Source organism: Ruditapes philippinarum, unplaced genomic scaffold (assembly GCF_026571515.1).
Source record: "Ruditapes philippinarum isolate M1 unplaced genomic scaffold, ASM2657151v2 ctg1887_1_1_1_1, whole genome shotgun sequence".
Classification (NCBI taxonomy): Eukaryota; Metazoa; Mollusca; class Bivalvia; order Venerida; family Veneridae; genus Ruditapes; species Ruditapes philippinarum.
The window spans coordinates 119-144297 of NW_026860160.1; the positions used below are offsets into that span (position 1 = coordinate 119).

A 144179-nucleotide genomic window follows, 5' to 3' on the forward strand; every position below is an offset into this window, starting at 1 on the left:
AACCCGGGCCCAAAGGTACCCTAGGCCCTAGATCATGAAACCAAAAATGTAACCTGGACAAGCAATTGGGTTTTTTTCCTTTTTCCCCCCGGGCCCGAGCCCAATTATATGACCTAAATAACAAAGAGGAAAAAAAATTTCCCGGGTTTAAAAAAATTTTTTTAAAATTTTTTCCGTAAATTGCTAAACAAAATTTAGGAATTTAAATTAAGGTAAAGGGCAAAATTAAAAATTTAATTTTTCATGAAAAAGGGCAGTAATCTTGGTTTTTGGGGTTTTTAAAAGGTAATTGGTTTTTGCCCCGAAGATAAAAAATTTGGGGTTTTAAATTTAAAAACTTTCTCCCTATTAAAGGGGTGATAAATTTAAAATTTTTTTAATTATATGTAATTTTTCCTTTAAAATTTCCCAATCTGTTGCCTTTCTTTTAAAAATTAAAATGATAAAGTTTTTTTGACCGGATAAACCCGTAAATTTTTGGGAAATGATTTTACATGTATATGTGGGTTTAAGATCAGGTTGGGGAAGGTCCCGGCAACAGGATAAATTTGAAATATTTTGAAATGCTCAAAGTCCTAAAAATAACCTTTTTTAATTTTTTGGGGTAAACGCATTGTTAAAAAATCATTTCTTTTTAGGGTCATTTTTATCACTTGGGCTTGTTATTTTACAGCTTTTTAATTATTTCTGGCCATAATTTCCCTTTTTTTTTAAAACTTTTTTTTTTGTTATTTGTTTCCCAAAAAAATGGAAGAAACATTTCAAATTTGAAAATTTCCAAATTGTGCCCAATATTGAAAAACATCATACAGATCTGAAACGAAATGATTGTTAAAAAGTTTTTTCTGTCTAGTTTAGTAATTTGGGATTGTTCAGCATAAAGTGTTCAACATTACCCCCTGAGGAAAAAATAAAAAATGTATAGATACGATTCTTCATGTTTGATAATTTTTTGATGTGGGCGTTTCTACTGTTTTTTAGGGAAATTTAATTTTTAAAAAAAGGGGGGGTTTTTGATAGTTTTATTTTTTTCGATATTTTTTGTTTCATTTTCATCCCATATCCCTGCCATGCAAATTTTTGTGATTTGGGGGAAAAAAATTGCGTGAAAAACATTTTTTAACTTTGAAACAATTGTACCCAAAAATACAAAGAAAGGGTTTTATATTTTTTGTTCTTTTTCTATTCACAAACTTTCACCAAACTGATTTTATAAAGTAGATTACAAAAATTTTAAGTTTTGGTATAATTTTTCGGTTTAAAAAAAAAAGTGAGGGGATAATTATTTGCTGGTTTATGAAATAAAAATTGTCAGGGGGTTTTGTATTACATTTTTTAAAATAATAATATACCAGTAAAATAAAATATTTTTTTCCCAAATTTTTTCAAAACTATTGATTTTTGGGATTTTTATTTTAGAAAAGACAGTTTTGGGGAAGTTAAAAGAAAAACAATTTAAATTTTGTCATTCCCTTGTTTAAAATTTGAAGTGATTAAAATACTTCTATGTGTAAAAATAGGTTACTTGCGGTTTGCCACTCACAATATTTTACACCACTTCCCATGAGTGAATTTAAAGAAAAATATGTCCCATAATTAAATTTGATTTTTTTTAAACAGGGGGAAAAGATTTCCCTTCCCCTTTAGTGTTTGTTTGTTTTTTGAATTTATCAATTTTGTTCCCTTTTTGGGTTTAAAATTTTTTCGCCCGATTTTAAATTTTTTTTGTTTATTTCCCAGTTTATTTATTTAATTTTTTGTTTTTTTTCGTATGTTTTTTTAATGCGTTAATTTAATCGGGTTTTGGTTTAATTTTATGGGAAAAAAAGTTTGTTGAAATTTAATGTTTAAATAAAGATTATTAAGGGCTATGAAAAGTTGAAAATTATAAACAACTGTTTGATATTTTTTATGGATACCCTTTAAAAACTGTTGGGATATTTAAAATGCAATATTTTATTAAATTTTTTGGGAATTGGCCCGGAAAATGAAAATGGGTTTGAATTGTTGAATCTTGAATTTTTAAAAGAGATTTTTAATAATAAAAATTTTTTTTGGAAAAAATTTAATGCTTGTTAAAGTTTCATTTGGGGTTTAAATTTTTTGAAATTGGTGTTTAAAATTTTGATTATGCAAATGTAATTTTTCAAGAGAATTGTTTTAAGTTTTATTGTCACTTTTGGTTTTAAAAATTTTAAAAAAAATTTTATAGATCTGGGAAATTTAAAGAATTCTTTTTTTTTTTAAAAAATTGAATTAATTGAAAATTTTTTAAAAGGTGATTTTTTTTAATTTTTTTTTTGAAAAAATTGAATTTTAAACCCCCGTAATTTAAAATTTGGGTAATTTTTAAAAAAAACCTTTTACTTCAAAACCCAAAATTAACCCCCTTTAAACAATGGAAACCTTAAAAGGGGTTACCATTTAAAAAATTTTTATACCCCCCTACAAATTGTTCAAGTGTCAAAAATAAAAGTTTCAAAAGGGGGAAAATTTTTTTTTGACCCCTTTTTAAAAAACCTTTAGAAAGTTTTTTTGTAAACCAAAAATTTTTCCAAAAAAATTTAATTTTTCATCCCCAACCCCAAAATTTAAAAACCCCCCCCATGTCCCCCCGAATTTTTGTGCGTTGTATGAACTAAGAAAAAGGGAAATTTTAAAAGTTTTTTCCCATGTTTTCCAAGTTTTCAATTTTTCCCCCAAAGGTATTTAAAAAATTTTAAACCCGGAAAAGGGGAAAATAATCCCTAAGGTTTGTTTGCATTTTTGGGGCCCGCGTTTAAAAAGATTGAAAGTTTTTTTTGTTTCCTTTAAAAATTAAATTTTAACCCCATGGTAAATAAACCCCCGTTGGCTATTTAAACGGTTTCAGGTTTTTATGTTTTCCCCTAATCAGTGGGGAAAAAGGGGGGGTCAACCCGGGTTAAAAAAACAATGCTTAACTGGGCTTTAATTTTCTTATACGTGCAAACGAATTTTTTTTTTTTAAAAGATTTAGTAGTAATTTTTTTAAAAATTTTTACCGAAGGGATAGGATTTAAAAACCAAATTTTTTATTTTTTTGGTTTTATTTAAAAATTAGTTTTTATTTTAGAGACGGGGGACCATTAATCAAAAAAGGAAAAGAGTTTTTATAAGAAAATTTCATTTTCAAAAAAGATTTCAAAATTTTTTAAAAATCTTTTAAAGTTTGCAGGGGAAAGGAAAAATTTATTTTTATTTTTAAATTTTATGGAATAAATTTAAGAAAAATTTGAGAAATTGGGGGGAAAAAAAAAAGGGGAAAGTATTTAAAATTAATTTTAGGGTCAAGAAATTTTGGGTAACCGTAAAATTTTAGTAAAAAGGGGAAATGGATTTAACGGCCCGTCTTTAAAGGTAAATTTAAAATTTAAAAATTAAAAAAATTCAATTTTTTTCTTTGAAATTTTCAGTTTGGGGTTTCCCTAATTTTTAAAAAGGGGCTTAATTTTAAACAAAACCAAATTTCTGTTTTCTTTTAAAATTTACCAGATAATGGGGATTCTAAATTTAATGACATCCCTATAAAGCTTAAGGGTTAAAGACCCGTAGAAATTCAGAAATTTTACCCTTTTTGACTGTCAGTGGGAAATTTATGGGCATTTCCCCTGGGAAATTTCTGACTTAAAGTTTTCTAAGTGATATTGATTTTTTAAAATCATGAAATTTTATCAGAAATTAAATTAAACCCTGAAAAAGTCCAGGGCTTGTTTAAAATTTGGAATTTAAAAGGCTTTTTTGGGGTACTTTTTATTAAGTCCTTTTATTAAAATATGTTTTTTGAATAACGTCGGACCCACTTTCTTTTTTTAAAGGGGGTCTGAATTTTGGGCTTAAAAATTTAGTCCCAATCCCCCCTTTTTCCAAAAAATAAAAAACATTTTCCCCTTATTCCCAAAAAAAAAAGGGTTCCTAAAGTGGGGAAAAAATACTTTTTTGTTTTAAAAAAAAACAAATTTTATTTTTTAATTAAAATAATCTTAATTGGGGAAATTTTATAAAATAATAAAACTAAAAAAGATTTTTTTTTGGCCTGAGGGGAAAATTTTGGGATTTTTTAAGTTTTTTTTTTGTATTTTATCTTTTTATGTTAATGACTTTTTTACATTTCCAAAAAACCCAAAATATTGTTATATTTATCTGGGGGAAGGTTCAAAAATTCATTTTCTTTTGGCCCTTTTTAAAAAATTTCTGGGCAAAACAGTGGGCTGTCTACAAAAATTCTGAATTTAAAAAGGAAAATTTTTTTCTTTGGGAGGGTTTGGTACCCCCCTGCCCAAAGGGAATTTTTTAAAATTTTTGGTAAAATTTTAACTTTAAGGTGATAAAGATGTTTAAAAATTAAAAATTTAGTGCTATTTATCGTGTTTATAGGAAAAATAAAAATTTAGGGATGTTGGGAAAGATGTTTAAAATTGTTTTTTGGTATTTTTAAATTTTTTTGCTGAATTCCCCAAAAAACGTTTTTTTTAGTTATTTTTTAAAAAATTATATCAAAAATTTTTTGTTACCTTTTGAAAAAAATTTTTTTAATTCTTTTCTCTCTTGTTTTTCTTTTCAACATTTTTAAATCAATAAGGAAAAAGTTTTTGGAACTAAACTATGGATTGGGTTTTTTTTCGATCCTTGAACCCCAAGAAATTTTTTTTTACATTTTTCTAACAAAATTAAAGTTTGACATAAATTTTAACGTTCAATTTGGTTTTATACTTTTTTTGTTTTTTAAAAAAACCCTGTAGTTTTTTATTAGTAAGCTGTCACTTACATGCTTTTGGGAAAAATTTGAAATTACTTGAAAAGGGGAAATCACAATTGTCATGTAGAAAAAATTTATTTTTTTTTGTTTATTTCAGTTTTTTAATTTTTCTTTTCCTGGTAAATACAAGATTTTGGGTTTGGGGAAAAAGAATTAAATTTTATGTATTGGAGTTATTTGCATTTTTTTACTTGTTTATTTTCAAAAAATCTTTTCCCTTCATACTGGGTTTAAAACAAGGGGCATGATGTTAGGCAACCCATCCAGCTTTCTTACAGGAAAAAGAAAATTGGTTTTTTCTAACAGACTGCCTGTTTGCCTGAAATAAAACACAAACAGGGGCATTCCCCCAAGGGTCTTCCCCCACCAGTAAAGCTGGAATGGGCCGGCCAAAATGGCCATTTTACAGTTTTATACTTTTGAATGGTGTTTAAAGTAAAACTCAATTTAAACAAACAAAAATTTTAAAATAAACCCCAAATTGTTTCTTTGAAAAAAATATTACCCTTTAAAAACCATCTAAAATTTAAAACTGGTTTTAAAAAAAATATTATTTGGTATATATTTTAACCCCAATTTGTAATTTTATTTTTTTGGAATTAAATTTTTGTCTGGGAAAAAAATCAACAAATTAGTCAATTTTTAGTATTAAAGTTTTTGTTCATACAGACAGTTTTTTACCCTGGAAATGGGTGAAAAACATAAATTATTGATTGGCCCGACAATTTGTGCAACAATTTTTGGGTTTATTGAAATTTAACAAAGCAAGAAAAAGGAAAAACAAATTTCACCACAGGGGGTCATTTTGAATATAAAATAGATTTCAAAAAGCAGAAAAAATTATTGGAAAAAAGGCGGGTTTAAAAGTTGTTTTTAAAAATTTTTGAGTTTCAAAATTTCCCTGTTTTATTTTATTTTTCCCCCCTGGAAAAATTATATTTAATCCCCAAAATTTTTTCCATTTTTTTCCCCCGGTAGATGCGTTTAATTTTTTTTTTGGAAAATGGCTAGTTTTCTAATTAAAATTTTTAATTTAAAAAAAACTGAATTTAAAAAAAAGGATTTGACAGCTGTAAATCAGCCCCAAGGTTTAAAAAAGAACCTGAGATTATAACAAAGAAAAAAAACACAAAGAATAATATCCCAAAAAAAAAATGAAAAACAAAGACCTTTCTTTTAGGCGAAGATACAACAGTTTCGTGAAAGGGCCCAATATTTTTCTAGAGCTTTTTCAAATAATAATTGGAAAAATTTAGTTTGTTTTGAAAAATATTTTTAAAATTTAAAATTTAAACTGAAATATCAATGGACTCTGATAAGGGGGTTGGGGTAATCATCAGGGAAAAGATAGTGGGAATGTATATAGTCTTTAGAAAACAAAAATGGGAAAAAAGAAATCTAGTATTGCTTAATAGTACCCATTGAATCTCAAAGTTGGAAGATTTTTTTTAAATGATGGGGAATTTTGAGTAATAGCCTTGACTAAAAAAAGAAACTGAAAAAGAAAAAATTTGGGAAATAGAAAAAGGGAGTTTCTTAATTAAAAAAGGTTGGAATGTCCCTTTAACGTTGAATTTGTAATTTGGGAAAATGTTTTTGTAGTTATTGTTTGGGCTTCAGGGTTTTCAAATATTATCATAAAGAAATTTATTGGTCAGTTGTCTTATACTTATCTGCCAAATGAAACAAGGGTTTAAATTTCTTTTTTTAAAACTGTTTTTATACTTTTCAGAGACAAGTCAGCATTATTTTTGTTTGTTGAAACATGGAAGTAAAAAATGTTCTTGTGAAAATTTTATAAGCCTTTTGGTAGAGAGTATATGAGGGGCCCAAAATCCTCAAAGGCTCAAAAAACAATAGGATTTTTAAATACAACACCAATTAAAAAAAGATTACAGACAAAACTTAAATTTTGAAGGCCTTTCTAATTTTTTTGATTTCGGAAACCTTATGTCTAGATGTAAGGGTAGGACATTTTATTTTGAAAATCTTGTCGGCTGATTTTTTCAGAAACCCCCCAAAAAAAGACAAGTTTAAAAGATAAAACCAAAATTAAAGTCCTGATAATGGGTGTAATGAAAAGAAATTCCCGAACAATTTTGGGGAGGGCTAAAAGGGAAAAATTTTGTAGTAAAATGGGGTTTAAAAAAGATGGGTTTAAAAACCTTCAGGAGACCCCAAAATTTGGTTTTGTTGAAACCCCAATTTTCCGAAAATGTTATGTACAGTATTTAAAAATTTCTCTAATTAGGGGGGAAGGTATTTGTTGCAGCCGGAAAAAGCTTTGTCATAAGTACCAAAAAAGAATTTAATTTGTGTATTTTTAAATTTTAAAAAAAACCCCAAAAAAAAAAACAATTACACTTTAAAAGAACATGTATTAAAAACATTAATTACCACAAATGTAAAATATAATCTAGATAAGGGATCTAGCTGAAACATCTGCAATTTAAAAAATTTTAAAACTAAGTTAAATGTTTTTGTGGCTAAAAAGTTTTTTAATTTTTTTTTTAATTTTAAAAATTATGGGAAAATTTACAAAAATTTAGGGGTCTTTTTTACACCAAAAATTTTGTTTGTTAATATTTTTCCCCTGTATTCAAAAAAAAGGGTTTAGATGGGGACATGGGTTAAATTAATATTCAGAATTTTTCATGCATGCCACAGTTCTCTTTTCATGAAGCAAATCATGCCTATCATCTGCAAGGGTTTACATGTTAGTGTCTTGGGTTTAAATTTCATCAAAAAGCAATGAGGGCAGGTGTTTCCCAAATTTTTTTGCAAATTTATTTGGGAAATTGGCACACGTCACAACCCCCAAAAACCCTTAAAACCGATCAGACTTTGAAGTGGGGATAAAAATGGAGAACAGTTCCTTTTGGGGTTTTATGTTTTTGGGGGATAAAAAAATTTATTGTACGGGTTAAAAAATGGCACTTTTATCAACAATTTAAAGGGTAACATCATTATTAGTTAAAAAAGAAGATTAAATATGTTGTTATTTGGGGCCAAGTTTTAATGATAAATTGAAAATTTTTGGGTTTGCAACATAACATATAACAAAATTAACATTGATTTAAAATGGGCAGAAGTAGGGTTTTTGTATGAAAAAATGGCTATCATGATTAGGTAAAAAAAGGGGAAAAGGAAAAAAGATAATCCCCTTAAATTTTTGAAATTGATCAAAAGAAAAACTCACAGTGTACTGGAAAATCCATTAGAGTTGGGTTTTTTTTGGGTGTTTGTTGGAAAATGTTGTTTAGACCGTGGGGGGAGAATTACCCTACTTGAGGAAAATCAGGACCCTTTTTTATATTTTAAAATTTTAATAAGAAAATAAAAAATAAAGTCATACTATTTAAAAACATTAATTTCACAAGATACCGAATTTAAAATTTTTTTTTAGCAAAAAAAAAAAATGTTCCTGTTTAACTAAAAAATTTCACCCCCTAACCCCATTTTACTGTACATAGGAAAAAAACAAGGGAAGGGGGAGCTGAATTTTAGTATTTAAAAAGCCTTTCCCACACTTCTTTAATTGACTATGGGTTCCAAATTTTTTATAACTTAATAAAACATAAATTAGCACTTTTTTTACCATCAATTAGAAATTTCAAAAAGGGTTGACTGATTTGCCACAGGATGTTTTGTTGTTTGGTTTTTTTCAAAGTGGTAGTAAATTTCAAACCACAAGTTATGTCACTCATGGTTTTCGATATGTGACATGATACAAGGTAAATTATGTTATTATTCAGCATTTTTGCCATCAGTCTCGCAGGCCCACTGTTCAGCTTTTATGTACATTCCATGCTATATAATATAAATCAAGGATTGGTGAATCTGCATGGTTAAGTGTGTGTGTGTGTGTGTTTAACATTGATGGATTTATGATAAAGTTTGAGTGATAGGTAATTAGATTGTTTTTGTTGTTTTTCTTGTACAATTTCTGTAATATTTTTTGACAATTTGGCAACAGTTGGTATAGTATTTGAAAATAGAAATATAATGAATTTCAATTCCAAAATGATAGTATTGATTACTTCTTTTTGGACACAAAATTCAGCAAATGAAATGATAATGACAGCAAATTATGATCAAATCAACATTTTTTAACCCTAGCGAAAATTTCATGATTGAAACATGTCTTAACATGTTTTAAACACGTTCTTACATGTTATTTCGAAATGTCTGAACATGTTTTGAACATGTTTTAAACATGTTTAAACATGCACGTGAAATGGCACCATGATCTAACAGGATCAGTCAACAATCGTGATTAGTCATGTTTGATGATCAAAAAAAGAGTATCATGGTCAATCACATTTTGACATGTTTTTGTTCTATCCAGCTATCATGTTTTAGACATGTTTGAAAATGTTCACAGAACATGTTTTAATATGGTTGATCATGTAACTACTACTTTACTGTCAAACACATCTAAACATGATTAAAAATGTTCCCAAAACATGATGGAACATATTTAAACATTCACATTAAATGGCACCACGATCCAAACACATCTAAACATGTTTAAACATATACAAATAAAGATTCCATAACATGGTCGAACATGTTAATATATCCAAATCAAGGGGTCATTTGACATTTTCAAACATGTTCAAACATTTTCAAAATAACAAAGCTGACATTGTTTTACATCAGCACAGGTCAACAGACAAAGGCAATCACAAAAGTTCATCTCGAGTACGCTCAGATGAGGTAAAACTTAAATTACAACTTTTGAGATCAGAACCCTGGACACAATTCTTTTTTTATTTCTTTTCTTTCTTTTTTTTCAGCACAAAAGTAATTTTCATTATGTCAATACTTGATTTACATTGTCACTTTGAATACTAACTGCTTCACATTTTGTGTCTTAATGACCACTTCCTGATATCAAAATGTTTCTGAACGAGCTTGCTGATTAAGTTAAATTTGGCAGGATCAAACTTGGTCTTTGTTGGCCTTTTTACCAGTTGCACTATGGTTTTGAATTTCTTCGATGGTGAAGAACATACCTCTCCAGGAATCCTCCAGATGATCAAATGTTGCAAACCTGCCAAAAGAAACACTGACTTTGAATAAGCAAAATAAATCATTTTATTTTTGTTCTTATCCGGACTTGGTGTTATCCGAAAAAATGTTAATAAATGACAAAAAAACTTAATAATTTAACAGTTAAAATCTCTTTTTTAAGTTAAGTTTCATTCATTTATAAGTGGAAATTTTGTGGCTATGAGAATTTAAATAATTTCCTCCAAAATTTCCAGATATATGGTCCATTGTTCCTTAAAAACCATTTCGGCCAAGATGCCAAATTTTCGGTCGGCCGTCCGGACCGATAACTTTCCAGAAGACTGGCATTTTGCTAGGTTTTTTGGATGACCTTTTGAATTTTAATTGAAAGCAAGAGCAATCTTATTTTAATTATCAAGACTGTCCTTGTGCTCGGAAGCATGCGTGCAGATGAAGAACTTACATGCGATGGGTATAGCAGGATACCATTTCTCCTGGAACTTGGAAAATGTTCTTGTCCCAGGCATTGACCCTCCCCGATCAGCGGCAGTGCTGACAAACGACCAGTTGTTCGCCAAAGTCCAATAAACAAGCACTTTCATTTTTCAGCCATTTTGATTTTTCCCTCGTTTAAAACTAACCGCACATGTATTCGTGTAATCTATTGGTTGCTAAATATAAACTTTGGGTTAGGTGGCGCTGAAGGAAACGTGATTTTCTAAACCGGAAGTATAGAAAGATAACACTTGAAAAACTGTAAACATGCGATTTTGGTGGATTTCGAGGTTTTCAGAAGCTGAAGAAGGTAAATGTCATTATATATAACAATATGTTTTGTTCTGACACCACGGTAAGTGCTACAACCCGTTTGCCAGCTGTATATTTATTATTAGAATAACATCCGGAAAAGTCCGTAACATCCGTATTTTAGCCAGCCTCCAGGATCATTTTTGTGAATCACGTAAATCCGTTTAGATTTCTGAGGGTATAGGTTGCCTCTTATCTCGAGTGAGAACTGAAAGAACTCTATTGTTCATTTGATTTTATAAACAGGTGATGTTTTTGTCCGTTTCGTTAAATTCAAAAAAGTTTTTTTTGTGCATTATGAGCGATTGTGTGCATTACGCACCTTGGTATGAATCAACGCTTCTGATTGGTCGAACAAGTTGTGATTGTCGAATCAGATTTTAGAAAACAAGTGACCGGCTAGTTTGTACTTCCGTAAAAAACAACAACAAAAAAAATCACATCATGAAGTTTCTGCCCGCGAGGCAAAATACCAAAGACCTAGAGAAACAAAGCAATGTTGCAAATATTTGGCGATTGCCGTCCTTGAATGAAATTAATTCCGAGGTGTTATTATGGGGATATTTGGCTACGGAAACATGGTAATTCGGCGGCACAAATCGACCCGCACGAAGTACCCAGACTATACCCAGAATAGATACACCCAAATAAAAGGCAAATATAGTAATACTCATCTTTGTTTGCCTAAAATATATATTTTTGTTATGAGAAAATAAATTATTTTTATGAAATAACTTGAATAAGCCGGCTGTAACTTTCTTTCATTTATCGTATAAGTACCTAATCTCACACCCAACCTATTCTCAAACCCTTCATTCATGTGCTGTTATTTTTTTACTAGGAGTGACTATGATGTCCTGAACATGTGTGCATAAAAGCTTAGTTTCTGACAGACATATGTGCTGATGTCAAATGAAAACAGTGCATTGGAACAAATATTTACATAACATATTTTATTACTTAGCGTAATTTCATACAAATTGCTATTACTTTTGTAAGTCCCATAAATACACCATTAACTATTTGTGAAAATGAATATTATAAACAAAAATAACTTAAAGCAGGTACCTGCATTGTGTAAGGTACTTAATTGTCATGTGATAGTCATATAACAATCACTTCATTGGCTAAACTAAACAGTAGAATTTTAGAGATACTTGAAGGGGTTTGAGATTAGGTTCTTTATTTTAAGAGGTCATGTCAGTTTTAAAACAGAGGGTTGTGCTTTTCCAAAATGGAAATAGAGCTTTTTTAATTGTTGAAATTCAGTCAAATTTTACAGAAATGTTACATAAAGATTAAAAAGTGTACATATGTAACAATTTTTATAAAGATATATTTTATTTACACTAAAAGACCTCTTGAATGCTTAGGGGTTTGAGAACTGGTTAGTCCACGATACATTTTTTCGGGCCCGTACGGCTAGCCAAAAGTTCTAGCCGTACGTGAGTCACGTACGACTAGCCAGTACACACTGTATTGGCTAGCCGTACAGCACTTTTCAAAAATATATGGAAGGCGAAAGTGCATATGTATATTATGACTTAAAGTGAGAATTTTAGTCAAGAATGTTTACTTTTTAGAGATTAATCGACACGTTGGCTACAGTAAAGAATGTACTTTGTCCTCTCAAGACGTCGAGAAAAAATAGCGTTTGGTTGCAGTTACATAACATCAATTTAAATAGTTTACAAAATTTTGATGATAATCCTTTTTTGTTTCATTAAGTTTAATTTTTAAATTGAAAAAAAAAAAACACCAAAAATAATTGTTGTTGGGCACTGATAATTGCGTCAATTACCGTCTGTATAGAAGTTTGTCCATCGTCGATCATTAAGGAAAGTTTACATTATTAAATTATTTTTCTTTTTCACCGTTTTTTCTTTTTTTTTTTATTTACATGTATTTATTTATTCCCCTCCAATCATTATTTATTTGATCCATGTGCTTAACAGATTTAACAATTCATCTTTCATACAAATCATAAGCATGAACATTAAGGACGATATAACATGCAACTTTGACACTTAATTTTATTAAGCTAGATTATACAACGCTTACTCGTATTCATTTTTTTGTGCAAAATTGCGGAGCATCTTTATTGAAGTGAACAAACTAGGACAAATGCGGAGATTTGATTAAAATCGTCATTTAAAGACACAAAATAACATATGCATTTTCGACTTCCATTTATTTTTGAAAAGTGCCGTACGGCTAGCCAATACAGTTTGTCCAGGCTAGTCGTACGTGACTCACGTACGGATAGAACTTTTGGCTAGCCGTACGGGCCCGTACAGCTAGCCACTTCCTTTTAAGAAAATTAACTTGTGACATTTGATTTGCTGATCTAGATTCATTATTTAATTGCAATTTAAGATAAAGATATGATAATATTTGTTGTCTACATTTAAATTTTTAGGGTATAATTTTTTTGTTATTTCATACAAGTGTCCATCATATTATTTTTTTTTAATTTAATTTTATAAGGACACCTTTTAGCAGTAGCAAAAAATCTACAAGGTTGAGCACCTGTTACTTTGTGATATTTTGCATGTTTAGAGAGTAGCTAAAGCAGAGACGGTATTCCTTTAGCCTGTATATTTGATTTTTGCCAGAGGGACGAAATGTGTTGTTTTGGGTCTCCGTCCACTGTAGATTTTGGGCTTCAACAGAATGAATTGCATTTTTTTAACTGCCTGCCTAATGCAGATGGGATAATTTCTTTGTAGATTTGCAATCTTATGTCATATACATTCTCAACAAAATGTGTTTTCTTTTTCCAGGTTGTGTAGTTTGGTATCAGAATAGATTGACGTATTGCTTGTAGGACATTGACGGCTGAGGAACTTGAAATTAACTGTAGAGTGCTACCTTTAACATGTATGAGTGTGACAATTTCTATGACCATGAAAATACAAGGAAGAGTAATTCGGACAAGTTAACAGATCTGTATATCTGAACTAAAAGTACTGAAATGATTGCTGATGCAAACCCTGTTGGTTAGATTTTCTATCAAGAGTTTGTCCAAATAATACTGGTTAACTTATGTCAGGTGATGAAAAACCCTCTGGCACTGAATATTCAAAAGGAAATTTTGCATCTAAAGAAGAACAATGCTATGTTCTTGCTAAGATTAGTTTGAACAATGTAAAAGATTATAGAATAACACACAGAATATTAAGACAAAGGAAAATTTCTTTATTCCGAAAAGTACAAACAAATGAAAAACTGTTACACTGTTTTGTTCCTGGATAGTGTGATATTAGCTATATCATATTTCATAGAAAATATTGTGGATGAGAAGTTGTTTGCTGTTGGACATATATGTACAATAACAGAACAAGTACATCCTTTTTGTGATGTTGGATGCCATCTCATGATCTGTTTAGAATGAAAACTGAAGAGGATGTTCATGTTGTTCTTGTAGATAAGATAATTGAAGAAGTGTTTGTTATTCAAACTGAAAATACATTTTTTAAAGTTAGTTGTGTTCCATATTTGTTCAAGTGACTGGCGTATTTTAGATTGCATCATTTGAATCGCAGTTTGAGACTGTAAAATATAAGTCTAATATTACAAAATACAACTTTAATGTGACAATTAGTGTTAATTATTATAGGTACAATCCCTGTGGTAGTGATTTACGGGTCACTTCTTCAAATCTGTCTTATATAATAGATACTAAAATGATATGTTAACTAAAAAGTATTGATTTTGGATACAAATAAATTCAGATTCTTGAATAGGTGTTCAATTTCATGAAAATATTTTCTATTCCAAGATATTTTCCTTTGTTTTGTTAAATTTTTTCAAGTTTAAGTAGTATTTGCAGTAACTCTTGTCTGCCATAAATGGTGGATGGCGAGTTTGAGCTCTGCTTTGCAACCATAACCTTCATATGGAAAAATTGGTAATTCTTAACTGAGTTTTTTTTTACTTTCGCCGAACTGAAGTTCCGCGTCCTGTATGGAATATTTTATTTTGCCTGTTGTATATTTGTAACTGGTAGGAACATAATGTGATTTTTGTACCTAAACTTTTAGCTTACCTAGTAATTTAGCTTTTATGGCTACAGTTAAGGGTGATTTATCCCACTATCAATTTATGCCTCATATTGTGGTACATAATCCCCGGCTTCTGAAATTAAGATCCCACCTTAATTTACCATTTTAATTAATTTTGCTACATTTACTTCTTCCCAGTGCCCTTTGATGCTTTATATCAATGCTTATCTTATATTCCGATAAATGCTGTAAAACTGTTGAAAATGGGGACAATATGTTTAACCTACATTTATGGCCTAGCAGATGGATTCTAGGATTATAACCAAGGAGATGCTGAATCATGCTCTGAGCTGTCTGAAAATTTTGTTATTTTCAAAATTCAGTCATGTTTAAACATGTTTGCTTTCCTATAAAAAAATTGTAAACAAAACAACTGAAACTATTCTTTTTATCAGTGTTTTCACAGAAAGTAAAATCCTGTTGTAAGATGTAATTTAAAAAATGCTTATTTGTTAAAAAATATCAACTTGGAATTTATCATGTTCAGCCATGTTTGATCATGTATGACTATGTTATTCTCTTAGTAGTAAATGGGTCAATGTGTCAGTAATTTTTAAAGCGTTTAAGGCTATTTTTACACAAAGTTGAAATGTATGGATACTTTTTTATCCAAAAGAATAACTTATTTGATGAAAGTAACAAGAAAAAAAAAGAGATTTGTTTGATTTTTTTTTTATAAATTTATCATGTTTATTCATGATTGAATATGTTGATTTCTTGTAAGATTGTTTGCAGAAAAAAACAATCTTTATGATTTTTACCGCTCCCTGAAAGTCATTATAATATTACTTGAAATAAATACAAATTGTAATTTTCATCCACAATCATGTTTGATGGTCAAACATGTTTATAAGACATGATTGACCAACATGGTCAATGAGGAAAAAAACATGTTTGTACACATCTTATCATGTTTAATCATATAACATGATTTCTTTTTCGCTAGGGAAGGGGACATTTTGGCTTATTGTACATGTATAAATTACCTTTTTCCATGTCATTAAGTTTGTTAATACTCTTAATCAATGACATATCTTTTCATAGTCTCTTATGTAACCTTTCTCTGAAGTGCAAATTGACATATACCTAGCTAAGAAAGGTTAAAATTTAGACATATTTGAACATAATGCATTTTGAGTACAAACAGAAAATTTGATCAGATTTAAACAGGTCTTAAAATGTTTGGTGCATTTATAATGTTTGTGGTAGGTATTTAAAAGTGTCATTGACTGTATGAAATAAAAGTTTTCTCAAAGTTCTCAAGGTAAGAACAAATTACAGGTATTTGATTATGGTATTACTTCTAATCGAAACTAAATTGTTCATGTCAGTTCTCTATTCATTTTGACCTATTACACTATAGGCGTGGATAAGCCGGTATTTAAATGTTTGAGAAATATGGGGGAAATGTCAGAAAGATTTTTATTTAATCCTTTATGCACTTGTGTCAGTTGGTTTATATGTGCCACCAGCACAGATCTTGATTATGTCCCTTTAAATTGGCAAGCCAAGAACAGATCATTCTCTACTGTCTGACCTGTCTCTTGTCTGATAGGTCAGAAATAAACCCTGAAAGCCTCAGAAAGGAATAAAAAAATTCTTCCAGAGGATAGGCAACATTTGTTTGATAGGGGCATTTGTGGTCAAGTTGTTGATGTAATTGACTTCAAACCACTTGCCCCTTATGACTGTTACTTAAAGGTTCGAATCCAGCCAGGGACTTAATATTCTTTAATCCAGCTAGCTTACGGAATGTCGTAGATTCTACTCAGGTTCCCGCTCATGTCTGAAATAATTGATGGAGGGGCAAATGGAGTCAATAAAGCTCAGACCGTTATTGCTTTTGTGCATGTAAAACCCATAAAAAAAAGTGTTTTAATAATGTTTTCATGTTATATGATTATCACTGGCACTAAATGTGCAATACAGTTATTCGTCATAAAAGAAGCCAAATGTTAAAACAAAGTGGTATTTTGACTTCCATACAGAAAACTAAATTTATTGTAATAATATTGCACTAAATACCAAAATGTTAACATGACTAAGCCTTAATATGGCCAATGAGTAACTTTTTGTTAATTGTGACATGACACCTAAAATGAAATGGTTTCGGGAAATGAAAATATTATCTTTTTAATTTGCCTTAAAACTAGCAATGGACCTATGAACTTTACAAGTGACTTGAAAAGCTAAATTGACAATTAAATTTACTGATTGACTTTCTGATCTTTAAGATAAGTGAAATATAAATATAAATATATATTAGGTTTCTTTTTATGTTTAAAATTAAATTGATCCCTGGCCACGAAAAATAACCACTTGAAATATTTTAGATAGCATTTTTCAACTTTTTGATGAAATGAATACTTAAAGAAGTCAATATGTCTCTCTTTTGTAATTGTGGTGAAGCTTTGATTAAAGCTCTCTCATTCAGAAGTAATAGAGTAACTGATTTTAGATCAAAACACAGGGTAAGACCTTTAAGTATTTGAATAGCTTTACAAATCCCAATTTGAGATATAGAGCTTATACTATTGTACTGTTTTTAAATATAGCTTGTTGAAAAATAGACTAAAATGTGGCTGAAATAGATTGTATTGATATAGTTATATAATGGACTGGAAGCAAAACATTATGAAGCCTTGATCTGTAGTACAAACTTAAATTTACAATCATCTGGGAATCTTTAATGAGTAATTATTGCTGTTTATTTGGTTGGGTTTGTTCAATTTTAAGTCAAACCAACACTGTGCAAGGTCATACAGCCAATTCCTGAAGAATTTAGATATACCTGGTTGAATTATTTATGCCCTTTTGTGTATCAATTGTTTACAACACATGCATGCTCCACTATAGAACTAACCAACTTTTCCGTTCATAATTAAAAGTCATAATAGCCTCAACAAACCAAACATCTTTTCTGGAGACAAAATTTTTATTAGTACTGAGAGAAATTTTTAATTTAAATTGAGCCGCGTCATGACAAAACCAACATTATGGGTTTGGGACCAGCATGGATCCAGACCAGCCTGCTCATCTGCGCAGTCTGATTAGGATCCATGCTGTTCGCTTACAACCCTATAACAAGTAGAGAAACTGCATGATAGCGAACAGCATGGATCCTGATCAGACTGCGCGGAGGCGGAGGCTGGTCTGGATCCATGCTGGTTGCAAACCCATTATGTTGGTGTTGTCGTGACGCGGCTCAATTCATTCTGATGTCTTTGTGTTGCTGTCTTAAAACAGGTGGCCACATTACAGAGGTGGCACTGTATAATGGGTATCTTATAAATGTGCATGGCTGGATAATAGATTATTATTGAAGGTGAACACAGCAGTGAGTATAGGGAATGTGACTCAAAAGTTTTAAAGATTACAACATTATAATATTATATGAATTTTCATATTCATTTTAAAGTTATCTGGTGTATTATACATTTTCATAGAACAAGGTAGCTGGGTCTGCCTTATCTTTCAGTATATTGTTTGTCTTACACAAATGTTAATATTATGAGTAAACCAAGAAAAACATAGGCCGTATAATAATGTAAACATTGAAATGAACATATGTTACATAAGCTGAGAAGACTGAAACATTATATACTCAGGTAATGACCATATGCTTGCTGTTCAATTAGGAGGGAAGAAACTCCAGTGTTCTTTAATTTGATGAAAATTTCAAATTTATGACTAGTTAATATTTTATTATATGTTAAAAAGAGTTCATTTCAATCAAATGTCAGGCCATCCTTAAAAAAATGTTTGTTTGCAGTAACCCGACCCAGAATTTTCAAGGTGGGTAGGTAGGTCGAGTTTTTTTTTTTTTTTTTTTTATTGAACTTTTCTCCCAAATCAGCATGGAATTTCAAAATGCTGGATAATATATGCTTTGATAATCTGGTAACAATGAATAAATTGATAACTGAATTCTAATTTAATAAGACCTACATTTTACTTCTTCTATTAACCTTTAAAAGAACGAAAACAAAGCACAAGGCATAATTTTCTGATTCAAAAAAAAAAAAAATTATCCAGACCATGAAAAAAAAATTTGAGTAGGGGCAAATTTTGTGAGTCGGTCGCGTTACTGCAAACGAACATTTTTTTAAGGATGGCCTCATAATATATGATTATAGAAGTGGAAAAGCTTCTGTCGATCAAAGTTTATATTTTCATATAGTCTTTATGTATTATTATGGGTGGGACATAGTTAACTTTCAATGTCAATAATAAAACAATTAATGGTTATAAATAGAAAAAACTTGATTTGCCGTCTGACAAGGCTCTATGAAGTTGGCGTTTTTTTTTTAATATCCCCAAAATTGATTTTTAATGAACAGTTTCAAAAATAATACAGGGGACTGGACAAATCCATTTAAGAAAGTTAGCAGTTCAATGTGAAATGTATGACAAATTGGATGCAGTGTTATCATTAATATTATCAATTGTTACAATAATGTTGCATGATAAGATAGCATAATATCTAACAATACACAGATAATGTCAATGTTTTTATGAGCTATATGGAAACAACAAACAAGAAATATTAACAAATCAATTAAAGTGTATGTTTTGTTTAAATGTCGGCTTTCATTGGAATTTCATTCGAGTGGCAATACAGTGAGTCAGTGAACTTGTAGCATAAACAGAATATCATGTTGATCAAAGAATAGTTAATAAGCAATTCTGATGATACAGCTTCAAAATTCAATATTCTAATGATCAGTTGGTGTAACACTGTCATGACATTTGTGGTCTTTATTTGTGGTCATGTGATCTTACTGAGCATTATAGTCATGTGATAACTTTGTGGTTGTTGATTTATAAATTAATGATTTATTGTGAGTTACAGTAATGTCTATATTACTTTATTTGCTATTTACTTAATATGGCTGATGCACTGTAAAAAGTCATTACAGTTAGTCAAACATAATATAAGTTTGACAGTTCTTCAAACTAATGATAACCAATTAGCAATTGATGTAGTTGAAAAATTCTCTCCTCATAATAACATAATTATGTATTATGTCTATGCACTTGTGAGGTATATATTCATTACAGTTCATGAAGTGAATTCTTGATAGTAAATACATGTAGTAACAAACTATTTCAAAAAATTTTCTTAGCTCTTACCAGTTGCTAAATATCTTAAATTTACGTGTCCATCTTTAAGTATAGCTGAAATCATTCATCACTTTTAGGAAAAAATATTCAAAATAATGTACGAAATGAATACTGGATAGGTGCAGACCATGATCAGACAACACCAGAGTATGCGAAGTGTGGTCTGCACTGTTTGTATGCATAGAGCAGGCTTATTTGGATACTGTTATTTCATAAGGACAAGAAGCAGATAAAGTATAATTATGATTTTGCCTAGGTCACATAAACTGAATTTTGGGTAAATTGGCCATATTTTGTTTGAATATTGACTAATTTTTATGACAGTACAAGTTAAGAGGCTTTCTCTGTTCTTGAAGTGGATTTACTTTTCTGAAGTGCCACCGGGTTTGAACTTTTCACCTGAACACATTATTGATGTTGATTTAGGCAAACAAAAATTTTTACCTGTAAAGAATTTTATGAAACCAGTAAGAGTATAAATTTGTATTTCTGAACTTGTTTCAGGTAACAAAGAACATGATCTTGTTAAGTCTTTGGATATGTAGATGATGAGTGATGCTATAAAATGGTTTTTGTGTTGTGATGATGTGATGTTATTTTTGGAAATGATTCAGACACCTGATGTCTTATGGGTCATTTACCTAATTAATTGGAACAGTGATACAAGTATTTTAACACCCCCAAGTTTTAACATTATGTGTCATAAGGGTATCTCATTATTTAAATGTAGTTTGATAACGTAAAAAGATATCAGTGTTAAGAGATAGGGGGAAAATATAGATGATTTAATCATATATACATGTATATATGACAAAGTAAATAAATCATGTTGTATAAGTCCTCTTATACAAATTGATAAAGGGAGGTAATATTTTAATTTAATTAATGTTAGTTTGCAAGAGTGATTGGTACCTGGTTTTTGTTGTCTTGGTAATTGAATGAGAGCACTGCCCCAAATAGCTCAATAGGTAGAGTGTACTGGGACTGTGACTTTATGACCTGGAGTTCAATTCTTGGACAGTGCAGGTCACCGTCAATGTTTTGATTGACCATGAAATCGTTCCTATGGTCATTACCAGTGCTGTACCACTGTTCTGGTACATCTAGTACTGGTAAACTGCTTACAGCCCTAGCCCAAGACCGGAGTGTTGCTGAACTGTGTTCTGGTGAATTCAAAGTGGCTCAAGCCATGATCCAGAAGGTAGACTACAAACACCCACCCCCTAATTGAATAAGAAGATGCATTATTTGAGACAAATTGAAAAAGATAGTTAATAGTTGGATTTTTACTACCAGCAATATGTGTTAGAACATTGATTCTCTAGGGGCTAGACTGCTTAAGTTGCTTTAATCTGACTAGCTAATTTAGCTCTAATTTAAAACATGTTTACCAGTCTCTTTGTGTATTGATTTACTCATTTCATGTGATTACTTTTATCTTCTCCTTTTATCTTATTTGTGTGTGGAAGTGAATTTCATTACAGTTGGTTTTTTAGAGAGAGAAAATGTGTTAAGGCTACATTACTATAATATATAACATAGAATTCAATTTTATTCCAATTCTTTGCCTTTTGTTCATATTTACACTTTGAACTTTGTCAGGAATTGCTAGAGATATATCAATAAGAAACTATTTCTCTTGTCCGACATATTTTGAGAGCATCACCTGGTTGAGTCAGACTACAGGCTCTTGTTTCCAAAAACATTAAAAATTAGATTCATTTTGATGCAAAATATTTTTTTATTCAACTTTAAGCTTTAAGAAGGAATAATCTTTTTGTTTGGATTATGATGAAATTATTTCTATTTATTTCACAGTTTTTTTAAAAGATAACAATCTTTTAATTAAATATTCAAATTAAACACAATTTAATATTCTTTGCAGATTATTTTCAAGTAGTTGGAAATTAAAAACGTGTTTTATCAATTGTCAAATGATAACTTGCGCAACAAATTAAACATGATCATCCTGCCTAACCTGTATTTTATTGTTGACCTTTTATTATATTAACTATACATCGTCATGTATATACTTTATATATATGAATGTGAAAGTCTTTAATGCCAGAAGAATTTTTACTCAGATTAAATTCTTTCAGCATTAAAAAGTATTGAGTAACTGTCATTGTGACCCTATCTTTTAGTGAAAAACCCAGATTTTGAAACTTTTTATGAGATTTTTAGTTCGTAAGTGATGTAATAAATTTGTAAGGGTATATATTTCACAGTGGAGAAACAGAAGAGCTATTGTTACTTTATCAGTAAAAGAATGTGAAGAATTCTGTGTATAAGTTAATATTTTTTTTTGGCAACAAAATTAGAAAAGAAAATGTATGATCTCAGGTTAAGGAGTTTACTGAAGGGGTTGTTTTGACATCATCAGGGGCTTTCAGGTTGTTGGTCCTTTACAATGCCATTGGAACATATTGGCCATTTAATAAGCTGAGATTATAAATATAGCCATTTAATAAGGAGAGATAATACAGTAACATGCATGATTAATAGAATCAGCTAGATGCAATACTTTGTATTTGTTGATTGCTGTTTATGCAGTCCATTTGTGTTCATGATTAATTTATTGAGGGAATTTAATTAATAACCATCTTTCCGCCATGTGATAATGGATTGCTTTTAACTGTATGACCTAGAATTTCAGTTTAAACCATTATTGTGACCCTTCCTGTATCACGGATCAATTGTATGTTGCATGTATAAAAATTGTATTGATTCTTCTATGAAAAGCTTTTTTCACAAGGAATGAATCACAATTACGATATATTTATAATAACAACATACTGTAAGGAAGTTTTAAGAAAGATTAATTACGATAAAATTATATGAATTCTTTTCTTGAATTCAAAAAAAGATTGATATAAAATATTATTATAAAATCAGTGTGAAAACTGGATCAGACTGTATTTCATGGGCCAACTTGAGGCTAATTATTTGTATTAACCAAGTTTAAACTCATTTTAGACTCAGGTTTATGGAAAAGACATTTAATTGCATCGTAATTGCAAATAATTTGAACTACTGGTCTATTTAATTTGTTATTATTTGATCATCATATCATTGTAAAACATCTTCTGGTTGAAATCTTAACTAAAGTATTAACAACAGTGGCACCAACTTGGGTGGAGAGGGGGGTGCAATACTCCTTTCATTGTATTAACAAAAAATGTGTAATTCTTGTACCTTAATAGCATTTTAGGGCTCACTGTAGATATATTTTAGCTCCTTATTAATGTTTTATATTTATGTATATTTCCAGGTGGTGAAGAAAGATGCAAGATGGAAAATGGAGGAGGGGAGAATGACCCTGTGTCACAGTTGTTCGACCAGTTCTGTCATGCCTCAACATGTCGTGCCATCATCTCATCATTTCAGCAGCTCTGTGACGCCGTCGGCCTCAGCCACGCAGATCATCGAAACTTCTATAGGAAATTAAGATCTCGTATACACACATGGAAAGCTCACGCTCTCTGGGTAAAACTCGACAAACGTGCCAGCCATAAAGAATACAGACGAGGGGAGGCATGTGCAAATACAAAGGTAGATAACTGAATTAATATGTGAATTTACATGTGTACATCTTTCATTAAGATTCAATTGAATGATATTATCTTGGAGTAATATGAAAAAAGCATAACAAATATTTGATAATCTGATAATGTATGATATACTGATATTTTTGTAATTTATAATTATATTGCTAAATATCTAAAGTCCATGGCTTCTAGTTAGTAATGTTTTCTGATGATTAACAATAATATGGTTATCTTTATACTTTAACAGTCAACAGGCCTGATTATTATTATATTGCTACATGTTTGAAGTTCATCATTGTGTCTTGGGAGTTGATTTCATTGAATTAACTGACTGTTTCAAGTCATGTTTTTTATATCAAGCTGAAAGTAGAAGGTTTATGTTTTGTTTAGGACTCCAGAATGTGCTAGGAGTATGTCAAGATGAGTTTTAATAGAATTCTGCTCATATTTTTTGCTGATATTTGTTACTGAATATGAATTGTGAATGAATTATCTCTTTGTTTTATCTGATAATTATATTTATTTCTAGGTTATTATCATTGGAGGAGGAATATGTGGTCTACGTGTTGCCATAGAAACTGCCTTATTAGGTGCAAGGACAGTGGTAGTGGAGAAACGTGATAGGTTCTCACGCAACAATGTCCTTCATCTCTGGCCGTACCTTATCGTTGACCTGAAAAATCTTGGTGCTAAAAAGTTTTACGGAAAGTTTTGTGCTGGGGCCATAGATCATATTAGTAAGTATAAATTTCTTTATATAAAGTCAGATTAATAATGTAATATAGAATGTTATTTCCAAGTTTTCTACAGCTTTAACAGGCTGTTTAACCTCTGTCCCTCTAAACTTTGAGTAACAGCCTTGCCTTCATTGATTTTGTTGATGTCCGGCATATCAGTCTAGTATAGTCTGACCGAGTTTGGGATTAAGGCGTTAATATTTTTTGCTTATTCATAACATATTAAAACAAAGATACATTGTGTTGTCAATTTACAAATCAAGTAAATAAAAAGATTTTAAAAAAGAGAAAAAGGTATGAATGTTTTATATGTGTCTTTATGACATTTAAAGTCATCAAGTTGATCTGAATTTTTATTTAGCTGTAATAAATTAAAGAAAACAGAATCCCTAAAGAAAGCCCAAAACGACAATATTGGAAATGTTGCAGGGTCGGTTTGATTGAGCCTGTTCATAAGCTTTGTATATTAAAGGACATAAACACCTGTGTAACTATGGTTTAGATAATGTTTGGTGCTTGGGACTGTTTTGTTATATAGTGTTCAACATGTTATTGTTACAGGTATTCGACAATTGCAGTGTATCCTGCTGAAAGCAGCTTTAATAGTAGGTGTTGAAATCCACGTCAATGTTGGTTTTGAAGATATAATTGAACCTACGGCTCCCGGCCAAGGCTGGCGTGTCAAGGTCGATCCAGAGAATCATCCTTTGTCCGAGTACGAGTTTGACGTCCTTATCGGTGCTGATGGCAAACGTAATACGTTACAAGGTATATAAAATATTAATAGACTACTATTAGTAATACGTCCATTTACTTGATTAAAATCAATATATTTTATCAGCGACTTTGTGTAACAGATTTATCTGGTTTTGTGTTTGAAACTGTTCGATGTCAACAAAGGGAATTCCAGAAAGTGTGAAGTGTTAAAGAATCAATGTGGCTGAAAGAAATTTGAAAAGTCACTGTATGAATCTGTTAATCATTATAACACAATAATGGTGATATGTGGTTGTTGTTCTTTGCATTTGCAAAATAATTTTACTTCTTGTTGCACTGTAAAATGTGCTTAATACTTATATAGCATCAAATTTGTGTGAAAAGATACAGTGATAGACACATTTGCTTGTTCTATATTTAGTTTGTCTTTCTGTGATAATAAATTGACTACAAACTAGAGAATAACGGAATCCTTAAAGATTACCAAAACAACAAAAGTGAAAATGTTACAGGCTCAGTTTGATTGAGAACCAAGCCTGTACAAGTTTACAGACTGTGATAATTTTTGTCAGTGTGATGACCATATTTTCAGAATAAGACTAGAAACATTTTGTATTCCATGAAAATTGATGAGTGACAGTTTTAGTATCTAATCATATTGAATAATGAGAAAATAAGATAATCATACTAAATTGAGATAATTCAAGAATCATGCCTCCAGTCTGATATTTCAGCCTTGAATATTTTTTCCTGAAAAAAATCTAAAATAATTGTTGGCAAATCTCATTAATTTCAATTAATAACCTCAATGTGTAATAGAAAATAGATGTTAACCAGATGTTTGTACACTGCAGATCACAAGATGTGATATCAAATGTGAATATATTTAGTAATAATGTAGATAGAGATGGAAATTTGCCATTGCTGTCATTGTTTGTACCTATTTTTAGCCAAGTGAACCTCATTTAAGTCACAAATCTTCCTATTTATTGTAGAATATTCTGTCTTAACAATGTTTCCAAAAAAATCGCCAGTTCTATCATTATTTATAATTATAAACTTTAAGCTGTGTAGTTATAAGAAAAATATAAAAAAAACTTTCCTTTATTATTGACAAAATAATTTTTATATTATCAAGGTTTTAAGAGAAAGGAGTTTCGAGGGAAGCTGGCCATTGCCATCACTGCAAATTTCATCAACCGGAACACACAGGCTGAGGCTCGCGTCGAGGAAATCAGCGGTGTGGCATTTATTTTCAACCAAAAGTTCTTCAAGGATTTGAACGAGGAGTGTGGGATAGATTTAGAGAATATAGTATATTATAAAGATGAGACCCATTACTTTGTCATGACAGCGAAAAAACAAAGTCTTCTTGAAAAAGGAGTCTTAAAAAAGGTAAATTGTTCATTAACAGAGTCATTATATCTAATTTGCCTAGATAATCAAATCAGTAGCATATTTTACAAGATTAATTATCAAGTTGTAACTTATTAAAATCATAATTTCAGAATATAACCACTGAGGAAACAAATCTTTGCATTTTCCAAACATATATACATGTAGATAGTTATTTCTATCTGTACTGTTATTTTAAGGTTTGTTGATTAATTAAATTGACATCAACAAAAATTTGATTTAAATTTTAGCTTGACTATTTTAAGAACAAGGAGAGCTATCCTAGTCCCCCAAGCATCAGCATAACCACTTATGTTAAAGTTTTCGTACCACAAGAAATATTTTATCCATTGGCATACGGGTTTGAAACTTTTTACACTTGTTTAAACCGCCTCTGTGGTCGAGGGGTTAGATTTGATGACTTGTAATCCAGTTACCTCTCTGGCGTGGGTTTGATCCCCGGGAGATGCTTTGGTAGTTTAGCGCGAAGGAAGGTAGTCTAGTACGGGTGTAACTCTTCAGGAACCATGGTTAGGAAACTACCCGCCTGTTTGACTGAAATACTGTTGGGAAAAGGCGTAAAATGAAATAATCAAACTAACAAACACTTGTTTACCATCATGCCCCCAACCTGTACACAGGATGAGGTTATCAAGCATTTTGACAGAATAATGCCCCTTTTACATTTAAGTAAAATTTTCAAAAGTTAAGCTAATCTGGTCATACTAGGGCATCTTAATTCAGTAGGCTATAACGAACACGATATATTATAATCCTATTGTGTTGCCTATATATGTTATTGTATTATAGGACTACTCAGACACAGCTGTGTTACTGTCATATAATAATGTGAACCAAGATGCCTTAGCTAACTATGCAAAGGAGGCGGCAGATTTCTCAACCAAACATATGATGCCTCACCTGGACTTTGCTGTCAACCACTATGGAAGGCCAGATCTGGCTATGTTTGACTTTACGTCTCTGTTTCAAGCCGAGAACTCTTGTAGAGTCCTTGAGAGACAAGGGAAGAAACTCTTGACCATGTTAGTAGGGGATAGTCTTCTTGAAGTAAGTTTCTATATTGATAATTTTTTTTTTCCAGATTTTTTTTTTTTTTTCAAATATGTAATAATGCTAAGTAAAATTGTATGAAGTAAATTGAATGAATACAAATCATATGATGATTGTACTGTTTAGTAAATGAAGAGCACACCCTGGTTAAAAATTTCCTGTAGTCAAATTTGTTGACTTGTGACATTTCAAGATTCACATGAAATTATAGTAGTCAAATACATAAATTAATGCGGGAAAAAATTTACTTAGTGAAAATTTTATTTTCAGCCGTTCTGGCCTACAGGATCCGGTTGTGCTCGAGGTTTTCTAGGGGCATTTGATGCTGCCTGGATGATCAAGCAGTGGTCCTCTGGCAAGATGACCCCACTACAGGTGATAGCCGAGAGAGAAAGTGTGTACCAATTACTGTCTCAAACTACCCCAGAAAACCTGCGGACCAACCATGCTCAGTTTACCTTAGATCCAGCTTCTAGGTTGGTACAATTACAGAGCTTACACTTAATCTGCTAACAGATTCTACCCATGAAACCAGTGCAAATTATGAATTATGCTGACTGTTCATGGCTTATCAGATCATGGTCTGCACTGTTCCCTTTTCAGTGAAAATTTTACCTAAAAATGATAATGGTTTTGTCCTTATTGAAGATTGAACAAGTCCATTTAAGATACTTAGAGTGGTAATGGTTCAAAGTAGGAAGCCAGGACGACCTATAAATTTAATGTTGCTAGCTTTGAATAAATACTTGCCTCAATTCTGTTCAAACTTTGCTAGGACAGGCATGTTATTTTTCATTGGAAGAAGCTTTTTTAGTTTGGCAATAAAAATTTGATTTTCCTTCCTTTTATGATGAAATATGGTAATTATATAATTAAACAACAAAGGTATTAGAAACATTATCCTGAAGAGGAAACAAAACTGAGAACAAAACATGCACAATTCTTGTTTATTTATCAAAAGTTTTTGTTCCATTAACATATTACGCTCCTGTATTAAAGGTAACAGTGTATTGTAGATCTTATTCAAGATATCTCTTCGGATTTATTGACTTAAATATAGCTGTCCATTTTCCTGGGATGTGAACCAATGTTAGATTTCTGATTCATATATTATTCATTCCCATTGTGTGACAGGAATGATGTAAGAGCTAGACTCTTAATCTGGTTTTTTATTTCAAGATTTATCTTGGTGACTGTGCACAGTCTTCGACATTTAGTAGAACTGGTTTAATCCAGTGAATTTCAAGTTGTGATAATTATGACCTTAGTTTGTTATGTCAGTATGCCTAAAAAAATTGTTTTGACCTTTACTTTGCTTTTATTAACAAGGCACATTTTATCATATCATTTAATTCATAAGATTTATGTTTTGAAGTCAAAGGTCAAATATCCTGTTATTATGTCAAAGGTCAATGTCAAGTATATTGTTAGAATGTATAAGGTCAATGTCAAATATCTTGTTATTATGACAAAGGTCAATGTCAAATATCCTGATATTATGTCAAAGGTCAATGTCAAGTATATTGTTATAATGTATAAGGTCAATGTCAAATATCTTGTTATTATGACAAAGGTCAATGTCAAATATCCTGATATTATGTCAAAGGTCAATGTCAAATATATTGTTATTATGTTTAAGGTCAGTGTCAAATATCTTGTTGTGTCAGAGGTCAAGGTCAAATATCCTGTTATTATGTTAAATGTCAATGATGAATATCCTGTTATTATGACAAAGATCAATGTCAAATACCTTGTTATTATGTCAGAGGTCAATGACAAATAACCTGTTGATCAATGTTAAATATCCTGTTTTTATGTCAAAGGTCAATGTTGAATGTCATGTTATTCAGTCTTGAGTCAATGCTAAATACCCTGTTATTATGTTGTAAGGTTAATGTTGAATTTCATGTTATTTGGTCTTGGGTCAATGTTAAATGTTTTGTTATTTTTTCAGAAGTTAATGTTAAATGTCTTGTTATAGAAAAATTTATAGGTTGCAGTAAAAAAAATAGACTTGATTTCTTTTCTTTTCTATATACCTTAGACACTGCATTTTATTTTTGTATGTTTATATGTTAATACATATGTTAATACCTTTGTACCATTATATATAATAGTCTTTATTTGTATGTTGGCACCTTGCAGTATTTTCTTGCCAAAGCAGTGAATTCTGATTACGAAAAAAAGATCCAAGCTAATTTAGTTGGTATTCAGAATTGATTCCAGAACACAAATGAAGTCAGAGTGGTTTTAAGTCATTGCAAAGGTGATGAAAAAAAAAAATTCTGGTGCCAGTTTGTGTTAATTTCAGGTACGCAATAATTATTAAGCGGCATTATTTGAAGTTAATGCACAGGTGATGTAGATAATTCAGTGGGTATATATGTTAATTTCAGATACACTAATATGAAGTCAAAGTGGTTAAAACCGAAACAAGTGATGCACTTATATGACACTGGTGATAATACTCTCAGGGATGAAGTCATAGAAATACCAGCTAAATCACCTCAAGATGGTAATTATATCTCTTATGTCATTTTTACTTTAAACACTTCTGAAACTGTTTTTATGATCATAAGGGAAATTCTGATGGTATATTTTAAAGATACTTTATTTGAGCTAAAGACCCTTGCAATAATCAAATGTGTGTAATAGTTAAGTGAATAAAATGAAATCTAGAAGAAAATTTATGAGAAAGATTAGAATTTAGTTTCCTTTTGGGATCTCTTTGGATGAATTTAAAGTAATCTCATTGACCTTAGATTACTTTATTCTTTAAATCCTGTATGGTATTTCATGGAAGGTAAATAGGTAATTTAGATCATCTTTTACTTCTTAAGCAGCAACATAGATTTGATTTATACTCAGTCAAAAGAAATTAGTGAGGAAAGGCAGCATCCTCAGCTGATTCAAGGACATTTGCCCCCTTGGACATTTGCTCCCAAAAAGGAAGATTAAGTGATAAAAACTAACCAGGATATATTATGCCAAGCTTTGTTTTTCCTTCCAATTTGTTCTATATTTATACGGCAAATATTAACATGGTTGGTGGAGGCAAATGTCTGCCCTCCAAAATTTCAAGGAGGGCAAATGTCCATCTTTCCAAAACAGATGAAAGGGGAGAGAGGGGCAATTGAGGGGACAAAAGCTACCAAGATAAAAGTTGAAATCTTCCTGAAAACAAGGAATTATTATTTGCTGACTTTGCTGTTTGGAATGAAGTCTGGGATTATTTTTCTGAGATACAATTATTGTAAGTGTTAATAACCTACAAAATTGTCAGGTTTATTACTATTAGGTAATGGTAATACAGTCTGACAGGTTACTCACCTTTACCAGTATAATGATGGAGGAATTTATTAATTGAAAATAAACAGTACTGGTATGTGACATGCAAATAGTTTTGGCACCATGATGTGTCTAGACAATGAAGCTATTTATAGGCACATGTCTTTGTATCTGAACACACTAGTCCTTCTGGTATCTGTTAGGTTTGTTGTGTGTGGTAATAATGTAATATTAGCAATAATTAGGTTAAGACAAGTTTGACCACAGCAAATTATTTCTCCTGTATCTAGGTGTACATGACCGTTTCCGCTCATTCCATACAATATTTCAACTATCTTGCCTTTAAGTTTATAACATGTCCTCATTGAATCAGTTGCTTTTACCTATTCACCCCACCCCCACACTCCCCACCTTCTTTACAACGGTAGGGTTGAATCCCACTAGAAAGTAATGTTTTTAAATTACGAGGATGCTGTTGAGTCAACTTAGTAAACAATAGGTTAGTAATTTTACTCAGGTGCCTGAAAAAATTGCATAGAGGGACGGACACCATAGGTCTTCAAGATTTTGCTTTGAATGTTTTCATAAATGGTCACTTAATTTTATCTGTCAATTCTTATTAAACCTGGGTATTGTTATTTAAGTGAATGATACCTTATTTCCACAAAATGACATTATATAACAACACACAGCATAAGACATGTACAGAGGTGATAGATATGAAAAATATGCTATGGTACTGATAAATGTTCTTAATTATTTGTAATTTTCCCATGCTATAAATAACCTTTTTGCATGTACCGTTATAAACCTTCATAATGTAGTAATAATTCTTTGATATATTATCTAAGTTATATCCATGTACTGCCATTTAATGATGTCATTTCTATGCAACGGTTACTATGATGTATTTTGTTTTTTTCTTTGGTATTTCAGATGTTATAGATACCTATAGTTTATTACGCTGGTGTCAGAAGATATTGAACACTGGGAAATATCATACAATAAACGTCACAGACCTGTCTTCATCATGGAAAAGTGGACTCGCCTTCTGCGCTCTGTTACATTTCTTCAAACCTGAGGCCATGTAAGATATTATTTACCAACTCTATATGCACTAATAGTGATCAGGACATAATCCTTGGCCAGCTGAATTGGTGTAATGGATGCTTTGAATTTGGAACAGTCCATTTGAAAATTAAGGGATTTCAGTTTCGAAATAGATAAAAATTGAGCTACCTATGATATAGAGGATGTCAGACTGCATGGATATACAGGCTGGCGCCTGACTCTATATAAGTGACAAAGGCTTATCACTTTTGGTTTCAGCATGTTAACTGATGCTAAATTTCTACATTTTGAATGGAATGATCCAAACTCATAGCAGAGTATGTCAAACATGAAATTCATATATTTCACGCATAACATGTTAAAGAATGTTATGTAAGCTAATCTTTATTAGAAATCATTGTATGAAATTTTGTACATAGGTGTATTATATTCAATTTAGTTTTCAAAATAAGCATAAATAAGGCAAACTTTTCTAACAAGGATTGTGTTTAATATTTCTCTTTATTATGATGCATTTTAAATTGGATAATAACTTCAGAAAGTCAAGCAGTGAAATGATATTTGCTGAAAAAAATAAAATGCTTTTTGTGACAATGAGTGTTAAGTATTTTACTTGTGAACTAAGTACATTAATGAGTTAACTTATATTCAATTTAAATTGAAATTAAGCGGTTACTGCTCTTAATTGATTTTTATTGAATAATTTATGTTTATTTTTCACCAAGTATAATAGTTCTACTGTCCAGTATATTTTAATATATTAATATTTTATATATTAATGTTGAATTTTCAGTGAATATGATAGTTTAAATGAAGCAGATGTAGTAAAGAACAACCAGCTTGCATTTGACGTAGCACAGCAGGAGTTTGGTATAAATCCTGTATTGACAGGGGAAGACATGGCTAACTGTGATAAACCTGATAAACTTACCATAGTCTCGTATCTTTCCCAGTTTTATGATCTCTTCAAGAAACAGCGCCCACCTAGTGGTGAGCATTTTACTTTATTTTGAGAATATAATTTTTATATCCTTAAAATGAATTTTTAGCTCACCTGTCACAAAGTGACAGGGTGAGCTTTTGTGATCGCTTTTCGTCCGGCGTCCGTCCGTCCGTCGTCCGTCCGTCGTCCGTCCGTCCGTAAACTTTTACTTTAAATGACATCTCCTCATAAACCACTAAGCCAATTTCATCCAAACTTCACAGGAATGTTCCTTTGGTGGTCACCTTCAAAAATTGTTCAAAGAATTTAATTCCATGCAGAACTCTGGTTGCCATGGCAACCGAAAGAAAAAACTTTAAATATCTTCTTTTAAAAAACCATAAGAGCTAGGGCTTAGATATTTGGCATGAAACATCTTCTAGTGAGTGTCTACCAAGTTTGTTCAAATAAAAGCCCTGGGGTCAAAATTGACCCCGCCCCAGGGGGTCATTGATTTTCCCTATATGCATATAGTAAAAACTTAAAAAATCTTCTTTTAAAGAACCCAAAGAGCTAGAGCTAAGATATTTAGCATGAAACATGTTTCTAATAGGTGTCTACCAAGTTTGTTCAAATAATAGCCCTGGGTCAAAATTGGCCCCGCCCCGGGGGGTCATTGATTTTCCCTATATGCATATAGTAAAAACTTAAAAATCTTCTTTTAAAGAACCAAAGAGCTAGAGCTAAGATATTTAGCATGAAAATGTTCTAATGGGTGTCTACCAAGTTTGTTCAAATAAAAGCCTGGGGTCAAAATTGGCCCCGCCCCAGGGGGTCATTGATTTTCCCTATATGCATATAGTAAAAACTTAAAAAATTCTCTTTTAAAGAACTCAAAGAGCTATGGCTAAGATATTGAGCATTAAACATGTTCTAATAGGTGTCTACCAAGTTTGTTCAAATAAAAGCCCTGGGGTCAAAATTGGCCCCGCCCCAGGGGGTCATTGATTTTCCCTATATGCATATAGTAAAAACTTAAAAAATCTTCTTTTAAAGAACCAAAAGAGTTAGAGCTAAGATATTTAGCATGAAACATGTTCTAATAAGTGTCTACCAAGTTTGTTCAAATAAAAGCCCTGGGGTCAAAATTGGCCCCGCCCCGGGGGTTCATTGATTTTCCCTATATGCATATAGTAAAAACTTAAAAAATCTTCTTTTAAAGAACTCAAAGAGCTATGGCTAAGATATTTAGCATCAAACATGTTCTAATAGGTGTCTACCAAGTTTGTTCAAATAAAAGCCCTGGGGTCAAAATTGGCACCGCCCCGGGGGTCATTGATTTTCCTTATATGTGTATAGCAAAAACTTAAAATCTTCTTTGAAAAAACCCAAATAGCTAGAGTTTAGATATTAAGCATGAAACATCTTCTAGTAAGTGTCTACAAAGTTTGTTTAAATAAAAGCCCTGGGGTCAAAACTGGCCCGGCCCAGGGTGTCATTGTTTTTAACTATATGTGTATAGTAAAAACTTAAAAAATCTTCTTTTAAAAAGCCCAATGAGCTAGAGCTTAGATGTTTAGCATGAAACATCTTCTTATGGGTGTCTACCAAGTTTGTGCAAATAAAAGCCCTTAGGTTAAATTGGCCCTGCAACGTTGGGGGGGGGGGGGGGGGTTGGGGGCCTATATACAGGTGAGCGACCTCAGGGCCATCATGGCCCTCTTGTTTATTGTATTGGTAAGGGATTGATATGGATATGTATATCAATTGGCCAACGTTGACATGCTGAAATGCAGTGTTTATAGTAGAAGATCTCGTGCCATATGTGGCTCACTGTCAGGGTTTGAATCCTAGACTGAATTGGAGACTGAAAATATTTAGATTGGTTTTCAATTAGGCAATGGAAGTTTGGAAAGAAACCTGGAGATTTCATTCTTTCCTTCATAGCAGTAAAACTTTCAATGTGCCAGTTGATGTTATTTAAACCTTCATGATTATGCAGTCAATCTTTTATGAAGAGACCGCTCAAGGGTCATGTCAAATGTGGTCTCTTGATAAAATGGTCTCTTAATATAGAACCAATTTTGCACTGGTTATACAATGTGCTAATTATGATTGCACATAACCAGAAAATAAATTTTTTCTTTAAATATTTTTTCAAACTTTAGAAATTTACGGATAAATAGATATATAAGTATAGCATTTGATTGAATTTTCTTTCTCAATTTAAAAACATCAAAGATTTAAGTAATTTCAAGTTTTGATTTTACATTTTGTATTAACCTTCTTATTTTATTGTATCATGGCTAGTTTACTATCCAAGTTGAAATTGTCAAGCTTTTTAAAATAAATATGCGTATATTTCAGATGATTTCTTAAACAGTAGTTTCGATGAGAATCGTAAACACAGATCACCCAGTCATCGTCTCTCAATTCTACAAAAACTTCGGTCTTCACGAGTCAGTTTGTCTAAACTGAAGAAATCCATAAAGAAAGAGAAGGACCTGACTGATGAATTCAATCAAAACAACAACAATAATAACTACAGTAGAGAAAATGTAACTAAGCTGGCGGGAGTTTTGTCCTCTAACTGGGATCCAAAGACAAGGGACATTACTGTGAGTAGTTTCAAGATGCAGTCATATCTTGAGTTACTTTCTGCTTGACTGATCTGTTAGATTATTAGTCTCTTTAAAAAAACAACTTTTGATGAACGTTCTTTTAGTCATACTTGAATTATTTTTTAAAACCATTTTGTAGGATCAAAACGTTATAAATTATACTGGGTGTTAAACTGCAGTGTAATCAAGCCTGGAGGGTCATGTTTTGTTTTTACCTCAACAGTAAAACTTGGAAAATTCGTCAAGTTAAATTGTGTTTAATTGAGTCTGTATGAATCTGTTTTTTAAATGTTATAAAATATAACGACCAGATGTCTTTCTTTTAAACCAATATTAATAATATTTTATATAGAAGTGAAAAATATATAAGTTCTCTCCAGACACCAGCATATTGTAGTATTGAAAGCTTTCGCTTTAAAATGATATTCATCATGCTTTAAGCAAATATTTTCCTTTTTCTATGTAAAATGTGGAGGAAAAGCAGTAAGGTTTAATATAAAATGTAATGACTAATATAGGTAATATGATATCACTTTAAAAATCTTGTATAACATGAATCATCGTGCTATTTATTGTTACTTTTGGGTAAAAAAAGTAAGGATTATTCCTGAATTTTAAGGCAATTAGTTTCCAGTAAAGCTTCTTTTATACCCCCAAAAGGGCATATAGTAATCCAACTTTTTCCATCAGTCTTGCTATCTGAGCAACAAGATTAGGTTTCGGGACAACATATTCATTATTTGAAAAAAAAAGAAGAAAACAGTTAAGACTAACAAAAACAAATGGCCGCACAACTCTTGTAGTAGTTAGGGTACCAGATGTATTGTCCAGTTCATAACTTGTTATTTTGTCACAGACTTTTACTGATGATTCTTTCATGCTGTTATGATTTTTTATAGAATGGTAATGTAGAGTTGACAAGGTACAGCAGACTTCCTATTGATAAAATTTCAAGTCAACTAGGTCAGAGTAACGCCAAAAATGAAATAGTTATACATAAGACTCGTGAGAGCTGTCCGAAGCTACCCATGGACGAAATCACCAACAGACTGACCACTGAAAAACCTGACCAGCTTAAAGATATTAAAATGAAAGAGGAGATGATGCCTGTAGTTAAAGGTCAGTTATTGGTTTATAGAAATTTAATTCTAACAAATTGTTGTGCCTTTTTAGAAGGCGAGAAACAACTTTTCGCTTTTTGATGTCATTGTTTTTAGTATATCAGAATATATTTTAGTTAAATTGTGTTGGAAGCTATTAGCTTATTGAAACACTCTTAAATCCATCCCTGGAACCAACCAGTACTAAGCAATGAATACTTGCCCTTGACGGGGTTTGAACCCACACAACCAGCAATCTTTATATCACTAGTCCAACACGTCAGCTTCTCGACCACTCCGCCTCTCATTGTATTTGCCTTAATCCGAACAAAAACAGCAACTATCCATGTGATTGTATTTATGTTTAATGGCATTGAAGTAAATGAGACAAATAAAACTTCTACAAATAAATTCTTTCAGTATATACAGCAGGGTTTTGCTCAGAATGATAAATTTCTTGTTCTTAACAAAGAATTTGCTGTTGTAAGAGTTTTGTCTTTTTATGCTTACATCGCAGTAAGGTCTGGACTGACAATAAGCATAGACTGTGGTTTTGGATTCTATAAGAGAAATAGCATTTTCTCCTTTAGTAAATGTCAAATTATACTCATTAATCTCTCAAATCAAGTGGGAAGGAATAAATAAATATTCCAAGACAATTGTCTGTGGCCAATTTTGAAGGGAAAGAGCATGGTTTGGAAAACAGCATTTTTATTCCCTAAATTGCTGCAGTAAATTTTGAGAAAAAATATTTTGGAATATAATTAAGTAATGTCTGGTTATAAAAATAAAGGGAAAGGTTTTTTAAAGTGTCACAGGAAGAAGATATGCAGAGTGTTTAACAATTGTCTCATAATCAATCATAAGAATACAGAGCACAGTTGATATTTATATTGATCTACTATATAATGTTCTTTTGTGTTTACAGTGAGCAAGATGGCAGAGTTACTGGTTTCGAAATTTAAAAAGAATAGTGACCAACCCCCACCAGAACCTCTGTCTAGAAAAGTGGTAAGTTTTGCTATTTACCCTCTCTACCCTTCTCTTCCCTCACATTGTATATGGCACTTTGATGGCATACGTTCTTGCCATCATAAGAACTTGATCTTTGTGTTTAAGATATGCAAACTTTTATACTACTTTTATCTACATTTCATGTAAAAGGATTTAGAAGATTTGTTATTTGTCTGTGCTGAAACTATATAAAAAAAATCTTGAGGGAGGTCAGGGTGTTTTTTCCCCGGCCACAAATCTTTGTTATGCAACAAATCATACTGAGGTGTACTTTTACCAGGAAGGCTTGAAAGTTACAATATGACCATAACAGTGTCAGTGCGATTTTAAATGAAACTAAAAATAATGACACTGAATGTTCTTTAACTGACTTGTGCTTTTGAATTAATAGAAAATTATTTTGATTTTTTAACAGATAAATGATTGAAATACCTTGAATGGTAGATGAAACTCCTTTTCCATCTTTTTAAAAAAAAAATTGATGACTTTATAAAAAAAGTTATAAGAATTTTTATATCATATTTTCAACAGAAAGGGCAGCCAATGATGGTAGCAGCCCAGCCGGCCAGTGAATTCTGTTTCTTCTGCGGTAAACGTGTGTATATAATGGAGCGTATGACAGTAGAGAATTTGTTCTTCCATAGTCAATGTTTTAAGTGCGAGTTTTGTCAAGTACAACTCAGGAGTAATACGTATTCTGTGGACAAGAATAATTATGGTGACGGTAGGTTGCTTTTTAGATATTTGCAAATTTAAACCAGGTTTTCGTTGTTGAAAATTTTGGTTATTACTTTGGCGAATGACGGGCTATCGGGCAGTCACAAAATATGTGGTTTCTGGTTGATCACTAAAGTTGGGATCAGACTTGGTATATAGTAAGTTTTATGTGGAAACAGTGCTTTGGATTGCTTTTTGGCCCCCTAGGGTCAAGGTCACTGTTACTAAAAATAGAAAAACAATTTCTGGTTTCATGGCATTGTTATGTTTCTTGTATATGTTTTTCATAGCAAAACATGTACATTTGTAATAATGTTTTTTTGCAAACATGTCATTACATGTCCATTCAATAATTTGAGTCAGTAAAGTGTTGCATTTAACTGAAAATGTTTCAATATCTTTATTAACAAGAAAATCGCCATACCATTTTAAATGGGATTTTTCTATATTTTCAGCATACAGATTCTTCTGTTGTCGCCATGCATTACCTCAGAGTAGGTTTGGTAAGCCAGCTCGTAAACGTGTAGCTGAAGATGCTCCAGATGATGTTTCCAAGAAAAACATTCCAAGTCAACCTGCTGACCTGGGACCAACACCTACCAAAGTTTCTGCAACATCTAGATCTCCTTCCAAGAAAATACCAGGTTAGATTTGTTTAGATTTGTTTACAAAATACCTTTTTCTTTCCAGTTGGCACTGGGTTTTTTTTCCTGCAGAGTTCTTTGTGGCCTGTTTGGAAATTCATTTTAGGGAGTATAAGGCTAGCTAAACTTTTTGCTTGGAAAAGTGTGCCATAAGACTTCCACCACTTTTAATAGAATAAAAATGATACCGACATTGTATCTTAAGAAGTGCTGTTTGAAATCGGTCAAGTTAAGATGTTGCAATGTAATGGAAAAAGTTTATCTGAAAATATTAAAATGGATACTGACTTCATGAAATGTTTTTGTTTTTAGAGCATGTTTGCCTGGTTGCTTTGTACATTGTAAAATTTTCTTTTTTCAGAGATGCTGTCACCTGTCTCAAACCCTGATGATCTTGTGAGTAGTTTGAAGACACCAGAGCGTATAGAGTTTGAGAACACGATCGAGGGATTACAGGAAGAGACCGAGGAGGAGCAGTGTGAGCATAACATGAGCATGTCATTATCACGTGATCACGGGCAACTTTAAAAGGAAGTTCCCTATACGACGAGGGGAAAAGGATTCCGACGACTCTTTTAGATATTATTGTTTTTTAAAATTTTTCAAAAATGGGGTATTCTCTTTTTAAAAATATATAGAAAAAATATACAGAAATGTATGGTTGAAGAATTAAAATTAAATAATATCATACATGATCGTCTAAATAATATGGATAAATCACTTGTACCCACAACTAAAAGTTTCCTTGCATTATAGGGACTGGCCTGTCAGCCCCCACTGATTTTAATGAAGGAATAAAGATAAGGAATTCATTTATGTATGATATAATATAAAGGATTAACAGATTATTGGAGTCAAAATTGAATTATAAACGTAAACATATTTTTTTTCACCATAAGAAAATATTGGAAATTAATTTCAGATCAGAATAAATAAGTTGGTGATCACATAAATGTTTTTGCTTGACCAAACTTATAGAGACTTATAAGTTTATTTAGATTTGATATGGGGAATGAATTATTTACAGTAGATTATATGGTAAGAACAAATTTCAGAGAGCTTTTATCAGAAATGGATGTGCTGGATTATGAGGAAGTGACGGAACTCTTGGATGTTTGGTACGATAAACTGCTCGGGAATGCTGCAGAATTATCCCCCTTAGTTTTTCCCCTGATCTTGATATGATATTAAATAAGAGTTATAATCTGTATGATGTATATATATTTAGCAGTTAAAGAGTTGATTTTGGAATGTGAATTGTCAGTTCACAGCTTAAAAGAGTGCATGAATTTTTCACGTTTTTTCAATGTCAAGATTAAAATTAATATCAAAGAGTTGTGCATGAATCCTATATACTGAGAATACCATGCAACTGTGTTTAGTGTCTTGGTTTTAGTAAATTTTGGACTTGGTTGTTCCACAAATGAACTTTAACATGCCTTATGTAACCTAGTCATAATTATTCCCTAGACAAAAGGGGTTTGTGCTTCATGCAACCTTTGTCTGTTTTTAGATTTGGATGAGTTTGTTTTTGTTTTTTTTTGAGCCACCATATTGGATATTGAACATAAGTTTGAACAACGAATGTAGTGAAGTATGCAGATATTTGTAGAAAAAAAATTAATACTGATGAGAAATATCCAGGAACACTGGTTAATAGGTTATCAGCTTGAATTATAAAAATGTATCTAGAACTAACTGACCCCAATTCTGTAATAAGGAATGCATTTAGAGGCATGTTTGTCAGAGTTTAACACAGTTTAGATGATACAGCAACTAACAGTGATAGACTTTTCAGTTGAAGACATGTCGATTTTATTGTCTTATATAAATATACACAAAATGTTTTGTTTTTTTATCCATATTGTTTGCAACTTCTTATTTTGGATACAAATTATAATATAAAAGGATTTTCTGTTTAATTATTGCATCTTGATTACTTAAAGAAATACGAAGTGGTGATTGCTAAGTAAATTAAGTTTTATAAGTGTTTATTACACAGTAAAGGTCAGGTTTTTTGTGTTTCTTTCTTAAATCAGTTTGATAAATATTATATTGCACTGTATAATTTTAAATGGAAATTGCAGTGTAAATTTAATTCCACTGTGCACTTAATTGTAAATATACTTTAAGTTGATATTGCATTGTAAGTTAATTTTGTTACATGGAGTAAGTGGATATTGCACTTTATGTTTAGTTTGTTAAGAGGTTAGTGTATTGCAAAGGTCTTTTCATTATTTTATTGATTTGTTTTGTATCATTAGTTATAAAGATTTTTGACAGGTTATATGGTCCTATATAAATGGTGTTTGGAAATATATTGCAAACAGCTGTTTTTATATGGTCATTTAACCTGTCAGGAATATTTATAACAAGTTTATAACACAGCAAACTTTTATTTTATAGAGAAAAAAATGAGATTTCTTCATAAATTGATGGCAGCTGTGTATATAAAATTATATAAATGTCAGGATTATTAAATGAAAACAATGTTACAAACATGCAGTATTATAAAAAAAAGGATGGACCATCTGAGTGCAATGTATTAAAAGATGGGAAAAACTAGTATACATGTATAATGATATGATTTGTTGAAATTAAAACTTAACCACTAAAGCTGCTGTATCTATTTAGGATGTTTTTGTTGAAATAAGTCATGTAATAGTTAGAAATAGTTATGTCACATATTTCTTTAACCTTTTTCAGCTTGTAATTACACTTTAGAGTGCCATTTTGGTGACAAACAGGCTGTTGGAAATATGTTTATCTATAGAGTTCATTTTTAGCACCAATTATTTCTATCACATTAAATGACCAAAATCATTTATATGGCACAGTGTAATGATTAAGGAGAGGTGTGGCCTCAGCCCAGAAACCTTTGGTTTCGAGACCTATTAGAGTCACAACTAAGTTTTCCTCATATGACACCAGTACTCGGTTAGTTCCAGGAATCAGATACCAGTTTAGTTCATAAAAGCTTTAAGCCTTTATCATAGTCAAGATAAAGTTAACATGTTTATAATAATGGTGTTATAATAACTATTATTATTTGATGATGCAGGTCAGAAGATGAAGAATTCCAGGAAGCAGTAGATCTTTACACGTCAGGCAAGCTGGAGGAATCAATCAGTCTAGCCAGAGAGAGTCTTAGACACTCCAGGGAAAACCTCATCAATACTCAACAAGAGGATGAAGACACTGAGGTCGAAGGTCAGTTACAAATTTATATTGTTTCTTTTGATTTTTCATTAATAGATGGTATTTTATCATGCCATTACTATGACAACTGCCTGATAAAGCCTGTCTGAGAACATCAACCTTTCTCAGTCAGTGACTTGAGAACACTATGTTCCTACGCCAGATCAGCATTGATGATGTTTATTGTTGGTATTGTTTAATTGACTTTGCTGAATATTTATGATAATACACAGTAAATAAATTGTTAAAACAGATTGTACCAAAAATTGTGTTGTGTTATAAAATTATTGGTAAAAACCCTCGGACTACTTTTTTGGCGTAAAACCCTCTTGTGGTTACCGTACTTTCAGGAAGTTAGCGCCCCGAATTAAAAAAATAAGATGCAAAGTCATAATAGAGGCATGATAAAAAGAATAACAGGTTACTGTCTTTTGAGGAAGGGATTTCTCAGACTCGGCTAGATATGGTCCGGAAGGGGCTCGGCAACCCTTTCTCAAAAGACAGTAACCTGTTATTCTCTATATCTGAAAAAGGGGTCTAGGTATCGAAATTGTTTTTGTTCCTTATTTTATGAAAAAGCTGTTACCTGGAAAAGATACTTTTAAGGTCATAATGAAGGCAAATATGTATGTTGGGTCCCATCAGATGCTACAGAGTATCATGGAAAGGCAAAAAGAACCCTTTAAATGGAATAAAAAGGGCATTTAGTACCCATAATGTTGTTCTATAGTTTATCATGAAATTAATACAGGTTTTTATGCCCCCACAATGTGGGAGCATATAGCGTTGCACTTGTCCGTCCGTCCGTACGTCCCGAAATATTGTGAGCGCAACTCCTCTTAAACCGGATGGCAGATTTTGCTTAAACTTACAGGGATGAACAACCTTAATGTGTAGATGGTAGTAAAGGAAGGAATTTTCGCTGCGACTAAATTTAACAGAATTATGGCCCTTTGTTGATTTTTTCACTAGATACTATGTAGAAATTTTGTGAACGCAACTCCTCTTAAACCGGATGGCAGATTTTGCTTAAACTTACAGAGATGAACAACCTTAATGTGTAGATGGTAGTAAAGGAAAGAATTTTTGCTGCGACCAAATTTAACAGAATTATGGCCCTTTGTTGATTTTTTCACTATATACTATGTAGAAATTTTGTGAACGCAACTCCTCTTAAACCGGATGGCAGATTTTGCTTAAACTTAAAGGGATGAACAACCTACAGGTGTAGATGGTAGTAAAGGAAGGAATTTTTGCTGCGACCAAATTTTACAGAATTATGGTCCTTTGTTGATTTTTTCACTATATACTATGTAGAAATTTTGTGAATGCAACTCCTCTTAAACCGGATGGCAGATTTTGCTTAGACTTCCAGGGATGAACAACCTTAATGTGTAGATGGTAGTAAAGAAAGGAATTTTTGCTGCAACCAAATTTAACAGAATTATGGCCCTTTGTTGATTTTTTCATTATATACTATGTAGAAATTTTGTGAACGCAACTCCTCTTAAACCGGATGGCAGATTTTGCTTAAACTTCCAGGGATTAACAACCTTAATGTGTAGATGGTAGTAAAGGAAGGAATTTTTGCTTCGACCAAATTTAACAGAATTATGGCCCTTTGTCGATTTTTAGTTTTCAACTTGTGGCACATGTAGTCCAAAAAATATTTGACCTAGAGTCATAAGATTGACAGAACAGTGGCGTGTGGGGGCATCCGTGTCCTATGGACACATTTCTAGTTTTAATGAAACTTTATTTTAAATAAATGCATATTTGGATATGAAGTGTTACTAGCAAGTTTATAGCCAAGTAAATTCAATTTGAAAAATAATATGATTTTCATTTACACTAAATTACAAAGGATTTTCTTAATTCTGTTTTGATATGACAGTACCTTAATTGAAAAACATCAATGTAACTATTGCAATGATTGTCATTATTTTTGCAGAATATGATGAGGAATCTGACACTGATGATTCAGACACAGAGATGGAGGATGAGTCAGCTGAACCTGTTAGTTCCAAAACCGAGTCTCGTTCAGACTACCGCACAGCTGCAGAGTCCAAGTCCGAACCCCTTTTGTCCAAAAACTCAGTTTCGGAGGCGACATCTGCTGTCAAAGGATCAAAGTCTCAAGGTGCTTCTAGCCAGTCAAACACACAGTCTACTGTTACAAATGGTGCAAATTCGACCATGGCTAAGGCTGCTCGTGCAGATTTCTTCACTTCCCCTCCTGAACCACTTAGACTGGACCCTTTCAAGATGTTTGGAATGGCAAGGAAAAATCCAGTCAAAGAGGAACCTGTTAACCAGGTTAATGTTAGTGAAGAGATCAAATCTCCGGTAGTCGAGGCTGGAGATGTTGAATCAGATGAGGGCACTGATAGACAGGCAAGTGTTATAAAAACATGTATTTTAATTTTATAAAACCTTATGTAAACCCTTTTTGTGCAAAAAGTTACTTTGAAAATTTTTTGAAAACCCATGGAAGATCTAAATGAATCTAAAAAAATCTGAAGGGGAAAAAAAGCTGAAATTGGCAAAACATGTTTAAGTTGTGTTTTGAATACAATTTGCAAATTTGAAATAACTTTAATAATAATTTAAGGTGAATTATTTAGTGTCTTGCATTATATAGTCTTATTTACTCCAGTTCTTTTCCTTTAAGGTTGGTTCTCAGGTGCTAGACGTAAAACCCCAGCCCAATGAATGTAACAACACAGATGATGATCTTGACGAAGCGTTCGTTTCGGCAGAGTATGAACCCTTGCTGGAAGATGATGAAAAAGTTGCTGTTAGCCGGGCAATGGAACAGCTGCTGGTTGACATGGATCATAGATCTGAGTCAATAAGTGATTCTAATGATGATTTAAATGCATCTAGTGACAATGATGGTGATGATGATGTTTTTCATCAGTATCGCAAACAGATTGCCTCCAGAGACTCTACTGGATCATATTCTGATAGTGTAAAAAGTTCAAGTAGGTCAAAGTCCAGAAATTCTTTATCAAGTAGTGATATTAATAAAAATGGAAGATCAGTTTCTAATTCAAGCTCTAGTGCGGATAAACTTAAGAAATCCGAGGAAGAGCTTAGAAGTTCAAAGGAATTACTATTGGATAAAAATAGATCATGTTCATCAAATGAACTGGGATCAACAGAAAGGTCTGTTTTACGAAGTGTTCAACAAATGAGTGATAACTCTGGTTCTACTGGTGGTTCAGGGGAAACAACTCTGCAAGTGTTAAAGAGTGTAAGTGAGATTAATAACGAACAAAAGGACGATGATGACATTGAGCAATGTATTCAATATATTGATGATAGATTTGTTACACGTAGAGCTCGTGGTAGCCGCAGATCTGGTAAATCCAATTCAGAACTTAAAAACTCTGGTAGTTCAGACAGTTTCACTATTTCCACACCTAGTCAATCATCTAGACACACCTCTTCAAGTTCTCTGTCAGAAGAGTATGAGTACAATAAAAACCTCCTTTCCCAAGAGAGTGATGATGAACGGCCCGACTCGGATATGTTAAGAGATTATCAAATGACAGTAAGTCAGAAGTTAGATGATGATGAGGAACCAATGGACAATGAACCAAAAGGAGATGAAGATTTAGATGCAACTTTGAATGCAGAAGAAGTTATTGAAGCTGCACCTGTGTCACCAGCTTCAGAATATATGTCTCCCAGGTCAGAGATGGGTGATGTTTCAGACAGAAGTGAGTATGTTTCACCTCGCTCAGATAGGAACAGTAGTGCATATGAAACACCTGAAACAAGTCTGAATGAAAAATCAGCATCGGATTTGAAACAAGTGGCGGAAAGTGTTGTTGAAAGTGAAAATAAAAAAGTAAATACGAAAAAATCAATATTGCCAAGTTTTGTTCAAACAAAAATCAGCCCTAAAGCAGATACATCTAAAAGTGTTCAATCTGTGGATGTTAAGAAGAAAAAATCAGGCAGTTTAAAGCCTCAAAAGAAAATTAAGCAGGAGGTTGATGAAGCTGATCCTGTGAAAAATGCCACTAAAACAATCATTCGTCCTTATAGACATGGTAGTCGGGAAGGCTCAGTTGAGTCAAACCCTTTAGAAAAAGATGCATGGGGAAGCTCTAGTTCCACTAATAGTTTGAACTCTATAAACTCAACAGAGGCTTCTCAGAAAACGTGGCGACCTTTACCGCCTGTGCCGATTGAATCTCAGACCTCGCCAAAACAATCTAAAACTGTTAAACCGGGAACAGGGAGAAAACTTCCTGAACCTGTTGTACCTAAATCCAAATCACCGCAAGTGTTTCAAAGTAATTTTATGAAAAAAGCATACTCCTCTAATACAGACTCTAATGATTCAAGTAATAATACACCATCACCTAACGAGGTTCGTAAATCTGTGATAACGAGTCAGCCACGACCATTACCCCCTCCACCTATTGAAACCAAATCTGGTGAACCAAATAAAACTGTAAGTAAAGATACAGATAAGTTAAACGAAAGTAGTGGTTTAAAGACTAAAATCACTGTGGATTACACTAAATTGAACTTTGATAAAGATAGTGCTAGTGAGAGTGATACTAAAAAGAAACGAATACCAGTAGCCAGTGCTCTGAAAAAGTCTTTGAAACCAAGTCTTTCAGGGAACAGTGTTGGTGATCAGTCAGATGAAATTCCATTTGCGGACGATAGTGAAAATGATGTTGTTGATGATAAATTCTTTACACCTGCAACTTCAATAAAACCTAAACGAAAAGCTTTCAGAAAGGAGGGAGAGGTTTCAGATGCAAGGAAGAGAATTTTGCCAACCCCTCCAAAACAGTCAGAACCAGCAATGTTAAGTCCTGATCGTATACGTGATATTAGAAAGGCTGAGATTGAAAAGGCACGCGAGGAAGCTCGTGAGCGAGCAAGATTAAAGAGTGACGAGGAGTTAGGGTTACAAGATACACCTTCTGTGTCGAAATACAAACGAACAGTTAGCACAGAATCATCTGTTAGTAATTACACAAGTGCTACCGACAAAGTTTCAGATAGTGATGATTTAAGAACTCCCTTACAAAAAATCTCAGTTAGTTTTACACCTGAAATTCCACTCTCTAATGGTACACCAACAAAGAGTAAAGGGAAGAAAAAGAAAAAGAGCAAAAGTAGAGACAGTAGTCAATCGTCCATGGAAAACTTGGAGATGGAAGTAAAGAAAGAAAAGAAGAAGCGATCACTTTTAGCATCCATTTTATCTGGTGTAAAGACACCATCAGACAAACCAAAAGAGTTAAGAGATCGTGATAAGTCTTCCTCTACTGACACTTTGGAAGATAAGTCAACAAAAAAGAAAAAGACCAAAACACCAAAGACTGATAAAAAGAAAGAGAAAAAGAAAAGGAAGTCAGCGTCAATGGGAGAAGAAAGTTTACTGTCTGAAAATATGAACCAGTTGAAGATCGGTGCTGTGTTTTCAGAGAAATCAGGCAAGCGTCCAGCATTAAGAGGGAGAATTGTTCCTCCTAAAGCATCAGGTAATTATTGCTTTGTTTAACCCTTTCCCTGCTGAATTTTATGAATGGATATATCCAGCTTCCATTTTTGGAACTGTCCATTATCAATTTTGGGGATATCACTTGAGATGATAAGTTTGTAAGGCAACCGTATAGAACTTTGTCAGACTGCATGGAGGTGCACAAACTCCTCACAGCGGTTACGTCACGCTTTGCTACTTAAACCACTGCCACCGCTGAAATCACGCGACGATAGTTGTATCATGTGACAAAAAACATGGCGGCCAGTTTCAGAACGCCAAGGATCCCATATCAAACTGGCAGATTTATAATTACATCCTGACCTGATAAAATGTGTTCAAAACACACAATTTGTTTACACTTTAAAACTTACTTGTGGTGGCAGTGGTAACTGTACTGATCAGGGGAAGTAACCGCTGCGGGGAGTCTGGGAGGTGCATGCTGGCAAGGCTTTATACTAGGGGCATAGGCTAATTACTTTTGGTTTCAGCTGGGTAATTTTGTTATTAAATTCAAATACTTGTAACATAATATGAATAAGTTTTAATGACAAAAATTTGAAAATGAGCTTGCATTTATCTATGTAATCTAAATGTTTTGAATGAAATTTTTTCTGGTTGTTACGAATCATAATGACATGTTAATAATGCATTAGCTAGATTAGAATCAAAATATAGAACTTCTTTTGACTGTTTGAAAAAAGGGAGATATATGTGTTTATTTTATCTGGTCTTATATTCTGTAAAGCAATGGTCAGAACATCATATTACATTGATTATATAAGACTTGGAATAATGTTTGAAAAATATATTTTCAGAAAAACAATTTTATTACCATTGATATGTATGTTACATTACAGTTGATGATTTCACAGACTCTGATGATGATTACCCCAGTATGGGTACAAGCATGACATCTCTAAATGACAGCCAATCTCGTAGAACTAAATCTGTAAGTGCATTGTACTATCTTTACAGTGGAATTATGCAAAAAGTCAGAACAAAAAGCTAAAGGATGTGAAATTTACTATCACAATGTATTACTTTGGCTAATATAACATTCATATAACAAATACGAATGTACATGTATTATGTGTAATGGTTATTGTCACTAGATTGAAAGGGTTCAAAAAAGATACGGTGTAACTTATTTAAATTCTTGAAGATTTTGAATTCAGTATCAACCCCAAGTTTTTCGTACCTTATGCATGTTTTGGTTTTTACAGGACCATGGGCCTTTGTCTGAAGAAGAATTAAATGCAAGAATAACCAGGAAAATTCAACATGCTGCTAGAAAACAACAAAAACAACAGGAGCAGAAACGCCTACGTCAAGCACAGGAAATCCAGCGGAAACTTCAGGAAGTTGATGTGAAACAGCGGGAGCTGGAGGAGCGTGGAGTGTCTGTCGAGAGGGCTCTGAGGGGAGAAGGTCCCGAGGGTGGTCGGTCCGAGACGGAACTTATGCAGGAGTGGTTTAACCTGGTCCATGACAAGAACGCTCTTGTGAGACTTGAATCAGAGCTGATGGTCAGGTATGCTGCTATATAAATCAGGGTTTTTTACTTGTTAACTTATATGATTGATTTCATGGCTGAATGGTTTCAGGATAATTCATGAATTCAGGATTCTCAGACTCTTTCAAAGGATTTTTGGGATTTTTTTAAATTGTTCAGCCAATCACACATGCTATTCGATGCAAGAAATTTTATTGATTAAATACAATGAAACATAATATAGAATTTAACCAGAACAACCTGATCCTAAAGTTAAACACTTAAGTAAAAGGATAAGTGTGACATTTATTTGAGCATGTTTTGAATATATACATTACTTTTATTGTTGCTTTTTCTCAAAGAATCAAGGTGTATTTACTGTATTAACATTACACAAAGAAAGAAGGTTGTAATCATTACGTTACCTGGCACATAAAGGAATGTAGTCTAGCTTGCTGATTTTTGTTTCAGCTTTATTTCTTTGAACCATGGTGCAAAGTTCAAATCAACAAACAAGCTTTGTAAATCATATAAAACTGTACAACTGAAATTGAAAAAAACAAACGTTTTATAAGTTTTGTGCTTAATTTGACGAAGTATTTAAATTTTCTAGCTAAGGTTCCTTTATTTTTCAGTGCGAGAGAGCTTGAGTTAGAAGACAGGCAGGGTAGATTACAGCATCAGCTGAGAGAGAGTATGGTTCTAGATGGTAAGTTTGCAATTTTAAAATCTGTCAAACATGAAATTCATTTTAGTTGCGCATGTCTCCATTTTCTCCTTTTGTGTGTGAATTGGTAGTGTGCCTTGAACCTTGATCCAAAATGAAGAATTTACTGTAGAAAAAGATTACACAATGTTCTTGTTTTGTTTATAGCTTTGTATAGTTTATGAGTATAAAGGGAGATTAGTTATCAGAAAATATGAAACAATAAAATTAAACCCAATAAAAACTGAGAATAATATTGGAGGTTTTGATGAGATTATGTTTTATTGTGCTAAATCAAAATTTCCATACTGTTGATCAGATAGATATACATGTAGGTATTTGACGTTCAATTTAACGTATATAAAGTATATATTTAGGTTTTGTGACATTTGGGCTTTGATTGATATTATTTTGATATTGATTTGAACTCAATGAATTAGTTCTTGAGAAAAAAGTTCTTGCATATAAAAGTATGTTGTAGCATAAAATTTCCATGGGTTTTCTTGCTTTATGGAACTGCTTAGTAGATTTTCGTGTTTTTCATGAACTCTATTTAAGATAAGTGATAAGTAAAAGTGATACTTTTGATGCATGGTTTACATTTGAATCATCATTTTGTGATATCCCATGTAACTATCCAGTTTTGACAGCTAATGCATGTTTTATCATTTAGTTTTATTTAGTTTATTTTTGCATGTTAAGAAATTATAATAATTTTAGATTAAACAAAAAAAATGTAATATGTTTAAGTTTATATTTAAGAGAATAATAAAAATGATTCATTTTCAAGTGATGTTTTTTTTCTCTCCATATCTGTAAAACAGATAAAATAATAGACTAAGTTTCCTTTTATATTTAAATATTTTATTGAAACCTGGGTGTTTAACCGAAAAAATAAAAAAATGAAAAAAAAAAAATTGATAAATATCTGAAAAATGATCCCTCAGAAACATTAAAAAAAACCAACAAAACAGCAAAATTACATAGAATTGCAAACGTAGTTGTTTTTTCAGTAACATGTTATGAAATTACATATATTTATACCCCCAAAAACGAAGTTTGGGGGGGTATATAGGAGTCACCTGGTGGTCGGTCGGGCGGTCGGTCGGTCCAGACGTCCGTTGCATTTTCCTTGTCCGGAGCATAACTTGAAGACTAATGCTTTGAATTCAATATAACTACACACAATGGTCAAGCACATTGAGAGGAAGTGCAGTGCACAAGAACCATAACTCTATCTTGACTAATTACAGAGTTATTGCCCTTTGTTACTTTTCCTTGTCCGGGGCATAACTTGAAAACTACTGGTTGGAATTCAAAATAACTTCATACAATTGTCAAACACAATAAGGGGAAGTGCAGTGCACAAGAACCATAACTCTATCTAAAGTAATTACAGAGTTATTGCCCTTTGTTACTTTTCCATTGCTTTTTTTTGTCCGGACCATAACTTGAAGACTAATAGTTGGAATTCAATATAACTACATACAATGGTCAAGCATATTGAGAGGAAGTGCAGTGCACAAGAACCATAACTCCATCTTGATTAATTACAGAGTTATTGCCCTTTGTTACTTTTCCTTGTCCGGGGCATAACTTGAAAACTACTGGTTGGAATTCAAAATAACTTCATACAATTGTCAAACACAATAAGGGGAAGTGCAGTGCACAAGAACCATAACTCCATATTGACTAATTACAGAGTTATTGCCCTTTGTTACTTTTCCATTGCTTTTTTGTCCGGAGCATAACTTGAAGACTAATAGTTGGAATTCAATATTACTTCATACAATGTTCAAGCACATTGAGAGGAAGTGCTGTGCACAAGAACCATAACTCCATCTTGACTAATTATAGAGTTACTGCCCTTTGTTAATTTTCCTTGTCCAGAGCATGACTTGAAAACTACTGGTTGGAATTCAAAACAACTTCATACAATGGTCAAGCACAATAAGGGAAAGTGCAGTGCACAAGAACAATAACTCCATCTTGACTAATTACAGAGTTATTGCCCTTTGTTACTTTTCCATTGCTTTTTTGTCCGGAGCATAACTTGAAGACTAATTGTTGGAATTCATTATAACTTCATACAATGGTCAAGCACATTGAGAGGAAGTGCAGTGCACAAGAACCATAACTCCATCTTGACTAATTACAGAGTTATTGCCCTTTGTTACTTTTCCTTGTCCAGAGCATAACTTGAAAACTACTGTTTGGAATTCAGTACAACTTCATACAGTTGTCAAGGACATTAAAAGGAAGTACAGTGCACAAGAGCCATAACTCCATTTTGACAAAATACAGAGTTACTGCCCTTCGATACTTTTCCTTGTCCTGAGCATAACTTAATACGTACTGGTTGGAATTCAAAACAACTTCATACAATGTTCAAGCACAATAAGAGGAAGTGCAGTGCACAAGAACTATAACTCTATCTTCAGTTTTTATAGAGTTTTTGCCCTTTGTTCCTTTTCTTTGTCTTTCTGGACTTATTACAGAGTAATTCAATTAAACTTCATCAATGGCCAACCACATTGAAAGGATATGCAACATAGAAGAACCACAACTATCTTTAATTGCTAACAACCATAACTCTATATTTCAATTCTTTTACAAGGTATTCTGTTACTAGTAACATCCTCATTTCCGAAGCAGTCTTGTGGGGGTATTAATCACATTTAGTGATAGTTCTAGTTTCAATTTTTGTTGTTGCAATGTGTAGAAATTCAGAAGTATAGAATATAAGGGTTGGTGTATTTATTGTTGTACAGGGTTAGATTGGGACCTCGTTGATGACGAGGTATTTGAGGAACCAAACGATGTAAAATTGACCAAATATTGGAAGGCCATTTGCAGAAATGGTAAATTTCACGGCCATGATACAAAACTATTGTTATAAATCAGATTTTATATGTAACTAATAAGGGAGATCTTCTTGGATGTTGGATTCAAGATGTACCTGAAAATACAATAGTTTGTAGTCAAGGCAACCATTTGCATACAATTATACTGCTTGTACTTTTTTTTTGGTGCTATGATTTTTATACATCATCCCTTGTACAGTTTGAACACTACCTACCAAACATGTACTTTTCTCCAAAATATAATCTTTAAACAAATTGAACGTTTATAGATTAACATAACTTAAATAACAAATAATGGTGTCAACAGAATTTTTGTTAGCGTTATTTACCTTTATCATAACTTCAGTTTAGCTAGTTTTCTCTTTAGGCCTTACTTACTTTGAAGAGTTAGCACGTATAGACTGCACTTTAGACACAAGTTTCTGCACCAGGCTTTGAACTAAACTCCCCATTCTCATGTCATACATGTATATCAGTCTATTTCCTCAGAAAATCCGAAAGACTTTTTCTAGAAGAACAATATAAGTCTCTGTGTATATTTATTTTCAGTGTTGTGATAAACTTGTTTTGCCTTTCTTTGTACAGTAAGCTGCTCTTGACCCTTTTTTCTGATGCTAAATTCAGGAATAAATCTTCCAACTTAAGGCTGAATTCGGATAATTTATGCATTACAAGGTGAAATTGTACCTTAAGCCCTGGTCATAGATGTTGTATAGTGGTGTTCACATACTGTGAATTTGATATCTTTTATATTAAGTATTTTAAGCATATAAATGATAACATAAAAGTGTCCAGCCATATAGGCGTCTTGCCAGACTGCATGAAGATGTTAACTGACCTCCGTCTATACTTTACGGATTGGCTTGCCATTGAATTCGTAAAGCTAGAGGTGTTCAAAAAGTTCAGATTGGTTTTGAGTGATCAAGCTAGAGAAGTGTAGAATGTTTGTGGGCATTTTTTTTTAATTGGCCAACTTACGGCCATTTGAAATTAATAATCTTGGTAGTCGATGGTATAAAGGTAGATTTTAAATGCACATAGGCAACAAAGGGTCAAGGACTCCAGGTTAGGTCACTGTTTATAAAAATAGAAGAAAAAGAATACCAAAAAGTTTTGGATTTGACGTTAACAAAATAACCATATTTATTTATATACATTTACTTATATTTATATGATAAAAGTTTGAAGTTTATATTGATGTAGTAGATATTGGGTTTAACAATTCACTTTGAAATATAATTCACCTTGGAGTATTTATTTTTTCAACCTAGTTCTATTAATACTGGTATATATATAGTTTTATTAATATACATATCATGGCTTCATTAAGATTGTTACAATCATCTGTTCTAGCCAGTGTTACGTTAGAGTTACCTCCCCAGTATTAACCTTGGTTATGATCGTGTATCATTATTTCCCCTACTTACTGTACATGTATTTACTATTTTCCTGTAATTCTTGAAAATTCTACAAGTACTTGATAGTGTGCGGGCTTAGTGCAAAAGGGTTGTAACCCATATGACATAATGATAGAGTTACAACCCTTTTGCACCAAGCAGTCAAATTATTATATATAAAGCTTAATGAAAGAGCAAAGAATGTACATAATGTATATACAGTAAAATTTAGGCAATACCGATAACATTGTAATTTTTTGTTACTTTTATACTTTGTAATTATTAGTTGATGATTTTATTTCAATACTCAATTTATATATTTATTTTCGTTATTTTTAATATTTTTATTTTAATTCAGTTTTAACTTAGATTAGTAAATTAAGTTGTTTTCTTCATACTTTTGTATCAAAATTTTATTGTTTGTGTTTTCCAAATTGATATTGAAAAGATACATATATTGTTTAATAATTGATTTTGGGAAGAATTTCGAAAAAAATGCAAAAAAAAGCAGCAGTGAAGGAGAGTGTATCTTTGGGGATTAAAATAGGATTTGGGGTAAATTTTGCGAAAGATTTTAAAAAATGTTTTTAAAAAATCAGCACTACAGAAGATCATCATATCATCATCATAGTGCAGTAACGGGTTAAGTCCTTCTAACTTTAATAGGAGTTAACTGGTAATTGCAGTAAGTTGACGATGTCTTTGGGGGAATGAAAATTGTGAGATGTTTCTGAAGAACGCAAAGTTGTTTCAGTATTGTGTATCTTTTGATGTCAGTTTTAATTCTATATATATATAATGTATATAGTAAATGAGTTGATTTTGTATGAACTAATTGGCTCTGCATGTGACTAACTTGCTTGTTGTTTGCAGACACGCTCAAGTCTCCGCTACAGCGTGAGCGCGAGCAGAAAATCTACAGTGAGCTGATAGAGGTGGTAGAGGAGAGGGATAAGTTAGTTGCTATGTTAGAGGAGGAACGTGTCAGGTATGATCATCGGGGAAAAATGTCATAACTGTTATGTTAACGTTGTGTTTTTGTGCCGTTCTGTAAATTGCCCAAAAATCTCTGAAGCAGAGATAGAGAGAGGTTGGAAAAGGGAATTTTGTGTTAATTAGGTAAAATAAAGTTAGGGAGATGATCAGTATTGATTGATTGATTGAGTTTCTGATTTTTATTATGCTATAAATTGCCATATTTTACAGCAATTCAGCACAGAATGTCATAAATTAACTATAAATCTTCTGGTGGGTGTCTTGTGACTGTTTGCCAGTTTTTTGTTTGTTTTTTTGTTTGTTTCTTAATTGTGACAAAATGAGTTTAATAAATGCTGTAAATCATAGATAGTGTGTAGCAGTTAATTTATAGTTATAGAAAACATTCATATTTCGATCAGATTATTATTATTACAACATTTCAATTTATTTTTTAGTTGTATACCCTATGTTTTAAAAAGATTCTAATGCATTATTGTTACAAAATTCTTGTGGTCAAGTAGTTACTCCATAGTAGAATGGTGTCATTAATTCATGATATGAACGTTTTATTTTCTTTTTTATCACATTTTGTTTTTCTTTCTTGTGGGGTACAGGGGTGCATGCATTTGAAGCATGACTAATAATATCTGTGTAACTAAGCTGATTTGATTTTTGCTGTGAAAAAATACATATCAATATTTTATAATAAATATTTTCAGGGGCAAGAAGTTTTTATGTTAATGTATCTGGACATTCTTAGGAGATCATGTGTCATTTTTTTGTACTAATAATTTCATTTACAATTATACATTACACATAATTATGATCCTTTAGGTAGTAAACAAGTTTTTTCTCTCAGAAATTTATTTTGCATTTCTAAAAATATTGGGTTTTCTTTAAAACCTCTTAAACCACTAAATTTGTGTTATTAAAATCCTCCCTGCTTTGAGTAGGAACTGTAAATTGTTAAGTATGATTTTGATATCAAAAAGATAAATATGAGATGCCAACAGGGTAGAGATTGGTCAGACAGTCTGGCCTGGCCTGATTCTTGTATCAGTTATTAACCTATCGCACCCCCATCGAGTGCCGGCCCTGTTCCGGTTAGTTGCCCCTACGGGTGCCTCATGTTGTAAGATTTTGTTGGGTCTGTGTTTTGTGCATGCTGCTCTCCCTTGTTGATCTTGAGTCTTGTATGTTTTCATTTTTATTTCAGAGAACGAGAAGAAGATAAAGACTTAGAGAATGTGATGAGGGCGAAAGGTTTCTCACTGTCTCCAACGTCAGGATCTAAAATACTCCGTAAAACCCAACCAGTGAAAGTTTCATGACATCATATGATTAAACAATAGATTATTTTATATTATCTGTGTTAATACTCTAATGTAAGAAAAACCAAGACAAGGCTATAAATAGCAAGGCAAATCTATATATAGCTTGACAAGTTTAAAAGAGGAGACAGACCAGCCTTTTTCATGAATTTCCTTAAACCAGTCTGCAAAAATCTGACCAGTCTGAAAATAGGAATCTGCATACTAGTCTAGAAATAGATGGACCAGTCACAAAAAAGTTTAACAACTTGAGAATATTAATCTAAACCAGTCTAGAAGTAATTAGACTGATGGAAAACCAGACCAGTGTAAAAAGAACTATCATACTGGTCTTGAAATAGATACATGCTGACCAGAATAGCTAAGAATTAATCTTAGACCAGTCTAGGTGGAAAAACCCAGACCAGTCTGAAAAAAAAAAACAAGCATAATGGCCTTACTAAAACTTAAAAAAAGCTCTCCTTTGGGAGGCATTTAAAACTATAATTGTATGTTAGAGTCAGTATACTGGCATGCGAGCAGTTCCCGTACAGAAGCAGTACCCGTATTTTTCATTTAAACGCTTGATTTTTACATGCATTCTTCAAAAATTCATTTCAAATCAAGCAGATACATAAACGAGACAAAATCTAAGTGTCAGTTCGGCAGTACGTATAAAAAGTCTCATTTTAAATCACTTTCACCTGTGCGTTGTCAAAACATGACCTTGTTTTATCTGGGGGATTTCCGTCCTTGCGCGCATGCGCAAATATACTTACGCGTGAGGCATGTTAAAGGGTTTTCAACTTATACCACCTGTTTACAGATAAGAAGGCAATGTGATGAAAACTTGTTAAATTATCAGAATTTTGATCAATATTACTATATTAAATAATCTTATGGCTTTGATGCGTAAAATATCATGCATACAAGCATGCCATCGCATGTGACTGCGTTGGGGGTAACGGTACCGGGTAATAGATACACGCGTTTAGTCTACTTTCTATTTCCTGAATTACATCTATTTATCTCTTAGAAAATGGTCTGTTCAACAATTATAAATGAAAAATAGGTCCGATATAATAAAATTGATTAATTATAATGGGTTCAATTTTATGTACGGAAACTACTTCTCTTCATACAAAATAATGGATAATTTCAGTACCCCATATGAGGCCAATTAACTAAGGGTTATTCTATGTTTAGAACATGATGGAATTTCCATGATTTGTGTGACGAGCCGAATATTGATGTGTAACATTCAAAATTTGGTGAGTGAGCGTAATAAAAAATAATGTTTAAGTAACTACGATTTTTGTACGGGAACTGCTCGCATGCCAGTATGGTCGCATTTATTGACTTCTATTTTACTGGCCCCGCAATGAAGCAAAACCAGCATTTTAATGCAGAATTTATATCATGTTGCTGTATTAACGTAGCTTCGACTAATGTTTTTAGAATGCAATATGTATTATGCAAATTAAATACAACATCCTGATGTAGAAATTTTACCAGCATCTGGATGTTCAAGGCTAACCAGTATTATGCCTAATAATTGAACAATATCCATATGTGTAAATTAATACTATTTTATGTTAATAGTAATAATGAGCCGTGTCATGACAAAACCAACATAATGGGTTTGCGACCAGCATTACGTTGGTTTTGTGGCTCATATATTGTCAAAGAATATATAAGAAATTAGGTCTGGACATTTTCGTTTGAACAAAAGAATTATATGTCTGAACAATAGAATTATATGTTTATGTTTATTTGTTGTTGTATTATTTAAATGTACATAATAAGTATGAATGGTTTAAAAACATTTTGTAAATTCCCACTGTGTGCTAAAATAACAATTGTACATATTACCATTATTTATTATGAATTGCTGTAAAACCATGAAACAGAATTTATGACATTGTACAAACCAATTGCTTTATTCTCCAATTAGATAAAATCAATGACAATTGTATTATGTTAATGTTGAGTTATAAAAAATGTCGTGTCATTTTAACCCCTACCCTTCTAGAACATAAAGTGGTAAGCCTTTGCCACCAGTATAAAGCCAGGCCAGCCTGTGCTTCTGTGCAGTCTGACCAGACTCTATACTGTTGGCTGACCAATTTCAAATTTTCATCCACAACTTTCCTCAAAATTTATACAAGACAGTTTCATTTAAGACATTCAGTTTCATTTAAGACATTCAGTTCCATTTAAGACATTCAGTTCCATTTAAGACATTCAGTTACATTTAAGACATTTAGCAGGATAAGGGTTAAAACATGTGATTATGTTTTATTGAGAGAAATATTTATAAATGAGTTGTTTGTTTTTTGATACTGAATGCCAGTAAAACGTATAGGATGGTTAAAGGTGGTACATGTCTGCTTAGGTTTTAGTAAGCACTTGCATTTTGTTCATGCCATGACATGTATTGTTAAATCTAGCAATCATCTTTTAAAAGATGTATAGTTCATTGTTTGTAAGAGGGGTATTCATGCACTCTTTAACGGGATGCAAATTTAAGTCATTACCTTAATACTGTACCAAGCTAGCCAAAGTATGTTGTTTAAAATTTAGATTTGTGTGCTTCTTTGTTCTCGAAATTTAATCGTTTCTTTCATTTATCAAATTATTAACCATTTCTTGAGATATTACACAACACTTTTGTTATTTGTTAACATTTTTTAATCCGAACCATGCTTTATTTTTGTAATGGACTAGCCATTCTTTGAAACTATAACAGTCCTTTAATACTTAAGAGGGTTTTCAGTTCCCAAGTACTTACATAGGGTAGTCAACATTTAGTCGGGGCGAACTGAAGCTGTTGTTTATTTTTCTTTTTTTATACACATTGCTAACTGATAATAAATATGAAACAGCAGTGCTTGCAATGAATATTACAATTCATTTATTTTCATTTATTAATGAGATTAGTTCAAATTGTTTATGTTTTGGAAGTAAGAGGGTGTATTTCTTTTACTAAATATGGTTGTGCATTTTTTAGACGGGTCTGTACTTAAATCTTTCTTGCTTATCTTTCTTACTGATTTGTTAGAAATTATTTTCAAGTTGCAATTGTCCATTGGCATTTTTACTTTGTTAGACCTCATGACTTACCACAAGCCATCTATATATTAGTTCTTTACCCATTTTGTCTCATTGGAAAAATTGAGTATTTGTCCATATTGGGCATTCACAGTGCTGAATTTTCATCTTTATACAATATATTGAATGATATCATTGAATAAATGTCTGAAATGATGCGTTTAAAACATTTTGTCACCTTAGTGCAATTAACTCCTATTAAATAGGAGAACTTATTCAGTTATTGCACCAAGGTGACAAATTTTAATTTTATGACCATCCCAAACCTTGTCATTCAGAACATGTTTTGTAGTATGGGTGTACAAATTGAATAAACTGTGCTGTTATGTTCAAATTTTTTGACAAAGACTTATCATTATTACCATTATTATTATTATTACCATTATTATTATTATTAGCAAGTGCCTTGATTAATTGTTTATATTATGTTGCACTTAAATCGATGCAGTCTCCCCACCCACCTGTTTCAGTTATTGTTTTACAAGGGTTTATGAATAACTGTGATTAATTTATTTTGTTTATACAATTTAGCAGAGCTGAATGAGTAGGCATTTAATTGATTACTACTTTTGTCATTTAAGTTTTCATCTGAAACAGGGCATTTTAAGTTTGCGTACCTGTAAATTTTTTCTCATTAAAGAAGTATATTGGTAGACTGAAATTACATTATTAAATTGTAATGTTGATAAGTATGAGGAAGTTTCTAATCATCTAAGATTGGTAGTTACAGAAAATCAAGAAACGGTTGCATCATTTCTCTTAAAGTAGGTTTATAAAGACTCTTACCCTTCAGAATTCGAGTAATATTGACTTGTCCTGCAGTCAACTTGGAAGGTTGCTAGGATGTCAGTATTGATATTGAGCAGCCAATAGTGTAGAGCATGTCACACTGCACATATTTGCATACTGGCCTAGCTTTATACTGGTGTCATTATATTGACCTGGTTTTATACTGGTGACATAGGCTAATACTGACCTGGTTTGATACTGAAAACATGCTTATACTGACCTGGTGTTATATTGACAACATATGCTAATTCTGAGGTGACATAGGATAATACTGACCTGGTTTTATATCGAGTGTAAAGGTTAATACTAGACTGGTTTTATATTGATGACATAGGCTAATACTAACTTTTTTCCTTATTCTGATGACATGAATTAATACTGACCTGGTTGTATACTGATGACATAGGTTAAAACTGGACTAAATGTATACTGATGATATAGATTAATACTGGCCTAGCTTCATATTGGTGACACAGGCAAGTCCATTCATTGAGAGGGTCAAGAATTGTTTATCTAGTCATTTCTGTATATAATGAAGCTTATTTTGCTTGGAAGCTAAAAATATAATGTTTGAGTGAATTTATTATAACAAGATGTATCGAAATATATCTGAAAAATAATATTTTAATTTTAGTGTATCTGTAAATAGGACAATTGTTTCTGATGGAATATTGACTGTAGTTGAAGTTTTATCGCAAATCAAACTGGAAGTTAGGCAAATAAGTTAAAATTTTATTCCAAATTTAAAATATTCTGCTATACAAAATTCTGCTATTTGAAAATAATGCAAATTGAAAATTAAAGTTTTACTAATGTGATATTAAATGGAATGAGCAATATGAATCATATCTCACAGGTAAATTCAAGAATATAATTAAGTTTTACTTAGTTAAAATTTGATTCAATATATAGAGGAGTTTGTTATTATCATCCAAGAAAATCTAACAGAGTGAAAAAGAATAGCATTTTGTTATATATTAAATTGTGACACTTTTCTGTTATTTTGAGAGTTCCATTTAAAATAAATGAATAGATATATTTTCATTTTAAAATCATCAAATATATATATATTTAGAAAGTAGACCCAATAAAACATCTCTTTAAAATATACAATATTATAATTATGTTTTTCTGTTAAATATTGCTTATATGACACATAAATACAGAAAGGTTGCACAATAAATAAATATACACAAATGTTTTTTCCCATAACAATGTGCTAGGAACAATGTGCTAGCTTTGTCCATAGATGTGTTTAAAAAAATATAAACAATATTGAGACTATATACAAGTCTTGTATGTAGGTCACTGTAAAAATTAAGTATACAATTAAAAAACACCTAACATTTTTGCTGTTTTTCTGTAGAGTAGACCACGATTTAAGAATGTGTATGCATTTATAAGGCACAAATTGTTAAGTAATAATTGTTAAACTTTTCGTATTGTTTTAAATTTGGTGAAAATAAAACCGTTATTTAGCCTTGTATGTAGGGCTTGTACAGGTTTTTCAATTTTGGTCTATTTAGAGATTATAAGGAGTTTGATATAGCAAAAAAAAAAAAACAACATTATAGAATCTGGTTAGATTTCATGGATGTGTAAGCTGGCTTTGTTCTTTACAGGTGGTTTAAGCAAGTTGTTAGCACTCATGTCAGTTAAAATATAACGACTGTAAAAATATAACTACTGTATGAATTCAAAATTTTTCATGCATATAGAAGATTGACTGCACTGTGCATTTCTAAGGGTCAAGAATTTGTTATATTGATACCTTTGTAGTTTGATCATAAAAAATACACTTATTGTATACATGTGAGAGGTGCTTACATTATTTGTATTATATACTGTATAAATGTTATCAAATCAACTGTTGATCGCAACACTGTTGTAAGCCCTTCTTTATTTCATATAAGTTACTGCAGTTTTGCAGTCAACCCATGATTAATGTTAATGTGTAAAAGGGTATAACTTAACTGTAAAGTATTGTGTTGTATAACTGAAATTATGTAAGATGTTTTACTTTATGTACTTTGAAACCTTGTTACATTATAAGGTTGTGATAATGTCTAATAAACATCATGAAATATCAGTGTGTTTCTTCTTGTTGAATTTTTCTTTTAGTTTTTCATAATAACAAAGAGTTGCTTTCAGAAAATGCCTTTGACCTCTGATCTGACCTGTCTTTGAGTTAAAAATGACATACCTCTGAACTGAAGATTTAGTCTGACACTGAAATATGACCTTGACATTTTAAGGTAACATTTTCAAAATTCTGGCCCTATTTAAACAATTTATTCATTTGTTAAGTAACAGATTTAGAGGTGGACCTTTTGTTTTTAAATTATACAACCACAAAAACCAAAGCCTTTTAAAAAAAAAGATCAGATATTTTGAGCTCTAAATAATGAGAAAATTTCAAAAACTGCATTATCCAGTCTGTGTCAAAATTTAAACTCACCATGGTGAGGGGCAAGTGGTTCAAAGTCAATGACCTTAACCACTTGCCCCCTACTGACTGCTTAACTATAATCTTCACTTTTAATGTTCAAATGTAGTGCAAACTCATGGAAATGAAATTATAATAATGATGTGTGTAAATAATTTATTATTCTGAGAAATTTAACAAAAATAACATACAATAACATTCAAATCTTTCATGATAGTATTTACATCATTCTATAAGTAGAAAATGGTATGCAATGATCAGTAATAAGTTACACATGAGGGCATAACCTCCTGCAATGAACACTATATGAGCCGCGCCATGACAAAACCAACATAATGGGTTTACGACCAGCATGGATCCAGGCCAGCCTGCGCATCCACACAATGTGATCAAGATCCATACTGTTCGCTTACAAAAACTTTAACAAGTAGAGAAACTAATAGCGAACAGCATGGATCCTGATCAGACTGCGCGGATGCGCAGGCTGGTCTGGATCCATGCTGGTCGCAAACCCATCCTGTTGGTTTTGTCATGGCGCGGCTCATTTATAGAAAAGATGTCTTTGTAGTCTCCTGTTCACCCTTATCTTACTGACTTCTTGAAATCAACTGGTTTTCCCAGCAAGATTAGGGTAAATCAAAAGTTAACTCTCCCGATGGTCATATTTTAAAAAAAAGAACATATATATATAGTATATTGAGAGAGACCAAAAAAAAAGGATTGGAGCACCACACTAAATAAAGTATTCTGGTATATAGTGGACAAGGCCCTTGAAATGATTAAATGTTAACAGAATGAACCTTAAAATGTCTTAATTCATCACTACACGATAATGAATGAAAAATGTCAAAATCGGCAATAAAATGATATTTGTCTATTTTGTGCGGCACCAATCCTGTACTGAGTCAAATCCATGTATATTATTTACACCAGTCGTGTATTGAGTTAAATTTACACCAGTCGTGTATTGTGTTAAATTTACACCAGTCGTGTATTGAGTTAAATCCATGTATATTATTTACACAATCATGTGAGCTATGCTATATTTCCTGATGAGACTGTCTCTACAAGCACTGTACACATAATGTCCGTCTGATACAGTTTTATACAAGGGGTCACAATCTGACCCTGATAATTCTACTAGTGTTTCATAATTCTGGTTCACATAGAAACAAGATCCGTCACCTGTAATGAAAGAAAAGAAATGCAATGGATTAGAAAGATAGGAGTGCAGTATTTTTAGATTTAAAGGGACTCCACTGAGATTTTTTTTGAGATAATGGAACTAGAAATATTTTTTTTCAAGACTTGTGTACCATTTGATGTAAGTCTAGACCAATAACTTGTGTGCAAGTCTCAGTTTTTCTAGAATCATCATTTTTATTGTGCAAAAAACACTTTTCACTTTTATCTGGCTATGAATGGCACAAAATTCGATTTTAACTTAATTCTGAGCATATTTCTTCATTTTCCTTTACAGATTTTTCCATTTTAAGTGGTTCATTTGATTTATGTTTAATGTTTTAAGGCTTTTTTGACCTTAGTGGAGCTATATTTAAACATACTCCTTTCTTTTTTGTTACAAATTTGAATTGAGCATGTCCATTCATTCATTCATAATTTTCAAGGGATTTATGTCAATTGTTTAGAGAGTGGTGGCTTTGTTATTGTGCCACAGCACTATAAGGACTTATGGCAACCTTCCAACTTCCAAACTAGAGTCATCTACCAACCAAAACTATGGTAGCTGGATAGCTTTCTGATATGAAAGAACATATCAAAGGTGGATGAACATACAGTATTTAGGGATAAATTATTTGAAGTCAGGGAGCTCAACTTCCAAACCAGGGAGGACTTTATATCTTTTAATAATTCATCCTCCACCGCTAGTCCTACAATTTTCTTAGGAATTGTTCTGTTCTACAACTAAGATCACACTGGCATTGTAAAGGTCATATGACAACTTTTCTGGGGGAGAAGACCTCATGTAACCTACTATGTGTTTGTGACCTACTATGTGTTATTTCAAACACAAACGGGCACCGGAGAAGATTCCTGCCTAGCTTATGTTTGCTTGCTGCAGAGCTTTCTCGAAATAAAAAAAAAACTTGAAAATCCAAAAGCAGAGGGAACCAGTCATTTGAAGTCAGCAACCTTAACATCTTGGCCACTAAGACCTATCATTTGCTAACTGATGTCAGAAGGAATTCTATAAATTACCTGTGCTTGAGAAAAATCCTCCTTTGTAAGGTAGTAGGGATAATATAACATTACGACTCTCTTTCCATTCCTTTAATGGAACACTGAAAATACGAAAATAATAAAAGTTGAATATAAAAATTAAAGCTTGTTTTTATATTAATAACAAATTAAGTGTACAGTTTTAATCATTTTAGTGGAGTCTGTTATTCAAATAACTAAGAGGCAAATTTTTATGCACATTTTTTTTGGAAAGAAACCTGTTAATTTCTTTTTATTTGGTATAATTATCATATTTCTTAAATATTGTTGTTGCTGCTTGAGTTGATGATGCTATAACATTTTGTTTAAAGTTTTTACGTCCTACCTACACTGTCATGGTCATATGATGACTTCTCAGCTTTACTGGGGGGAGGAAGACCTTAATTGCCCCTCCATGCATTATTTTTGGCACTATCAGGCACCCGAGTAGAAAGACTCACCCTAGCTGGATAGATTCCTAACATGAAAGAACCTAAAGTCCCTGTTAAGATTTGAACACATCAGTTAGGAACAAGTGGTCCAAAGGCAGTAACCTTAATCACTCTGTATCAGAGGTCCCCTATGACAATTATATCTCAGAATATATAAAATCTCTATATCTCAGAATATATAAATCTATATTTCTCAACATATATAATTCTACTAGTATATAATTATCTCAGAATATATAAATCTCTATATCTCTGAATATACAAGCTATATATCTCAGAATATATAAATCTATATATCTCAGAATATACAAGCTATATATCTCAGAATATATAAATCTATATATCTCAGAATATAGAAGCTATATATCTCAGAATATATAAATCTGTATATCTCAGAATATATAAATCTATATATCTCAGAATATATAAATCTGTATATCTCAGAATATATAAATCTATATATCTCAGAATATATAAATCTATATATCTCAGAATATATAAATCTATATAGAATATATAAATCTATATATCTCAGAATATATAAATCTGTATATCTCAGAATATATAAATCTGTATATCTCAGAATATATAAATCTATATATCTCAGAATATATAAATCTATATAGAATATATAAATCTATATATCTCAGAAATATATAAATCTGTATATCTCAGAATATATAAATCTATATATCTCAGAATATATAAATCTATATAGAATATATAAATCTATATATCTCAGAATATATAAATCTATATATCTCAGAATATATAAATCTGTATATCTCAGAATATATAAATCTGTATATCTCAGAATATATAAATCTATATATCTCAGAATATATAAATCTATATAGAATATATAAATCTATATATCTCAGAATATAGAAGCTATATATCTCAGAATATATAAATCTATATATCTCAGAATATATAAATCTGTATATCTCAGAATATATAAATCTGTATATCTCAGAATATATAAATCTATATATCTCAGAATATATAAATCTATATAGAATATATAAATCTATATATCTCAGAATATATAAATCTGTATATCTCAGAATATATAAATCTATATATCTCAGAATATATAAATCTATATAGAATATATAAATCTATATATCTCAGAATATATAAATCTATATATCTCAGAATATATAAATCTGTATATCTCAGAATATATAAATCTGTATATCTCAGAATATATAAATCTATATATCTCAGAATATATAAATCTATATAGAATATATAAATCTATATATCTCAGAATATATAAATCTATATCTCTCACAATATATAAATCTATATATCTCAATATGTTAATCTGTCTCACCGTATATTTCTGATATCAGAAACTGTGATATAGCCTTCTTGGGTTCCACAAGCAATACAAGTATCTGACAAAAAACAACAGCTGTTTACATCACCATGGCAATCTAGGTCAAAAACCTGAAATTACAAAATGTAAAATTTCCAGCAAGATATAAATCTTTAGAATATAAACCTATATGAATATTTGTAAGGCCAAGGCTGTCATTGAACTACAAAGCTTACCTATGTTTGCCAGATGGAAATATTCCTCACATGAATGGATTTATACCATCAATGGCAAGTACTGAAACCACAGTGTTAACCAGAAATAAAGTCTGAGAATTTAACCACTCACCTACTGAACCCCCTGAATTTTTTTTTTTTTGGGGGGGGGGGGGGGGGGGATCATGATTTTAAAATGCATGAATACAATCAAGCAATCCCACATTCACAGCTGTTGTATGAAAAATCTTGTTAGTTTGTATTTACCATTGTTAAACAACTTTTTTGAAACCGAGACATAACACATAAAGTTGTGCCAGATGACTGCATCACACCGGTGTAGATTGTGGAGACGGAAACTGAATCTTAGCTGCTGTCTGATTTGAAACTTTGACCACCAAATTAGTCCCTTACATCACTGTTCCCCATTCATATTGTAAATTAATATACTGTCAAATATTTTTAAACATTGCCAGAATAAAATGATTCAACTAAATGGGTTTTATAAGTATTCCAATTAAATTCAATTTTAAATCTATGTGTACTTCAGGTTAATTTAATTTTTAAAAGTCAAAAGTTGAGACATCACAGCATCCGCAAAACTTTACAGAATAACTCTATGAGTACAGCTTCCATGTTAACTTTAGACAGCCTACCTTTGTCCTACTCTGTAAACCATAGCCCTGTAAAACTCCTTTCTCACATCCAACTAGTAATAATTTACCCTCCGTTCCTACTTCTTTCTCACCTGTAAATAATATATTTTATTACATGCTTTTCGGTGGTTTATAGAAATATATCAGTGATATAAAACTGGTAATTTCACTGTTTGAAAATAAACCTTTTGGTGCTCACTCGGTGAAATATATTCCGATCTTACACTGAACTAAACAAATATCCTCTATATCATAATTTTTCACTTTTACTTGACTTGATTTTTGCATAATTCAATGATTACTTTCAAAAGGTTGTAAATGCCTATTACAGAGTGGTTTTTCCATTAATTCCTATAAATATTGAGTAACGATCTTGAAAATTTCATTGACATCAGGTCCCTAAGACTATTCTTGTATTAAAATATAGCAAGATTATTACAATGAAGCTTTCTTTATACATGTAGTTCTCTATTTCATGCAACAGTCAAATGTAACCCATTTCCCACCCATGCCTCAAAAATAGCAGGGATTTTTTATTTATCACGAGGACGTTAAATCACTGCACAGTAATTTCCCTGCAGGTGCCCCTACATTGCAACTTTGTTCCTTGTATGATCGTTAAAGATTGCATGAGAACATTGAGGTAAAAGGCTTAAACAACATTTATAAATATATACAATATAACATGCTATAATCATATACTAACTAGGTGTGTCTGTAGGTGTTCCTAGGTCAATGTTGGATTCTGTGTTCTGTAGGGTGCAACAGTTAACATTCCCAGCCCCACACTCTATTGTACCGAGGCACGTCTGTGACCCACAATCCCACAGTCGTACTGTACCGTCTCTACCACACGACAAAATATTTCTGCCACGGTCAATTATGGCTGTATCGAGAATACCTATGAAAAAAAAAATCAAAAACAAATCACTAAAATTAATTTCTTTTAATTAAATCTTATGAATTTAGACATCTTGAATCAGAACAATTAAAAACTAATATATTTCACTCAAATCAAATACAATGACATACTTATAAATTGTGTCATGGTCATGTGTAAGGTGTATTTTTATTTCTTGTACTTTGCTGTCAAGGACTTTATTTGTTTGTTTGTTTTTGTTTGGTTTTAAGGCGCATCAACACAGTTTAGTTCATATGGCGCCAAAACAGGAAAGATGATTTTGGCTAACCTCAAATGTTACAAACTTTAAGCAACACCAGCGGTCAAAACCACCTCACCAGCTGGAGCTAAGAGATGCATTGACTCCAATAATCATAATCCATTTAGTCGCCTCTTACAATCATGCAGGGTTAAGAGGTGGTTGTAATTCTGATGCCTAAACCTGTAAAGGCAACACCTCAGCCACAAGGGGAGTTAACAAGTACTGATCACACCTAACAATTCCAGGTCCTGGAAAGACCACTAACGTCAAAGAAGTTTCAGATCCAGTTACTCTTACAATAATACTTATTGTATTGTTCAATGACAAGAAATATTTGATTCTATTGTATTACCTGCTAGATGACCCTTCAAGGTTGCGGCACATTTTCCCGTCTCAGCAGACCATATCTTTAATTGCATGTCAGCACCGCCGGTCAGTATAACAACACCGGAGGGGAAAAATCTACATGTATATACATCTCCATAGTGACCTTCTAAATCTCTCTAAAATTAGTACAGAATATATCTGTTATGAATTGAAGTAATACCAAAAGTATTTCATAAATTTGAACAAAATTATGAAAGTGGTAAATATGAATAGATTACAGTCAACATAGTAAATAGCATGCATAAATTTTCATAAATGTAAAAAAATAACGAATTAATTAATTAAACATGCACAGAATTTATCATTTTATTAAGGCATTAGTTAAAACAAAAATTTCCATTTGCATCACATATATAAGCATAAACATATACTACTTTCATTTTCCATCTTTGAGTCTATGTCAACAGGTATGTATATACATGTACTTACCCTGACATCACCTGTCTGTGTTTCCCAGACCTTTAGTTTACCCTCTGAATCACTGGACACACCCAGACCCCCTGCTGTGACATCTAGACAATGTATCTGAAACACAATCAAACCCACCAACCAAGGTCAATATCATATATAAAGATTGACAGCATTATTGGTAATATCATTCTATCCAATTCACATACAAATTTTGAGATAGTTAAATCTAAATACACATGATCTTGACAATGTACAGTCAAATCTGTGTTAAGGAACCCCTCTGAATCAAGACCACCATGTGTAATTACAACCCTCTGAAACTATAAAGAACAAAGTGACCTCCAAATAAAGACCACTTGTCTATAAAGGTCCTGTTCAGTCTCTTCATTGGATGGTCTTTCTTAAAGGGTTTGACTGTATATTCTTACTTTTGTTGAGTCCACCTATTGTAGGATTTTCACAAGCTATGGAAGCTTTAATATTGGAATAATTCAGGTAACATCAAAAAATGAATCTGGAGGTCTTGGACAGTGACGAACAAGTACATTCTTTGAATGTGTGTGGTAAAATGTGAAAATACTTTAAGTAATTTATGAGATAGGAAGCTGGATGCAAAATATTAACCAAGTGCTAAACTAATGCCAATACCTGAGTTGGTAATATATAAAGACAATGAAGCTAAAATACATTGTATGGTTAGTAATATAAACAAAGTGATCAAATAAGAAAATAAAGTTTGAATTATAAATGTATCAAATTCAAGGATAAAACACTCTTCATTAAATGCAACACGAATCATAACAAACCAAAAATGTGTCCATGGAACACTGATGCCTTCCCATTTAAGTGTCTAGCCTGTCTGCTGATGGACAGTGTGATAGGGGACAGCCTGACAGACGTACGGACATACATGTCTTGCTTCAATTTTTGGAACAATCCATCATTATCAAGTTTGGGAATACATGTAGCAAGATGAATGTTTCAAGAGATGAAAACAGAGCCTTGTCAGTCAGCATGAATATGTTGACTGACCTAACTTCTGTACTGATGGCTTAGAACAAACAAATTTGTTTCCAGGTGGGTTAATAATATCTTACAATTTTTATACCATACCGGTATACGAAACATTAACTTTTTAACAATAAATGAAAAGTAGGTACCGATTTCCGTTCACTGTGTATGTTGTTAAATGTCTTAGTTGGTGCCACAAACTGTCTGCTACAACAAGTTTCGTCCTGCGTGTAACTGACCTCGATACTTCTCTGAAAGGAAATTAACTTCTAGTATTATAATGCTTGTACCAAACAGCAAATATGTAACAATATTACATATTTAGTCATAAAAAATGTAACAGGCATAAAAGCTGAAGATTTATGTTAAAAAAATAATTCCAACAATTATAATTATAATAAATAAACTTATAGGTGGAAGTTGGAAATCTTGTGAATCCTGAAAATTAAGCTGGGGGCCGCCAGGGCCCCCGGTGGATCGTTTAAAAAGCGTCTGCAATGTCTTGATGATCGCCAACATTCCCGATTGGGAGGGATTGGCTTTCCTGTTCGGAACTTATTGGCGGAACCCAGCTAGTCTATTTACGACCATAGCTGAACGCGCTCCAGGCTATCTCCGTAAAAACCTGAAACGAGCACCTTGCAATGGCGAATCAGTACTAAAAATAAAGCGCAAAACAGATCGAGTTACTGGAATTTACTTTCGTTTTCGTTTCAACAGTTCGAAAGTCGGGACATCGAAAATCCGGAACTTCCGGAGCAGTCCGGAAAACTTCCACCCATGTAAACTTAACACTGCTGTACCTGTGAAACTTTGAGCACATTAAATCCTTCAGAGGGCATGACATATGGCACACCATCTCCTGAAATCCCATGAGATTCAAGTTGTCCATGAACTGTCTCTCTACCTATGAAAATAAAAACAAGAATAGCCCTTAAACTGCTTACCTAAGGATATACCAGGTAGTTTCAATGAAAATTTCATTAGGTCACTCCTATGAAGTTTCATCAAAATCTGCCAAATGGCTGAGAAGAAGATATACATTAAGTCCTCATTCTATATCTAGCATGCAGGCAGAGCCACCAGGTTTTTTTCTTGCTGCTTACAATCTAGTTTCCAAAATGAGAAATATTATTATTTCACTGTAAATTTGGAGAAACCTGAAAATTAAGCCTTATGAATCAAATTTAAATGCATGTTTCTATCTTGTTTTAATCAACTTACTTTTGTAAAATATGCTTCTTCATTCTCACAAAATCTAACATGAATTCTAGACATAGATTTGAAAAACATGTGCATATAATATATATAATGAAGAACCACTTTGATTAAAAGACTCTAATTTAAATATGGAAACATTTGGAATGAGTTCACAAAGAATTTGTTAACAAATTAGATAAAGATTAATAAAAGAATACTTATGTTGAATAATTTCATACAAAATGCTTTCGCAAGCATCAAAATTATAAGGAAGAATGAATTGGAAAGGTATAAAACCCGGCGCCTCTCCAATTTTTCTCAATAAAACTGAAGGAAAACACTGCACCACCTTACTTTTTTTATTTCTTGATTAGTTTTATAATATTGGTATCAAATGAAAGATTTCTTAATAAGCTTTCAAGGGATACCTTGAAAACAAAAATGAAACAAGTACAAGTATTTAAATTTTTGTCTCAAAGTTTATCATTTTTCCTCTGAAAACTACACTCTCAAAATTAATTTGGTGAGAAAAACACTTTGCACCTACCAGAACACTTGAAGCTGACCCAAACTTTCCCATTATGTTCCCTGAAAAAGAAAGAAAAGAAAGAAAGTGTAACTACATTTTATTTGGTGAGTGATTATTCTAGCTGCATCCTCATTTTTGAATAATCTTGTATCGTATCATCATTCAGTATTTAAGGTGATATGGCCTCTTATTCAACAAAATATGTGCTTTAAGTTAATTAAGTTATATGTTCAACAAACAACATCAAAGGAAGGCGCCAAAAACTAATTTAACTTTTTAAGGCAGGGTTATACATGCCAAAACAATTGTTATGTCATAACTTTGCTACAGTGCCTTTTCATTGATTTTAAGAGTCTGATGTTATTTGATACTGATTGAGAAACTAATGCTGATATTGAGTGTTTCTTTGATAATTAAGGGATTCAGGGAGATTAACAGATGACACGATTATAGGCATGTCGCATGTTGTTAATAGGCTGGCTAGAACCATTAATTACTGATTGTGTTCACAGAAACTTTGTCTTAAACTGTCGTCATGAAATTTTTCAAAAAGCACCTGACAGTATTCTTCATTTGAAATCAGGCACAAAGTGACATTTTGACAAGCATACAATTACTATTAATCTTTGTCTTCGATCATGAAAAAACCTCTAAAAATTAACTTGGTGAGTTATTATACTTATACCAGTAGGATGATTCTGGGCTAAGCCCTTTTTAAGCCTCTCTTCTTTTGACTTACTCTCTTTGCAAATATTTGATTTTAGTCTCATCACTACGTTGTATTATATTTATTCATATTCACTTATACATATTTCAGTTTACACTGCTGTATAATTTTAACAGCATGATGTTACAATTTAACATTTTATACTTTATATGGAACTTCTCAAGTTCAGTGTTGATCTAGCTTGATTTTGAATCATTTACCATGCTGCAGTCAGTCTATTTACCCTATGATACCCCAAGACACCACAAGACCACCGCAAGATACTTTTATTGACAAGTAAATACCATCTTCATTTTACTTTGTTTACGGGAGGTAACTATGCACAAGTATGCATCAAATTATCTCCCTTCATTTATTTCCCTGTATTTTTAATGTAAAATTATAAATATATTCTCTTTTTGTGCAAAATAGTTTACAACAATGAAATAATGCCAAGGTTGCGGGGTTTTGGTGTAGTGCAAGTTTAATTCTGCGACAATGTCATATTTTGATTATTTAATCAATCATATTCTGTTTCATAATATTGATTTTTTTTATTTCATCTGCCCCACATTTCATTAGATTAACATAGTCTTACTGTTTCAGTAAAGTTGATTTACATCAAAATATTTTTTTGCTATCAATATAAAGAGCATACTGTGCTCCTGTTAGTTCAAGGTACTTAACACTTTGAAACCAGAAAGAAAACAACAAATGAAACTTATGGTACAAAAATTGTCATAAGCTATAACATATAGGTGTTTTCTGCTGTATGGCGCAAGGAAACAACAACATATTCTGTCAAAGTCAATTTTAATGGACCAAACGTAGACCATATGTCGGCCATTTTGAAAACAGTGTGTCATTATTTAAATCGCGGTAATGGTGTTACATTTCAGTTTTTTCATGTTTCATTGACAATTTCTACATGTTATTTTGCTTGATTTTAAATATCAAAATTATCCTTACTATGTAGCTCAAAATTTATTTTTTTCAACAAACAAGAACATTTAGAAAATGATGATTGTTTCCGACAAACGCAAAAATTTAATGGACTATTGTTGCTTTTTGGAGAAATTTGTAAAATGTTGTTCTGTTTTACATAAAAATCTAGAGATTTAAAACATTTTGCACAGAAACTTTGTTGTATTGATGTATGAATGAAATATGTCAATTCTGACCAATTTTAACACTGGTCACATGAAAATAAGCCATTACCGTGAAATAAGTGTTGACGCGGAATTAGTGATGTTGAGTACACATATCAATAAATATTTTTGTGATGAAAAAAGTACATACATAATTAACAATATTTGATTATTGGACAGATGTAAATAATCAGACATCGTATATAATAAAACTTTCCCAATTTACAAAATATATAAGTGTCTTGGGGTTGGCCTAGTCCTGGGACTAAAAATGTTTATATTTCTGTCCCAGAGTAGTCTTTGGGTGTCTTGGGGTAGATCGGCCCAACATGCTGTGGTTCATTTTTCATATTGTCACCTTGGGCCTTTCCAGTGTATTAAATTCAATGCAAATTGGCTATTGGTTATTCTATCGCTATACTGGGATTTATCATTATAAATGGTCACTCACTCACTGGTTGTCCGGACTTACAGTTACACAAAAATGAAAAGAACAAATCAATAAAATTTTAAACCTTTTGTTGAGTAGATCTAGTTTAATCAAAAAAGTATGGCATGATAACAAATCTCCTAAATTTAATGTAGCTTGATCTATAAGTGGCTCTGGGGCAATATCCGGTTAACGCCCCCTGGGGGCATTTGCATTTCCTTCTTTCTTTTACCTCTGTTTGTGCGCGATTGTTATTTTCATCTGTGTCATTAAGACGCTTGCATATTGTAATTAGTCACGTGATACATATATATAGAAGTTAAAATCTCAAAATAATCAAATGATGCTTAACCCCCTCCCATGAACTAAAATCGCCGCACATGTAAAATAATACAATTTAGCAAGTTTATTATTATTTAAATAATTGGATAAAAAAACCATTATGATCACATAAGGTCATACGCTTGCTGGACCAATAATATACAAAAGCTAAAATATTTCTGAATTTCGTCCACCACGAAGTTCTACATAATTATATAATGTAATGAGTAAATTGACAAGTATAAATAAGTTGTAGCGGATTTCACGTGGATGAGAAAGCACGGTTTTGTCGTGTTTTTCTTTTTTATTTCGTGGGCAACAAAAGGGATACATTATGTGAACTAATAGTACTTTTTAGGTACTGATTTAAATCTTAATTTTGTAATGGAAGCGTATTTATTTTTTGGCGTTATTTGATGGATTATGTGAAATTCATATAAAATAAACAACGATACGCATACATTTTCGTCCCGGGTAAGTTACCTCTTTGTTTTAAATATGGTTCATTCCGTAAGAAAGTATTTTCAGACATTTCCTTCAAAAACAATGCCCAGTCACATTTGGTAGAATAATTAACGGAATGAATGTTATTAAAGCTGAAAGTATGGTCAATATCGACATAATATATATTGTCAAAAGGCAGATGCCCCGGGAGAGTTTCCGACTATGTTAAACTAGCGTAGGCAAACGTCCCGGGAAAGTTGCCTTTTTGTTGTAAATGTCATTCATTCCGTAATATATATATATTCAGATACTTCCCCCAAAACAATGCCAAGCCCCATTTTTTAATTTATAAAGGCCCCCGAAGAAAACCCTCTTCCCGGGGAGAACTTCCCCTTCAGTAGCATTTTAATATAGAATGAAATATATCCGTCGCTATATATATACTCTGGTTTTCTGCCCCGGGGCAGATAACCAGAGTATATATATAGCGAGAAATATTTAGGAAACATTACATACATGCTACTTAAGGGGAAGTTTTTCCCGGGAAGAGGGTTTTCTTCGGGGGCTTCAATGCTTAACAAAATGGGGCTTGGCAATGTTTTGGGGGAACTGTCTTAATGACTTCTTTTTACGGAATGAACACATTTACCGTAGAAGGCAACTCACCCGGGAAAGATTCCTTATATGCAGATGTAATGGTAGGAATAGCACCCGGGTGATTTACCTTTTAGCATATATGTATACGTTCATTCCGTAAAATGTCATTCAGATACTTCCTCCAAAACAATGCCAAGCCCCATTTTTAAATTATAAAGGCCCCCGAAGAAAACCCTCTTCCCGGGGAGAACTTCCCCTTCAGTAGCATTTTTTAATATAGAATGAAATATAACCGTCGCTATATTTTTGCATATATATTATACAGCATGTCACTGAAGGATAAGATTTCTCAGGGAAGAAAATTGGATTTGCAATCTTTTGGGTGAAGAGTGTTAGTGAATTCAATTTACGGAATGAACATATGTTGTGTACAAAGGAAATCATTATAATCATTAACTGGGTAAATTCACAGGTTCTATTTCTCCCGTAGTGAACCCTTTTGAAATCTTGTTTTATGTGTTACTACCATATATGGATATATAGGGTCACAATAATTTCGTGACTCTCGCGATTGCTATTGTGCATAAAGTAAAGAAATGTCAAACAGAAATCGTGAAATTTACGGACGTTACTTCTGTACATTGAATTTTTAAGAATATTGATTATGTTAACGGGTTAAATGCTGTTATATTTCTTGACTGGGTTCATTTGATAGTTTATGCACGTGACCTTCCTGCTCACAAGCATTTTAAAGCGTTATTTATACTTTTTGAAGGCAAGCGTCTACATGACCCAGATCACACCTAAACGGCAAATGCCCCCAGGGGGCGTTAACCGGATATTGCCCACTATGGCATAAAAAATCGTAAATAAATTCTGATAATACCTTAAAACCTCGTCAAAATCACTTTGCAATATAATTCTGTCCATGGGCGCCGCCATTTTGTTTATTTATTTACGGACGACTATTTTTCAAGTCATCATCATCGCCGAATAGGTTTATAGGCATACATATAAATAATTTTAACTGACATTACTTGATTTAAATATATATGTAATATTTATATTTTTGTATAAATGAGAGATGTAGATGACAGATATAAGCAGTTCCTATATACTCCAATGAGAAATTTCAGTTGTACTTTTTTAAGTTTATTTTGAGTTTAAATTAAAGCTTCTACACCTATGGTTTGGTTTATGGTGAATTGGGCATTTTTCCATTAGAAGCAAGAGTTTTGTGTCTCTAGAGTAAAATTATTAATGCTATGGAAAACTTCTTTATAAAACAATGTTGATTTTGCCCTCTAGGAATATTGTTATAATTCTAAATGGATAAATTATGTGAACGAAACGCTGAGTAATCATGGTATGTCAGATTATTTTCATCTACAGAAAGTAGATAATATTAATCACTTTAAAATATTGTGAAGTTTAGACTACATGTTCATTTTCTACAATATTGGCATAGTACTATTATAGTACACCTTTTCAGTGCTTAGTCATCGTTCATATAAAATACTCATTGTTTTGAAAAATATCTAGATGTACAACGTACTTCAATTTGACATAAGCAAATACTGATGTAAATTTAGAACAAAGAACAACCTATTCCCTTTGAAAAAGGCAAACATTTGGCAATTGATCATAATAATAGGCTCTGTTCCTTATTGGTGATGAATTTCACTTCTTATTTGAATGTTCGTATTTTAATGACATAAGACGTAAATCTCTTCTTCCCAGTTTTTATATGAATTCATCCCAATATTTTTAATCTTGACAAATTAATGAACAGTTGTGATAAAAAGATTCTACTAAAATTATCTTTATTTTGTAAATGCATTATGTTAAGATTTAGATAATTAATACTTCTCATTCTCCGTTCCCATTTGTTACAATGTAAAATACATGTTGTATTGAATTCAGTAGTTAAAATGAACGATATGATTTCCTTTTTTTTTGTTTACAATGTATTTATCTAGTCATAATTGTATTCTTTTATTGTGATATTAATGATTTTTTACTGTTATTTTTCTGTTCGTTTGTTTGTTATAACCAGTTGCATATTAAATGCCTTGGTTTAATAAAAACTTAAATATCACTCATGTGCGTCGTGTTGGCGCTAGCGACAACAGGACAAAGCGTCAAATGGCGCGTTGTCGGAATTTTGTCTTGTCGTTCTGTCGCTAACGATGTACGCCAAACGACGCGTTGTCGTGCAGCGTGTTTTCACGATGTCACATTGTCACTCGGTTCAAATCGGAGGATTGGCTTATAAACCAAGCGACAGGGCGAAAACGCGCCGCACGACAAACGCGCCGTTTGGCGTGCTTCGCTAGACGCAGAACGACAGCGCGACAACTCGCTGTTTGGCGCTTTGTCGTGTTGTCGCTAGCGACAAGTCGAAAAGGCGATACCGATATAGGTTGCGTTGTTGTTATCGACAACGCAACGCGCAATGTACCAAATCAGCCACCATACTCATGTATATAATTATCTATGTCTCCGTATCGATGTTTCAATTTTAGACTGTCATCTTTTTTAGTAACGCGATTCTTTGATACTTTTAGCTTCTGATTACAATAAGCGCAATAAATATGTCAGAAACTTATTAATACTGTATACATGTATATTAAATATAGTTCTGTGAATATGTTAAACACAATTAGATCTGAACTTAAGCTAAGATCGAGGTGGAAATCTATATATTCCCATATAGGCATAATTATATAAAGTAACACAATAATATCTGTACTCGAGTAGAGGAAGAAATTCTTAACAGATAGCAATATCAGAGATGAAGAAAACATATGTTATCTATATCTCTGGCAATACATAAACTGCAGGTTATTTTCCAAAAGTCAAACGATGAAGGCTTAATGTCATCCTTGGAAATGGAATCTGCACGCGAAGCCCCATATTAAGAAAAGTGATAGGTCAATGGTCATTTTTCTTAACATGTGTTTTGTGTAAGGTTAAGTAACACATAGTTTCCTGTTCCATTATCAAACATTTTACTAACCATTACATCCTTTACAACCCCCAACAAGGTTTCATGAAAAAGGTCATGTGTTATCAACTTGTTATGTTGGTAGACCCACAATGATCTGGTCACCTCAGTCTATGAGAAAAAGCAAGTATAAATCCTAATATTTTAGATTTCAGTAAGGCTTTCGATCAGGTCAGTCATGAGAAGATACTGCATGTTGAAAAAATATGACTATGGAATCAGAGGTCAAACTTTAAGATGGGTCTCGCGTTTTCTAGATAACAGGCTGCATACATCTGTGCTGAATAATAGCAGCTCAAATCCGACCCCATGAAGTATCCTCAGGCGTCTCCAAGGCTCAGTTATAGAAGCTGATATAAATAACCTCCCACAAACATTTATTCCCAGGTCCGCTCGTTTGCAGACGATACTGCAATGTACATTACTCTGACATCTGTAAACCAATCAGTCACCCTGCAAAAGTGGGAGTGAGTTTGACTTGGATATGGACTCTTATCCCTCCAAGTGTCAAGTTATCCACGCCAAAAAAAAAAAAAAAAGAAACATCATATCCCAACGCAATACTACCTTCATGGAGTTCAATTAAAACTGCTTATCTCAGCATAGATATATCAGAAAACCTTACATGGGATGTCGTACTTACAGACGTTTGTATAGATGCTAGGTTATCCCTTTTCTACAAGATTCACCATGATCAGGTTGCTATTCCCATAGAAGAATATGTGACACCCCTCTTCAGGTCTCGACACTAACTTTTTTCAGCAGGTGGTATGCCGGACCACTGGATCCAAAATTCAGGTGGTCCTTTCTGAACACAGGTGGTCCATCTTTTTTTTTACTCATTTGTTTTTAAGGAAACTTCAGATTTAGAAGAACTACACTTAAAATTGGTGACAGAGACATATTTATTATTAGATTTATAACAACTGAAGAAAACATGTATTTTTCTATTTCAATCTTAGATCAGATAGTAAGTCATTGTAATCCTATTTAGTATTTATTATCTCATTGAAAAATACATGACAGTACTCATACTTCGGTTAAGTGACTTCTTCCGCGACTCAAGTTAGGGAATAATGAAACCATTTGTGAATGACTTATTTCCTTACTGTTATTCAAATACTCGTACATCTTATAAGAATAATAATTGCTTTTAATATATTAACATTTTTAATTAAACTATTATATTCTTGTCTTTGAAACAATGAAATATTAATGATAGACAGAAAAAATCCTACATTATAATTGAGATTATCTTCCTCACAGATTTATTATACATGATTGTCTGTTGAAATTTATTTATTTTTGACAAAGTATTTATAACCTTTTAAAGTACTTTAAATAAGAAAAAAATGGATTTCTGATCGTTTAAAAAAGAAGCCAAAGATTACTAGATATTTAATTTTTCCTTTGCCTTTGTTTTGTACCATTATTCATGTGTTTATCCGATATCCCATAGTGATACAATGTTATAAATTCAATGCAGTACTAGAGACATTTGAATGAATTTTATACTTTAATTATTAAAATAATTTTCTTCTTTTTTAACTACACTGTTAGCGAGTTAATAAAAAGCTATGGATGTCTTAAGATCTTTTTGAACTAATGAGATGAATGAACATATACCTGTACATCGGAAAAATGGTTTTAAACAACAATTATAGAACACGTTTTTCGACCAAATAATCATTCTCCCAGATGAGCCCGGCACCATTTGGAAAATTCATGTGGTCTAACGGACCAGCATCCGCGCAGTCTGATCAGGATCCATGATGTTTGCTTACAAACCCTATTACAATTAGAGAAACTGATAGCGAACAGCATGTTTCCTGATCAGAGTGCGCGGATGAGCAGGCTGGTCTGGATCCATGCTGGTACATGTAGCAAACCCATTATGTTGGTTTTGTCATGGCGCGGCTCAAATAATTTCATACAGACGCTGGGAACATGTTTACTTGGATTTATTAAAATTCAGAGTTAGTTTCTGTTCTCTGTACTAGAAATATCTATCCTAAAGACAGGTTGTTCACAGAATCTTCAGACATCCCAAGTTACTCTGACCTTATGTTTGAATAACAATATATTTAATCCGTGCTATTTTGTTAACAAATAATATTATGATGTGGTGAAATTGTTATAGTATATAGCAACTCATCCGATCATTAGATTATCTATGAATTATAAATTCTCCTTGATTTAAACATATTTTATTGTTCTTTTCATACACATTTATGACATTATATTATCATAATATAAACACAAAAGTAGCAAAAAGGTTGAACCAGGAGGGAGTTCTTACAACATCAGCAAACGGTTCTTCCCTGAAATAAATGCTCCTTCTTTACTAGGACTGTATACCACTGGAACCATCTACGCCCAGCAGTCAGTACAGCCATAGCTAGCATTGAACAATTGTCACCCTTACGTTCCAGCCCCTTCCTGTTTTAACATATTTGGTATTATTTTTTTGATCCTCTTTAAAACAAATCTTTCTCGCAAAACTTCCTTGCGATTTTGAAGCGCAGACATGTCTACGTCCCCTCGATGGGTTTTAGCATTATTGGAAGGTAGAATATTAATCATACCAAATTAAATAAGTTAAAATTATATAAGATTCATAAAATTCAAAACAAAAAGAACACACATGCACACAAATACACGCACGCACGCGCGCACGCACCAACACACACACACACACATACACACATCTACGGTGGCTGATTTATGCCACGTCTTATTTCACAAAAATTTTAACAAATGCCTTTTTTTACGTGAATAAACATAGACCTATCCTATGAAATGAATCAATGCTTTGTATAACTGGCTTTCTTGTCGCCCTTCGAAAAATCGGAACACCTCGGGCGACTTCAAGAATTCGAACTTGAGGGAGATTGCCGAGTTGTTACGATTGCCTTCGAAAATGTGATATCTTTAAGGCCAGGCGTAAATCAGCCACCATACTAACCAACACGTGAAGGGGAATTTATTCAGATAAATTTTACATGGTTTTAAAAAGAGCAATGAAAATAAGATAAAGATGTACACATATTCATATTTTTTGACAATGCTGAAAAGAAATAAAAAAATAATGCCATTTTATAATTGGTTTTAATCTGTTACAAGAAATGCAAATACGCGCGCGCAAACCTCAAGTGCCAGGGAGTAACATTAAATTTTATCATGTTGTTGCATTTAACGTGGGCGCCGACCGCCTGTGCTCGTAGGATCCGGGTTCGCAGTGAGAACGTTCTTTTTTTTAATTAAACGGATCTGTTCAGAATAAAATGCGACATGTAAGGAATGTTTAAGGTTAACATTTTTGCAAACCGCAGCAACAAAAGGGACCGTATTATGACTTGTGCATTAAAGCTTGAAATTATGTAGTCATATTATGTCATCCATATAAATTCATTGTACTATGATGAATGGTGTATGTCCGGCATTTTTATTGCATAATTAAACCCATTAAAATACCGTGGTCATGGATTCGTGGATTAAAGCCACAATTGTCATTTTTGATACGCAATGAAAACATGAGTGAACATCTAAGATACTCGGTCGATGAAAAACTTGTTAACTTGCACAATTTTATTTCTTCGTTTTAATATGCAAATATATATAAGAATTATAAACATGATATCAATTGAACATATCAATAAATATATAATATATTAGACAGTTATTAAACATCATAAACTAAGGGTACAGGACAAAATTTAAAACTTAGATCTCGTGTTAAATAAAGCCAGTAAATTCTGACGTAAAATTAACTGTTCACTAGAAAATGTAATCAGATTAAACAGACCTTAATATCAAAATAAAAATGAAGAAAAATCTGCTGGAAACGTCATTAAAGGCGTATTTTGCCTGAGAAATGAACAGTTATTCTTTATAAGAACAAGAAAGGACAAACATTTCTTAAAGACGTTTTTTATAATGGTTAAGAAACATATTAGAAGATTTTCACCGGAAGTAAGGAACGCTGAATGTGAAATACTTTGGTATAAAAGCAAAGCGTAAACAAAATACAAATTAGTAATTTATCTCTAATTGTACTTTTAGTAAAAAAAAATTAAATATGATTCAGCTATATGGCATATATGGTTTTCAGTTATATGGCATATATGATTTTATGTCATATGGCATATACTAGTATGATTTTTAGTAATATGGCATATATGATTTTCAGTTATATGGCATATATGATTCAGTTACATGGCGTATGATAAGCTTTTTGGAAACTGTAACAGAACACCTAAATTAAATAATATTTGGAAAATAAAATTATTTTTATGTTTGAGGCTGACTAGATCTTTAAGTAAAGGAGTTGAGGTATTTAGTGCATTGATGAGAAGAATAATCACTCTGATAAATAGCCATATTGTTATGGTCATTAAGCTTTGTCCTGTATAATATGCAAACATGTCACTTTGTTGCATTTTTTTTCTGTACAAAAACGCCGCCAAGTAATTTGTCATCTACAAACACACGAATAGTCATCTACATACACGTGCATAGTCATCTACATAACCAGTATAGTCATCTACATTCACGAGAAACACGAGAAAAGTCATCTACATACACGAGTATAGTCATCTGCATACACGAGTATAATCATCTAGATTCAATAGTAAAGTCATCAACAAACACGAGTAAATTCATCTTCATACACGAATATAGACATCTACATACACGCGTATAAACATCTGCATACACGAGTATAGATATCTACATTCACGACTTTAGTCATGTAGATACACGTGCATAGTTATCTGCATACACAAGTTAAGTCATCTACATACACAAGTAAAGTCATTTACATACACGAGTAAAGTCATCTACATACACGAGAATAGTCATCTACATACACGAGAATATAGGTCTACTTACACGTGTATAGTCATCTACATACAGGAGTATAGATATCTACATTCACGAGTATAGTCATCTACAAACACGTGTAAAGTCATATGCATACACAAGTAAAGTCATCTAAATTCACGAGTATAGACATCTACATACACGAGTATAGTCATCTACATATATGAGTAAAGTCATCTATACAAACGAGTGGAGTACTCTACATAAACGAGTATAGCCATCTACATACACGAGTATAGTCATCTACATACACGAGAATAGTCATCTACATACACGAGTATAGTCATCTACATACACGAGAATAGAAATTCACATACACGAGTAGAGTCATCTACATACACGAGTATAGCCATCTACATACACGAGTATAATCATCTACATACACGAGTAGAGTCATCTACATACACGAGTATAGCCATCTACATATACAAGTACAGTCATCTACATACACGAGAATAGAAATTCACATACACGAGTAGAGTCATCTTTACAGACGAGCAAAGTCATCTACATACACGAGTATAGTCATCTACATGCACGATTATAGTCATCTACATACATGAGTATAGTCAACTTCATACACGAGTAAAGTCATCAACATATACGAGTATAGTCATCTACATACACGAGAATAGAAATTCACATACACGAATATAGTGATCTACATTCACGAGTATAGTCATCTACATACACGAGGATAGTCATCTACATAGATATCTATATACACGAGTATACTCATTCACATGTACAAGTATAGCCATCTACATATACGAGTACAGTCATCTACACGCACGTGTACAGTCATCTACATACACGAGTGTAGTCATCTACATACACGAGTATAGTCATCTACATACACGAGAATAGAAATTCACATACACGAGTAGAGTCATCCACATGTACAAGTATAGTCATCTACATACACGAGAATAGAAATACACATACACTAGTATAGTCATATACGTACACGAGTATAGTCATCTACATACACAAGTAAAATCATCTACATACACGAGTAAAATCATCTACATACACGAGAATAGTCATCTACATATACGAGTATAGACATATACGTACAAGAGTATAGTCATCTACATACACAAAAATATTCATCCAATACACTAGTATAGTCATCTACAAACACGAGTTCAGTCATCAACATACATGAATATAGTCATCTACATACACGAGTATAGTCATATTCATACACGAGTATAGTCATCTACATACACAAGTGTAGACATCTACATACACTAGTTTAGTCATCTAATTGTACGAGTATAGTCATCTACATACATGAGTATATTCATCTACATACACAAGTATAGACAACTACATTCACGAGTTTAGATATCTACATACACATGTATAGTCATCTGCATACAGTCATTAAACAACACGTGTAAATTCACCAATAACACGAGTATAGACATCTAAGTACACATATATAGCTATATACATACACGAAAATAGTCATGTTCATACACGAGTATGTACCCGCATTTATGTCATCTATGTACACGAGTAAAGTTATCTATCTACATGCAAACCGGGTTGCGTGTTAATCAATGTCAAAACACAGCAGAGCCCCGGTGATGGTCAAATGCAGGCAGAGCTACGGTGGAGCCAGAACAAGACGGTACAAGACGTTTGCCTCAACGCTCCGGTTTGACCCGGTATTGTCCCGGATATTGCCGGCAAGTCCCGGTTATACAACGTTATGAACGGTGGCATCACGACCTTTTGCCGATAACAGGCAATTTAAAGAACAGGTATATATACACCTGAAGTGCTACTTTGAATAATTTAGTTCAGTCAAGACGAAGAAGGTCCTTTCTCTGCTATTTCTTCTGATGCATGCTTTCCTTACTGTCCTTTGTAACAATATGTCTTTAAAGTTGCAACTGATATTATTGTTATTGTTGTTATTGGTTTATAAAGATTCTACTGATCATACTCTAGAAAATATATTCATAAATTTCTGGACTATAGGAACGCCTCCTTATTAGTGATTGGTTAATTGATTTCTGCGTTGATATTATCGATATACAATTCTCCTTTCGAGGAGAAGCGATAGAGAGATGGATAAGAACAGATCATAAAAATAAATGACCTGGGTTGTTGTTGTAGCTATGGAAATAAACTTAGAAATGACTTTGTAGTTGTTGTTTAACTCCCATCCAGTTACATGGGTATTGGGTCGTTTCAAAAGGTACCTCAACCTCTGTGGGCGTTGTAAGCACAGTTTTTCGAACTTTCTTCCCCTTTCCTTTAGGTGGCATCTCTGCTGTTTTTTACCAAATGACTGATGTCAACGTGGTCAGCAGTGTAATTCTCATAAACTTGAACCGGAAAGCATCTGCGCATTACCTGGACGTCACTGGGACAGTTCCGGCATCACCGTAACTTAAACGTGACGAAATCGGCGATAGTCGGGATGGACCGTGAAACCGTGTCTAGTCGGGTCTCCACCGGGATCAACCGGGAATACACCGGGTTAGCAGCGGCTTTTACCAAATATATCCGGTGCTATAACGCAATTTGATTTTTCAGAAAAAAAAAAAACATCACGGAACACCCCGGTTCACCGGTTTAAGACACCGTAGCGATATCGTGAACATTACCAGGACAGTGTAAATGGGGCTTTAAGATTTGTCATACACTGATTTCCACAATATAATCATTCAACGAGCGAAAAGCTTTTTGATTGATATTTTTTTTGGATATTTTTATTGTGAAAAAAGTGTAGGCTTTAAGTGTACTTTAAAATGCATTATTGTTTCAATGTCGTGCATGTACTTTAAAGTACCGGTATTTACATGTACATGTACTTCAAAACAATGAAGGATATTATGCTTCAGCTTAATTAGTGTTATAATCTTAACAAAACATGCATATCATTATCAATTTAACTGGGGGAGGCTGCGGTTTAGCATTCAATGAATACCTATATATAGAATGCTTTTCGGATGCACAGACATTCCTTCAAAAAGTGATTACTGCGAAGGACTGATATAAATAAGCGATTTCCAGTAGAAGCGGATAAATCTTACGACTAGACACCTTGTGAAATACAACAAAAAGGTAAGCATTTTAAAATAATTGTTTTCTTTTTTTGCTATTTTATGTTTTTTTTACTCATTTTTTAATTAATTTTAATTTTTCTTTTGCAAATTATTGAGACAATTAAAAGATATCAATTTACAACAATTTTTAAGTGGACCTGACTTGTTTGAGAAATATCGGAAAATGTTTTAGATAAAATATAAATTTTCCTAAAGTATAAAAAGACTGCCCACTTCTTTAAAAATTAATTGAACGTTACAGGTAAATTCCAATGGATATATATATATATATATATATATATATATATATATATATATATATATATATATATCTATCTGTGAAAAGATATATATATATATATATATAATATATATATATATATATATATATATATATATATATATATATATATATATATATATATAAAGAAACTTATTTGGGCCACGCGAGCTTTTTATCTTTCATTCGAAAATAAATTATAAAATTTACAGAAATTATGGGAAAATGTTAACTTATTTTCACCTGTTCACTCACTTTATATTCTTGAGTGAGCATAATATAACTAATTGACAAAGAAGTTGATTCTATTTGTTTAACTTTATGACACATTTTGTGTCAAGTTTGTTGGGGCCTTCTAATGTGCTTGTTGCTGAGAATGCACAGGACATCGGCAGAAGATTTGAAGGCGAAATAAGACCAGAACTTGAACTGCGGCCCAGCGGCCGTTGTCGTGTCTAATGCCGAGGGGAGTGGCCCTACGATATAGGCAGAGAGACGACGAGGATAACTCACGAAAACTTTATTTCGTGTAGTTAAGTTAATTTTATTGATAAAGTACACAATTGAACTTTGAAGAATAACTAACGAAATATCCTGAGCTAAAAAGTAAAACAAACATGGTTTAATAGCACAATAATGAATGTTTCTCTGAAATAAAGGCATACTTGTGCTTAATTATAATGAATAAAGAAAAGACATGCAAACGTAGCATACTTTTCAATCTGTGATTCTTTTCACAGATATATATATTAGTACATAACAATGTTGTAACAAAAGTACTTATTTGAAACTGCAATAAGTTTGTTTATTGTAATTTACGATTCCATTTCGACAGGGTACTTTTGATGAAGTTAGTTTGTAAAAAATCAGTATTTTTGTACCAGAAATGTTAAGAAAAAAAAACAATAAATTATTTTTTTTATGATGAATTGATCCTTATTTTTTTTTATCAAATTCATACTACAATTTGTATTGATATTCATAAATTCAATTCGAAAATGAGTCTTAACTTTTGCAAATCAGCATTAATTTCATCATTTTGAATATAAACCAAACTAAAGAACCTTTTATAATTAATGTAAGTTGTGTTTCTAAACAGCTGGTGTCAAGTGTCTTGTGGCAACTGTTAAAAGTTGCCTTGTACTTCACGTTAGTGTTGTTACTTTTTATGGTCCTTCGGGATAATTGATCAAGCACATTAAGTTTCGAAGATTTAATACCGCTTAAGCCGGTACTGGGGCTGTGGGGCATGAAGGATGTTACACTTTTCCATTATCCCACTTGAACAGAATCAATCAAATTGAGTCTGCAATTTTCATTTTCTTTTGTTGATTTCATTGCCTCCGAAGGATCGCCCCTTTTTTCCAGATTTAGGATAATTTGATCCTAAAATGATTCATTTTATTGTGAACATTGATTACGTTTACACCACATTCTCTGTTTTGCATAAAAATAACTAATTCCATCGCCGTTGAAAAAAAAATTTCAAAAATTTTCATTAAATGCAGGGTAAACACAATGCCAAAACGACGACACAGTGGAGCATTATGTGAAAATGAAAGGAGGACGGCGGATGAATACACAGTTTGCCTGGAAGCAGCCGACAAACCTTTAGGCGCATGTAGAGGTGTAGTTAGTATAAAATTAAGAGGCAACGGCAAAGAGGGCTACGAAGAACAATTAGCCGTGGCTAGTTTTCCTGACAACTTTGAAAGGGGTTTCAAGAACATTTTCAACATTGTTGAACCAAAGGTGAATATATATCTAATTTCTAACGGATGTTAACCCGTTATACTTGAGACACAAATAATTATAGGTAATTAAGCGTCTATATCAGGATAGCAATGTATGATATTAAGAAAGGAAAAATAATGCATTGCATTACATAATTATGTATGGTCAAAAAGGTGTTTGACTATAATTTTCTCTTTTGAGATGAATCAGTATTGGTACATGTATTACATTTATGTGAGGACATACATTCTTGAAAAATTAACCATTCCGGTAAGTATTTCATTTTTGTTAACCTGTTTCTGTATTTCTTTTCAAAAATGTTACACGCTTTATTGCTCATTCATATTGGTTAATAAAAATCAATTCTACATCACAGCTTGACGTTATTGATGAACTCGAGATCCGAGGTGATTCCATGATTGGTGCGAGGGGTTGGAAACTTGATAGACTCACGGTAACCAACAAGGACACTGGAGCCCAATCAGTTTTTCCTGTATTCACAAACATAAAAAGTGACCAAACCTACAAATTCAATTTAAACGACGTATCACTTCCACAGCAGAGTTCAAATAAAAGTTGGTATTCAAAATAAATTATTTTACTTAGATGACATTTAAGATAAGGATGATTTCCAAACCATTGATGTAGCATGGGTAAAACAAGTTGCCGCCACCACCAGCTTAAGGTGATTTTTAAAAGTATTGAAGCCAAAGTCTCGTCGACAACTGCAATAAAGCATTTAAAATGTTTATGACATGCCGATCCGTTGTCTAATACTTGTATTTATTATTTGTCAAGAATGAATGGTCTTACAAATGTCCTTCCAGAAAACATATTTGTCATGTTGAAACCACAATAAGCATAAACGCACCACTAGTTATTTGTTGGTTTGAATCAACCTTGACATATATTTTACAATCGTACAATCATTTTAACATGTACCTAAATATTTTCTGTTTTCATTGTTTTCAAACAATATATCTCTTCTATGTGTTCCTTATTTTATCTCATAATTAATGATCAATTAATAATATAATCAAGTAACACAGATGTTACAAGTGTCAGCAAAAATATTTTTCAATTAAATTCTTTCCAAATCGATATTTCTTACGGTAAATCGGAAAATGCATGGTTGTTTCAACTAATTTGTGGATGATGAACCTTTTACTTGAATAATTTTAGAGGAAAGAGAACGTGAACTCAATGAAATGCGGAAGCTTTATGAACTGACAGAGAAAAGATTGCCAGGCTGTCCCCCACTTGTAAAACAGCTACCACCAAATGAAGACTTCTCGTGTGCATACAAATTTGAAATAGGTGGGAAATTAGCAAAATTAAAGCTAGAAGAAAAATGGGATGAGCTTATATCAGGAGAATTTGAATCCATGGAAGATATAAAGGACGTATTTGGGGTTTTCTTCCCAAAACCTTCAAACTTACAAAGGTAAATGTTTATTATAATAGCCGTGTGGTAAAGGAAAACAATGTTATGACCTTTGGCTTACCTAAAATGTATGTTCTTAAAAATAAAGCTTATCCGCTGAGAATAATGAAAATTAAGGCATAAACTATAAAAATAGTGATTTCTTTGGTCGTCATTGACTTAGATCGAGAAAGCCAACGGCCACAGAAAATGTTTTAATATGTTAAAGGATATGAATATCAGCATATAAATAAAAATACTCAAGTTTACAAGTTTATTTGCATAATCAGGCCTCCGACCCATACACATATATATACAGATCTAAATATGAAGCATGAAGTCAAGGATTATCAATGTCAAATTTCAGTTTATAATACCAAAGCAACATAATACACATTGGCATAAAAACACATTGATTCCTCTCATTAGGCTTACAATATCAACTGTTAATTAATAATGCCTGATACTTACAACACAACCGAAACTTTGCTTAATAATGTATAATATCTAATAAACATTCCATAAAATGTAAGAAATACATGAGCCTTCATTCTCAATAAACTCACAATGAGAGAACATGATAAACCCAGGGGGAAAATCAAAAAGATAATAAAACTGACAGAACATCTTCTCTTTTTTTAAAGAGTAATTAACAAATATGGCTAAGTTTCTAATAACATTTGTACTATCACATGACATCAGCCTGTAAAATGTATCCAAAGCAGGATTATTAATAAATCTTGATGTTATGAATTTTCTCCTGATTTCAGAGTAAAGAGGACATATAAGAACAAAATGAAACTCATCCTCAATAACAGTTTCACAATAAAGACAGAAACGGAAGTCTCTCGGAATATTCTTATATCTACGCTGTTTATTCAATAAATTAAGACATGAACTACGAATTAATGAACAAGCATTTCATAGCAAAGTTTTACATACCTATTTTTTGGTAAATCAAGCAAACGTAACCAATACTTAATACATCGTTTTGCTGAATAAATATCCATTGGGAATCTTCCTAGATCACCTAACATTGCATCATTACATGCATTTGTTTGTACTTTTAAGACTCTTTTACAGGCATAATTTTGTACAATTTCTAAACACTGCGGCTGTTTCATTTTCTATAATTCTGCCCCATGAAGAAGCACAGATGAAACTTTAGAGTCAAATATATTGAAAAAAGTATTTGTAGATAGACCAGAAAAAACCTTGAATTGAACTTAATATAAACATAAGAACCTTTTGGGCCTTAACTGACATAGCTTCAGCCATCTTAAACAAAGATAGTTTATTTGTGAAATACATTCCAACATTATTAAAGCCATTCACTATCTCTAAATTATTGTTTGCATATGACCATCTTTATCTTCTTGCCACACATCCACCCTTTTTTGAATACAAGAACTTTTGTTTTTGATATATTAACAACTAACTTACTTTCAGTGCAAAATTCATATAATAAATTCAATTGTCTTTGAAGACCTACAATAGTGTCAGAAAGGAGAGCGATGTCATCTACAAACATAAGAAAAAATATTTCCATAGTATTTGGAAAAAATTGCCCATCTTTTACATTATTATGACATAAAAGTAATAATCAAGAATACAAGCATAAAAAAATCCGATCTGCCCGGTATTAAATTTCGTATTCTTTACAAATGAGAAAAAAATTGTTTGCAAAAGAAAAAAAATGGAATTGACATACATTTGTATTAATTATGTTCAATTTTTAGACATGTTTTTTTCAAAGTTATCAACATTCATATTTTGTTTTTGATCATAGAATCTACTTCACAAGAGCAAGCATTGTGAAACTACAAACATATTGATTTTATAGAATAATTCGACGTGTAAAAGATAAATATACTTAAGTTTGCTCCATGTATATTAAACCAAATCAGTGGTAAACATGTTAATTAGTAATACATAATTTTATCAAAAACTATTTGTAGGTGGCGGAATGATAAATTATTTGGAATGCAGCGTCTGATGGGTGTAAATCCTGACGTTATTCACCTCTGCACGAAGATTCCCTCAAAACTTCCCGTCAACAATGAAATGCTGAGGCCTTTCCTAGAAATGAATTTGGAGGATGCCTTAACAAAGAAACGTATCTTCATTGTAGATCATGAGATAATGGATGGTTTACCAACAAAGTCGGGCTTTACCATGACCAGCCCCATTGCACTTTTTTATCAACAAAATGATGGTACTCTTATACCGATCGCTATCCAACTATTTCAGAAGCCAGGTGTCGATAACCCTGTGTTTCTACCGAGTGATCCTGAATATACATGGATTCTAGCTAAAATGTGGTTCAACGTCGCAGATGCCAACTATCACGAATCTGTAACACATCTTGGATTTACTCATCTAAAGATGGAGGGAATCGTTGCGATAACACACAGGCAAATTCACAAAACACATCCGATCTATAAGCTACTGATGCCCCATTTCCTTTACCTAATTGCTATCAACTGGACAGGGATTCCAGAACTTATTGGTGACGGAGGATATGTTGTAAAACTGCTTAACATTGGTAGAGAGGGGTTATTGGAACTTATCAGGCGAAAAAACAAAAACTGGCGAATGGACATTGAAGGTACACTTCCAAATGACACGAAAGAACGCGGCTTGGATGACACTTCTTGTTTGCCTGATTATTATTATCGAGACGATGCGATGGAGATATACAATGCGATTTTTGAATACGTAAAAAAGTATTTAGATCTTTACTACCCTACAGATAAGGACGTTATGACAGATCAGGAACTGCAGCAATGGAGGAAGGAAATGGTTGCTCCTGTTGATCAAAAAGGCCTTGGTATGCTCGGTGTGTTTGGAAATAAAGGTAAATTTACTGAAAAGAGCCAGGTTTGCCTAACATTAACGAGTATCATTTTTACTTGCAGTGTTAAACATGCAGCTGTCAACTTCCGCCAGTATGAAGAATATGCATTCCCACCGAACTATCCGCTGACTCTACGAGGGCTTCCACCCAAAACCAAAGAAAACCTCAAACAGGAGGACCTTCTCAAATACCTTCCAAAGAAAGACAGAACATTTGACACATTAGTCATAACAGATGTCTTGAGTACCTTCATTACGCATGCGCTTGGGGACTTCGAAGCTCAGTACATCACCGATGAAAAAGCGCTAAGAATTCTTGCTGAATTCCGAAACGACCTCGCAAACATTGCATATCTCAACAAGAAGAGAAACAATACGGAAAGGAAAATTGAAAAATACTGGGCTTTAAACCCAACGCGTGTCCCGAACTCTATAGCAATATAATTGCATGGCTTACTGACTGTCAAACTTCATTATAAAGCTTATTAATCAGAACATTTTTGTCATGTAAAATATTACACTACTGATGAAAGTATCCTATTAAAAACACGTGAACAAAACCCAAAACGTCTTTGTATATTGGAATACATAAATTTGACAAACCCGACCTTCACATGTACATAAGTAATGCCTTTATGGATCGTGTCTTTTGATATATTTTGCACATAGGTTGATGTGTGGTTATAATGTATTATATAATCTAGACTTTATACTTATGGTTTAGGGTTTCTTTTCTCTCTATATATTCGGATTTGTTAATTTTTCTAGCGTCTTGATAGTAGTGTTGAAGTAATTTAAAGTGAGGAATTATATTATACTTGATAGAAGCAGAAATATTCATTACTTTATCATTTTGTCACCATTGTATTTTGTTGAATGACAAGATTGATCAGTTTATAACAATTTTGCGTATAATCAGTACCAATAGACGACTTATCCTTAAAGTTTTTATAGAGCCTACACACTGAATATTGGCGGGAGGAAACGGAGAAACAACACTGAAGGCAATTATTATTTTAGTACTTTGTTTATATTGATAAACTCCTCTTCGCTGAATGATATTCATTTCAGACCAAAACTATAGACATGAAAAATGTTTTTTCGGTTATTAGTTCTTTTAAAAAAAGTGTTGTTTTATGTAAGTTTCTCTGTAGTGAACTTAATAGATAAAGAATAATCGTTGATCTAATTGTGTAAATACGAAAACTTTTTATTCTAATATGTTCACTTATTTAATTTAAAAATGATCAAACATATGTATACATTGTATTCCAATAATGAAATCAAACAATTGGTTTTGATATTTATTTTTGAACGTCGAGTTGGAGTTGGTTGAAATGAGTTGGTTAGTTTTGGAGTTAGTTTTTGATAGTTAATTGAAGAAATGTATTTGTTGAAGTTGTTAAGAATTTTACTTTGGTTTTGACTGTTGATAGAAAATAAAATTATGCATTATTTTGGTTTACTGCAATAAATATTATCCTGCTTTCACTTGGACTTGACTTATTTATTATACCATCATAAAAAAATGGTTTACTTTTAAGCGAAAAGAGTGAATAAACAAAACTTTTCACAAAAGAGAAATTTTTGCAACCAACGCTGTTCGTCCTTCTGTAAGCAATTTGGTGTTAAGTCTGTATTTTTCCAACCGATGGAAACGAATTGAAACTACTTGGCAAAATGATCCGATGTGCATAGCGAAGGCTTTACCTTCCTCTAGTTCAGGTCAAAGGTCACATTTAGTCATTATGTTTGAATTTCAAAATTCCGTGTCCACTCTGTATCTTTTAGCCATTGAAGGAAATTGATACTGTTTGCTGACTTTTTTCTTATAATGAGATGAGACTTTCAGGTCTCTCATTCCCAGATCAAAATCACAGGTGGCAGTATCAGTGTTTGGACACCCCACCCCTATCTGCCCCTGGACCCCTACTACAACCCTGAAAAAAAAAAAATTCAACACTCTAAGGCTAACTATAAGGTACCAAATACAAAACCACCGATGAAATTATATATAAATTTTTTTTTTCCACTATCAAAATTATAGTTATAGAAAGGTGAAAAGCCTACTATATGTTCATTTGCCAAAAATGTGGAACACGGGAAATCGTCGTTTCGGCGACTGAGGCGCATTCCGGCAGGATTTCGCTGCATCATTCATTAACATTAATAAAAAGAACTAGAATTCCACAGCTTATCTAATTCAAGTCTAACGAATATCACTATCATTCCGCTTTTTTCTGTTTCACGGTATTTTTATGCCACCGCAGCATCTGCGATGCGGTGGCATATAGCGATTCACCTGTGTGTGTGTGTGTTTGTTTGTTTGTGTGTTATATAGATTATATAGTGAACTTAAAAAATCTTCTTGTGAAAAACCACTTGTCCAATTTCAACCAAACTTGGCAGGATTGATCCTTGGGTGAAGGACTTCCAAAGTTGTTCAAAGAATTTCATTCCATGCAGAAATCTGGTTGCCATGGCAACCAAAAGAAATTGTAAGAATAAATTTTAAAAAATCTTCTTGTAAAGACCCAAAAAGCCTAGAGCTTAGATATTTTGCATAAGGCATTGTCTGGTAGACCTCTACAAGAATTGTTCAAATTATAGCTTTGGGGTCAAAATTGGCCCCGCCCTGGGGTCATTGATTTTCACTATATGTACATATAGTAAAAACTTAAAATACCTTTTCTTGTAAAGACTCAAAAGGCCTAGAGCTTAGATATTTTGCATAAGGCATTGTCTGGTAAGACCCTTACCAAGATTGTTCAAATTATAGCCCTGGGGTCAAAGTTGGCCCCGCCCCGGGGGTCATTGATTTTCACTATACGTACATATAGTAAAAACTTAAAATATCTTCTTGTAAAGACTCAAAAGGCCTAGAGCTTAGATATTTTGCATAAGGCATTGTCTGGTAGACCTCTGCCCAGATTGTTCAAATTATAGCCCTGGGGTCAAAAACGGCCCCGCCCCGGGGGTCATTGGTTTTTCCTTATATGTATAGAGTAAAAACTTATAGTAAAAACTTTAAAATAAAATTCTTCTAGCAATTGACAAATGCTAGAGGTTAGATATTTTGCATGAACATTGTGAAGAGAATCTCTAGCAAGATTGTTCAAATTATAGCCCTGGGGTCAAAATTGCCCCTGCCCTGGGGGTCATTGATTTTCAATATATACATATAGTAAAAAATAAAAAAATCTTATTGTCTGAAGGTACAAGGCTTAGAGCTTTAATACTAAAATTTTGTTAAATGATATCATCTAAAGGTACTCTACCAAAGTTGTTCAAATTTTGCCTCTAGTGTCAAAATTGCCCTGCCCTGGGGGCCATAGGTTTTCCTTAAATGTATATAGTAAAAATGGGAAGAAAGCTACAGCTTAGATATTTGACTTAAAATGTTGTTTTGGTGGACCTGTATCAAGATTGTTTTGAATGAAACCCCTTGGCCTTGCCCCAAGGGGACAGTGACCTACTTTCTTGTCCTTTGATGTACAGCTATGAAATTTTGACCATGTGCACAGTTTTAGTTGTAAAATTGAACTTTGATATCAGGTGACCTAGATTTTGATGATGTGACCTACTTTCTTGTCCTTTGATGTACAGCTATGAAACCATGTGCACAGATTAAGATGTAAAGTGAACTTTGATATCAGCTGACCTAGATTTTGACAAAGTGTCTTTCTGTGTTGTCCTTTGATGTAGTCGTGAAATTTAAGCTGTGTGAAATATGACCTTCACCACCGAATTCACTAGACTCAAGTGCATTGGTATATTCCTACTCTGATCTTTTATTGGAATAACAATATATTTAACCACTAATCTGATAATAAGAATTAGATAGGTCAGGGATCTATGCATTATGACAATCTTCAATTGTAAAGAAACAAAAAAAATCTATTCCTACACCACTATTTAGTGTTGTATTAATGCGGTGGCATAGCATTTTTCTCAAATGCAATCTTGTTTTAATTGTCGTAGCCATTTTTCAGTCTGATACCTGCGTTGAAATACGCGATCTGATTGGACGAGCCAAATTTGACGTCCAACCAAATTACGTGTAACATATAGGTATCAGAATCCAAAATGGCAGCGACAAGTCAAAAATTACCGTGAAATAGAAAAAAATCGATAGAATATTGATATTCGTTAAACTTGAATTAAGTAAGCTGTATAATTTAACTTCTTTTTTTTTGATGTAAATGAATGATACAGCAAAATGCCTTCGGAATGCGCCTCAGTCGCCGAAACGACGATTTCCCGTGTTCCACATTGTTTGGCAAATGAACATAAAGTAGGCTTTTCACCTTTCTATAACTATAATTTGGAAGTGGAAAAACAAGTTTTTTATATATATTTTTTTTTCAGGGTTATAGTAGGGGTCCAGGGGCAGGTCAAAACACTGATACTGCCACCTGTGATCAAAATTTGCTCGCCGCGGGAGTCACTTGATTTATATAGTTTTATATATGAAAACACATTTATATCTTATTTTGTGAAACTAAAATGTTCAGAAATTACATATCTGTCATGGAGCATTATGTTATTACTCCCTGGGTCAAGGCTAATATAACGCTTGTATAAGATCACTAGGGCAGGACCAATATTAACCCAAATAGCATGCTTTATATCACTTTTGTAGAGGTCCACAAGGCAATTTCACATGCAAAATATCTAAGCATGGTCACTGTAGTTTATCATTAACTGTCAAGTGTCAACAAAACGTTATAGTTAGTCTACAGTTACATTTCACTACAGGAGGGACACAAAAAGTTGTCTACCCGCCTGATGGCCTTGACAGGTGTACAAAATGACAAGTGAACCAAACCGGAACATTTCTCACACTGTTAACAATTATGATATGTGGTCGCTTACTTACTTCTGGGCTGAAATCTTTGCTTACAATACACTTTTCATTTTCTTCAACATTTTCTTCATATGAGCTTTCACAATAATTCTCAATAAGAGCATTAAATTTTCTTTTTATAGATATTATATTATACCCCCTTACGTCCGTCCGTCTGTCTATCTGTCTGTCCGTCCGTCTGCCCATCCGTCCGTTAGCAATTCGGTTTCCGGAGCATAACTTAATTTCCATTTGGGCCACAATATTCAAACTTCATAGGATGATTGTCCATATTGGGTAAAAGACCACTATTGATCTTGGGGTCACAATGTCAAAGGTCAAGTTCACTATGAAAACAGTTTCCGGAGCGGGTAACTGATGCCTGCATTCCAGTTAACGCACTGTACATGTATATGTAAACGATTTAACTCTGACACATTTTCAACAGAAAGGTCCACAAATTATGATACAAGAGATGCATAGATTACAGGTATTCGAAGATATCTTACGATCACGAAAGAATAAACGCATTGGCTGCTGTTCCGATGCCTCAACCCTTAAAGGCAACACAAACGCTGAATTTGAAATCATAAAAACCACATTAATATTCCAACATTCCTGTAGAACTACAGTATAGGTAATTAAATACACATGTTTCAACTTAATGATATCAGAGCAAATTAGTTTTATATAGTCAGTTGAGTAAGATTCCTATAATGCAAAAACACATTTAAGACGCATTGACAAATGAGCCAAATTATTTCTCAAGAAAATCGAGCTTTAGAAAATGTACCGAGAATTTATAAAAAATAAAGCGACCTAAGAATCAAGTAAAAATAATTTACATGGTGTGTGCCATTAATGCCATGAAGTATTCATCAACATATTGTTACTGATTTACTAACTAAGTAAGGGCAATGTTTTTGCATATTTTGATCTATTTTCGGTTATTTACAAGAAATGTATTTGTTGTTTGAAATTTGTAAATTATTTTCTTTGTTTACTTAATAGTACATTTTCATTTTCTGATGAAAATAAGCATGTATAAGGAAGCATGCTGCTAAAATCTGTAGTTGCATAAATAATATATTTTGTTTTTGGTAGTTCAGCTAGAATGTTTCCATTACATAAAAGATGAAACTCTTGTGAGACTGCATCAATGCAAGGGCATTTTATTTTTGTTTACCTGCACGAAGCACGTCATATTCCTACATTAACTTTACATTAAATCCTTTTGTGATATTTATTTTAAATGAATAGGAATGGATGGATTGATGTCTGTCTCATATAAATATTCATCATTTAAAAAGAGGAACCATGACAGTTTTTCTGTTGACATCAACCCTATAAGCGAGACATTCGTGTTTTAAGACACTTTTTTTTTACTTGAGAAATAAGTTCATGGGCGCCGCCATTTTGGTGTTCTGTCACATTAAATCCTTTTATGATATTTATTTTAAATGAATAGGAATGGATGGATTGATGTCTGTCTCATATAAATATTCATCATTTAAAAAGAGGAACCATGACAGTTTTTCTGTTGACATCAACCCTATAAGCGAGACATTCGTGTTTTAAGACACTTTTTTTTTACTTGAGAAATAAGTTCATGGGCGCCGCCATTTTGGTGTTCTGTCACTCTCGCGAGACAGACGGGACCGAGATTGTGACGTGTTACACTCACTTCCGGTATAGGTGTACACGCTGGTACAACTGAAATATATCTTGATGAAGTACTTATTAATATTATTGCCTACACTATATATAATAATTATGAAAACATCATATGGAACTGAATTGCTTTAATTAATCAATTAAAGACACGGCGACATTAATTTTCATATGTCCGATGTTCAAACTTGCTGATGATCCCACCAGTACACCCCAAATGCACTATCTCCACTTTGAAGAGTATTCAAATAGGCTAGGATCACTGTAAAGTGAATTGAAACTGAGGGGCGTGGGTTCAAATCCCACAAGGGGCAACTTTTTTTTTCTTTTTAACATTTTTATTAATCTCTCAGATCCCTAATGGAAGAAAAAAGTGTTTCATTTTAATTATATAATTATTATACATATTATTTTACTAAATAATGCCAAATTTTATAGCAAATATGATTTTTCATAGTTTTATAAAATAAAAACTTCTCTGTAAAAGTATTTTATATTTTGCAAGACTAACCAATATACATTTAAGAAAATTTAGGAAAACTTTGAAAACAGCCCCTCATTGTGGAAAATTCAAGTGATATTTTAAATAAGGCTTTTTACATACGGAAATGGTCAAATAAGTGTTAAACGTGGGTGGGGTAGCGTTACATTTTTAAACATATCAAAAACATTTCGTTTAAAAACAATCATTTTGCTTGTTTAATTTGTTACTTAATGCCATTTTTCGTTTCTTAACAATGAGCAATAGTAAAAAACATTTTCCATAATGATGATATTATAGATTATTTAGAGTTTCCTCATTTCTGAAAGAAAAACCCTTCCAATGACAAAGTTTTAGTTCTGAAAAATGTCCATAACTCATAAACCACGTGGTAATTTTTGTTTAAATTTTGCATACAGGTGACATTTAAGGCATATAACTGTCCTATGTTGTCAATTTTACAGTTCCTTATAGTGCCCATTAGGGGTGTTCTACCTTAAGCAATGACTGCTTAATTTTCAAAGATAAATCATCCATTTAATTTGGGTACTATGAGGAACTTCTTCAAATTGACGATATATCCTTTTAATTTGTACTTAATTTTCGCTAGACAAGCTGTCCGAATAGGGTACATCGCGGTCGTGTATCTTTTTTCAGGTTAAATTATCAACTAAATCCAATATGCAGAGATCTCCTGAGGACGCAATTTTCCGCCATTGACGCTAAAAATTAGAATTGCGCAGAGAAATCGGCAGCCAGACTAATATCGTATGAAAACAAAACTGTCCGTTAGGTTATTTAGACACCCAGTCAAAAATGTTACCAACAGCAAAAGGTTGCCCATTCCCCTGTAATTACGCATATTCTTGGCTTTATCCAGTTCCCTATAGCTTTTTTTACACGTTATCTATTTACCCAATCCCTTTCCCACACAGATACGCATTTCTCTTACCGTAAATTTAATCCATTAAAACAAAACATCATAAATCTACTTAATATTTAAAATGATTATTTGTAACTCAAACAAATGTGTTGCTATTTTATGAAATGCTGTAATATACGGTATAACTTTTTGACAGATGCGGAACTTAATTACTACGGAATGCCGTTAGGGCCATCGCCTATGAATGTGTTGATCTAAAACGCGATAGTCGATAATACGATGGTGAAAACGCGAAATCACGAAACTACGATGGTGAAAACGCGAAAGCACGATGATGAAAACGCGATAGTACGATGATGAAATCGCGACAGTACGATACTACGATGATGAAAACGCGATAAACTATCGTGTTTTCACCATCGGACTGTCGCGTTTTCACCATCGTAGTTTCGTGATTTCATGTTTTCATCATCGTACTGTCGAGTATCGCGTTTCAGATCAAACCATTCATAGGCGATGGCCCTAACGGCATTCCGGAATGCCGTCAGGGCCATCGCCTATGAATGTGTTAATCTGAAACGCGATAGTCGATAGTACGATGGTGAAAACACGAAATCACGAAACTACGATGGTGAAAACGCGATAGTACGATGATGAAAACGCGATAGTACGATGATGAAATCACGACAGTACGATGGTGAAAACGCGATAGTACGATGATGAAAACACGACAGTACGATGATGAAAAAGCGATAGTACGATGGTGAAAACGCGATAGTACGATGGTGAAAAGCGATAGTACGATGATGAAAACACGACAGTACGATGATGAAAACGCGAAATCACGAAACAACGATGGTGAAAACGCGACAGTACGATGGTGAAAACACGATAGTTTATCGCGCTTTCATCATCGTAGTATCGTACTGTCGCGTTTTCATCATCGTACTTTCGCATTTTCATCATCGTGCTTTCGCGTTTTCACCATCGTAGTTTCGTGATTTCGCGTTTTCACCATTGTACTATCGACTATCGCGTTTCAGATCAACACATTCATAGGCAATGGCCCTAACGGCATTCCGTAAATTACCCCTAAGCTAATTCAGTTCTCTGATAAAGCGTAAAATAATAGATGTCTATTTCTTCATTAGAATATTTGACAAGGGTTATTAACCAATCAGGGCAACATTGTGCATGATCGGTACAGAGGCATACAAGGAGCAATAAAAATCGTCAGTACACAGTGTGACAGGGACATTTGGTGCAAATTAGGAACAATTAAAATGGATAATGCACAGTATGAGACATAAGTAGTAAGAACCAGCAATTGTGTGAATTATTTATGCAAATAAGATTTTTGAGCAGCCAATAAAAATGTTTTGCCTGCAGTTAATATTAGGCTACGATTACGATGTAAATAAACACAACTCAGCATCATACGTTGACAGACATGTTAACAATTTACTTTTCAAAAGAGTTTCTTATATTTTTGAAATGTGTACATCAATTATAAATATTTTCACAGCTTTTTAAGTCAGTGTTAAACTGCAAAAATTTAATTACATGTACTATTAAGAACACGTTTTGGTAGGATTTTTATAGAAATGATAATTATCGCCGTTAAATGATTAACGGCCAATTATTCATTGGCGCATTCGTTTATTTAATTGCATTTAATTATTTGATTGTGAAACTTTATTAAATAATAACATGTGTATTTATTAAATCTGTGAAATATTGTTTAATTGCATGAAGATGAAACTTTAATGAACATAGCATTGTTTGGAGTAACGGGCATCACTGGCCTGAAATGATGCGACCAAATGACGTGGATTTTTTATTTGTTTCTTTATTTTTAGTTTTTTTATTTAATTGTTTTGATATTGTTACGTTAAAAATCTCCTTTACACCTCCTGTGAAAATAAATTTGTCTGGTCAATACTTTATTATATTAATATTTCGCTACGATTCTACTAGATTTGTGATGTGGGGAATTGACATCACGCGCACCTGTTTTTATACGGCAAATACAAAAACATGGCCGCGCCTACTGATTTGTAGAAATCGGTGATTTAGAGATTTAAATTTTGTTCTCATTCGTTAAATATCATTATTTGGCGGCAGATAATTTGCAGATTTATTATTTATAGTATTCTTTTTCTTAAATCAAGTTTTTATTCTAACCTTGTCTTTCCCTTTAAGCTGAATAGATGGAGCTGCAGCGTGTCTTTCCTTGACAATTTTTTATTTGAAGCAATATGTATATGAACATTTTTAGTGGTGATTCAGTTAATATTTCATAAAGTCATTCATAGAGAAATAGATTGGTACAGATTGGTATGATGCATACATAGCAAGCAATTGCAATATGATGTCAGTAAAAACACTGATATTAAGCTTACTTTGCACTTGTCAATAGTCGGAAAATTTACTAGCAATTTATATAGAGAACTTGCCAATTAAGATATATTAGATGGTAAGGGTAGACATTTTTTTTAAGGATAACTGAATAACCCAGATGATATGGCTTTTTCTTTTCTTTTATGTGACACACGAGGGTTGTTCGGGAAGTTCTGAGAATTTTTGTTACATCTCCTATATTTTTTGTTTCTAAGACGTAATATTTTGCACATACTAAGATTAGCATATCACGGAACTACTCCTAAAAATTGAATAGAATCAGACAACAATAGTCGGAAATAGCAGTTACTATAGCAACACTATAACGCCGCACCGGAGCAGTCCGACTCTAAAGAAAGGTATAACGCGCTACACTAATAATATTTCGTAATTTTGATAACGTAAAAAATGCGCGAAAACGCTGGTCAGCAGCGGAACGTCATGACATCATTTCCTGAAAATATATTAACGTTATTTAAATTCTCAACGGATCAACATTGTTTTAAAGTTGTTGCCCAGAGCCACTGAGTAAACAACATGCCGTCGATAGGTGACATTGAATTGCGAAGCATCGTGAAATTTTGTGTTGCGCTGGAAAAGTCTTCCACAGAAACAATGAAAATGACCAATTCTACAGGAAAATACAAGAAATGCAGTTCGGCTACAGTGTATAGATGACATGCTCGTTTTAAAGAAGGAAGAAACTCGATCAAAGACGATCCTACAGCCCGGACCTCGCTCCGATGGACTTCCATGTGTTCTCGGAGCTCAAGTCACAGCTGCGTGGAAAACGCTTTGACTCTGACGATCTTGTTAAGCATACGCAAGCTATAGTCTCGTCCTTTACCGATAGCTGGTACGTGGAAACATATAATTATATAAGTGGATCAGCCGACACAGGAAATACATCGAAATTGCAGGTGACTACGTTGAAAAGGTTCGACGATCGATGGACTTTAACGCCGCATAACGTTGCAAATGACGTCGGCGTGCTCCGGGTGTTTGTTATATGGTTATTTACTTTTTTTATTATGTTTAAGTTTCTGTGTGTATGATGATGATATTTTCAGATACTGTACAGTATAAATTGAAATAAATGCGTATATATTTATATTAACGCTAACCCAACTACAATGTGTGCTATAAAACAATTCTCAGAACTTCCCGAACAACCCTCGTACATAAAAGATGTATATATATATATATCCTGTTTTTATAACTTTTATATGAAGCTCCAAATGGAGCAATTTCTAGCCTACCACAAAGAAACCGTAGTCAATATATTTCAATCATTAAAGAAGAGAAAAGTAAGTGCATAAACTGAAATTGAAAAGTAAATCATTTTAGAAGAAGTTAATTTGTAAAGACATGTCTATACAACTCGTGGTAGTGCAACTAAAACATTTAAAAATCATCCGACAAAAACATGCCACATATTACATTGGACCTAAACAAGGATTGAGTAATATCTTTAGAAAATCATCGAAAACTGAAAGAAATATCATCGTCAGCACTTTTTAAAACATGCACATGCATGTGTCTAATTAAAGTGCAAACCACATTGTAATTGAATGTGGTTAAAATGCGTAACATAGTATAGAATAGCTGTCTGTCAAAGCTTTAGACCATGCATTTTAATTGCAATGCTACCTTTTCTAAATGCAATGACAGATATAAATTGCACCAAAAAAAAACAAAAAAACACATTATTTTGGGAGAAAAAAAAAAACATATTCGTGAAGACGTAAATAAATCGTCTTTAAATAAGAAGAATAGTGGTCCGCATAACTTAGTTATAAAGGTATCTAATGGGAATATGTGGGCTTATATAAATCGGCTGTTTGTGTACTTCCAAACAACCGTTTTGTACTGCCCTAAAATATGGTTATTAAGAAACTTTATAATACAAAAAACCTTTTTTTGAGAGAGAGAGAGGGCGAGGGCTGAAGAAACCCCAGACTGAAGTTAGGTACTGAATGCTAAGTACTGTGTTCAGATACAAACTTTATCAATTAAGGATGATATGGGCTGAAAGGGAAAATGCTTTATATTTAGCAGTCAGTTAAGAACAATAATTCTTAAAGTCATTTTTTATAAAAATCGGCATTCCCCCCCCCCCGCAAAAAGAATCACAATTGCTAAAAAATTCCTCCACCCTCGGAACTTTGAATGAACTGGTAATGTGAGGCCACTTTCTTTCAACACGAATTTCCTTTGCTTATTAAGTCAAAAGAACGTAATTGAATGGGATTCTTACCTTGACAAATGGATCCCAAAATTTCGCCATAAATCACATATACTTTACAACATGTTTTCATTGAAATTCCATACAAAACGTTCACCATATTTCCAGTTTTGAACAATCAAAAGAGGTCAGTTTAGCAATTAAACACAAGCTACTTAAACTTGCATCTTATTTCCTAAATACGTCATTAAATAATGACCTGACAAAATCACCGAGTCCAATAGTTCAGTGTAGATTACAAACAAATGGAAACTCATGAAAATTAGCCCCATTTCGTTAATTTATTTTGGAAATTACTAAATACTGCCCCCCCCCCCCAAAAAAAAATGCACACATTCTGTGGACATATTTGATGCGAATATTAAAGACGAAATAAAGGCTCCGAAAATTGCTTTCTTCTCAAAATATTGACACTTAAAGAACGCTTTCACAAATTTTGGGACTACATCTACATTATACATGTATTGTTTAACAATCAATTCTGATTATGCTAGTAAGTTTAAAAGTTTAAAAAGATAAAAAGTAAAAGTTCTACAGTACTATTAATTTAAGAGACATAGTGTGCAAATTAGAATTTTCAATAGCATTTGTTGAAAAAACAAAAGGGATTGATATAGATAAAGTAATTTGGATAAACGTTAGTTTATTTTATATTTCGTGTAAGCAAAAATAGGTACCATGAGCCGATTATAAAATATATTAAAAAATTGCATAAAAAAGAATCAATATTTCTTTTTATATTTTGGCTTTGTATGTGTTTATAGAGCATTTAGATGATAACGGAATTTAAAACATTTCAATTAAAACCTTTATCAATATACACATACATTTCAATGCATATATTTGTTTTGTATCGCCTGGTGTAAAAAAGACAAGAGCAAATATGAATCAATTTGCAGCGTATGTATTATGAGCAATACAAATAATAAGCATTAATCATGCTTAAGACGCATACTTCAACTTGCAAAATCATACCCTGATACTAAACAATAAAGGGTGGCTATCATGTTGTTCCTTTCTTGACCACATTATTCTCTGCTAGGGTCTCTTTATTATAAATATATAGATTAACGCTTGAGATAAATGGAATAGTAGATATTATCTAATGTAATTGAGCTATTATATTTGTGAAAATAAAATATTGCGGTTTTAGTATTTATTTACAAGTAGACGCATTTTGCACAGAAATTATGATTTTAGCTGACGAAGCGTTTTTCTTTTGCTGTCTGTAAAAAAAAGGTTATATAGTATAGTAGTTGATCAATTTAAAGGTTCTTTGTCATATTAATATGCTGTCATAATGAAATGTGTATATCGAAATTAATGTTTAAAAAATGTGTTTATGATAATCTTAGCTAAAGTGATCATGTGACATCATTGCATTTAATTAAATATAAAATAAATACATGTAACTGTTACTCATATGCAATATCGTCAATGATTATAAACATTAACTGCTTTCGCCACTTTTTGACCTTTTTTGTCAATCTTGGACATCGAACATGGTATTTTGGCATATTCAACGCTAAAAACAAAACATGTAAGCAAATAAAAAAAAAACTTTTGTGACACATTACACAAAATATTGAATTTTGTTTACATCTGAATCTATTTTCAATCCGTTTTAACTCCGAGATTATTATGAATCATCGTTGAGTTGTTCCGATTGCCTAGGCTTAATACAATGAAACTATAACTATTATGGTATCCTACTTTATCATATGGATAGATCAACAAAGAAAGGCGCCGCTTCATTAACGCAATCCCCAACACCGTACAGTCACACATGTCCATCGGAAAGGCACCCTGTAAAGAAACGAACAGAATCAAGGCTTTCCATTTTTTTAAAATTTTAAAACTTTTAAGACTGTCAATAGACAATTTTAAAAAAACATTTTTTATTTTTTGAAAAACTATCAATGTTTTTCTGTTCTTTAATTCATTTTCCCACCACCCCCCAAAATTTCTTAATCTCAAGGGTCTGTAGCGGGACATTTTTTGAAAATATCCATTGGAATAAAAAATAATGAAAAATGAAGATCTTAAAGTTTGCTTAACACGGTATAATTTAAAATATTGCATTTCAGTTGATAGGAAGGACAAATCAAGCTACCGCCAATATTTTCCATTTTAGGGGAAATCCATTTTCCCCCTTCAATCAGACAGGTTCTTTCAAAAACAAAAAAATGTTGGTTTCAAATTTAAAATATATGTGTCCCTTAAAAAAGGGAAACTTACACAAACTCATGTCATTCTTTTTACCTCATTATCATTTTTTAAAAAATTATTTTTATTTTTCATCTACAAGATTCTATACATTTTCTTTACAAAAGTTTCATTGTAAATAAAAACTTTTTCCAAAATCTATCTATAAAACAAAAAATTTTTAAAAAACTGTTTCCGGTTGTATTTTTTGCTAAACGATTTGAAACCCTTTGTCAAGCTTTGAAATATTTCCCCGGGGTTTTAAACCCCTTTTTATGAAAAAAAAGGGAAAAAATTTTTTTTTGTTGCGCACCCTTTTTACAAAAAAAATTTTGCTGGCATGACAAATTTTGGAAAAAGGTTTATAAGGCGGGGTCCTTTTGGAACCCGGGAACAGAAAGCTAGCGACGATTTTTCCCGACTTTTTAGCCCAAAAAAAGGAAAATTTTTTTAAAAAATAACATTTAATTTTTTAAAAATATGATTTTTTGGTAGAATGTTTTGTACAAAACATAAAATATATAAGTTATGAAAATTTTTTTTTTTAAAAAAAAAGGCCTAAAAAAAAAAAAACGAGAACTGATTGAAATAAAAAACTTTTTATAAGGGAAAAATTATATTCACTTTTTCCCTTTAAAAAAAAATAATCTGTTATGTATTTTTAAAAAAATTATTTTTAACCAAAAAAACATTTTAAAAGGGCAGGCAAACCCAAGATGGGGACATTTTTTTCTAATATTACACAGTTTGTATTGAATCTCCCGGGAAAACGGGCTGGAGCATTTTAGGCCATTTGGGTTTTTAAACTTTTTGGGAAAAAGGGCCATAGAGGGAGACGAGGATGAATTTTTGCGTAGGGGAATTTCCTGGGGGAATTTTTTTCAGGGGACATAAAAAATTATTTTTAAAGGGAAAAGACAAAACCAAAAGGTTAAAGCATCATTTTATTTAACTTGTTTTCCATTACTTTTTTTTCTGTAAAAAAAATTTTAAAAAATGTGTCCGTTTTTGGACTTTATGTTTGTTTTTTGTAACTATGGGATTTTAAACCTTCATAAAAAAACCCAACGATTATTTGTTTTAAATTTTTCAAAGATAATTGATTGTTCCCGGGTCTGGTCCCACAAGTGGGCCCAATGAATAAATCCCAAATTTGCAATTTTTTATCATTTTTCCCTTTTGGGGTTCGTTTAAAAATTTTTTTAAAATTTTTAAAAGGGTTTACTTTCTGTTTGCCCTTGGGTAACTAAAACACTTGTATGGGAAACACTTTTGCCAATTGAAAAATTTAAAAGCTTTTTTCAGAAAATCCCAGATAAAAGAGTCGCCCAAAAAAAAGGGTTTTTCGGGGGAGACGCTTTTGTGGGGGAAAATTTTTGGGGAACATAGTTTGGGTTATTGTAACCAACAAAAAGCCCCGGGGAAAAGAAGGTTTTCCCATTTTCTGTCTTTTTGTTAGAAACACTGAATTTTTCATTCGTTTGCAACGAGCGTTTTTCCGGGCAAGGCCCTCAGAAAAAGTAATTTGCGTTTTCATTATTTAAAATGTTTTAAAAAATTTGAAAAAAAAGGTCCCATAAAAATTTCAGGGGGTTTTTAATTTATAAATTTTTGTTTAAATTTTCCCCAAAAAAAAAACTTTTTTCTTTTTTAAAAACTTTCAACAAGAAGATAAGTCGACAAATACAATTTATTACAGCGTGCAGAAATAATCACCAATACAACATCAAATATATTTATGACAGTTTACGTTAAATTCTTAAATTGTTAAAACAATATCTTCCGAAATACAAGTGAACTATAGTGAAATTTGTCTGTCAAAAGTATAAAAAGTGAGAAATGGATTAATAAATATGTAACATTGTATTCAAACAGAAAGTTGTATTAATATATCTTTTTCAGAGGAAAGACAGAAAGACCTAGATGAAATGAGGAAGATCTATGAGCTTAAACAAGACAAGTTACCTGGCGGACCCGGGGGCCCTCCACTGATAAAAGAGATGCCTAGCCGAGAGGAGTTTTCTTTTCTCCATAAAGCTAATTTGGTTTCAAAATTAGGTATCTTGAAAATTGAAGCCGATAAGCAGCTTTTATTTCACGGCAAAGGCGCTTTTCATTCCATTGATGAAATTAAACGTGTGTACGGACACATCTTTCCCGAGCCGTCAAATATAAAAAGGTACGTTTCCCAAAGTATATTTTTAATTTTTTTTGTTTTTTTATGATTTTAAACAGGCATTCCTCATTTTTCTAGAGAAATTTTTTGGAGCTAATCATTCATGTGAAAGCGGTTTAATCGTTTTTAAAAAATAAATACAATGTTTATAAGCAACATTAAAACATTACTAAGAAAAATCATACATCTTATTGAACCATATTGATTACATTGTTTTACATTTCTTTGAATATTGAAGAAAGATGATACGTAGGAAAAGGATCATGATAGTAATAAATCATTTAAACAAATAAGATATCGGTCAAAAGAATTTTTTTAATTGTTTTTTTAAAAAAATATTTGTCCTTAGCTGGTAAAATTTATCTTAGTTTAATGTACCATTTGATTCTTTTATATAGAAAGGGAAATTTAAAATGAAAAAAACAGCATCATATGCAAATTTTACCGATAAATTTATTTATTTTTCCACGGGTTCCCATGATACGAGTTTTTTGGGAAATTTGAAAACGTTTGATGAGTGTAAAAAAATCCTACCATGAACGTTTTTCACAAAATTCCGGGACAAACTGCATTTAAAAATTCTCTTTGTTAAAACCTTTTCCTTAAAGGGAATGGCCCCCTCCCAAAAACCCTATACAGAAGAAAGGGCTTTTTCAAAATTTTAAACTACGAATATTTCGAGGGTTTATCCCAAACTAACAAAGGGTTTTTAATAATGAGGGCCCCCCCGATGGGCATTTTTTTCCCCAAATTTAATAATGGCACCCTTGTACCTATTCCCCTTTCAGCTGTTCCAGTCCCCGAGTCCCAAATAATCCCGTTTTTCCTCCGAGCGATTCAACAAATACGTTGGACTTTTAGAAAAAATGGGTTTCCAACGCAGTTTGGAAATTTATCACCAATCAGTGACGCCCCTTTTGGTTTCACCCTTTAAGGGAGGGAAGGGAGTCGTCTTTTGTACACACCGACAAATTCATTATAGTCTTTCCTTTTTAAAAGGGCTGCGGTTTCCCCCCCACTTTCTGAAACCTCATTCTATAAATTTAGACGGGTTTCCCCAAAAACTATTTGGTGAGGAGGGTTTTTGTGAAAAAAACCCTCAACTTGGGGGTAATAAATGGAAGGGTTAGAGCTTATAAAAGGGGGAAGAAAAAAGGAATGGGTATGGAGTGATGGTCCCCTTTTCCAAATGTTTTAAAGGGGAATCAGGGTTAGATGATGGAGCACTTTTACCAAATTATTACTATCGAAGCGATGCTATGGAAATCTACAACGCTATCTACTCATATGTACAAAAGTATTTAGCTCTGTATTATCTTTCTGACGACGATGTTAAGAAGGATTTGGAAATACAGAATTGGAGACAAGAGCTTGTAGCACCCACTAAAGATAATGGGCTTGGTATGGAAGGCGGTCTTTGGAAAAGGGAAGGGGGGGCAAATTTACCAACAAGAGAACAAGTATGTCTAACAACTAACATCTGTCATCTTTACTTGCCAGCGTTCAACATGCAGCCGCCAATTTCCGCGCCAGTATGAAGATTACCGCATATCCACCTTTGGTAATCCTCTGAAACTTCATGAGGACCACCAAAATAATAAGCAAGATGTTGAAGAACCAGACTTCATGCAAGCTCTTCCAACTAAAGCAGAACTGTACAGTTACCATTTACTTTGTTATTACTTCTGCCGTTAATTACCAATGCTACGAACAGCCTTGGGAAGATTTTGAAGTGGAGTATAATCACAGATGGACAAAGCTCTTAAGGTTGTCGAGGAATTCAAGGCGGGATCTTGCACGCATTTCCATCAATAAAAAAGGAAAAAAAACAAAAAATTTGTCCCACAAATACTTGGGTGTCTGAATCCATATCGGGGTTTCCAAATTCAATAAGCCCTTTGATTGACTTTCTATTTGTTTCTTTTCCATCAAACACTGTACATTTTGGGGAAAAATGTGAAATTTTTCTTTTCTTTTACAATTTTTAATTTGAAAGCTTCACCGCCCAAAAGAGTTCAATTAGATGAAACCCCATTGGGAAAAAATTTAAATTTGAAAAAAAATAACCCAATTTCAAAAAAAAAGTAAAACCTTTTCCCATATAGTTCAGGAACAATTTGAAATTACCAGGTTTTAAAAACCCTATTTAAAAATTTTTAAAGACAAATTTTCGTTACAATTTTAAAAATTTTTTTAAAATTTTAAATTTAAAAAAAAGACTTTTTTGGGAAAATTTATTAATTTTTTGGGTATGAATTAGGGGATTAATGTTTTTCAATCTTTTCAGTTTTTCATTTTTTTAATTTACAGTTTTTTGAAATAATTTTTTTTCCGGGTTGGGGGAAAAAATTACAAATATTTACTTTTCATTTTACTTTGAAATTTTAAATTTAAAACTTTTTTTTTTTTCCCCTATTTGAAGTGATATTCACGCACAAAAATTTTTTCTTCAACCAAAAAACTGAAGTTTTTCCAAATTTATTTTTTATGTTGTAAATAAAAAAAGGTTTCTGCTTCAAAAATTTTTTGATGTTTTTTTAAAGTTAAATGAATATTGTTTAAAAAAATCCTTTTGTTTATTTAAAGATTTTTAGAGCTTTTATTTAAAATTTTTTTTTAATCGGAAACTCTCCCAAACTCTGTGGATTAAGAAAAAACGATAAAACTGCCCTTTTTTTTAAAATTTTTTTTAAAAAAAACCCAATTTAAATAGAAAACCTTTAAAAACCCTTTTTTTGGTAGAAAAAAAACGGCCTTTTTTGGGCACCAAAGTTGCATAACTTTAAAAAAGTTAAATACCCAACAAGGTCAATTAACGTTTTAACCCTGCTTTAATAAATTTGAAAAAAAAAAAAACGCCCCATTTTATTTTTAAAAAAAGGGGAAAAAAGGGTGATGCAAGTTTAATCACATTTTTTTAAAAAATCCGACCAAACCCCCCACTTTTAATCAGCTTTTAAATATTTAAAATTTTGAGTAAAAAAAAGGTTAAATAGAATCCTTTTAAGAAAGCCCAAAACGACCCAAAAATTTAAAAATTTCCGACCCGGTTTTTATTAAGTCTGTTTTACGGGAAAGGGGACTTTGGGAAAATCAAGGGTTTCCTTCAAGCCCCCCAGAACCCTTTAAACAGGGAAAATTTCAACATTTTTAAAAATGATGAAGTTTAAAAAAACCCCCAAATTTTACAAAAAGGGGTCATTTATTTTAAACCCCTTTATAAAGAAACTTTAGTGCCATTCCATGAAAAACGGCTATAGTTTCCCCCCCCAGGAAGATTTTTTGGCCCTTAAAACGAGAAAAACAATGGGGGAAAAAATAAATGGGAAATTTTAAAAAGGGGAAACACAAATAAAAAATTTTTAAAAAGGGCCCCATTTTTCCCAAGGGTTATTTTACTTTCAAAAATAACGAAACTGGAACCCCCCAAAAAAGAAAAAAGGGCCCAAAAAGAAAGAAATTTTTAAATACAGCCCAAAACAACAAACAATTTAAAAAGGTTTGAGTTTTTTAATTAAATAATCGGGGATTTTTCTTTTTATTTAAAAACATTGGGGTTTTTTTTAAAAATACAGTAAATGTTTGGGGTTTTAAAATCTTTTTGATTTTGAAAAAAGGGGGCCCATAAATTTTAAAAAGTATATTTTATTCCCTTTAAATTTTTTTTTAAATTTTTTACTGGTCTTTCTGGTCTTTATTTTTCCCCTGGGTTTTAAATTTTGACTATGACGGCCTCAAAAAATTTGGAAAAAATGTTTATAATTTTTTTCATTTCGGGGGAAAAAAATTTTTTTTGCATTTACCCAAAAGGGGGAAAATTTTGTTTAATTTTATAAGATGTTAGGACCCAAAACAAGCCCAAAAATTTTTATTTCCAATCCAAATTTTCAAAATGTCACAAGTGGACCGAAACGAAAATTTTTAAAAAATTTGGCAATCTTAAATTTTAAACCCGCTTTAATAAATTGATTCCCCTGCAGTTTCCAAAGGGAAAAAAAACCCAAATTAAAACAAAATTTATTTATTTTATCTGCGAAAAACCCCCAAAAAGTTCCCCAAAAACACACGACCTTTTAAAGTTTTGCCCTTTTTCAAAGTTTGTTTTTGTTCCAAATTTAAAACAAAGCAATATTGCCTTATATTTAACGGAACCCCTTCCGGGCCCAATTGTTAAAAATTTTAATTTAAAAAAAATCAGGGAAAATTTAAACTGTTTGGGTTTAAAGTTTCATTTTTCTCTTAATGGCCCCCCGGGTTTCACCTAATTTTGGGAAAAAAACCATTTATTTCCCTTTTTCTTCCCCAAAACCACAAAAAGGAGGTCACCGGTGACCCCCTATTTAAATTTTAAAGCCTTTATTAATATTTTCAAAAAAAATGGAAAGTGGTCACCAAGGGCTGCTGGGGAAAAAAAAAAAAAAAAAAAAATTAAAAAAAACCACCCGAAGTTGGGGTTCTTGATAATCTGGAAAAAAGGGGGGAGAGGGGGACAAACCATGCCCCCTTTGCTTTAACGGGGATTTTAAAGAAGAAATAGAGAAAATTTGGGAAAACCTTTAAAAAAAAGCCAAAGCGGCAAATTGAAATTGTTGCAGGCTCCGGGTTGAGCCGGGTTCATTTAACCCCGGTTTTTTAATTTAAAAGTAAACCCCACGCCCTGACCCCCTAAACAAAATTAACATTTAAAAAATTTTTGAATTTTGGGAAATTCCCTTTAAAAATTCTCGAGTGCAATTTTAAAAGGTGTGTAATAGTTTTAACAAACAAATTTGTTTATAAATTTTAAGTGCCCTTGTTTTAAAAAAATGGTTTAAAAATTTAAAAACCGGTGAGAAAGGGGTTAAAAATTTTGGTTTTAAAAAAAAAATAAAAAATTCAAAAATTTACCGTAAAATGTTTTCTTTAAAAAAAAATTTTTTTTAAAAAAAAAAAAGAAAAAAAAAAAATTAAAAAATTTAAAAAAAAAAAAAATTTTTTCTTTATAAGGTCAATTGGGGGCCGTTTAAAAAATAGGCGAAGGTTTGGAAAATTTAATTAAATTTTTTTAAAACTTTTCAAAACGTAAATTTTTAAAAAAAAACTTGGGAAAGGGTTTTAAACTACGGCCACTTCCACTTGACGACTTTCAAAAAATTGCATTGGAAAGGAAATTTCGGGTTTAAATTAAATTTCCCCCCCCAAAAAGGTTTACCCAAAATTTGGGGCCCCCATGAGTTTTAACCCCCCAGTTTTGGTGGTGAGGGGATAAATTTTTTGGGGTGCCCGCAAAATTTAAGAGAAAAGGGGGCCCGGGAAAACACGGGGTTTCAAAATTGGGTGGCTTTTTAAAAAAGAAAGGGGGAAAATAAAAGTGTGCGACAATTTAATTTAAAAACAAATATATTTTTTTTAAGCTCGGGCTTTTTTTTAAAAAAAAAAATAAGATATGTTTCAGTCATTTCCCCGTTCCAAATTGCCCTTTTTTGTCTTTCCAAAAAATTTAACATTGATCAAACTTTTGGCTTTTTGTTTTGTCTTCTAAAACCCCAAAAAACCTTTTTGGGACAAGACCTTTTGAAGACCGAAATAAAAATTTACCTTCATTTTATAAAAGGCCCTTTACCTTCAATTTATTTTTTAGATTTTTCCCGTTTAAATGGTTTTAACCCTTGGTTTAAAAATCTTTTCTTTTAAACCCTTTTAAATTAGGGCTTAACCCTTTTTTAAATTAAAAAATTTGGTTTTCCCCTTCCCACATTTTTTAAAAATAAAATTTTATTAAATCAAAAAATGGATTTTTTAAAACCTTTAAAAAACCTTTAAAAAATTTTTTTTCACAGATTTTTTCTTAAATTTCTGTAATTTGGGAAAAAATTATTATTTTATTACATGGAAAAAACCAAAAGGTTTTTCTTCCAAAAAATTTTCACGGACATTGGCATTGAGTTTTAAAAGCCTGACCATCCGGGTTTTTAAAAATTTTGTTAAAATTTCCCAAAATTTTTTTATGAAAAAATTTGATTTTATGGTAGAAAAAAAACTGTTGACCAAAAAAAAATTATTTAATTTAAATTTAACCCTTAACTTTCAGTTTAAAAAATTAAAAATTTAAATTTTATTTTTTAAAATTTAAATTTTTTAAAAAGTGGCCCTTTTTAAATTTTTAATTTTTAATTCAGCTAAAAGAAAATTTTTTTCAAGTGCCTATTTTAAATTTTAAAATTTATTTAAATTTTTTAATTTAAATTTTAAAATTTTAAAAAAAAATAAAAAATTTACCCTTTTACAGGGTTTTAAAAATTTTTTTAAAATTAAATTTATATTGAAAGAATTAACCTTAATTACCCACCCTTTTTCGAATTTTTCTTTTTCTTTTTGCTTGGTTTCTTTTAAAATTTTTTTACCCAAAATAAAAAAAAGGAGTCCGGAAAACCCCAAAGGGTTTTGAAAATTTTCCCCCATGGGGGCTTCTAAAACATTTTTTAGTTTTTTAGATTTACAATTTTGTTTTAAAAAATAAACTCCTTTGAAATTTTAAAAAAACCCCGGACTTTTTTAAGTGTGAAAAAAGTTTTCCTTTGGGGGGTTTCGCTTAAATTTAGCGATTACATTTTAAGGGGGAAATTAAATCTTTACACCCCTGGGCCTAAAATTTATGTATATTTATTTCCGGGCTTTTAATTTAATTAAAGGTTTTCCAAAAAAAGGGAAATTTTTAAAAAAAATTTAATTCAATTTCCAAAAAAAATTTTGGAAACCTTCTTCCTGTTTTTTTTTTGGTTTAAAAGGAATTAACCATAGGGAAAAGTTTAAAATTAACTTTTAATCAAAGTTACCCCAGTTTTAAAAACTTATTTCTTGATTCCTTTTATGGACGCCCTTTTAAATTTTTACCAAACTTTTTTTTTAATTTTAAATTTGGGAAATTAACCCCTTTTATTTTAGGACCAGAAAAAACAAAGGCCCAAAACTTTCAAAAACCTTTGATGAATTTTTATAAATTTGAAACAAGGGGGCAAAAAGGTTTTTAAATTTAAAATTTTGTAAAAAATGACCCGAAATTTTTAAGTGCATTTTTTTTTTCTTTGACAGGAAATTTGGCCCTTCACCCTTTAAGTTGGAAAAATTTCTATTATTTTTGATGTCCCTTTCGGCAAAACAAACAGTGGGCACCTTTTAAATTTTTAAATTAAAAAAAAAACCATTTTTTAAAATTTTTTTTTTTAAAAAATTTGTTTTAAAGTATTTGTTTGGGTTTAAGGGGAAAAATTTTTTAAAACTCCCTTTCCCACCCCGCCCTTTTTTTAAATTTTTTTTTAATTCCCCGAAAAATTTCACACAAATTTTTTTTTCTTCTTTGGTTTTAAAATTTTTGGAAAAAATCTTGCCGGATTAAAAAAAAGGGGCGCGACATCCGGGTACAATTAAAAAACTTCCCTTTGATTTTGTTTTCCCTGTTTTCCCAATTTATGTTCTGCGCGCAAAAACTTTTTTCTTTAACCCAAAAATAATAAAAATCCAGGTTTCCAAAATTGTGGGAAATCTTTCACGACATAAATTCTTGTGGCACGAAAAAAAAAAAAATTAAAATTTTTGCAAACCCCAAATCCCGGAAAACTTTTAAAGTTCCAATGGATTTAAAATTTCCTTTTTCCCCCTGGGGAAAAAGGGGTCCATCGGGATTAAAAAAAAAACAAAATTTTTTTAATTGTTTAATTAAAATTTTCTTTGGAAAAGGAAAATTTTTAAAAAAATTAAACAATTTTCTTTTTTTAAGGTTTTTTTTCGGAAAATTTTAAAAATTTTTTTAAAAAAATTTAAAAATAAACTATTTCGAAAAGAATTGGGGCCCAAAAACCCCAAAAATTTTAAAAAACCAGATAATTTATTTTTTTACTTTTTAATTTTGACGTTTTTACAAATTTTTTAAAAAACTTATTTTTTTTTTATTATTTAAAGGGGGAAAAATTTTTAAGGGTTTCTTAATTTAAATTTTGTCAAATTTAAAAACGTTAAAAGGAAAAATTTAATTTTTTAAGTATAATTTCCCCTTTTTAAAGGGGTTTAAAAAATTGCAGAAATTTTTGGGAAAAATTTTAAATTTATATTTTGGAAAGTTTTTACAAAAGATTAAAATTAAAAAACCCAAAAGGGACGACGTTCAAAAAGGGAAAAAAGTCCCCTTTTACAATTTTTCCCGTCAAAAAAAGGGTTTTTTTAAACAAATTCCAGTTTTTAAAAAAAATTTTGAACATCAAAAAAAAATGTTACGAAATAAAATAAATAGTAAATAAATCTGATTCAAAAATTTTAAAATAAGGGAAAAAATGGAAGGGTTTAAAATGAATTTTTATATTGTTTTTATTTTTTTTTAAATTTTTTATTTTTATTTTTATCGGGTTTTACGTTCCCCACCCAAAAAATTATAGTCATAAAAAGACTTCCGGGTTTGAGTGGGAAAAAGGGTTTTAGTTTCCACTTTCCCTATTATTTAAAAAAACGAACGGGCACCTGGGGTTAAAAAACCACCCACCCGGTTTTCCCTAAAACCATCTGGGTAGCTTCCTACATTTAAAAATTCAAAAATCCCCGTCGGGGGTTTTGAAAAACACTTTGATGTGAGGGCAAAATGGTTTTGGGGTCAACAACCTAAAATACTTTGGGCCCCGGCCTCCCCATATCATTTTAAAGGTTTCCCCATAAAAACCCCATTTTTAAAAATAAAAATTTTTTTGATCAAAATCTTTACTTTTTGATAAAGTTTTCCCATTGGGTTTCCTTAAAACAGAACTTCTTGTTGAAAAATAGGTTTGGGGAACTCATCAGATAAATCTTTACTTTATGATAAATTGTTTTGCGATCTAGTAGTTGATAAAATTATTTAAAATAATGATAGTAAGTAAGTTAATAAATAATATTTTGTTTTTTTACATTGTATTTCTGTGTTTTGATCTCGGTGGTTAAGTGGAAGATAAGGAACAACGGTTGGTTTACTATTCTTGCAATCTTTAACAAATTTTTAAAGCTTATCACGTAAGTCAACAACGAAGTTTTTCCAATGAACCTATGTCTGAATTGAACCAAAATTTAATTAGTAAAATGCAGTATTTTATTAAAAAATTTTATTGAAGTACAAGATCACCACAAAGGCGGGGCAATATTCCCCTAGATCGAAACGTTGTTGTGTATTTAAAAATAAATCTTTCAATTAGAGAAAGACATCCGTTCGTTCTTTAAACTTCATCAAAATGTTTTATCGATCAAATAATTCTTTAAATAACCCATCGATGGAAGCACCTTTACCCTAGGTGCTCGCTTCATTAAACTTTTTATAGAGGTCAACAAGGCTATTTCACATAACAAATATCTGAGCATGGTCACTGTTATTTCAAATATGTTTCCTTTATAAAGCCTAAATAAATCAAGTGACCCCGGGGTGGTGCCGATATTGAACCTAGGGGCATGAACAATATCATTTTTGTAGAGGTCTATAACGTAATGCTACATGCCGAATATATAAGTTCTGAACATTTTTGTTTCACAAAATAAGACACAAATATTATTTTTAAATAAAGCCTATATTAATATCATTTAGGTAATACTATATGCCAAATATCTAAGCTCTGGGCATTGTATTCTCACAAAATAAGACATAAAAGTTTTCCTATATAAAGCCTTTTTTAACTTTTTGGACCCCCGAGGCAGACCAATTTTTTTATTTAGGGAAAAATGCACACGTCTCATTAAACATTTTTTTCCAAAAAAGTTTTTAATTTCCTTTCCCTTGGGCCCAAAAATACAGAGCGGGCATTTAGATTTAAATTTAAAACATAACGGGTTAAGGGAAAGGTTTCAAATTTTTCTTTCTTTTTAGTTTAAAAGAAAACCGAAACCCGGGCACAAAATTTATTTAAAATAGGGGCGAACGCCAGGTGCATAAAAAAATAAATCGAAAATGAAAAATTTTCTTTGGGGTTTAAAAAAAAAACACCATTTTTTTTTTTTCGTTATTGCGTTAAAAATATTCATTTATTTTTTTGTAAAACAAACTTGTAAAAAATTAAAAAAAATTTTTTATTCAAAAAAATTTTATCAATGATCATACGTTAAGTGTTAAAGTTTAAGTTCATTACATTAGAAAATTTTATCTGAAACAACACTTTTTAAATGAACTGTGATAACCACGAGTGTTGTTGTTCCGTTTCCTCCCGCCGTCAATATTCAGAGTGTAGGGCTCTGTAAAAGCTCTAACGATGATTCGTCTTTCGGTGCTGCCGATATTCAGTGTGTAAGGTTCTGTAAAACTTTTAGAAGATAAGTCGTCTTTCGGTGATGCCATTATTCAATGTGTAAGGTTCTGTAAAACTTTAAAGATAAGTCGTCGTTCGGTGCTGAGTATACGCCAAATTCTATGTAACTGATCAATCTTGTCATTTTACAAAAGACAATGGTGTCAAAATGATAAAGTAATGCATTTTTCTGCTTCTATCAAGTATAATATAATTCCTAACTTTAAATTACTACGAACAAAAAACTTTTCAAGAACTACAAAAAAAAAACAAATCCCAATTAAAAGAAAGAATAATTTAATTTCCCCTTTTACCCCTAATTTGGGAAAATTTCCCGATTATATAATACATTATAACCCCAAAATCAAATTTTGTTTCAAAATATTTTCAAAAAAGACGATCCATTTTAAAACGATTTTTTAGTAAATTAACGCCGGATTTGTCCAATTTATTATTTCCAATATACTGTTACAAATGACGTTTTTGGAAGACGTCTTGGCATTGTTCACGTGATTTTTAATAGGATTCTTTCATCAGTAGTGTAATATTTTACATGACAACAAATGTTCTGATTAATAAACTTTATAATGACGTTTGACAGTCAGTTCGCAATTCAGTTAGATTGATATAGAGTTTGGGACACGCGTTGGATTTAAAGCCCAGTATTTTTCAATTTTTCTGTCCGTATTGTTTCTCTTCTTGTTGAGATATGCAATGTTTGCGAGATCGTTACGAAATTCAGCAAGAATTCTGAGCGCTTTTTCATCGGTGATATACTGGGCTTCGAAGTCCCCAAGCGCATGCGTAATGAACGTACTCAATACATCCGTTATGACTAATGTGTCATATGTTTTCTCTTTTTGAGGAAGGTATTTGAGAAGATCCTCCTGTTTTAGATTTTCTTTAGTTTTGGGTGGAAGCCCTCGTAGAGTCAGCGGATAGTTCGGTGGGAATGCATATTCTTCATACTGGCGGAAGTTGACAGCTGCATGTTTAACACTACAAGTAAAAAAGATACTCGTTAATGTTAGGCAAACCTGACTCTTTTCAGTAAATTTACCTTTATTTCCAAATACACCGAGCATACCAAGGCCTTTTTGATCAACAGGAGCAACCATTTCCTTTCTCCATTGCTGAAGTTCCTGATCTGTCATAACGTCATTATCTGTAGTGTAGTAAAGATCTAAATACTTTTTTACGTATTCAAAAATAGCATTGTAAATCTCCATCGCATCGTTTCGATAATAAAAATCAGGCAAGCAAGAAGTGTCATCCAAACCGCGTTCTTTCATGTCATTTGGAAGTGTACCTTCAATATCCATTCGCCAGTTTTTGTTTTTTCGATTGATAAGTTCCAATAACCCCTCTCTACCAATGTTCAGCAGTTTTACAACATATCCTTCGGCACCAATAAGTTCTGGAATCCCTGTCCAGTTGATAGCAATAAGGTAAAGGAAATGGGGCATCAGTAGCTTATAGATCGGATGTGTTTTGTACATTTGCCTGTGTGTTATCGCAACGATTCCCTCCATCTTTAGATGAGTAAATCCAAGATGCGTTACGGATTCGTGATAGTTGGCATCTGCGACGTTGAACCACATCTTTGCTAGAATCCAAGTATATTCAGGATCACTCGGCAGAAACACAGGGTTATCGACACCTGGCTTCTGAAATAGTTGGATAGCGATCGGTATAAGAGTACCATCATTTTGTTGATAAAAAAGCGCAATGGGACTGGTCATGGTAAAGTCCGGCTTTGTTGGTAAACCATCCATTATCTCATAATCTACTATGAAGATACGTTTCTTTGTTAAGGCATTCTCCAAACTCATTTCAAGAAAAGGCTTCAGCATTTGATTGTTGACGGGAAGTTTTGAGGGAATCTTCGTGCAGAGATGAATAACGTCAGGATTTACACCCATCAGACGCTGCATTCCAAATAATTTATCATTCCGCCACCTACAAATAGTTTTTTATAAAATAATGTATTACTAAATTTAGTGTATGCTCAACATTTGTTACCAACTGATTTGGTTTAATATACATGTAGCAAAGTATATTGATCTTTTTACACGTCGAATTATTCATGTAATTGATTGATTTCTTCAACATATTCTTACTTTTCTTTTAAGTCAATATGTTTGTACTTTCACAATGCTTGCTCTTGTGTAGGTAATTGTGTTTAGTTTTCTCTATCATCAAACAAATATAATTGTTGATAACTTTGAATAAACATCTCTAAAAATTTGAACATAATTAATTTGTCATTCCAGAATCTGGATTCCCATTTTTTTTTGCAAACAATTTTTTTATCATATGTAAAGAATACAAAGTTTAATACCTGGCAGATCGGATTTTTTTATATTTGTTTTCTTGAGTAGCTTTATTTGTATGCTGATATTCATATCCATTAACATATTAAAACATTTTCTGTGGCCGTTGGCTTTGTCGGGCTAAGTCAATGACGACAAAAACCACCACTATTTTTATAGTTTGTGCCTTAGTTTCTATTATTCTCAGCGGATAAGCCTTATTTTTAAAGAACATTCATTTTCTTAGGAAGGCGAAGGGTTATATATATTACATTGTTTTTCTACGGCTTTTATAATAAACATTTACCTTTGTAAGTTTGAAGGTTTTGGGAAGAACACCCCAAATACGTCCTCTATATCTTCCATGGATTCAAATTCTCCTGATATAAGCTCATCCCATTTTTCTTCCAGCTTTAATTTTACTAATTTCCCACCTATTTCAAATTTGTATGCAACCGAGAAGACTTCATTTGGTGGAAGCTTTTTTACAAGTGGAGGACAGCCTGGCAATCTTTTCTCTGTCAGTTCATAGAGCTTTCGCATTTCATTAAGTTCACGTTTTCTTTCCTCTGAAATTATTCAAGTAAAAGGTTCATCATCCACAAATTAGTTGTAACAACCATGCATTTTCCGATTTTCCGTAAGAAGTATCGATTTGGAAAACATTTAATTGAAAATTACTTTTGCTGACACTTGTAACATCTGTTATACATGGTGATATTGTTAATTGATCATTATGAGATAAAATAAGGAACACAAAAAAGAGACACATTGTTGCAAAACACAGAAACAGAAAATTCTAATATTAAGGTACATGCTCAAAAATTGTACGATTGTAAAATATATGTCAAGAATGAATCAAAACAACAAGTAATTAATGGTGCGTTTATGCTTATTGTGGTTTCAACATGACAAATATGTTTTCTGGAAGGACCTTTGTAAGACCATTCATTCTTGACAAATAATGAATACAAGTATAAGACAAAGGATCGGCATGTCGTAAACATTTTAAATACTTTATTGAGGTTGTCGACGAGACTTTGGCTTCAATACTTTTAAGAATCACATTAAGATGCTGCTGGCGGCAACTTGTTTCAATGGTTTGGAAACCATCCTTATCTTAAATGTCATCTAAGTAAAATAATTTATTTTGAATACCAACTTTTAGTTGAACTCTGTTGTGGAAGTGATACGTCGTTTATATTGAATTTGTAGGTTTGGTCGCTTTTTATGTTTGTGAATACAGGAAAAACTGATTGGGCTCCAGTGTTCTTTTTGGTTACCGTGAGTCTGTCAATATTCCAACCCCTCTCACCAATCATTGAATCACCTCGGATCTCGAGTTCATCAATAACGTCAAGCTGTGATGTAGAATTGATTTTGATTTACCAATATGAGTGAGTAATAAAGCTTGTAACATTTTTGAAAAAAAAAAGAAATTACAGAAACCGGTTAATAGGAATACTTACCCGAATGGTTAGTTTATCAGAATGTATGTCCTCATATGAATATAATACCAGTACTGGTTCAACTCGTAAGGTGACTCAAAAGAGAAAAAATTAGTCAAACACCTTTTTGACCTTACCTAATAATATATTTCAATGCATATTTGTTTTTCCTTAATATCATACATTGCTATCCTCATATAAACGCTTTATTACCTATAATTATTTGTGTCTCAAGTAAAACGGGTTAACATCCGTTAGAAATTAGATATATATTCACCTTTGGTTCAATAATGTTGAAAATGTTTTTGAAACCCCTTTCAAAGTTGTCAGGAAAACTAGACACGGCTAATTGTTCTTCGTAGCCCTCTTTGCCATTGCCTCTTAATTTTATACTAACTACACCTCTGCATGCGCCTAAAGGTTTGTCGGCTGCTTCCAAGCAAACTGTGTATTCATTTGACGACCTCCTTTCTTTTTCACATAATGCTCCATTATGTCGTCGTTTTGGCATTGTTTTTACCCTGCATTTGATGAATTATTTTGAAAGTTCTTTTCAACGGCTATGAAATAAGTTACGTGGTGTAAAATGGTATCATAACTGTGTCCAATGTTCACATTTTAGGATCATATTATCCTTATTCTGTTATCATTATCATTGTTTTATAAAAATCTGGAAAACGTGGCGATCCTTATGTGGCAATGAAATCACAAAATAAAATGAAAATAATTGCAGACTCGGTTTGATTGATTCTGTTCATACGGGATAATCGAAAGGTGCTACATCCCTCATATCCCACTCCAGTACCGCTAAGGCGGTATTAAATTTTCGAAACTTAATGTGCTTGAATCAATGATCCCGAATGACCATAAAAAGTAACAACACTGAAGTGAAGTTTAACAGCTGCCACATGGCACTTGACATCTGCTGTTTAGAAACACAGCATTAATTTTATAAGGTTCTTTAGTTTTGTTTATATTCAAAATGTTGCAAATACTGCTGATTTGTAAAAAATAAGTCTCATTTTCTGATTGAATTTATGAATATCGATACAAATTGTAGTATGAAATGCATCAGAATAAAGATCAAATCAGGATAAAAAATAAAACTTTTGATTTTTAACATTTTTGATACTTAGTACTGAATTTTTCATCAACTACCTTTATAAATGGAAAAGTAAATTACAATAAACAAACTAACTGTAGTTATAAGTACTTTTGATACAACATTGTCATGTTCTGGTATAGAAAAATACAACCTCTTCTAATGTCAGTATAAAATTATCACAGATTGGAAAGCAAATGCGAAAGTGTAAAGCAATCAAAAGACAAAACCTCAAACAAAATTAACGTTTTTGTACACTACAAGTATAACAATTTACAAAAATTGAAATATTATTTACACAGGGACATTATTTTGTAACAAACAAATAACTGTTTCAACATGAACAAATTACATCTGTAATCTATGTGAATTTTGCTGTAGGTATATATAGAGAATAGAACATCTCTCAGCGAAAAGGTACAAATATTCTGGAATAATTTATTCAGATTGCTAAATGAAATAGAAATAAATGTAACGCATGATTTTTTTACATTATCTTTTCACTCTACATATATAAGACAAAGTCTTATATTTTCAATTTTTCAAAAGCAACAAATTAAAGAAACAAACTACAGGTTAAACTTATTAAAATTTGAAAGATGTGTTGCATTACAGAATGATACATTAACGAGACTTCTATAAAGTGTTGAGAATTGAGTACCGCTCAAGCCGGTGCTAGGGGGCGTGAGAGATGTTGCACTTATTCATTTTCCCTCATGTACAGACTCAATCAAACCGAGTCTGCAATTCTTATGTTATTTTGTTGTGATTAATGCTTCCGAGGGATCACTTTGTTTCCAGAATTTTGATTTTTCTTTCACGCTTTATGTACGAGGTACAAAAATTTATTTCATGTAATGTTTACATATGTGCTATAGTTGTAATATATGGTGCGTTTTAAGGGCCTTAAACGGGTTGCAAGCACAAAAAAAAAAATTAAAAAATAAAAATAGAAATAGAAAGATCTTGAAAAGTAACAAAGATATTTTAATTTTCTACCCTATCATATACTACTTAACTATCATCTTTTTTGTTATTGATGTTGTTGTTGTTTCAAGATCATTTTAATTTACAGTGTTAAACATGTAAGTGAAAAAGAAATAAATCTTAAAATAAATGTTAAAATATTAACTTTGATCCTGATCTTTGCCCTTATTTTTAATCCATTGTAAAATGGGTTGAGATGATTATGTCACACGAGAAGAAATGCAAGGCTGACAGTCTTGTTTTTCAGAACTTTTAAAGTCATAAATATTTGGTGTAATTGTTTAACTTAGGTTGAATGCATCTAACCATAGTTTATTATTTACATTTGTTAATTACACATTTTCATTTCTCAGTAAATAAAAAGGAAAATCTTAAAGAAATAATATACTAAAGAAATTCTTCAAAACTGAGTGCAAACAATAAATGGTAATATAAAAACATTAATTAATAAGCGTGTGAAGAAAACATACAAATTATTTATTTTCAAAACCAAGAAAACAATTTATGATTCTTACAAAAAAAACGACATTTTAATAAATGAAAATGAAAAATAAAATTCCAAAGAATTGATATATGATATTATATAATGATTTACTTTTCCTCCTGATGGATTCAATCCTAAAGCGACCTTACACGTATTAAGCAGGCTTATAGCAAAGCGCGCATGAGTAAAGAAGCTGTTAAATTCCATGAAAATGAATACTCCTATTTTAATTTGTTCTCGGAATAATTTGGGAATTCGTTTTGCGTAAAATTTTCAATATAACTTTTTATCTGATGTAATGTTTTTGACATGGCGACATGAAGTGTGAATATGATTTAAAACTTACGATTTTATTTAGTAATAATTGTTTTTTATTAATTTATGCATTAAATGTCTTTGATCTTGATAGAAAATAAATTCATGAAAAAGAATGTCCTTGTAATTATTTGTTTAACTAAAATATCACCATTGGCCATATTTCTATATTTCGCTTTTTTCCTAAGTAGTTATTTGATTAAGCATTTTTAGTCCAGTCATTCTGTAATTCGACCTCAAATAAATTGCTTGCAACAGAAAAAGTTTTGTCTGCTATAGTAAGCATATGAATTGAAATAAATCATATCAGAAGTTGCGCAACATAGAAAAAAGGGTTTTTATCGCGGTACTTTTTGAGATTCTGTCTGACTGCAACGATCTTCCATAGGCGAACAAAGCGTCTGCAATACTCAGATATCATGCATATCCGTTGAAGGTCAACAGGTATTATATTCACGGAAAACAGTTCAACTCAACTAAATTACACCTCTGATTAACCCCTGTGTTAGTTAAACATGCGTAAACGGCTTAAAAATGTGTATTTATAACAAGTTGTTTTTCGACAGCTTTTTTAACTTTGGAACGCCATTACCACTTTAATTGCGACGAATTACGTAATGTGACTTCTGAATACTTTAATCACGGTTTATTGTAAAATGAATAAAAGGTTTTTATTTTTTATAGTTTTTTAATTGTTTTGCATATATGTAATGTTATTACTATTTCAGGGGTACCGCTTTAAATTTGATGTATGCTTGATTTTGAAAATAAAAAATCCAGTAAACTATATGTATATTAAATGAGTAAGTTTGCTTACCTGTGCTTATATTTGTAATATGTTACATATATTACACAAATATTTGATTCTTTATTATCTTTAACTAGTTTTAGTGAATATTAAACATGGAGGAAATAGAGCGTATTCTGCATAATTCAATATATCTGAAATTATTTTCAGTTTTTTAATGTAGATAGAAGATATGTATACATGAAAAGGTAACATGAAAAAAATTATCAATAAACAACCGTGATTTCTATTTATGGTTCATGATTGGCGATGTGCATGAGTTCAGCGTAAACATTCAGAGTTGATCCATCAGTTAAAAAAATCTTTATGCATACAATAGCACGTCCGCAATTTGTAGTGTATTTTAAGATTAATTCACAGCGATATTAAGTTGACTTTAGAACAATTTTATCGCTTTTAAAATCAAAATTTAAGCAAATTACAATGAAATCATCTATGTTTTCTATAGAACATTATTTCACGTTAATATGAAAATTAGTTTCTATTCCTTTCAAACTTAAAGTAATTACTTTGTTATAGATTACATCAACACACCGTATGCCTGATCATGTATTCTGATGTAATGTTTACGAGTTAAATGTAAACTTAATATCCATTTTAATCTGATGGGCATTAGAAATACTTAAAATTGAAAAGAGACATTTTTAAACTCAATATGTGACTTTATGTTACTTCCATACACTTAAGCCAGTAGGTATTTTTAATATCTTTTATAATTTAAGGTTACCAAGAAGCCTTTTAGAAAAAATGCATGTTATAATACCACGCACTGTTCTGGGATAACTGAAACAATTTGAATACATAACTAGTAACCGATGACCAGAGTACAATAATACAAGGGATGATTCAGAAATACCCGTTAACAAACACTATATTACTGCGTTATATATATTTTTTACAAGGAATATAATAACAAGGAAACAAGAATATAATAATTAAACACAGCATGCCTACCACATGAATATCAAAGAAAACATAGTATTTGCCGCTGTATGCAACAAAATGTCGATGCTTTATTGTTCTTATAAATAAAAAATCCTCCCGATGCCATTCACTTATACATACATATACTATGCTCAAATTTGATTTTTAGAAATATAAATAATTGCTACACAGTCTCTTTGTATGTATAAAATAAACATGTTTGGACTTCATTTAAAGTAGATATGAGATGTTTTGAACTCTACACACTATAGGTGGTCACAATATGTATATATAGTGTCATTAAAAAACTGGCAGTTTTTTTTAAGAATAGACCAACTATACTTGACCCGTAATAGGGAATGCAGCTTCCCATACATAGTTTTTTCATTATTTTATTCAAATTTAACACATTCAGTAAGAATTCCATGGATTTCAATACATTTCAAAGATAAAAATAGTTTACCAAGAGATGAGCATAGTATATCTTTAAGTGTGCTTACAACCTAAACCTCTGACTATTGAACTGTTATTTGATATGACTGCTGGGGGACCGGGGGTGAAAATTCATACGCATCTTAAAGTTGAAGGCATGATTCATTTCATTTCATTAAATGAAAAGTGCATGATAAAATCAGGTGTGAAAGAAAACAAATAAAGTAGTGCATGATAAAATCAGTTCTGAAAGAAAACAAAGTACGAAAAAACAGCACATAAAATGTAAAAACGTATTTTTATAACTGTACTTATAAATCAAACGACTCGGATTGTCTTTATTTCAACAATTTTCGTTATGGTTAAACACAACAAATACCAGTACGTTTTATCTTTAAGACAACTCTAACTGTCTGAAAAAAACTTCTTTACCACTCAAAAACTTTTGTATGGATATCATATTTGTGTTGAATTTCTTTTATCATTTTAGATGTTTCTAAAGGAGACTGTCTGAACAGTTGACAAATGTGTATGAAAATGCCTTTTTCCGACGCCTTAATGTAGACGCGTTGCAAACCGTTTAAAATGATTACACAATAATACAATGTTCAATGTTAGCATAAAATTTTTCGGGTTTTACATTAACCTTCGGCAAATATTGGGTCTGATCCAAGTTTTTGTCGGGCAATTTGGTGTATTATAAATTTCAACCAACGTCGTGTTTTTTGAGTTTATGGTTGTTTATGGCGGTCTGAGACGGTACTTGATGTCAGTAAGCAATTATATTTGGCAATTAAATAGCAGAAACATCAATCTTTGCGCAGGCATAAAGTCAATGAAGAAAACATAAAGTTCATCAGAATTATAAACAAAGTTTGGGTAATTCTGGATCAACCTTCGTAAAATGTTGAAAATAGATTTTATAAATTAAATGTAACAGTATCAGTTATTTTGATTTTTTGTTTGTTTTTATTTTCAAGATGAACTCCTGTCGGATTTGTTAACGGCTGTTTGATGATCATACAAAGACAGTTTAAGGCAGCGAAAAGGAATTCAAGGGAATAAATGCAGTCAGTGAGAAACAAAATGACAGTTTGAAAGTTGAATCGGAACAATTTTTTGATATTGAGTGTAGAAAGATGAACTGTAACCCACATTACATTATAAGAGACACTAAGAAGACAAATAAAACACTGATGCCCCATTCACACCATTTAGATCAATGACTGATAAAGTCAATCTATAATTAGTAAGTGTAGAACAAGGAAGTGTGATGTTTGGCACGTAAGGACACTAGAACCGACTTTTGAATAAATGTTTACAGAGGAATGATTGTTTAATTGTCTGATACAGTGACAAGTTCATGACTTGCTTGCAGCCGATGCTGGAAAAGATATACCAGAAAAATTTTAGGTGCTCCCATCTAGTGATAAAAAGAAAGATTGATCGCCAGAAATTAAAGAAGCAAGTGACGCTTCGTAAAAGTCATGGCATTCTTGTGCTTACACATGGCGAATATATTTAAAAATTAAAATGTGCAAAGACTTTTTCTTACATTTTATGTTCAACTGTATCAAATAATTGAAATTGACCTCGAAAAAATCAAGGTCACCTCCTTTGACCCAATGTCAGGATGATATTTAATGACTCAGAAAAAATTACAACAAATCATTAATGTGCATGAAAGTATTTTAAGTAAATAGAAAACTTAATATCATTATCATAGATAATATAAATTACTGTAATGTCTCTTTAGTTTGTATAAGATTACCCAAACCACTATTTGCATAATGGTAATATTTATATATATACATTCAATATTGATGGAATGTATTAAATTCATAAAACGTTGACATTTGACCTTTTTCACATGTACATAAACCATTTTGTATAATTATTCTGTTTAATATCATGTAACGTTCATCTTTCAGTGGAATTATGTAATAAAGTGTTGATCTAAAGCTATGTAGAAATTTAGTATTACCCCACCCACTAAAGTTTTTAATAAATTTAAGAAAGGTATAGGTAGTTTCTTTAAACAAACAACTTTATGATTACTTTATGTTATTATAGGGAAAGATAAAGCTGCATTTTAATGCATATTATACCTTTAACTGATTGGAAATTTGTATGTGTGTATTATTTTGAGTTCAAATTAGGATGATAAATACATTAACGGTATTTGATCTCAATTTTTGAAAACATTCCCCAATTAAGATTTTCCTAGACTTTTGATATGTTATACAATATAGGTCTGGGGTCTCAAAACACTCAAAATGTCTGTGGAATCAACAAAATTACGGCGCCGAAATTATAAGCAATTACGAGGGTGAAAATATTGAGCGTTTACATTGTAAATTTTTTAGAAAGACACTAAGCGTTAAAATCAACTAATCTAGCTGGTCTTTACGGGAAACTGGGACGGTATCCGATGACAATACAACGCAAAATCATTATGATTAAATATTTTTTAAAGATTTTGAGCTCAGAAAATAATTCATTGAGAAGAAAAATGTACACTGAAACGAAAGAAGATGTCAATAATAACATATCGTATAACGGAAATAATAAGGCATATCAAATAAAGCAATACTTGACGAAATAGATATTTCTATTAGATATTAGATATGTTTTATTAGATATATGTATATAAACAAATTTGGTATTCAGAAATAAATTATTCAAGTAGATTATAAACATACAGTATGTATGTAAGTACGACCTAGAACTTGAAAAATACTTAAATTGTGTATATATAAATAAATAAATACAGAGTATAACTAACGCAATTTCGGTTATCATCACATAATCTAGAAATTGAAACTTATAGGCACAACGGAGTTCCAAGAGGAAGTAGACAACAATGCAATATGCATGTCATCCAAAATGAATTCCATTTTTACTCGTTGGCCTAAAATAGTATAACTTTCGTAAGAAATTTTAAAACCATTTTTTTGCCGTTGACCTACACTTCAAAAATGGAAACTTTAATGTCATCTAAAAATTAAAAAGAATTTATTAATTTATATACGAGTATATACAACAACAACATTTTATTTCAGAAATTAAACTTAACCTAGATTATACGATGTGAACGATAATGATATTGTTTCCCTGACAAATTTTATTTCATCCTGTTTTGTTTATTTATTTTCGTTGTTTTATTTTTAGCAATTAACAAACATATGAAAATAGATATTTTGCGACGAGTGAAATATCAGAACTTTCATGCCACAATAATATAATTAATCCTGTATTTATAGAAATTAAACTTAAATTTTTTGTTTATTGTATACATATTTCTCTTGCTCTACATTAAAATTTGAAAAACGTTCCCTTTAATTTTGTGATTTGGCTGAGTTTAGAAGAATGTAGTCCGAAAAGACACCAGTGACAAAACAGAAATATGTTTCACTGTAAAACAAAAACGGAAAATACACTTCTCATTTTTATGTAATCGAATTCTCAATGTTTCAGAATTTATATTAAGGTGACAACAGACACTTTCCGTGGTACTCACATAAATGTCATTTAAACAAAGTTATTTTAGTAATAATTGTTATTTATAATTATTTAATCTTTGTCCATTAAATGTCGTTGATCATCATAAAAAATAATATATTTGAAAAAATGCCTTTGTAAATGATTGATTTTGAATAAAAATCCTGAAATCTTAAATCGTCATATCAAAGTCATTTTTTATTTTTTGTCATCAAACTTTTGGAAAATAACCATACTTATATTATCTAGGGAACCGTGTCTCAAATTTTTTCTATCTTTTCTCAAAAAGATATTACGTAACGTCAAACATTTTATGCGACTTTTTTTCACCATACATATTACGTAATTAAAGATAATTAAGTCGCTGATTGAGCAAACAAAAATCCCTGACACGGTTCTCTCCGTAAATGAATTTCCTTTCATGTGCTTTAAACCGCATGTTAATTGCTTGATTATTAAAAAAGTTATGCCGATTCAAAGTTAGTCCGATCCGCATCAAACGAAGTGTCATAAATCAGCTGTTCTCTCTCGGACCCCTACGTTTCACGCTAAATAATTGCATAATACACAAATATCGCACCAGAGAGGGTCACAAGTTGAGGTAACATACTCTTTTAACATTTTATGACCCAGTGACATCCGACCAATTAAAAAGCTGCTGATTAATGTCGGTTTATAGCCGAAATTTCTTCAATTCTTAACGTGATTTACTGTCCGTCTGGTATCTGTCGCACATGTCACGTAACTATCGGTAAAATTTGAGGCAGTCAGTGGGGGGGGGGGAATGGAACGCATATGCGCACCGCTAGCGGGGTATTTAATTGTTACCTTTTTGAAGTTTATTATTATTATTATCATCAGCATTATTATTGTATTATACCAGTGTCACTCTGCCTGTGTATTCGTGTATGAAATTCCGTTAAAATATAAAATAAAATAACAAAAAACTGAGCTTCTGACAGTGTTTTAAAGTGCATGGTAGATGTACAAATAAGAACGGGATATTATATTTTTTTCCACCAAATTGATAATGCTTCACATATTTTAATAGAAATAAAAGGTATTACTCGATCATTATGATCAGGCCTTCTTGACTTCTATCTATGCACGGCATAGAGATCCAGTTTCTACCGGGATTGACAATAAATTTCATACTTTGTCCCAGATTTATTAGTACTGTGTCCGATTTACTGGCGAACAATTTATTTTCACTGAGAATATATTTTAATATCTTTTTTATTCATAGAGAAATAATCATCCTTAGACAATCTAAAATGGTTTAGAAATTTGTCAGGGACACCTTACCACAAGTCATATAGGCGTTCACATAAAAAATGTTGTCGTTGTTGTTGTTTTACTTGACATTGTTAGAAAACGAGGTTGAATGTAAAGTAAGCCCTTGAATCCGTACAAAAGTCTACCAACTCAATGTAATATCTATCAGATTAACGGGACAGACAAATTATTTTCACACATTATGGATATTTTAGCAACTACATTTTTAATCAACCCCGTGGTCTTGCGATTTGCCGCTATGCTTAATTATTTATGTTTCATACATTATGTTACGTACATTGGCCGACAATTTCTTAATTTATAAAAAAGGCTAAAAGTTGAGATATTCATAAAAGATGTACGGTAGTTGTACGATACATGTATTACGAGAAGGGACCTGTAATAAACGGATATATGGAACTACCGATTTCCCTCATTGATGCCTCAACAGGGGGCGGAACGTTATCGATAATCGACAGATTACGCGAATAGCAGATACAAATAGTATAGGTACCGTTTTAAAACGTTTATAAACACATTTTTTGGACTAACTGCTTCCAAAATTAAATCACGAATGTGTTCAGAAAAGGTTGATAATCTACTTAGCAAAAAATCTCATTTTAGTTATTATCAGTGATAATTGACTCCGTTGTCACGTTAAGGAAATTTAAGAATATATGAAAAGGAATATTAAGATTTTTTTTTCTATAATTATGTGATTTATTTCATAGAGTGATATGAAAATAAATATTTCACCAGTTGTTGAATGCACGGGTAAGATATTATAATTTGATAATGATGCAATAAATAGCGTAATTATAGAAAAATAATGAATTTCTGTTTATAATATTCTTTTTCCCTGTTTTAAAATGATTACAGCTATTACAGTCCTCTTTCTTTATTTATTTCTAATATGCATATTAACGACAATAGAACTTTACGACACACGTGATATATGAAAAATATTATACACTGCAGTAAAAGAATACTTTTAAAGAGAAAATATTGATAATGAAAATACTCATTTCATTACATCAATATTTTTTAATATTTTATTCATATAATTAGTGTAAAATTAATAAAATATATTCTTTAACTACATTTATAGTATAGTAAAAACATTAGAATTATCTATTTTTATCAGTTTTCTATTTTACTTAAAGAATCAAAAGTGTACGATTATTCACCTTCTTAACAATAAGATGAAATATTTAAATAACATTATTTTATATAGCCCAATATTATATAATTTGTTGTCTGTAAGTTAATATATATATGTATTTTTTCTCTACATTACATGTATATTCTCAAATAAAATCGAAAAATTATCAGATGTTTGCGTTAGTTTTTAACCCCCCTATTTCATATCTTAAAAAATATTGGCCGTCTACAATTTGTTTAAAAGGCTTTTTGAATCCGCATTAATATAAGAGAAATATTCGTCTATGTGTATTCATCAAATTACTCCGGACAACGTTTTCCAACATTACCTTTAGAAAATAAACCCATATAAACAGTGGAATATTATCCGCAGACCGGACATGCACAATGCGTTTCGTCTGAGGTTTAAAAGATACGGGTATAATTTCCCTATGTCAATCAACACACCTGTGCATGTAAATTTGTTGATGAAAAAGCGCCTTTAGGTCGACCCCCGGAAAAAAGACATATGGAATTTCCTTTTTTATTCTGGAACGCATTTAATACTAGACTTGAAGTTTACGAGACAAAATAAAATTACATCTTATACAACAAACAAACAAAGTATGTTTTTATTTGTTAATAAAAATACATATTGTATATTCCACGATATTCTATGCGTTGTAGAAATCATTCTAACAAAAAGTTATAGTAAAACATTAAAAGATATTTCAAAAACTTACCTTTGTTTGGTCTTACAAGTCGGAAGATCGTCGCTAGCTTTCTGTTACCGGTTCCACAGGAACTGCCTTATAAAGCCTTTTTCCAAATAAGTCATGCGCATCATTATTTTCTAAGTAATAGCTGAGCACCTTGAAATAATTTTTCCTTGTTATTTTTCCTTGTTATTTTTCCTTGTTATAACAAGGTAAAACCGCTGCAAATAATACAAGATTTGACAGGATTTCAAATTGTATACATGTAGAAAAATACAACTAGATCAGTTTTTGTTTTAAAGTTTATGTTTCATAGATATATTGAGAATGCTTTATTATGAACAGTGAAAATTATGTATGATATGTATATGAATACTTGTAGATGAGAATAAGAATATTTTAATATAATGATACTGAGGTAAACAGAATGACATGAGTCGTGTATTTTCTTGTTTACAGCACACATATATTTACTTAGATCCATACAACACGTTTTATGTTGTGACACGAACGTGTCTGATTGAAGGTTCCTTGGTCAGCCAATATGGATGCCGCTAATATGGAAGTATTGGCGGTAGCTTGATTTTTCATTCCTATCAACTGAAATGCAATATTCTAAATTATACCGTGTTAAGCAAACTTTAAGATCTTCATTTACATTTTTTTGTTTCCAGTTATTATCTTTCAAAAACTGTCCAGCCAGAGACATTGAGGTCTAAAAATCTTAGATTGGTGTAACGAGCTATATAGTGGTATATGAATTTATGAACAGAAAAACGTATGATAGTTTTCGTGTAAAATTAAAGGTGTAACGTTACCATGTGTTCTTGACCTTGTCTGATTGACAGTCTTACAAGTTTAAAAATTAAAATAATGGAAATGCCTTGATTCTGTTCGTTTCTCTACAGGGTGCCTTTCCGATCGACATGTGTGACTGTACGCTGTTGGTTGGGGGGTGTACGTTAATTGATCGTCGCTTTTCCTTGCTGATCTTTGTATTCATATGATAAAGTAGGATACCATAATAGTATTATCTTTATTCTATCCAGCCAAGGCAATCGGAACACCTCGAAGTTTATTCATAATAATCTCTGAGTTAAAACCGGTTGAAAATAGCTTCAGATGTTAACAAAATTTAAGGGGTATATATTTTGAATAATGTATAACAAATGTTTTTTATTTGCTTACATGTTTAGTATTTAGAGTAGGATATAGCGAACTGCCATGTTCGAGGTCGAAGATTGACAAAAAGGTCAAATGTTGCGAATGCAGTTAATGTTTATGATAATTGATGAAATTGCATTCAAGTAACAGTAAAATGTATTTATTATGTAATAAATTAAGTACAATTATGTCACATGATCACATTTACTAAGATTATCATTAACACTTTTTAAAATTAATTGCGATATACTCAATGTGACAACAAAATGATATGACAAAGAACCTTTAAAATGATATTGCACTACTATACTAAATAACCTTTTTTGCAGACAGTAAAATAACGTTTCGTCAGCTAAAATTATAATTTTTGTGCAAAATGCGTCTACTTGTTAATAAATAATAAAACTGCAATATTTTACTTTCACAAATATAAAAGCTCAATTACATTAGATAATATCTACTATTCCATTTTCCTCAATCGTAAATCTATAATAAAGAGACCCAGCAGAGAATAATGTGGTTATAGGATCCTATTTAAAGATAATAGGGAAGGAACAACATGAATGGCCACCCTTTATTGTTTAGTATCAGGGTATGATTTTTGCAAGTTGAGGTATGCGTCTTAATCATGATTAATGTTTATTCCTTGCATTGCTGATAAGACATACCTTGCAATATTGATATAATACTTAAGATATTTGCTATTGTCTTATTTATACACCAGACAATACAAAACAAATACATAAACTAGGCATTTTAGCCAAAAATAAAACCCAACCTCATACAAATTCCTTCAGAAAAGATATTTACATATTTGTTATCTACTATATATGTGTTACTACAGGAAAAAAGTCCTTAAAAATTGATTGTATTAAAATCATGTGAATTTTCAATAAGACAAATCTGTGAAATTAAAAACCCTAGTTACTCTACGCAAATATGGTCTTTAACAAAGTAACACATTAATACACAAACATGCTTTATTTAATCTAAAACGCTAAAAAAAGTTCATTACATTCGAAAAGTCGCAACACTGCATAATAAATGCATTATTATTCAGACCTGTATAAAACATTACCCCACCCACTAATGCTTATTTTTTACCCAAAGTCAGATTCCATTAAATATTCTTATAATTTAGCTATACCAAGAAAAGAGATGTATGGATCTTTCTAAATTGATATATTAAATTTAAACTTTCAATGCATTTTACATATTTAATTATGATTTATATACATTTTATTTGCATTTCTGTTCTGAAAATCAATCATTCGCAAAGGGTAAATATCTTTCCAATGTTAACTTGCACTTACTTTACTAGAGAATTTTTGTAAAAAATTTATTATAAAAATACATTTTAAGATAGAAATAAACTTCTAACCTTTCAGACACTGAAAAAACAACACAATGTTATTCCATCATTTTTCTCATCGAGGCCCGACTATCCAAATAGTCGGACATGTACATATTGCTAACATTTTTGGCCGGTGCTGATCATCCGTTTAGCATGACCTTCTTACAGAAACACATTATTTCGCATCTGTAAAAATTGTTACAACATTTTGATACTAAACAAGAGGGCCAAGATGGCACTAGATCGCTCACCTGACCCAGCGAACTCATCCGAGCATTTACTAAGACAAGCATCCTGAACAAGTTTGATGACAATTGAGTCAAAACTGTGACCTCTAGGGTGTTAACAAGGTTTTTCCATATTTGGGCAGAGTGACCTAGTTTTTGAGGTGACCAATATTAGAACTTGACCTAGAAATCATCAAAACAAACTTGCGGACCAATTTCCACGATATTTGGATAACAACAGAAGCCACTAGAGAGTGAACAAGATTTTTCTATTCTTAGCTTCTGTGACCTAGTTTTTCATCAAAGATAACCCATGTTTGAACTCCCCCAAGCAATACACTAGACAAACATCCTGACCAAGTTTGATGACAAATGAGTCAAAAAGAGTCAAATATGTTACCATTTGAGTATTAACAAGAGTTTCCACAGTTGGACGGTGTGACATAGTTTTTTATCCCAGGCAACCAAAATTAAAGCTTGACCAAGAAAACATCAAAACAAACTTCCTGATCAATTTCCAGGATATTTAGATCAAAACAGTAGCCACTAGAATGTTAACAAGACCTTTTTTATTTTTAGCTCCTGTGAACTAGTTTTTGACCCGAGGCAACCCATATTCGAACTTGACCTAGAAATCATCAAAACAACATTCCTGACCGATGTTCAGAATATTTGGGTTACAACTGCAACCACTAATTACGTGTTATAATTGTGTTAACATTTTTTTCTATTTTTAGCTCCTGTGACCTTTTTTATGACCTCAGACGACCAATTTTCGAACTTGAACTAGAAATCATTTAAAAACAATCTCACTGATCATTTTCCAGAACATTTGGATCAAAACTGCCGCCACTAAAGCGTTAACAATAATTTTTTATTTTTAGCTCATGTAACCTTGTTTTTGACCCGAGACAACCCATATTTGAATCTAACTGAGAAACCCTCTATCAAAACAACCTTCCTGACCATTTACAAGAATATTTGCATCAAAACTGCAGCCACCAGAGTGTTAACAAGATTTTTTTTATATTTTTATCTCCTGTGACCTATATTTTGATCGGAGGTGACCCATATTCGAACCTGACCTGGAAATCATCAAAACAACCTTTCTGACCAATTTTCAGGATATTTGGATCAGAACTGCAGCCACTAGAGTGTTAACAATTTTCTTCTATTTTTAGCTCCTGTGACCTAGTTTCTAACCGGAAATGACAAATGTTCGAACTCATCCGAGCAATTACCTTGACAAGCATCCTGACAAAGTTTGAGGCAAAAATGTGACTGATTGAGGCAAAAATGTGACAACTATAGTGTTAACGAACAAATGTGGACGGACGATGGACGACGTCCAACGGACGACGAACATTAACGATCCTAAAGGCTCACCCTGAGCTAGTTAAGGTGAGCTTAAAAGCGATCTTTGCATTCTGCTTTTTAACTGAAACAATTTTATGTCAAACTGAAACTGTAGGTACTAAAGGGTAAAGAGAGCTATAATTTAGGTAGTTTTTAGATTTATACTTCTATATTAATTATCTACAACTGCTGCTACTGCTACTACTTATAATACTACTTATAATACTTATAGTAATAATCGATGTATGCCTGACCTACATTTCAATTATTTACGATTTTTGCGCTATGAATTATTTTTTGCTTTTTGTTCATCAATTGTTGATTGAAAGGAATGTGCAAATACATCATTCATTCCCTCTAAAATTCTCTGAAAATATCTTCTAAAATACACATATAAAGAAAGAAACACTTTTAAACGGTCATACTGGCATAACTTATACTCAGTACATTATTCTTAAGAATGATAGTGCATACAGGTCTATAAATTTACTTTCAGGAAGAGTTTCCTATTGGGAAAGGGTCTAGAAATTGTATAAAATATAATTAAATTCATTGCCTTTTTGTGGGTATTTCTCATTCATGAATAACAGAAAAGATTTAGTCAAGAAGTTAATGCAAGTTATTTGTTTGTTTCTTATCGTGTATTAGTTTAATGTCTCGTTTTAAGAAATCAAAGATATGAATTTACAATGCTACAAAAATGTAAAGCTGGCCACCCAGGCCGTGCCCCATTTTATATTTGAAATAAAAAATCACGCATTGATTTGAATTTCGTTGCTCTAGGGTGAGTACTTTATTCTCTGTTAACGTAATAAAAATATAAGACTGGATAAGATACCAAGTAAAACCTCTTAGTCTATTATGCCCCAATAGCGAAGTAAGTACCATTAAATTACATTCCTGGTCTAGATTTTTCATAACATGTACTCTCTGCGAACAAGGAGACCCTAATGTTTTAGTAAATTATGGGTTTATATTAACAGTACCAACTACTATCAGAATAAGCATTTGATTTTACTCAATTGATATATGTATTAGTAATGAATATTTACTTTTATTTACAGGAAAACTTACAATGCTACAGGTACCGTAGACAGTTTCAAATTATAATGATGAAGAAGAAGAAAAAATGAGGTTGATTACAGAAATAAATTGATGGTTAGTTTTGTTATTCAATAAGGTTAGATAATTGATAAAAATAATGAAATATATATTACCATTGATTTGAACAAAACTATTAGATGAACAACTTTCAATGAAGTATATATATCCATCTAAACAAAATGATTGTATAGAATATAATATTTGTATATTAAAGATTTACTTAAATTACAATATAATTTTATCTAAAAGGTTTGTACAATGCTTAAATGCATGTAATACGTTCACTTGTTAAAATTGTCATACATTTATTTGAAAGCAAAAGTTTTGATAAAAAGAGACATTATCATCTGATGTATAGCAGTCAAAACCAGTATGAATGTGGTCAAGTGTATTGTTTAAACAAACAATTGCATTGCTAGATATAGATCTATGTTGTTGAAATTATTTATAGCAATATTTAACAAAATTAAAAACTATTGCAACATGAATAATTTTAATTTTTGTAAATAAATAAACTGACAAGATTGCCAAAAATATTATAATTTACTGTTGCCAAAATAATATTTTACTATGCATGTGCTTTTAAATATTGATATTTTTAATTGCATGCTTATAATATGAATCATATGCATATAAAACATGAATAATTAATTATATACATGTTTCTTTTCAGTGTGTACAACAGACATTAAATAATATGGATAGTTGTGTGCCACAGTGAAGCCTTGAATGTTTTTTTAAAGACTGCATGTGTGAATGACATGATTTATCAAATAACAATACGGATACTTATTTTTGAAAAAACAGAAACAGTTATCTTAAATAAATGTTTTGTTTTATTTTTTCTCAACTTGGTAGACATTTATTATTTTTTGTATTTGTGTTACATGTATATAGTAATGTTTGTTAAGACGACTTTTAAATCTAGAAATAAGGTGAAATGAATAAATTAATTCTATTATTTAATAGTTTATTAATAATATACCTTATCACATGACACTTAATTGCAATATAGGAAAAAGTACTCAGTTTGTTACAAGCTAGACGCAAGCTTGCCGCAAGCTTCAACTAGCTTGCAACTAACTTGCACATGCTTGCAACTAGCTTGACTTACTTGCCGCAAGCTTGCAACTAGCTTGTGATGCCTTTAAAATCTAAAGCATGCATTTCTGAAACATTTCTGAAACAAGCTGCAAGCTTGCGGCAAGCCTGCCGAGAGGTTCCAATTCTAAGCATGCGGCAAGCTTTATTTGCAAGCTTGCAACAAGCTTGCCACATCCGTTCTTCCACTTGGGGAACTTATGCCGCTTTTCATGAAATGTCACTCACGTGTCTCATTAAAGGTTCAATAATGAAATCCTTATAAACACATTTGCGGATGTTTCTAACTTCAAACATTCACCTAAACCATGGTTAAATGTTGTTTTCTGCTTAAGCCTTTCAAGTTTCGGCCATAAACAGACTCAATTAAACCGAGTCTGCACAATTTTTATTTTTGTTGTTTTGGGCTTTATTAAATGATCTTACTCCCAAATAAGTAGCTGCTAACAAGTGTGTGCTGGTTAGGATTTCTTTGGAAAAAATGTGATTTTTAGGGTTGAACTCATCCCTTTCCACCAGATTTTTAATGCATGTGCTGTTTTTTTTCTTCTATTATTTAAGCACGATCAGGACTTGATAGGAAGAGAATTTTCATTTGATGCAAGTGTACCCAACCAAGCGTATCTACCAATATAGAAAGGCATTCCCATTTTAGATTCTACTTCGTTTTTATTTTTGTTTATGATGAACGTAAAGGTAGACACTTCTTTATCGTGTTTCTTGATCCATAGTACTTGTAGAGCACCGATGATAAAAAGAAATGAACGCTCGTAATATTTTAAAATCTAACAAAGGCTTTTCTTTTTTATCTATTTAACTTTGAAAACATCACAGAAGCCATTTGACAACATGAATATATACAACCAGCAAAACTTCATATTTTGTTCAAGAATATAATGCATGTGAATATCACTTTAAATATGTGAAAAAAGTGTCAATAATTTTCCTAAACAAGGTGCAAGTCAAAATTACGTACAGGTACAACGACATTTCACTTGTCACGTAAAAGGTCATAAAACTTTCAAATATGTTTAAAGACCCTGTATGTTGTAATTGAGAATGTATCATGATGTTGATGATCTTAAGTATATTTATACTGGTGCCATAACAACCATTTGGGCCAGATTATCTGCGCATTTGCTGGTCCGATCGTAGAGTCCACATCAGCGGCAACTTGTTATAATATTCCCGAAACCTGTTCTTCAATCGTTGGTGATGGAAGGACACGACAATACTGTCCGAGGCATCAGCTTTCCGACGGCTCCTCTTACAAAAACTGCTCTTGCTAGCGCCATCCTCCCGAGAAAGTCTCGAGAGGTCAATCAATCATCTATGGTACTTGACCTTGACTTCTCCGCGACGTGCACGCCTCGGGAGTGATTTTGAGAAGAATGTAACATGTGTGTTGTCTATATTTAATGAGTGTGCATCCGCCATAGGGCAAAAAATGCAACTTTAGCTGTCGAGTACGGACCCGGGACATGTCAACAGTCATACCCTTTAGAATGTAATTTTGAAGCACAAAGGTGTGATAATTTACCTCCATTCAGGTTTTTTACAAATACATTACTATAAATAAACTTTTTATAAGATGTTGAAATATTTGATTCAGTCAAATAACCAATAAATTATACAAAAAAACGTCAGAAATAATAAGGTTCTCTCCATAGTGTGTATATTTGTTCTAACCAATTAAAAACAAATATTGATTGAATCATATCACCTATTTTGTATGCCAATTGTTTAAGTTTAATTTCTTTTTAATTACATGTAAACCAAAATCGATAAACATGATCGTTGCTAAATATATCTTCATCCTTATTTGTTATTATTAAATACTTGCAGAATTTATGAATACAATATAAATACGCCTAGATGAAGTTAAACGGGGTTGAAGTATGGTGGCCTGTCGCGGCCATTTTATCTTTTTATCATTTAATGTCTCAGACAACTTTCAAACCCGCGATTTTTTCTTCCGAAACCGTACAAAATGTCGCGGAGAATGTATAAACCTCATTATTTTACAACAGTTGTTGGAAACAACGATTGGCCTGTAGCGTCCATGGTTTGTTTGTCTATAAAAAAAGTCAAGAAACAGGAAGAAATCCGCGACATGTTATGCAAAAAAGATTCTATAAAAAGTCGAGGAGATCGACTTTTTGTTCCTCACCAACAGTCTTAAAAATATCGCGGCGAGTAATAACAATTTTCAGTCGCGACTTTTTGCGCAGAAACATTACCCGGCTTATCGTTAAGTATGATAAGTTTGCGTGGCTAAGACTACTATGTAGACAGAAAACGTCGCGGTTTCCATTGTAAAACTCTTTTTTTTTCACGACAGAAGTATGACAA

General features: G+C 31.9%; 4 protein-coding genes and 3 long non-coding RNA genes across 9 annotated transcripts; 5 read left to right on the top strand and 2 right to left on the bottom strand.

Annotated features, from left to right (window-relative positions):
* The first annotated feature begins 8662 nt into the window (after positions 1–8662).
* Positions 8663–56598, top strand: LOC132759086 (F-actin-monooxygenase MICAL3-like). Its single transcript, XM_060750811.1, has 26 exons — positions 8663–8685; positions 23060–23340; positions 23866–24073; positions 24635–24841; positions 25929–26185; positions 26996–27253; positions 27527–27732; positions 29653–29771; positions 31481–31631; positions 32409–32605; positions 34905–35155; positions 36058–36277; positions 37187–37269; positions 37804–37996; positions 38445–38633; positions 38995–39158; positions 39612–39751; positions 41695–41843; positions 43783–44225; positions 44503–47347; positions 48207–48298; positions 48573–48880; positions 49477–49550; positions 52319–52408; positions 54682–54796; positions 56003–56598. The coding sequence occupies exons 2-26, from the start codon at positions 23080–23082 to the stop codon at positions 56115–56117; spliced, it is 7335 nt and encodes a 2444-aa protein (XP_060606794.1). The 5' UTR covers positions 8663–8685; positions 23060–23079; the 3' UTR covers positions 56118–56598.
* Positions 10502–14343, top strand: LOC132759081 (uncharacterized). Its single transcript, XR_009629661.1, has 2 exons — positions 10502–10598; positions 13384–14343. It is a non-coding gene; the product is annotated as an uncharacterized LOC132759081 (long non-coding RNA).
* Positions 56599–62584: 5986 nt separating the features above from the next.
* Positions 62585–76658, bottom strand: LOC132759082 (proteasomal ATPase-associated factor 1-like). The gene is made up of 11 exons (XM_060750805.1): positions 76543–76658; positions 72025–72069; positions 71085–71184; positions 70431–70532; positions 69289–69384; positions 68825–68975; positions 68016–68210; positions 67310–67401; positions 66454–66569; positions 64663–64745; positions 62585–63627 (listed from the first exon to the last, which is right to left on the bottom strand). The coding sequence occupies exons 1-11, from the start codon at positions 76596–76598 to the stop codon at positions 63461–63463; spliced, it is 1203 nt and encodes a 400-aa protein (XP_060606788.1). The 5' UTR covers positions 76599–76658; the 3' UTR covers positions 62585–63460.
* Positions 76659–86372: 9714 nt separating this feature from the next.
* LOC132759083 (allene oxide synthase-lipoxygenase protein-like) lies at positions 86373–94393 on the top strand. Its single transcript, XM_060750806.1, has 5 exons — positions 86373–86628; positions 88398–88641; positions 89000–89198; positions 89806–90067; positions 92005–94393. The coding sequence occupies exons 2-5, from the start codon at positions 88408–88410 to the stop codon at positions 93344–93346; spliced, it is 2037 nt and encodes a 678-aa protein (XP_060606789.1). The 5' UTR covers positions 86373–86628; positions 88398–88407; the 3' UTR covers positions 93347–94393.
* Positions 94394–109137: 14744 nt separating this feature from the next.
* LOC132759088 (uncharacterized) lies at positions 109138–111354 on the top strand. The gene is made up of 3 exons (XR_009629663.1): positions 109138–109153; positions 109536–109812; positions 111310–111354. It is a non-coding gene; the product is annotated as an uncharacterized LOC132759088 (long non-coding RNA).
* A 9153-nt stretch (positions 111355–120507) lies between these two features.
* Positions 120508–135742, bottom strand: LOC132759084 (allene oxide synthase-lipoxygenase protein-like). 3 transcript variants are annotated; one of them, XM_060750807.1, is made up of 5 exons: positions 135549–135742; positions 124115–124358; positions 123552–123750; positions 122697–122958; positions 120508–122036 (listed from the first exon to the last, which is right to left on the bottom strand). In XM_060750807.1, exons 2-5 carry the CDS (start codon positions 124346–124348, stop codon positions 120695–120697), a joined length of 2037 nt encoding a protein of 678 aa, XP_060606790.1. In that variant the 5' UTR covers positions 124349–124358; positions 135549–135742; the 3' UTR covers positions 120508–120694. The 3 variants fall into 3 exon arrangements, with proteins under 3 accessions (XP_060606790.1, XP_060606792.1, XP_060606793.1); XM_060750809.1 differs by having other exon boundaries at positions 124115–124397; XM_060750810.1 differs by lacking the exon at positions 135549–135742 and adding an exon at positions 126522–126643.
* A 2055-nt stretch (positions 135743–137797) lies between these two features.
* LOC132759085 (uncharacterized) lies at positions 137798–141687 on the top strand. The gene is made up of 3 exons (XR_009629662.1): positions 137798–139667; positions 140687–140780; positions 141400–141687. It is a non-coding gene; the product is annotated as an uncharacterized LOC132759085 (long non-coding RNA).
* The last annotated feature ends 2492 nt before the right edge of the window (positions 141688–144179 follow it).

Bases quoted from the DNA above. Each gene is read 5' to 3' on its own strand.
- LOC132759086 (XM_060750811.1), top strand. From the start codon at position 23,080: ATGGAAAATGGAGGAGGGGAGAATGACCCTGTGTCACAGTTGTTCGAC. The intron at 48,881-49,476 runs GTATGCTGCTAT...TTTATTTTTCAG, and splicing joins GAATCAGAGCTGATGGTCAG to TGCGAGAGAGCTTGAGTTAG. The intron at 49,551-52,318 runs GTAAGTTTGCAA...ATTGTTGTACAG, and splicing joins AGAGAGTATGGTTCTAGATG to GGTTAGATTGGGACCTCGTT.
- LOC132759082 (XM_060750805.1), bottom strand. From the start codon at position 76,598: ATGGCGGCGCCCATGGACAGAATTATATTGCAAAGTGATTTTGACGAG. The intron at 71,185-72,024 runs GTGCAAAGTGTT...TTTCATAGGTAG, and splicing joins AGCTTCAAGTGTTCTGGTAG to AGAGACAGTTCATGGACAAC. The intron at 67,402-68,015 runs GTTAGTATATGA...TATTATTTACAG, and splicing joins AACACCTACAGACACACCTA to GTGAGAAAGAAGTAGGAACG.
- LOC132759083 (XM_060750806.1), top strand. From the start codon at position 88,408: ATGCCAAAACGACGACACAGTGGAGCATTATGTGAAAATGAAAGGAGG. The intron at 88,642-88,999 runs GTGAATATATAT...TCTACATCACAG, and splicing joins TCAACATTGTTGAACCAAAG to CTTGACGTTATTGATGAACT. The intron at 89,199-89,805 runs GTTGGTATTCAA...GAATAATTTTAG, and splicing joins ACAGCAGAGTTCAAATAAAA to AGGAAAGAGAACGTGAACTC.
- LOC132759084 (XM_060750807.1), bottom strand. From the start codon at position 124,348: ATGCCAAAACGACGACATAATGGAGCATTATGTGAAAAAGAAAGGAGG. The intron at 123,751-124,114 runs GTGAATATATAT...TCTACATCACAG, and splicing joins TCAACATTATTGAACCAAAG to CTTGACGTTATTGATGAACT. The intron at 122,959-123,551 runs GTTGGTATTCAA...GAATAATTTCAG, and splicing joins ACAACAGAGTTCAACTAAAA to AGGAAAGAAAACGTGAACTT.